The following is a 144,179-nucleotide window of genomic DNA, read 5'->3' as shown; positions in this document are numbered from 1 at the left end:
GGGGTTTTACGTCCCAAAACCACTATATGATTATGAGAGACGCCGTAGTGGAGGGCTCCGGAAATTCTCCGGAAGTCTGCGTTTTTGCGCATGTCTGGTTGTGCGTATGTGTCACGTTGCTCAGGTTGTTAATATATTGTTAAGACGCACCAACTCGCTTAACAAGCCCTTAACAATAAAACTCGACATTAAATTTTTGTTATTTATAATATAAGCAAAGTGTTGCCGCACGAACATGTATGGGCGGCATATACCATGTATATAACTGAAAATGGCATATCGAATAACGCGAAAATTCACCGAAGTCTGTTATTTTACGCTGTCTAGCTCCAACTCGTTCAGCTTCATGATAAGCAACAAACGCACTTTCTTAAACGTGCGCGAAGAAGAATTCCTTCTGCAGTAATGGAACGATCAACATTTTGGACCGCAAGCGATCACGAACTTATGAGATTTTGAGAATTGTGGCTACGCTAAAAAAAAAACAGCGAAAAAAATCCGAAGCTCTTTTTCGGGGCACTCGAAAGTTGTAGAAAACGGTATCATTTGCTGAAGTAGCCCGTGGGTTCTAATCCCCCTTTACCCAATTTTTTTTATTTATCAGGAGTCTATATAAGCAGGATGTTTAAAGAAATGTGTCCAAAACTCTAAAAAAAGTAAGTAAAATACGATATTTGCTCGATGTCTTCAGGATTTCTTTTTCTGTAGCGACAGGTATCTTGAAATAGTGACATTACTTGGGGCTGTAATTAAGAAAGATAAATCGAATTATCTTAACTAGTGGAGATACGCGGTAATGTGAAATGCGAGCGATTGAGCTATTCATGCGGAGAACCGATCCTAGCTCTTATATACAGAAAAATTAGTCTGTCGTAATTACTGTGGCGCAGAGAAGCTCAACAGCGAAAATCCTCAAAGCTCTTAGCAGGAAAAAGAACAACGAAAGACAGTTCGTAAAAACAGGAATGTTCTTAAGACCATATATGTGAGAAACTATAATTCAATATATGTTCAAGAATGCGCCACCTGGGCCAAACAAGACCTTTACAAAAATGTCACGGTCAAGTTATATGTTCGCGCGTTACCGCATACATTCAAAATCCGTATCACGATGATACGGTGCGAAAGCAATTTATGTTTGTTTTGCCAGTTGACTATTCGAAATAACCTTGGGGAAGTTTGCGGACGTGTAATTAGAAAAAATAAAAGGCAAAAAAGCGATCAAGGCTGTGTAGGTTTGAGTCATGAAGCCCCCTTCTCAAGCAAATAAATGTGCTATTGGTGTTAGGTACAATACTTTACCGTCATTCATGGCAATGGATTATGGTATGTGGCTCTGTCTATAGAGGCCAGACAAAAAAAAAATGATTGAATGTTAGATTAAGGAAGTGTGATCATGCAGGTATCCATGGCAATGGCTTTTGTAGCCGCTCCACACTATCTTTCGATCATCTCCCCCATCCACCTCTCATGCGCAGGGTATCAAACCGGCTGCCTATAGGCTGGTTAACTTCCCTGCCGTTCTTTTCCTCCTATTTTCATTCCTTCCAGAGTTTGCTGCGCATTGCTAGAAGCGTAGCAATCCACATAATTTCAGCAAAAACCAGCATTCTTGCAAGGCACCACGAATGGATAACTTGAAACGTAATCGAGGTTTGGTATATAGATAATCAAAATGAGTCGAGCATCGGCATTCCATCTATCGCTTTGCAGCACAATTGTGTTGTATTTAGGTTCGCGGAAAATTCTGCATCTTGTTGTTCTTAAAAAAATATTAAGGTGTGCCAACAGGGACCCGAGACACAACAAAAGCCGCTATCAACGGAGCAAGCGCAAAACTGCGAAAGGGGGAGAAGGCGCGAAAACTGATCTGCGCATGTCCATGCAATAGGCGAACCTATCAAACCGGCACGCGTGGGTGTCTGCTTAGAAGATAAATATTAAGGCATTTGACTTCTCCTTTGCGACAGTTAATCGACGGTTGAATATCAATAGCGATATGACATGCCTCAATCATCAGACGCGTTTCCTTCATTACTAAGCCGGTACAAGAGTGCGCAATCATCAAATTTCAGCTTGCTTTTACCCTCTTAACAATGCAAAGTAGGAATAAAAGGTGAGCCTCCGGTTATCGATGTCTAATGTTCCATTAATCTTTGGAACACTGTTCTCCGTGTTGTTCACGTGTGGGTATATATTCGTGTTCCACGCATGCGAATAAAATTTCATTCGGGAGCTTGGCGTTTGCGTTCCGTGCGTTCCCACCGCGATTTTGTCGTACTTCATAGTCATAATTTCGTAACTCTGAATCCACGCCAATCCGCCAGTTTTACATACACAACGCAGAGGACGCCGAAAAGCCTGAACACCGACCCGACTTACACAGTGGCGAATATTGCAATAAACTTCTTTTAAAGATGATAGTCTTTCTTGGGGACCTTCAACGCAAAAATTTTAGTCTGTCTGTCTGTCTATCTGTCTGTCCGTCTGTGCCTGACAGAGTGTCTATCTATCTATCTATCTATCTATCTATCTATCTATCTATCTATCTATCTATCTATCTATCTATCTATCTATCTATCTATCTGTCTGTCTGTCTGTCTGTCTGTCTGTCTGTCTGTCTGTCTGTCTGTCTGTCTGTCTGTCCACTCTTAACGGCACCGGGTACTTCAAACGGCCGACCCCATCCGCAGCGCCCACCAATGTTGCTCAGGATTTACCGTTCATACTTTTGCAATTCTCAATTGATAAGCAATTTTTCCTTAATTACACGAACACAAGACCTGCGACGCGATGACAAGAAGCACACCTAAAGAAGCAACGAAACGACGAAGGCTTTGACTGTCGGCACACAACCGTACTCGGTGACGTAAGCACCCTCGAGGCAGGCTTCTTTTGTTTAGACCCTACACCTTCATTCCATTTTCCTTTCACCTTCTTTTACACTCGCCCCGCGTAAATAGAGGGTGAGGGAGAAGTCACAAACGCGAAGAGAGGACGTGCCCTTGTGAGTCAGCTAGCGTGTCCGGTTTGTGTAGTGGGACGGAAGACCTTAAGCCTGGCGTTGCCTCGCCCAAACACAACGTGCCGCACACGCCGACGCGTACGAAACAGCAGCAACGAGCATTTACGACGACTTCGACGCGAGCGCTTCGTGACATTAGGTCCCGTACGACTCGTAAAAGCAACCGCGTTTCTCCGAGAGACATCGTACACTGCAAGTCGCTATACGATATACTTAAACGACCGATCGAACCGTAAAAGAAGAGGCCAATCAAACCAAACGCACTTCCCTACACCGCACGCTCTGACGATATAATTCATACCAAAGCTCCACTTTATCTTGTAATGTTACGCAATGCACATGCACTATCTCCCCGGTCATAGCGTCGCTAGATATTCGTATGAGTGCGGCTCAATTAAAGTTGGTTTCGTTTCGCGTATCGGACACAGACACAACACGATAACACCCACGTCGTCTGCTTATCTCGTATTCACAAAAAAGAATCTATCAAGCACATCTGTTCGTAAGATAACAGTTCAGCCAATCGCAAAGGTGGGATATCTTTGAGATGAGTTGCCATTGGCAGTATACCAAAGTCGGATGTACTAGGAAATAGCAGACGACGCCCTAAAGAAGTGCAGGCAGACGAGAACACTTCGTCGTCTGCATCGAAAAATCGAGCAGACGACCGGCCGAAAAGCAGACGAACTGTTTTAAATGTCTTCGCTGTAGGCGAAAACACATGGCCCGCTTCAGTTGACAACTAACTCTGCGGCCGCCAAGACGGGCAAACCGCTGCGCTGGCTCGAATCCAAGGCGTGTGTACCAATGCGGAGCGGCGGCGCACGCTGGCGTAGTCGCCAGCTAAAACGCTGGTGCGTGTCCGGCGCGTCAAGAGCTGAGAGAGCGCACACCCTCGCACTAAGAAAAAAAAAAAACCTGAAAACGTGTCATGTTGCTTGCTCACCGGGCGCTGTCCGGAGCCGTTGAGTCTAAGAAGAGCCTATGGTGTTGACCCTCGTGTTGCTGGCTGGCAGGGTCGGCCATGGTCGTCGTTTTCGATTTAAAAAAAACCGCACCGCGCGAGACACTCGTCCGTCGCGGTTCCCAAAAAGCAGCACCGCACCGTTCGTCCACTTCCTATTCTACCTTGGCGCCTAAAGGTTTCGAGCGCCGAATTCGCCCGAGCGCTGCCGCAACTCCCCGCTAGATTGAGCGTTTCACCCGCCATACGCAAGGCGGCGCTACCCCCGCTCGCTGCGCTCGAAAGGCGTCGTCTGCTCTTTCGGAGGGGGTGTGCTCTCCTGCGAGTGAAGCTTCCTCGACACACTCTAACCTAGAGAGCTGAGCTAATGACGAGGTATGCGGCACATTAAGCTTGTTAGCGCGAAAAGAACTGGGTGCCTCTAAAGGAAAATCAATCGATTTTCTTTTGTGTGTGCCCGCGCGTCGCCATACTTCTTGTACAATGTCCCCGGAGAAACGAAGGGAAGGCGAAAGTGGCGGCTTCTGCGACCTACGTAGCAGACGACTTCTGGAAACGGTGGTCTGACCTGTTTTTCTTTTTTGTATAAAGGTAGTAGCGGAATCGGCTCAAGGGCGCTCTATACTCGCTCCTGGTGGGAAGAAGGGGTGCTTGAATGTTCGCCCTCACCGGGCGGTGTTGTTGTTGCGTACGTTACCGTAAACCCTCGCCGTGTGCGGCAGACTTGAATCATTGTTGAGCCCCGTTGTGTTCATCTTTACTACAAGTGAGAAAAAGCAGAGATACAATACAATGCCTTCAGGGAGGTTTTTTCGTAAGAGATCGTAAGCTAATTCGAAACTAACCAATGGTTTCGACACGCTTGCGCCGTGTGATTTTGTTTGTTATTTACAGTTTTGGCGTGGTCAGGTTAGCTAAATGACGATATGATGACTTCGTCGCGTTAACGTTAATTATGCTGCTCCGGGTTTGGTTATTTCACATTATTGTATCCGATATGAGGTTTTTAGGGCCTTGATTATTATTATTATTATTATTATTATTATTATTATTATTATTATTATTATTATTATTATTATTATTATTATTATTATTATTATTATTATTATTATTATTATTATTATTATTATTATTATTATTATAGAATGTAGATCTTGGGGCACATAACATGGGGTCATCAGTCGGTTTTTGCGGGTCGGACAGTGTGCCATTAACGAGCAAAATTAACATTACCATATTACAAAAAATTAAAAAATAAATGCTGTACAACACAACATGCGATTTAATAAAACACGTTAATGCACAGACACGTTGAAACCACCCCACGAGCACGCGAGAGATACTAAAAAAAATGCAAATCACTGCGAGAAGGCTAAAACTTTCGAAATCAGCGCTCGGAACCTTCGATACCCACTTATAAGTCCTTAGAGAACCGCCAATTAAATTAAAAAGAAACAGCTAATGAACATGCAGTTTTCTTCTCCGGCCAGTTCAATATTTTTAAGTAGAATTTTATCACATGTAATATCGATGAACCAATAAATATTAGACGATCATCAAGAGCAGAACGTGATAGCGTAACCGCGCACCATGCATGCTCATCGAACTTCTCAATTTTCTATAGCCTGCCTTCGGTTCTCGATGCATGCCTAAACAGTGCCGCAAGGACAACGAACGTTTGCAAGCGTAACAGTGGCCATTTCAAACTATACTAGAATGCCTACTCCAAGCCAGTTGCGCAGTGTCCACTACGCTATAATTCTTCTTTTTGCGAATCAGCCAAGGGCTTAATGCGCATTCTAAAGCAACACGTGAACCTACGCCACTGCTCGCATAATCAATGTTCTTTTTGCTGATAATGGTTAAATATGTCGGAGTGCTTTGCAACGGGTAGGCCTTTAAAATACCCACTCGCTGCGCAAATCACACGTTTTGTCGACTGGCGCTATCCTGCGCTTATGCCACGCAATATATTACGAGCGTTAAAACAGACGTCTTGCACTACATGACATTCGTATACTGTTTTCCTCTGTTAGAAATTACCATCTTGTCAACCGATTATTTAATTTTTTATTTTTATATTTCTGAATATTTTGGGTACGGATAACACTGATTTTTCGCTCACTAACAGCGATACAGGTGCCGACACAGAAATTTCGGCAGAACGGTAATTGAACGCTGTCGCATTAATTACACCCATATATCAACCCACAGTGACATGTGAAAGCAACAGCGCTAACAATAGCTGGCGCGGTTTGCATGTAAGTAAATTGTATACAGTTAAATTACGTGAAAAAGAACCCCACAGTATAGAACATCACGCCAAGTCGCAAGAATATCCTTTCCAAAAATCGCTGTCGAGCTGCTCTATCTGCCAAATTTAAATAGATAAAACACTTTGTCGCTCTCCTTTCCACTTCAGAAAATAGGGCACCCTCTTATCACCTGTGGCCTCTGACGCAACTTCGAAACGCATGTTGTTACCGTCACATCCATAGCTATTGTCCGATATGATGCATGGGCGCTGTTCTGTCCATTATCGTATCGACTTATCGTTCGTTGATTACGCTTCACATTGCGAAGGAAAGGTGTCCTGCCCAACAGATGATAATGAAGGTCACAAGGTCTGCTAAGATAAATTTCAGCGGGCGGCAGGTGACAGCATGCACTTCATGAGACACGCCTCGTTCGCTTGAACGACTCGCGATTTGCTCGTCACTAATGATATCGCACGTTTTCTTGATTATCTCGAATATGTGTTGACCCACTAGTTATGCCGATTGATGTTTTTTTTAAGGGCGAAGCGCCTTAAAGCGGCACCCGTTCGTCCCTCGTCGTAGTGCGTAACCAGTCTTACGCTTTGACCTGCAAGGTGGTGCCGGTGAAAGATTTCTCCTGTGCGTTGTTGAACAATAAAAAATTCGCAGCGTGCGCGTTAACTAAACGCCGAATTCTCCTGTCTCTCATTCCCCATTAACAGCCATTGGCATGTACATTGAGCACTATCTGACAAGAAAGGGTTGCTACGTTATACTCGCTGCGGCGTTACCTCCTTGGTTTTAGAAAGGTTTAGCGAGCGTTGGGCCGCAGTGCCATGAATACAGTGAACTAGTGTATACCATGAAGTCGAGGTGGTTAAAGGTGGGAAGTAGACACGAAGCGCAAGCCGTAAGAAAGTGTGCGTGTGTCACCTCTCGTTTAGTCCTCCAAATGTCCGCTGGATGGCGGAGCTTCTATATGCGGAATATGTGATGAAAACATGCGAGATGGTGGTACTTGGAGTGTTGACTAGATGGACGAATGGACACATAGACAGATACATGGACGGACGCATGGATGGCTGCACGGACGGATGGACGCATGGACGGACGCACGGATGGACGTGCGGACGCACGAACAGACGCACACACGGACGGGTGGATGGACGCATGGACGGTCACACAGGCGGACGCACGGACGGACGGCAGCAAGAACGAATGGACGGACGGATGCTTCGCCCCGCTCTCCATCATTCACCCCATGGATATGCTGCCCTTTTTTTCCTTATTATACTCTGCTACAAGTAAAAGAAAACGGGCTTTTGATTTAATAGAACTTGAAATTCCGCGAGACGGTGCATATCTAACGGGAAAATTTCGAGCGCTAAAACAAGGCAATCACAAGAGCAAAATAACGGCCAAGAGCTCCCATAATGTTAATCTCGTTTACAAGCTTAAGCTTGTCTTGTTTTCTCACTCGACATATTCCCCGTTAGCCTCTCATAATGTCCGTTTAATAATAATAATAATAATAATAATATAATAATATTATTATTATTATTATTATTAATATTATTATTATTATTATTATTATTATTATTATTATTATTATTATTATTATTATTATTATTATTATTATTATTATTATTAAAGTTCAATTTTCATCAATAGTTTGATGAAAGACAGCTGCTGGTAAAAGCTGCTCTCCAAAAGAGGCAGCTTGACAAAGAAAGGCCCACAGCTACCTTTTAGCACGACAGCAGTGGCGAACAATCAGTAATGTGAAGTCAACAACAAAACAACAACAACAAATAGATAAATAAAAATAAATAAAGATATAAATACAAAGTCCAAATTCCAAAAATAAAAACAGCAAACATCATAATAAAGCAACTGCAAAGAAATCTTAAAAACTAAATATGTGTATATCGCGCAATTGAATCTGTGTACAGTGTAAAAAATCTATGCCAGCTTTCACATATCTATTAAGTCACGTATAGGAACTATGTAGGATAAGTTATCTGTGGATTGCTTTGTTCTCGAAGTTTTTATTTTCCATGTTTCTATATTTCGTGTTTCAAACAATGTAATATTTGGCTGCAGTTTTCAGAGGTCATTCAAAAGATGTCGACTTTCTTTCAATTCACGCCTGATTACTAATGCTAACTTAAAATTGTAGAGACGATGTACAGGTAGTATTCCAGCCTGTTGAAACAATGCGCTTGTGTGAGGACCATACGGCAAGTTAAAAATGATTCTAATATACTTCTTTTGCATCAGGTACAGTTTTTGCAAGTTCGTGTAAGTTGTAGTCCCCCATACCAAGAAACAACAGGTAAGATGTGAATAGAAAAGTGATTTATAAAGTAAGACTTTTACCTTGTATGGAAGAACAGTTTTGCCACTGTACACAATAGATAACTATTTCAGCACACTGTCAATGTGTTCACACCAAAGCATATTGCTCGAAAATGTAACTCCAAGAATTTTTATACTATTTACAAGCTCAATATAAGTATCGCCATACTTGAGATGTATGTTTTCATTAACGGGCTTATTTTCTTCCATTCATTCGTAGCGAGGTTTTCATTAAGGTTGTGTCCAGCCAAAAAAACAAATCTACGCATCATGAGCCGCTGTAACAAGTAGTACATTGTGTTTTTTTATTGAATAAATGTGCATTCGATAGTCTGCGCTAGGTCCTTGTGAATCTTTCGTTTGTGTGTTCGTGTAGCGTGCACAAGGAAGGTTGTTATTGTTGACACGTCTTTATTCACATTTCATGCCCTTTGAGGACGAAGGTATAGGCAAGAAAAGGCAGAAATGTTAACCAGTCCAGAAGGACTTATTAACAGGGTAAAGCGGTGGATAAAAATTTTCATATTGCTATATACGGATCTCCACGAAGTGAATCATGACAAGTGGGCAAAGCACCGGGAATCGTTCTTACCGTATATCAGCCGTCACTACACCCACTCGCGCATTTTAACGAGTGACAACGCGTCTGTACAGTATACACTACGTTTTTTTTTTGTTTTTCTTTTCGTCGATGATTGGTCTCTTTTCCCGCACTCTCAACTCCGGTGTATCAGCTTGTTGTCGACGTTGCCGTTTCGTGCCTGCTGCCCGAGCGCTCTTCTCCGGGATAGATTGGCTGGCTGAGTATAGACAACGCCTCCTCTAGGAAGATGCCGCATGAGCAGAAAAACAGCTGCCACACCCTTTCCCTCTTTCATTTTAAAATGTTCTTGGTCGCTAGCGTCACCTGTGGCGGACGGTGGAACAACGCAACACTTTGCATAGCCTGCGAAACAGTGATGCACAGTTGCAGGTCTCGAACAACTCTCGACTGACGCGCCCCTATGGGCCGTAGATGAAAAACGCTTAGCTGGTACCGCCCGTCGCCGTGATGATGGATGGATGAATGGATGGATGGATATGGCTGTACCCTTTAGATTGGGCAGTGGCTAGCGCCACCAAGCCGTAATACTTATAGACCAAAAACTAGATTTATTTTTTTTCTTTAAAAAGTGAGTTTGAGAATTCGTACTTTGCAGTGAAGAGTTTAATTTTCCCTCGTGCCTTGACTTTAGCCACCAATCAGATAACCTCCTTCTAGTTAAGTCTACCCGCTTAAAGTTTATTTTGCCCTCCCGGTCCCTAAACCCCAGTGCTTTGAAAAACTCTGGGCCATCATCCTTAACTATAGGGTGAAACCCTTTACAGAACATTATCAAGTGTTCGGCAGTTTCTTCTTCCTCTCCACACGCACTGAAAACCATGTCTACCCCTTCGTATTTGGCCCGATATATCTTGGTTCGCAATACTCCCGTCCTGGCCTCAAACAGTAGAGAACTACCCCGAGTATTATCATAGATCCTTTCCTTGGCAATTTCCTGCTTAAAAGTTCGATAGATCTCTAGTGCGGACTTCTTAATCATGTCCATTCTCCACATGTCAGTCTCCGTTTGCTTCGCTTTCTTCTTAACCGATAGTTCTTTTTGGTTTGGCCACCTGCTGTTTTCTAAGTATTTACCAGTCAACTTCCTGGTTCGCTTCCTCCATTTTGTATCGACATTCTTCATGTACAAAAAGCTGAAAACCTTCCTAGCCCAACGCTCCTCCTTCATTTCTCTCAATCGCTTCTCAAATTTTATCTTGCTGCTAGCTTCCCTGCCCTCAAATGATGTCCATCCCATATCACCTTGTACTCCCTGATTTGGTGTATTCCCGTGAGCTCCTAAAGCAAGCTATACCTATTCCACGTTGCTTAATTTCTAATCTTGCTTGAACTTCTGATCTCATGCACAAGAACGCATTGCCGAACGTCAGCCCAGGAACCATGACCCCTTTCCATATTCCTCTCACAACATCATACCTATTGTAATTCCACAGTGCCCTATTTTTCATCACTGCTGCATTACTGTTACCTTTAGTCGTCACGTATATTTCGTGTTCCCTCATGTACTCGGTCCCATTGCTTATCCATACGCCCAGATATTTGTATTTATCTGTTATCTCTAGCGTGACCTCCTGTATTCTAAGCTCACTACCTTCGTTGTCATTGAAAATCATGACTGCTGGTTTTTCCTTACTGAATCTAAAATCTAACCTACCTCCCTCATTACCGCAGATGTCCATCAATCTCTGCAAATCTTCCTTGTTGTTGGCCATTAGCACTATATCATCTGCGTACATTAATGCCGGTAGTGCCTGATCAATAAGTTTTCCTTGTTTGACTAAAGAGAGGTTGAAGCCCAGTCCACTTCCCTCTAATTTTGCCTCTAATCCTTGTAGGTACATCATGAATAATAAGGGTGACAGGGGGCACCTCTGCCTAAGCCTCCGTTTTACCTCTGCAGGCTTGGATACCTGTTTTTCCCACTTTATAACTACCTTGTTACCTTTATAGATACCCTTTAAAAGAATAGTGACTACATGTTCCACGCCTAGTGTGTCCAGTATTCCCCACAATTCCTCTTGAACCACGCTATCTTACGCTCCCTTGATATCCAAGAATGCTAGCCACAGGGGTCTGTGTTCCTTTTCTGCTATTTCGATGCGCTGCGTCAGTGAGAACAGATTGTCTTCCAACCTCCTGTGTTTCCGAAACCCATTCTGCAGTTTCCCCAGCATCCCTCATCCTCTATCTATGCCTGCAGTCTTTCCTTTATAATCTGCATCGCCAGCCTGTAGACCACTGATGTCACTGTTATAGGACGGTGGTTGTTTATGTCAGCTTTGTCCCCCTTTCCTTTATAGATCATGCTCATCCTGCTAAGTTTCCATCTATCGGGAACCTCACCATCAATTATTATTTTGCTCACTGCCTCTCTCAAAGCCTGCTTAGACTTCGAACTGATGGATGGATATTGTCGGTCGCGAGCGCCACCGCGCGGAGCTTGTTTAAAACTGAAAGCACGCCAACTCCGCTGGGAGCGCGAGCCATTCCTCAGGCATCTATTTGGAGGAGGCGTTGGTATAGACTACAGGCGTTGAGTCACCGCATGCCGCGCTCTCGCACTCGGAGTAGGAGCTTCTTGTCGGAGTTGCCACTTTGCCTTTGGAGGGCGAGATCACCTCGACGACCGATTAATTACATGGCGGACAGAGAATGTGTGCTTTGGAGCGCGCTTGTTCGTTGTATTCATCAGCGTCGTCGTCGAGGAGTACAGTGGGTATCCTGCATGTGCTGTGCCGGATAAGGCACAATCGACGAGCTTAGACTCTAAGGCTCGTCGCTCCTAAAAAAAGTGAGAAGGACAGAGCGAGAAATGAAGAGAAACAATCCCGTAAATTAAGTAGAGAATGAAAAAAGAAGGAAGGAAGGAAGGAAGGAAGAAAGAAAGAAAGAAAGAAAGAAAGAAAGAAAGAAAGAAAGAAAGAAAGAAAGAAAGAAAGAAAGAAAGAAAGAAAGGAAAACAAAAGACAGAAACAGAGAGAAAGAAAGAGAAGAATGAAAGCAAAACGAGAGACAAACATGAAAAAATTTCATTATTTTTTGTAGTACCACTCGGTTCTTGGCCAATTCCCCTACAGTGGGTATAAGAGAAGGTGAACAAAAACAAGGAAGGATATCCATATATGCCATCATCATCCTCATCACCTATCCAGCAGCACTCTTCCTTCAAACCTCACCTCACTAGTGCAAAGCTGCCATATATATTTTTAATACATAATGTTAGTTTTTATATGCGTCATTTCGTAATGCCACCACTATAATTAGAGCTTTGTTTATATTTTTGTGCACACCAATCGACATTCTGTCTGATCTCGGAAATCGCGAAGGATAATAATGTGTACTATTCGGCTATCTGCTTATACCGCTCACCGGTGTGTTCTGCCGGAGTGCAACGACTTTGTCGGGAAATCACTAAGCCTTTGTCGAGTGCCCCAAGGCAATTTCGTAACACTTCTGCATTCAGTAAACAAAACCTTATACCTATACCTTATACTTTACCTTCATAATCGCTCGACAGTGCATGGTGCATCTACACTGACGCCAATGGCCCTGCTCCAGCTATATTAGCGGGAACAGGGACTTTAGCGGGAACAGGGTCGAATCACCCACTACGCCATAACTCTTTGTTTTGTGAATCAGCGAACGAGAAACTATGTATACGCACCCGCAAGGCAACACGTGAACCTATGCGCAACTTTTAACTTTGATGTACGGTTGATTACGATTAAACATGTCTGAGCGTTTTTTTGATGGTGCCCTTCGAAAACATTTATAAACACCCGTTCATTTCCGTAATCTGCATGTTTTGAGGCCTAGGGCGATTTTACTCTTCTGCCACGCCGTATTACATGACTGTTCTCATGACATTCAAAGAGCCCTCTTTTTTTATTGATGCAGTTTAAAGCAATAACGTGGCTCTGTGGTAGAACACCTGCTTACCAAGCAGATGGCTTTTCAATTCTTACTCAAACCGAAGATTTTTTTAATATTATAATTGGCAAATACCTCAAATTTTCGCCCACGGCCAACGCTCATTTTTTGCGCACGACAACCGACTCCAGCACCGGAATTTCGGCGAAACCGCGAGCTCCTAATGAATTACCCTTCTTTCATGCTGCTAAAGGACTAACCCACCAGTTCATTTCCCGTTGCTCGCGACTAAAGACTTCTTCGTTAAAACACAAAAATGAACACAATAAAAGTGTCTTAATTTCTTCCGCTAAACCCGGTTCAAGGTGTAAGGAATGCGCCCGCATCCGGATAACTACGCGGGGATGGTCTCGGACCTAATTTACGCGAGATGCCAAATATAGGGAGGCAGAGTAGCACAGACGCACGACCCAGCTATTCGAAAGATCAAAGGAGTACCGAGACCCGACTCCAAATGTGTGCATGCATGCATCGCCGGGTATTGCCACTCAGCCGCTGCAATGAAGGATGCAGGGGATGGCCGGGCACATCTGATCGCGAAGCGCCAGCCCGCAACACACTAAACGAAAATCCCGCAAGCCTCACGCGAGCCACGTTCTCGTGGAGTCAAGGACGACAGCGCATAACTCGAAAGCCTCCGGCAAAACAAAAACAATAAGATATACAAGAAAAGGCAGCCAGGAAGTAGGGAGTTCGCGTTGTAGCGAGAGAATCGCCCTATATCCCTATAGCGAGAGAATCGCGCGCAAGGCCCGCCTTTCCCGAAACGGCAGTGTACGTAACAAGATATATTCTGGAAGATAGCAGACGAAGAATTACTTCCATGCATATTAGGTACGTTCTTTGCCTAAGTGGGAACGCCGTTTCCTATTGCGAGGAACGTTATATTCTATAATAATACTGAGCCATAGTTATTGTGCTTCGCGGAAGTGGCGTTGTCTACAATTAAACAGTATACGTCTTATGGGCACTACACCACCGCAACCCTGTTATATCTATCTATCTATCTATCTATCTATCTATCTATCTATCTATCTATCTATCTATCTATCTATCTATCTATCTATCTATCTATCTATCTATCTATCTGTCTATCTATTTATCTATCTGTCTATCTATCTATTTATCTATCTGTCTGTCTATCTATCTATCTATCTATCTATCTATCTATCTGTCTGTCTGTCTGTCTGTCTGTCTGTCTGTCTGTCTGTCTGTCTGTCTGTCTGTCTGTCTGTCTGTCTGTTTTTTACCTGCTCTACCTTTCTATTTTCTGTGCCTGTTCATATACATATCTACTTATATTTAAGTCTATATATCTACGTTTATCTGCTTCGGCAAGTATGCCTACCCGTCTACTGAATTGTGTTTGTATGTACATATGTATTTCTTTGATCCTTTTATGCTTACGTATCGATGTTGCTATCTGTCAATGTCTCACTGCGATGATCTCAAAATGATAATGAGGGCTACACGCAAGCAATTTAATCCCACAAAGTATGAAAAAAAAAAGACTCCAGACGTTACCGCGGCAGGCAACAGACGCGAGCAGACAGAAAGATTACGCCCCGCATAGCTAGAACAACTCAAATGAAGGCACGCAAGCAATGCAGCAGGAAGCGCTGTCGTACATCAAGGCAGCGCTTTGTCCTGTCGGCGTTGCTGTCCATCACTTCGGCTAGCAGAGCAAGATTTATCGCCAGAGACGAACGAGCTACAGCCGTGCGCGTGTGTATTTCTATTCAAGCACCACCTGGAGTACATTATAGTACAGTAAGCGCTTGCACTCTGTTCAGTGAAGACATTGCAGTAATAAAATCACTGCTGCACAACTACTATTTCGTTCAAAAAAATCGAGAAGTGGACGAAGTCTGAACTGGTCGGGCTCTAATGGAATAACAGAAATAAAAACACTCAACGCCGACGAAAAGGGCGTTGTTGAAAATATAATGAGGTATAATGAGTGACCAAGGTTTCCGAGTGCAAGCAGAAACGTCATTCTATTTGCATCACGTTTTTTGTCGGCGTTGAACGCTTTTATTTATAGCATGCAACTTATTTTGATGAGCAATTTAAGGAATCGCGTTAGTGGTCTGGTACGTGAGTTTGGACTCGCATATGGCATGCCCGCTTACCTTGCGGCATAAAAAATTGGCAAAAAAGGAAAAAAAAACAAGAACGGAAAGAAAATGTCAGTGCTGATTCATTAATCGTATGCACTATCGGTAAGCACACAGGAAAGGCAAATGAAGTACTTAAAGAAGCATGAATGCAAGTAGACCTCCACCCATGGTGTTGTCGCTTATTAGCTGTATGTTCTTAAGAATTCATATTACTCTTTTAATTTAGTACATCTGCGTCATACAACCTCTGATTCTCGGCCCACGTGTCGTACTGGCTGCGGGCCATCGAAAATTTGTCATCGACATTACATGCATCATTATAATACGTCACACCAACATTACACTTATCGTCGTCCCAAGCTTGAACACATTACGGGAATGTTCAACAGTGTTCAACAATACTACCAGAAGCTTGATTCGTGTAATCGATCCACCCTCTCTCTCAAAGCAACAAAAAGCACGCGCACACCCTCGCACACTCACAGGCACTCACACGCACACACACACGATAATGTGACAAAGGGGGCTTTTTACTTTTAGGGGCGAAGCTCCTTAGGGCGTGGGCTGTGCGTCCCCTGTAGCCTGTATGTAGCCGCCTCTAGTTTAGTTCTTGCAGTGTTCACTAGATGGCGATACCGTCCCCTGTATGTAGCCACCTCTAGTTTAGTTCTTGCAGTGTTCACTAGATGGCGGTATCGTCTCCTATATGTAGCCACCTCTCGTTTAGTTCTTGTAGTGTTTACTAGATGGTGGTACTTGTAGCTGATGATGAAAAGATGCAAGATGTTATAAACTAGAAAGCGGTACTTGTAGTTGATGAAAGACGCGAGATCTTATAAAATAGGAATGATGTCACATATGGCGCGTGTCATTGGTTGAAGGCAATCGTTCGATTTAGTGCGGCGACGTACGCTAGGGGGAGCGTTGTAATAAAATCCGTTCGCTGTTGGCGAGCGCTCGGAGTCGCCGGATGGATAAGGCTGCACAGCGGAGAGAGCGCAAGGCGGCAGCAGCGCGCGCTCGCAGACAGAATCCCGATGTGCGAGCGCGCGAGGCAAGGGACATCGCAAGCCATCCATCGTCTAAGAACAAATAAAAGTTGATTTCTGTATATACACACACAGCGTTTCTCACGTCTTTACATGATGATCGACTGGGCGAATTACACGGAAGATTCACAGTTTACCGATGAATCCCTCCGGAGCTTCGCCCATTCATCATCATTCACCCCGTGAATATGCCGTAATTTTTTTATTTATATTTGGGAATCTATGCGCCCGGTAGAGATGGCTATCCCAACATCGTGATAGTAATGTACAATATACACACAGAGATACCAGAAATTAAGAAGAATAAATGGAAAGAATAATAATCAGAGGTTCTATGTACACTATATAGATGCACTATTTCAGAGGGCACGGCACTTGGCTGGCGAACAAGATGTCTAAAACACCGTTGCTGCTATTGCAGATGCTGCCATGGTTTATCGTCGGAATGCCTGTGGACGACGACGGAAGCTGCTTTTTCTTCGTCGATGCGCAGCGTTGCGAAAATGGAAGCTTGGAGTGCGCACTTTCTGGACTTGCTGCCACGGGTGTGACGTCACCAACGACCAGTCTTAAAAAGGGACAACGCGAGAACATCGGCTTCAGAGGGCACGGCACTTGGCTGGCGAACAAGATGTCTAAAACACCGTTGCTGCTATTGCAGATGCTGCCATGGTTTATCGTCGGAATGCCTGTGGACGACGACGGAAGCTGCTTTTTCTTCGTCGATGCGCAGCGTTGCGAAAATGGAAGCTTGGAGTGCGCACTTTCTGGACTTGCTGCCACGGGTGTGACGTCACCAACGACCAGTCTTAAAAAGGGACAACGCGAGAACATCGGCTTCAGAGGGCACGGCACTTGGCTGGCGAACAAGATGTCTAAAACACCGTTGCTGCTATTGCAGATGCTGCCATGGTTTATCGTCGGAATGCCTGTGGACGACGACGGAAGCTGCTTTTTCTTCGTCGATGCGCAGCGTTGCGAAAATGGAAGCTTGGAGTGCGCACTTTCTGGACTTGCTGCCACGGGTGTGACGTCACCAACGACCAGTCTTAAAAAGGGACAACGCGAGAACATCGGCTTCAGAGGGCACGGCACTTGGCTGGCGAACAAGATGTCTAAAACACCGTTGCTGCTATTGCAGATGCTGCCATGGTTTATCGTCGGAATGCCTGTGGACGACGACGGAAGCTGCTTTTTCTTCGTCGATGCGCAGCGTTGCGAAAATGGAAGCTTGGAGTGCGCACTTTCTGGACTTGCTGCCACGGGTGTGACGTCACCAACGACCAGTCTTAAAAAGGGACAACGCGAGAACATCGGCTTCAGAGGGCACGGCACTTGGCTGGCGAACAAGATGTCTAAAACACCGTTGCTGCTATTGCAGGTTAGTTACAGCTCTACGTATTGCAGTGATAATAGATACTTGTTAGTGCTGCCGTGCCCTCGTAGATGTTGTGCTATTTTGAACGATTGCTGGTCAGTACTGTTACTGCTGATGGCTGGTGATGTTGAGGAAAATCCAGGCCCAAAGACTGCTGACATTTTGCAGGAAATTCTCGAAAAACAAAATGCTTTGGAATGCAAAGTAGACGACATCAGGAAAGAAATTGCAGAAGTGAATGCTAAAACAGATAAGATACAGGGTGTAATATCCATGTTTGATGAAATGAAAGATAGAATGGATAAACTGGAGGCCATCGTTCGAGAGCAAAATGACAAGTTAATTGATTATGAAAATAGAAGCAGACGAAATAATCTCTTGGTGTTTGGCCTTCCTGAGAGCGCGAACGAGTCTGCGCAAGTGTTAAAAAGACGCATTGTGAATGACATTTTTTCTAAAGTTCTTCGCATAGAAGTTACTACAGTGGAAAGAATTCACCGGATCGGAAAAGTAAATCGTGATAGACCAAGGCCCGTGATCCTTAAGTTTTACGACAGCAAGGAAAAGGATACTATCTTTAAAAGCTGCGCAAAACTAAAGGGAACTTCGATCAGAATAAGCAACGACTATGCGAAGGAAACAGTGCAGATACGAAAGAAGTTATGGCAAAGCGCTGCCTTAGATAGGGAGGCGGGTGCGAAAGTAGTTCTCGTACACGATAAACTCAGGATAAACGATGACATATACGCATGGGATGACGTCAGAGGCGAGCGCTATTTGCACTCGGGCAAACGTGGTACTGTTACAACGAAGCGAAGTGAGCGCGTCGTATCAACTGAGTCAAACGGATCTGATAGCCCAGGCAGCTCATTTGAGGCACCAAAAAAATAGCTAAGATTGCTCTCGTTCAATGCTCGCAGTATAGTGAACAAGACTACGCACCTTGAGTACTTATTGCTTTCCCACGATCCTCACATAACCACGATAACAGAAACGTGGTTGCATGAAAATATACCGAATGATTGTGTTGTACCTCCCAGTTACAACATATTTAGAAAAGACAGAGACTCACGTGGAGGTGGGGTGTGTATAATCATTAAAGGTTCTCTTAATGCTTCGTTGATTGATTGCGAAGTACCAGAAACTCTCTGGTGTAGAATAACATGTGAAAGCACCGTTTTCCTTATTGGAGTTGTATATCGGCCACCCTCAAGCTCCCCTGAGTTTCTGAAATCCTTGAACAAGTTTTTATGTGCCCATGTAAATGGGAACACTAGGTTGATATTGACTGGGGATTTTAATATTCCACATATAAACTGGAAGAATTTTTCGTACAGTGGTGGGGAGCCAGTAAACGCAGAAAAAATGCTAGAAATTATGTTTACCTACAATTTGAAACAAATAGTGCTTGAAGATACCAGAATTACGCCGACGTCAAGGTCGATACTAGACTTGGTGTTCCTATCAAATAAATTAAATGATTACAAGGTGATGGTGCAAGATGGTATATCGGATCACAGGATGATCTGTCTTGATCTGCCTGTTCGAGCATTGAGACATGTGAAGAGCTATGTGCCAGTAAAAGTTAAAGACTATGCTAGGGCTGACGATACATCGATTCTTGACTATTTGGAGATCCAATTGGATAATTTCGAAAGCATCTCGGGTTTAAAATCAGTAGAAGAGCTATGGCAAGAATACAAATGTATTATACGTTACTGCATAGCCAAATATGTTCCATCACGCGTTAAAAAAACGAAACAGAGAAGTCCTTGGATCACCCGAGATATAATTCATATGAAGAGGAAACTTAAGAGACTGCGTAAGGGGAGCACGACGCCAGTGGTTCTGAGAAATTTAAAAACTGAACTCAGGCGTACCTTGGCCACATCTAAACAAACATTTTTTGAAAAAAACCTCAGTGAGTTCCTCAGGTCTTCACCTCAGAAATTTTGGCGGTATTTTAGCGACAGGAAAGAAACAGTTGATGAAATTCATGTTGGTAGTAACATTATAAGAAAAAAAGATGAGATAGCAAACCATTTCAACAACTTTTTTCAGTCTGTATTTAACACACTGGAAACTACAGCGAGTACGGAAGAAGCCTTAAGAATTCTTCCCACTGTTCCAATGGAAACACTCGAAATAGCTAGGGAAGGCGTATTTCAACAACTACTCAAATTAGACACGAAAAAATCGAGCGGTCCCGACGGTATACCAACTGTATTCCTCAAGCGATATGCAGAATGAATGTCACATTATCTGACTATCATCTTTCAAAAAACATATACAATGCACTCACTGCCACAAGATTGGCGCACCGCATTCGTCATTCCTGTATTTAAAGGAGGCAACCGAAAACAGGCTACAAATTACCGTCCAGTGTCACTTACTTCAGTTACCTGCAAACTGTTCGAACATATAATGGCAAAACATATACTCAGGTTCCTAGATCAGAACACTTTGCTGTATCCTTATCAACATGGCTTCAGGACCGGGTTATCAACCGTGACACAGTTAATAGAAACAATCCATGATTTTGCGGCTGCTGTAGATATAAGACAACAGGTTGATGTGGTTTGCGTGGATTTTGCGAAGGCGTTCGATAAAGTACCCCATGTCCAATTAATCTTCAAATTACGTAATGCAGGAATAAATGAGCTCGTAATAAAATGGATTGAAGCATATTTAACAAACCGTACGCAGGTAGTAAAACTGGATGGCCATGTATCAGATCCTTTAGCTGTACTTTCAGGGGTGCCCCAAGGCTCAGTATTGGGACCACTATTGTTTCTCCTCTATATCAATGACATCAGTAGTGTGGCGGCAGAAGAGGGTGTCCAAGTTAAACTTTTTGCAGACGACTGCCTAATCTACGCCACAATTACCAAGTTAGATGACCAATTGAAAGTTCAGAATTGTTTGAAAAAGTTAGATAATTGGTGTAGGAAATGGAAAATGTCAATAAATTATTCTAAATCTACATATACACACATCAGTAAAAGGAAAACTATCCATTCCTTTCCGTACAGCATTGGTGGACACTTGTTGGTGCATGCGCAACAGTTCAAGTATCTCGGGGTAACAATTACGCGAAAATTGTCATGGACTGAACATATAGATAACGTTTGCACGATAGCCTATCAAAAGTTGTACATATTGAGGAAAAAACTGGAACATGCATCGCGTGACGTAAAACATATTGCATACACCACCTTCATTAGGACGATACTAGAATACTCAGCCGTTGTTTGGAGTCCCCATCAAGCGACCCTTAAGAAGAAGCTGGAAAGAATACAAAGACTGGCGGCGCGTTTTATTTGTTCAACATACCGAAGAAAGGAATCGGTCACGCTGATGTTACAGAGATGCAACTTAGATACTCTTGAACTGCGGAGAAAAAAATATAGGCTGAAGGTATTCTTCCAAATAATTCACGATCAACTTAAGATTGATAAGTTCAAATATTTACACCCCCCAGGCAAAATAAATCCCCGAACTAACCACGATTGCGTCATAAAACCATACCAAACAAATACTGACATGTTTCGATATTCTTTCTTCCCGGATGTCGTAGAAATGTGGAACAAACTACCAAACGCAATTGTTGTTTTAAACAATGTCACCGACTTCGAAAATGCTGTAGAGGCACACTTACGAGATTGTTGAGTTTGATGTAAGCGACCTCATGTCCATTATTTTGGAATATGTCAGTGAATTTTGAATTGTTATTTTGAATTCTGAATTGTTATTAATGAAATACCTGTTTTCATTGTGAAGTGCCGAGTGTTACGCAACTTTATGTACCTTGTACATTTTTTATGTATGTAATTGTATTGTCCTCTCTGTTATGACCCTCTTGGAGGGTTGACAGTATTATTAAATAAATAAAAAATAAATATACGTAGGGCTTGTAATGCATCAGCACATAGTCCAGTTTCTTACAGCGTTATCACATCGCGGATGGAGTCGGTACGGATGATGACAAGGAACACTAAGAGCAAAAGACAGTTCAGTGAATTTGTGTCCATTACAAAGGGCGCTGACTGCCCACCTTTCATTATCAGAATCCGGCCACGGTCCAAGCCCTTTGCTAATTGTAAGTGGTCGTTTGTCGGGGCAGTTCAATCGATCCCTCAGTTGAGTGCGTTTTTCAGTCATACTGCAGACATTTTATAATGATATGGTTCACTGACGCATCGGTTTGTGCGGGCTTTTGCGCTGCGCTCACAGTATGGACAGATTCGATGTGCTTTTGTGACTTGGTATCGAATGAGCATGAATGAAATATCAGTTTGAAGTTTGGGCTCGTTTTGTTAACAACGTATCCTATGTTTGTTAAAATCTGTCTCTACCGTAAATCTCTCTCTCTTTTCCTCTCTCTCTCACTCACACACACACACACACACAAACACACACACACACACACACGAATGCATGTTTTAAGGGACAGGTAACTGTTCAGAATATCAATATATATAGCTTCGCTGATGGAACTACCTAGTCTGACACTATAGCGGGAGCAATGCAATGGGTTTTGTCATTAATCGGGCGTAAATATTTTCTTTATTCTTAACAACCATCCGTAAATTACCACTGGCACCCTATTCAGGAAAATAGAAAGCGGAAGAAAATAAAGTGAGACTCCATCACCCTTACAATGTTTTCCATTAGTGTACGTGGCTGTGGGGTCATGAAAGTTAAAATGGGCAATAGCTGTTTGTTTATTTGTTTGGAAAAACGCTATCACCATTTGTAATGCGATGCAATGCCATTGTGGTTGTTGGCATTGTGTTTGTTGTTGTATTGTTTTTGTTGTCACCGTCACTGTTGTTCCAAAAGCTCACCCACATTCGCGAGTGCGACTGCTCGCACGAGAATGAGAAGATAACGCACAAAAAAGGTTTTAAGTGGAACGGTACTACGTAATATCGAAAAAAAACGCGGAACCTGCCGTAAATGAATTTAATACATTGAACACTCGTTAGGAAAGAAAAAAAAATGAATGAAGAAAACATACTTTTGTTCCCTGAGGTCGGTAACACTAAACGCGTAACCTTTTCAGTAAATTTTAGGTGAATTTAATCCATGTCGCACCTACAGGATATGCACTGAAACCTACAGGGAACGAAGCTAAAGGAAGTATATTCAGAGGTCATTATTAGTAGTCATTGAACCCTAGCAAGGGAACTACGATAAATCTAAATAAATCGACCGAACCTACAGTCTTCAGGTCTCTACAACCTTCATATCAACCTTCGGTTCCGAAGCATCTAGGTTGTATAGTCGGCGACAACATTTCTTGGCACTGAAGGGAGAGCTATGGAGCCAAATCGCGTATATCTACCGCCAATTATGGTAGTTCCAAAGTAGCGCCCGCATTTCCAACGTAAAATATTAATGCTTTTCCTTTATTTTCTACGTGGAGCTATGGGAGACATGGCGCAGCTCCCACCTGTAAGATATTCGCATTCCTTTTAATTTATCTGTTGTGACTTCCGCATTTTGAACGCATTAGAAAGTCCCGCCTTTTAGGGGCGAAGCTCCTTATGGCGTGGCTTGTGCGTCCCTCGTAGTACGTAACCACCAGTGGCGCATACCCGAAACAGCGGTCCTTACGATTTTGACCTCCAAGGTGCTTCCGGTGAGAGATTTCTTCTGTGCGTTGTTGAACAATAAAAGATAGTGCTCAATGCACATGTTAATGGCTGCTAAGGGGGAATGAGAGACAGGAGCATTCGGCCTTTAGGTAACGCGCACGCTGCGATCCCCATTAGCAGCTATTGGCATGTACATTGAGCACGATCTGACAAGAAAAGGTTGCTACGTTATACTCGCTGAGTGTAACCACCTTGGTTTTAGAAACGTTTAGCGAGCGTTGGGCCGCAGTGCCATGAATACAGTGAACTAGTATATACCATGAACTCGAGGTGGTTAAAGGTGGGAAGTAGACACGAAGCGCAAGCCGTAAGAAAGTGTGCATGTGCCACCTCCCGTTTAGTCCTTGAAATGTCCGCTGGATGGCGGTGCTTTTATAAGGAGATTATATGATGAAAAGATTCGAGATGGTGGTACTTGGAGTGCTGAATACATGGACGAACGGACACACAGACAGATGCATGGATGGATGCATGAACGGACGCAGGCGTGGATGCATGGACGAACGCAGGTACGGACGCACGAACAGACGCACGCATGGACGGGTGGATGGACGCATGGACGGTTACACAGTCGTACGCAGGAACGGACGGAAGCAAGAACGAATGAACGGACGAATGCTTCGCCCCACTCTCCATCATTCACTCCGTGAATATGGTGCCATGTTTTTTTTTACGTGCACCTCGAACGCCAAGTCGCGTCTGCATCTATTCGATCATTCCAGCGACTATACGCGGCGCGTAGGTAGGTCAAAACGGCGGACGAGAAGGTGCTAAGATGCGCGTCTCAGTCCCTCTAATTTCGCTGCAGACCACACTTTCGCTCGCTAAAGAGACGCATAGCTGTTTGAATGAAAACGAATCAGCGCTTGCAAATACTGCGAGACCGAACTGCGTCGCAGACTTATCACCATGTGCCAGGTTCGGAGGAAAGCCGCGTGGCGCCGCCTGCGTCGCTGGAATGACCGAATGTATATGAAACGCTGATGGTGCGCCCCCGTCACTTTCCACAACCTTACGAGGCGAGCGCCAAAACGGACTATTCGCGTATAGTGCAGAAGCTCCGCCTCCGTAGCTTTCCCTTCAGTGCCGAGAAAAGTTGTCGCCGAGTATAGTCGAACGGCAATGTAGTCCATGTTGAACTCTATAAGGGCCAAACCACATAAGCGCGAAAATGCACGCGACAGCGACGAGCGACGCTATGAGCGACGAAACAGGGCGTTCGCGCGACGTGTCGCGTGCTCGTTTTCGCGCGATCGCTCGGTTCTCCAGATTTGGAAACCTTCGCTCATCGCCCGGAAGTGCTGGGCTCAAGCACTACATAGGTGCACGTGACCCTGCCCGAGTCACGTATGCGCAACAAAAAATAACGCAATGTTTATCACGCATGTGCATATAAAAAAGTGCTGCAAGGCAATAATAAACACTTTCCGTTCCATTACACAACAATATATCTTATTTTTAAATTGGAAACCGCTCGCTACGTGGTTTTCTTGGTGCGAGTTGACGGCCTCATGCCAGCAACAGTGAAGTTCGCTCGCCGAAGCCGTCGCGTGAATGTGGTTTGCCTGCGCTAGCGACTGATCGCGCGACGCCGATCTACGTCGCGTCGCTCGTCGCTGTCGCGTACATTTTCGCGCTTATGGAGTTTGGGCTTAAGGGAAACTTCAGAGCGATGCCGACGCTGACGGACGAAATGCGCGAAATGCGCAATTTAATAACTATAGCGATAAAACAAAAAACCACACCGAACCTGCGCGGAACGCGTAGCACAGTCGCAGCGAAAGCTGGAAAAGCAGCCGCTTTAGAGCCTTCTTAAAGGGCAGTTGCTACAAGGACACTTGCAAGGCACCCACTACGCCATAAATCTTGATAATTTTTCGCTGAATTGAGGAAGCGCCCCCTAGCCATTATTCATTGCTCAGAGGAGCGTCGTACCCACGACACATTCGTGAGGCATCGTGAGCGCATTGTTATTGTCGTGGCTGATGACAATGAAGAATTATTTCTTAACGTTTCGTATAATGGAATAGAAGCACTCAGCAGCGACCCACTTGTTAGGAAGTTCGCATTGTGTGAGGCATGGTTTTTATGCTGCTCTCTTAAAACGTTCTATCACGCATGACAACGCGATGCCTTCCCCTGTCTGCAAAAGATTCCGAATTACCGGCTTGGCTCTGCTGTAGAATACTGGGCCTGCTACGCAGGAGCGTATAGGTTCGGACCGATTGCTCTAATAGATATTTTCTGCTATTCATTCGGTTCTTTTTTTTCTCTCATTTCTGGCGATGGAGGTTATACAGACACCGGTGGCGGCGGCAACTATACGGCTCCAAAAACGGTCGTTGCTTGGGTTCTCATAACAGCTATCGTTGAAAAGGTAGCGCGAAATTCAGTGTGGTTACGTACGATGTATCTTACATAGATAAAACGTGAGCGCCACTCAACGCTCTTTTCACCATGTTTGTACAGCGCACCTCGATCGAGCCCACGAATATCTTAGCAACATCATTATATACATATATATATATATATATATATATATATATATATATATATATATATATATATATATATATATATATATATATATATATATATATATATTGACAAAGTATGGTCCACCAGATGAAACGTTAGTTATAATCTACAGTGCCAAACCAACGAAAGTCCTTTATTCCCTATTATTACTAGCACCAGAAAACGAAGGTATAAGGCCCAACGCGAGTTCTTGCTTACATAAAAGCATCGTTCAAGCAAAATCAATAAAGGCACTGCAAGGACTGCATATAGGATCGGTATTCCCTATGGACCGCCGTCGTATACGAACACCGCCGGAAAGCCGTACACTGCATACACGCACAGGAGAGTCGAACGGAAGGAGGTTTCGGATGGAGCTTGTACCTGGTGGGACTGCAGCTGTCGAGCAGCGATACGCAAAACACGCTCGCACGAGCACGCGAGCAAAAGCCGGGCCATGCAAACATCTCCGTGCGTACTCGCTTCCTGTATGAGTATACATTGTATACAGGTTGTACTGCATGCAAACCGTATACGTACAATTTATGTGGTGCATATGTTGTACACTGGAGAAGCACCAAGATTGCTTTCACCTCATGGGTGTGTGTGTGGGGGGGGGGGGGGGGGGGTCGAGATGTTTAATGCTTTGGAAAACCTGACAATGAGCTAGTTTATTCAACTTTATGATTTTTGAACGTCTTGAAAACGACGTGAAAACTAGATGGACAAGGGGAAAGTCAGCGCTGTTTATTTGGAGCGCATTACATTACTATTACCTTTCAGGGGTACGCAAATAGTTTTGAAGTTACCTTGATAGAAACTCATTAGTCCGGCAAAACTTCTGTGCAATTTGTTCAGAGCATATTACGTTGCTTCAACTTTTGAGAACTACCGGAATAACTCTGAAATTACTTTATCGAAATTTCATTATTGCGGCAAAACTAAAGTGCAGTATATATAGACCACATTAGGTTACTATTATATTGCAGAAGCACGAAAAGAACTTTGAAATTGCTTTTAAAAAGCTCATTATGCTAGAGAAACTCATGTGAAGTTTCTTTACATTATATTATGTTAGTATGACTACACATAGGTAGAAAATTAACTTCGAAATTACTTTCGAAAAAGCTCTCCATTCTGACGAAATTCATGTGCAGGATTATACATTGTTGCGAAGCCACCTCCGAAATCCCGCCGCTGACCTCCACTGTTGCGAAACGACGGCCCGATCCCGCCGAAGCCACCACTGTTGCGAAAGACGGCGACGCCGACGCGGTCCCGGAGGCGCCACTGCTTTCGACCCCGCCGGGAAGGTCACCAGCCGTTTGGTAGCGTATGTTTCTCAGCTCGCGACTGCTTCTGCGCAGAGCTGAGGAGACGAGCGGACGAGACGACGGTGAGTTAAACAAGGTTTATGTACAGCATATATACAGAGGCGTTACAATTTCGGCACTGGGGCCGGCAGAGACTCGAAGAGCCGAGCTCCTCTCTCTAACACATAGGTCAGCCTTTCGCCTAAAACCGCTGATCGCGACACGCCGCAGGGCTTCTTTTATTTACACCGGGCCCAACTAAAATGTCCAATCAGAAGCGCCGCTGGTCTTCAGAGCAGGCTCCTCCAATGGGGTTCGCCGCGCGATGCGTCAGGCCACCAGACATGAGGACGCCGGCTCGCTGTCACGTGCGACGCTGACTCAATGCACGTGGGCCACAGATGCGCCGCGCGTGTTCACGCCGTGGAGCTGTTCGCGCCCGGCGGGCTGCGGGCTGGCCTTGACCCAGATTGCCTGTTTCAGAGGCACGGACGTTTGACGAGGACTCGCTGGCATAACAACATATAGACCATATGTACACAGTAATCTCAAATACTTATTATTCAAACTCATGTGCTCGAGATTCGGTCCTTCTTTATCTTCAAGCTTTGGTGAATTTCTCGTTGTTCAATTAACGCAAGATAACCTTACTCAAAAGTATTTAGTGAAAATAACATGTTTTTCTTTTATTTACTATTTGAGGCCACTCACGGCACTACAAAATTACCGACTGACGAAGATGAGCGTCGTCTCTTGACTGTCTGTGAGACTGTGACTGTCTCAAGCATGTGACGTCATAGTCGGTGACTTCAAACAGTAAGTAACTCCACTTGCTGGACTCAAAGCGAACGTTCACACTGGGGAAAACACAGGACCTCAGGCCATCATGCAGTAACTACAAAGCAGTAAAAGGGCTTCAACACCTTTTCTTGTTGTGTTGTATAGTGAACCGTGCTTGTATGAGTGCTACTTGATCAATTAATTTGAGGTCACCGAATGCAGAACTGCAGCGTACCATATATTATTTTTATAATGTTTCTTGCTATTCTCCATCCTAACAACCGAGTGGAAAATGGTAGCTATCAAAAACATGTCGACGAGAACCTCCTCATTTATTTCAGCTAAAAAAGTTCCACACACCTATAATTCGTAACGTCGTTTGTTACAGCGACAAGTGATTTAGTTGCTATAATTTTGTTACTGTAGTTTCTTAACTGGCAAGTCTGCTACATAAACTAAAACGTAATCATGACTTCGTCACTTAAAGATAACGTACTTTCAGGTACAAAACAAACATAGTAAAAACTATAAACCCGGCGCTAACATCTTTTACGACCACGACACGTAGTGCCGTACGTGTATCTGGCACCCGAAACGCGACTCCCATGAATCATGCGACCACTCACCCATTTTATTATAAGCTTTTTTTTTTTATATTCCACGTCCTGGCTTCGTGGTACGTACTTCAGTCACGCGATATCCCGTCTCTTTGATGTCGTGCTAAACGAACCTGCCAGCGTGAAAACGCGAGACTGCAAAACACGGGTTTGCCGTGCCGCCCATGCGTGTTTGTATACCATGCCCGGAAGAACAACACGCCGGAAGTTTGGCGACCGGAACTCGACACCGGAAATGTTCCCGGGGCAACCTGGCTCGGTTCGCTTTAAAGCTCGGAGTCCATAACAATAGGTACAGCCTTGCGGGCTTTCGAGAACACAACGCGGTGTGCGTGTGCACATTCGTACGTGTGTGATGCAGCGTACGAGTGTAAGTGCACGCTCAGTGACGTTTGATGGATTGCTGTGCTGGGGCCATCAGAAAAGTTATTTCGACGGGCACTTTCAACACGCCATTTATGTCTAAAAACTATTTCTCACAGCGTTTTACAGCGAAAGCTGTATATTGCTTGTATAAACAAAACAAAAAAAAACTGTTTGGCAGTGGTGTCACGAGTGGTCCTCATTGGCTGTAATATCAGTTACGTCATTCTCAACGTTATACCCAAGTACGGGCGTCATTGGCTGCGTTGCGAGTGACGTCGTTCATCCCGTCGCAGCCGGGGCGCAGAGAACGCACCTATTAGTTTCTACTCAGACCTTCCAAATTGCAGTTAAACAGAAAGCTGGGCGAGTTGGTACGCATGTATTCTATAACTTTTTAGTGCGCGCGAAATACAGAATAACAAAAGAGACAGCCGAGCGTTATATACAATATAATTTATTTTTGAAAGGAACAAAACATATAAGTACCTGGGAACCAGCATTAGCGCGTGTGCAATTCATGTGACAGGCAAACATAAAAAGATATGGCTGAACATAAAAAAGAAACTGTACACTACATATCTGTTAGAGCAACCAAAGGTTGACTGATTCATTTGTTTGTACACTAATTTATATAGAAGGCTTCCGTAAGTTCACGTGTTATAGTTTGCCTTTATATGAGAACTAAATATCTGTATCGTGAAACACGGGATCACCATGGCATAATTTACAATAATCTCACAAGTGTGAAAATTTGTCTTTTCCTAGTGAGTTAGTACCCTATTTTTAGTCGTGTATCCATGCAGCGGCCAATCCGTCCTATGTACACATTTCCACAGGTTATTGGTATATCTCCACATGACATGAACATTCATGCTCTCCGCTGGTTCCCAGGCAGTTATATGTTTTGTTCCTTTATATGTTTTGTTCCTTCTGTCTCTTTCATGTTCTGTATTTTGTGCGCGCCAACAAAAAGTTATAACATAAACCCTCCACATGATTAGGCCACGGACAACTCTAGAAGAGGGCCGACAGTAGAATTGTTCAAGAGCTCGCATTCACCGGGCCGGTGGTGCAGTCCCGACACGAAAACAGTCAACCCAACCGCTGCTTCGCATGGCATACTCGTTGCTCCGTTTAGAGGGAGATGGTGTAACTATTTTTTTACTGAATTTTTGCAGTTATATTGTTTCGTTTTGCAGTCTTCTAGTTCATTGAAAGCCTTCCTGGTGCGCAGCTTGATCAAGATGAACTTCGTGACGTAGCTGGTTTTTTGGTTGTTTACACTCTGACCAAGTATGATGCCGCTAGGTGCTCCGTTTTTCGTTGGCAGTGGGGCTGCCCCAAGATAGTCCAGGACCGAACTCGTGTTTCTCTATTGGCATTAAGCAGCATTTATACTCGATTCCCCAAGAGGAACTTTTCAAGACAGTTCGCAATCGAACGTTCTGGTGCGGTGGCGAACTCGACTGGTATCTCGGTACGAGGATCCCTGGAACCACTGGAGACTTACCACAACGATTGTGAGTTTGAAATTTTACGTACGAAAACGAGGCATATGCATAAGGCCTCGCGTGACACCAGTGCTCGCGGAGATATATTTAGCAGATAGAGATTGTTCGTTGTCTCGGATGCTTACAGACGATCACAATGTTCACATCTGTAGATACGTAGATGACTTCTTAAAACTTGTAAAAACTCCCTCTAACGATGTATTTGAAGAGTTAGCGACGCGTATTCTTTAGTATTTTAAATACACAGCAAGTAAGTTGAATTTTACTTTTTAATTGTCCGACAATGAATCTCTGCAATATTTAGAATTATAGGGGCCCTGAAACACTTTTTGAGTAACCATGCAATTAATTCACCGAAAAAGCGTATTGCCTCACAAATTCAACGCCGCAAAAAATTTGAAAATCAGTCCAGTGCGAGTGGAGTTACAAAGATTTGCTACACGCTGCATTCACATCCCCTCTTTTCTTGTTCCGACGAAAGCGCTGGAAGCTAAACGGGGAGGGATGGGAGGGGAAAACAAAAAACGTGAAGCGCGCCTCGTGACCTTGAGCCCTTTTTTTTTTCTTTGAATACGTGGCTTTTCAGTGCGATCGCGCACGCACGCGTGAATAGGTGGCGGCCTCCCGCGGCGATCTCTGTAACGACCGAGCACGCCATGTTCAAACCAGCCCATGGCTGACAGATGGGCTTACTACGAGTGATTTTTGGGCTTATTGCGTGATTTGTCGAGAGAAGAGTAAGCAAATTTCAGCTGACTTTGATAATTTATTGTGGATTCCAGGCCACGTGCTGCGCTATAATATTTGGTTCGCGTGTTGTCGGAAGCCTCTACCACCGATCGCCCGCATTTGCTGACCATGCTCGAAAAGTGTTGCAGGGCCCCTTCAAAGTTGTTTTTCAAAGACAGCAAACAGTTGCGCTGGTCGTGCTCGCCACGCACGATCAAGGACCCTTTGCCTTTTGAATTCCTCTCACTCGAAGCTTGGGAACAGGGACACGGTGGTGTCATGCTTGAGGTCATGTCATGTCACCACAATGTCAAAGATAGTTCCTCTTCACAAGTGAGTCGTCTCCGAATTGCAGGTTTTCCGCAGACGCTTCTTCAGGCTGTGGCAGAATCAATGTTGAGGGTCATCATCATCATCATCATCATCATCATCATCATCATCAACCTGACTACGTCCACTGCAGTACAAAGGCCTTTCCCATGTTCCGCCAGTTAACTCGGTCCTGTGCTTGCTGCTGCCAATTTATACCCGCATACTTCTTAATCTCATCTGCCCACCTAATCTTCTGTCTCCCCCTAACCCGCTTGCCTTCTCTGGGAATGCAGTTAGTTACCCTTAATGACCAGCGGTTATCCTGTCTACGCGCTACATGCCCGGCCCATGTCCATTTCTTCTTCTTGATTTCAGCTATGATATCCTTAACCGCCGTTTGTTCCCTAATTCCCTCTGCTCTTTTCTTGTCTCGTAAGGTTACACCTACCATTTTTCTTTCCATTGCTCGCTGCATCGTCCTCAATTTAAGCTGAACCCTCTTTGTAAGTCTCCAGGTTTCTGCTCCGTAGCTAAGTACCGGCAAGATAGAGCTGTTATGTACCTTCCTCTTGAGGGATAGTGGCAATCTACCTGTCATAATTTGAGAGTGCTTGCCAAATGTGCTCCACCCCATTCTTATTCTCCTAGTTTCTTCAATCTCGTGGTTCGGCTCCGCAGTTATTACCTGCCCTAAGTAGACATAGTCTTCTACAACTTGAAGTGCACTATTACCTATATCGAAGCGCTGCCCTTTTCCGAGGTTGCTGTACATTACTTTCGTTTTCTGCAGATTAATTTTAAGACCCACCTTTCTGCTCTCCTTGTCTAACTCCGTAATCATGAGTTGCAATTCGTCCCCTGAGTTACTCAGCAATGCAATGTCATCGGCGAAGCGCAGGTTACTAAGGTACTCTCCATTAAGTCTTATCCCTAACTGTTCCCATTCTAGGCTTCTGAAAACCTCCTGTAAGCACGCGGTAAATAGCATTGGGGAGATTGTGTCCCCCTGCCTTACACCCTTCTTGATTTGTAATCTGTTGCTTTCTTTATGAAGCACTGTGGTAGCAGTTGGTCCCCTGTAGATTTCTTCCATGATGTTAATATATGTAGAAGTAAATGAAGGAAAAGAATTGGAGAAGAGCAAAAACGCGGAAGGTTTAAGTAATGCTGCATACATACACAAGGTGTCGCACGGTGGCGCAAAGATACGGAGCCGATACAGTTTTTTCAGCGCCTTACAAGTTATTGCGTCTGTGTGGAATGTCAAACGCGAGCAAAGTTAAACAACGGAAGATGTGACGTTAAGCACAGACGTACGTATGCGCCCTGTGCATCGGAAGTGGCCTGACCCCTGACCTGTGCAATGGTTAATGTGGGGCATACCGGAAGGTGTATTAACAAACGTTTGATGGAGCATGCTAATTAATTCAGAGACTGGGGTGCAAATCACCTACCAGTTCATTGTGGCGCATGCGCGCAGGGATGCAAGCCAATCTTCAGTACCAAGGTGACAGGGCGAGCCAAAGGCCAAAGAGCAAGAAAAATATCGGAGGAATCTTGGGTATCTACAGACACGGACCCGATAAGTGCGTCAGCGACAAATCCATGTATCTTTCCAGGAAAGAGGGCGATTTCCTTTTTAGTAGATAGGGGGGGGGGGTGCAACTTGTCACGTGTTGACGACTGCCATTGCGCACGCGCTTAGTTGGTTTCATAAAGGTGGTGTTCGTTTCAATAAACCAGTAGTTAGTCTGCGATCATTCTGTCCACATCCTTCCTCGTGTCTCAGTTTTAGCATAGTTAAGTTTTTTTTTTCAGTAATGTCTTATCAACTAGCCCCTCAACATACGCTTCTCGAGTCCTTCTAAATTGATTTCACGTATGTTGGGAGCTATCTTGTCAGTTAATATTTTGTAGATGATGCGTTTGTGTCTACACAAATTTATCTCACACGTTATCTCCCCATTTTGGGTGAGGTTTTCCTTTGAAGGAGTACTGACAAGATTTTTCGACATCGTAAGAGGTACGTTTTCTTTTTTTTTTCTCCTGTGAACAGTGTTCCCGCTCAATAAAGTGCACGTGGAATGCTGGGCCAGTTGGTACAACATAATGTGGAAATATACGAGCGCACAAGGTAGAAGGAAAAGCACTTGACAGGAAAGACGCTCATTCCTGAGCGTCTTTTCTGTCGAGTGGTTTACCTTCTACCTTGAGCGTTCATATATTTCCCCATTAGCGTTCGCGCTCTCGACTCACCGGAGTCTGACAGCACGTTTAACATATTTTTTGCAATGATTTTCGAAGTTTTCGTCACTGGGCATCAGCAAGACAGTCACGCCGCAATGACAATCATCCCAACCATGTCCAACCAAGTTCCACCGAGTTTAAGAACTCAGCGTCCTGCGCAAGCAGCATTTAATCGCAGAAAATACTGTCGAGGTGACTGGACGACAATTCGCTCATCATTGTTTACGTGCATCGCGAGCACATGACTAATTTACCGCTGGTAAGTGGCGAGTCGCTGTACTCCCGTGACGTCACGCTGCGATGACTCGTCACTGAGAAGTGTATTGCTTTAGCACAGCTCAGTTTGAGCGTGAAGAAGAGATGCTACGCAGTAAAGAAGGGTGAAAAGAAACAGACGACTGTGTGAGCGCTAACTGTGAACTTGGAACCCAACGACAGAACGTCATGAACGTAGCCCGGAAGCGCGGAAGGTTAACCTGCTCCGTTACGTGCACACGGTTGCGGCGTTCGGGAACTTTCTTAGGGAGACGGCTCCGGAGCTGTCTCTAGCAGACCTGCCAGTCAACCTCCGTCTTCTGGGCGATCAAACATGAAACCGTGCGCAGGTTATATCTGGGGTTTAACGTCCCAAAATCAAAATATGATTACGAGAGACGCCGTAGGGGAGGGCTCCGTAAATTTAGGCATTATGGTTTTTTTTTAACATGCACTGGCATTGCACAATATGGGAGACCAGCACTGGATACGTGGCACGCCGAAAAAAAAAATTCACAGCATATCCTCGAGGTGAATGATAACGAGTGGGGCGAAGCGGACGGACGGACTGACGGGCGCTTCGCCCCACTCATCATCATTCTCATCGTGGATATGCTGTGACACCATTTTTATTGGCATGCAATGCAATGGAACTGGCTATATGCTACGCCCACACCAGACATACGACACACGGAGTAAGGGGCATCGCCCCTGAAAGAGAACCTGGCGGCGAATAGCTATACAACTCACTGCCGCTCATGGCCTCCGAGATGGCAGGTGCGCGCGCTCGCACTCTCGGAGGCCATGTGCAGCCGCTCGCGCCCAGACAACCACCGTGGGAGCACGCGCACACATCGTTCTCCTGCTTGATTTTAGAACAAACATCTCGCAAAGCCATTATGCCAGTAATAATGCGCTTTGGTATGAAAAAAAAAAGTTGGTCCAAAGGTTACTCATGCAGGTAATATCTGGAAAACGAGGAGAAGCTCTGCAAAGCGATCTGCGCTTGTATTGGCCTCGGGAGCCTCCACTAGAGAGGCCAGCGCTGCGTTAGTTTTGACGTCACACATAGGATGCGTAGTTGTGGAATACAGCAGCTTTGCTTTCGCGACACCACTTGCATTGTCCCCCATGAATTCACCGGTTCTTAGTCGCGATTTCACGATGAAAATTAGACACGAGAGTGACACCGGGTCCACCGATTCATAGTTTGCTTGACCGTATATCATCAGGTCTTGCCGCTTCTTTTAACACCGAGCTTCAAAACAAAGAGAAGCACGCACGGTGTGTCCACAGCGAAAGCGCAGGAAATGCGGTGTTCTAGCAGACAACACAACCCGGCATCTTATGAGTGACGTCATCACGTAGGTGGCGCCACGGTATGTCCTCGAGGCCAATATGCTCTTGGCGTCGAAGAGACCGCGCTGTGCCGTGATGGCGATTCTCTCGTCAACATTTTCTGGCTGCTTCCTGGGATAAGCTAGTGCAGGCTGACACGCCTCTATTTATAAGCTATAATTCATAATAATGCAACAATCTGCTTTGTTTAGTTGTGTTTTTGTAAGTCAGAACTGTTAAAAACAATCGTGCACTTACCGACACTTTCGCTCTCCCTTTGTTTCGCTCGTGCAAATTAAGGATGCACGATAACTATCTGTATGCGTGTGATATATCTTTTTTGTACATGGAACCCTTAGTTATTTATTCTTTAGACCCCCAACTAGCCTTCGTCTATGGGTCCAACCAGTAGTGATGTTTCTGTATGTTTCACAGTTTGCAAATAAAGAATTGAATTGAATTGCGTCCATGATGTGTATTCCCAATCCGCGGTATATATACGCGGTATATATAAGTAAACCACCGTGGTAGCATAGCACGTATGGTGTCGCGATGCTATATATATATACGCGAAGGCATGGTATAATTTCCCGGCCACGGCAGCCGCATTTCAGTGGAACAAAATACAAAGAACATCAGCGTACTTGCACATTAAAAAACACCAAGCGGTGAAATTTAATATGCCCACACTACGGTGCGTCTCGTAATCGCACGTTGCTTGACACGTAAAAACCTAGCAATTATCCATGTTGATATAACACCTGTATTCTAGGGAGACACCAGCTAGCGGGAAAGCTGACATACTGTTTAGCTGAATTGAACGTCGAATAAAGATGCCAAGACACTTGACAATTCTCCAGCGAGACATCAATTCCGATGTCACTTCGGTATGTCAGCCAATGCAGCATCGAAGCTTTGCCGCATTGAATGACTCCAGAAAGTTGAGCTTCAGTAGTCCGTTATTCGCAGCAAGGATCATGTCTGTAGCACAAGTTTGGTTAAATAAAGACGTCTTAGCATCGGGTATGCATCGCATGCGTATTTTTATAACGGCTAGTTCACCACCTTACGCTAACGTGCCCCCGCCAACATCTCGTATATATAGGCAATACAGCTTTCCTTCCACAAAGCTATTTGCAAATAATGTTGGCTACCGGTCTTCCTTTAGCATTATGCGGTTTAATCAAAAAGCTTGGTGGTGGCTAGACAATGAAAAAAATTGGCAGATCCCACGTACAGTGGGTATCGATGATATGCGAAGCACGAATGCGAAATGTTGATATGCCACTTTACAATCAGCACAACGTTACGAGGTGGAGGTAACTGATGCCGTACAGGGCTTCCGTGTCATGATTATCTTGTTCGGATGTGTCGTTTACTTTCGTCACCTATTCACGTCAGGTGATATCAAATTTAGTATATGTGGAGCTAGCGAAACGGCCGCGAGCACGCTATGAGCGTGGTATGTTGTCATGTTCTTATATGACACGCGTGCCAAGATTATCTTGTTTGCACCAGTCATATATTTCGTCATCCATGGACGTCACCTAACACCAAATTTGGTATACGTGGAGCTAGCAAAACGGCCGCGAGCACATCATGAGAGCCCAATATACTCCAAAGTAGCGTTGATGCGCGCACACGCTGGGAACAGCGACGCTACGTTAGCAAAACGCGAGCACCTTAAAGTCTGACGCCAGGCGCGACTGCAGCGTCCGTCGGCGCGGCCGGACGGCAACCGGCGCGAAATGCCACATGATGCATTTCGCGCCGATGCGTTACCCAGACAACACTGCATCTCCCTCTTTTCGTGACGGAGGGACACCATACGAGCTGAAACGCGCATGCGTCAAAGCAACGCAGCGCGGCGCGCGCCTGCGAGTATATGGCAGGACTGGCTCCTGGCGTGGCAACGCCAACGTGACGTGACGAAATGAACGCCGGTGAGCACGTGCACAACGTCACGTCGAAATGTATTGGCGCCTTGACTGTGGCATGTAGTCATGTTCTCACATGACACGCATCTCATGATTATCATGTTTGCACCAGCCACATACCTTCGTCCTCCATTGGCGTCACGTAATACCAAATTTGGCATATGTGAAGCTAGCCAAACGGCCGTCAGCGCATCATGAGCGTAACATGTACTCATGTTGTTACATGACATGCATCTCATGTTTATCATGTTTGCACCAACATCATACCTTCGTCATCCATTCACGTCACGCAATTCCAAATTTAGTATAAGTGAAGCTATCGAAATGGCTGCCAGCGCAGCATGAGCGTGGCATGTAGACATGTTGTTACATGACACGCATCTCATGATTATCATGTTTGCAGCAGTCACATACCTTCGTCATCTATTCCCGTAGTGTACTACCAAATTTGGTATATGTGACGCTAGCGAAACGGCCGCGAGCACATCATGAGCGTGGCATGTAGTCATGTTGTTACATGACACGTATGCCATGATTTTTATGTTAGGGTTTGTCGCTTCTGTTCGCCATGCAATCATGCCATACCATACCAGTTTTGCAACATGCCATGTGAACGAAACCACAGCAAGAGCTGCAGGACCATGAAATGTAAATCGTGACATTCATGACATACATGCCATGATGTTTATGTTATGACTAGTCAAGTGACTGCTGCTGCTGTATGGGTGGCACGGCCCAGTCAGGCAATGTTTGTCTTTTGTCGTATCTTCTTGGACAATTTTGTAATTATTCTTAAAAACTAATAAAGAAAGAAAGAAAGTATGTTCTTCATCCTGTCAGGTTATGCCATACCAAGTTTGGTATCCATACCATTATGAAAACGGCCACGAGAACTAAAAGTCGTAGGCGGCTAGATAGATAGATAGATAGATAGATAGATAGATAGATAGATAGATAGATAGATAGATAGATAGATAGATAGATAGATAGATAGATAGATAGATAGATAGATAGATAGATAGATAGATAGATAGATAGATAGATAGATACGCTCAAAGTCGCCGAAGCTCGCTAAGAATTACTTCGCATTAAAAAAAAAACTAACACGGAAGTGAAACGTGTCTTTACAGAGGTAGTTGAGCGTTTACGGTGCATTGTTTCAGCAACAGGAACAAATTTCAAGGTCACGTTAAGAACGGCAAGCAGCTCTAAACTTTCAGCGCACACCTCAAGCAGAAAGCACGCACGAAATCAGCATACACAAGACGAGAACGGACTAACAACGGTCACAGCTCGACACTTAAAGCGCGTTGTTCAAACAGAAACAAAAACGCACGAAACGAGGTCACAGAATACACAGTACAAGCGCGAACAACTGTCGCGCTTCTTCCTCGGTCGTGTGTCAGCAGCGTGCTCCTTTCGTAAAACGCGGCCGTGGCAGCGTGCGAAGCAACCTTCATCCTCTCCCGAATTACGAACGAGTCTGGTGAGCACGCGCGCAGGAGAAACCACGCTCCGTGAAGGCGGTGCTTCGTGGAGGCGATGACCTTTTGAGCGCGCCCACCGTGAGGCCGTCGCGCCACCTCCCCAGTAATAACAAAAACGCGCTGAAGTTTCGAATATCTCAGGTCTGCTAACACCACGCCCGCGAGGCGGCTGAGGAGCTTGGCATCTCAGTCCCCACGTGGGAGCTGCCCGCAACACAGTGATCTGTGTTTTGGAGGACCAAATAAAGTTTATCCAATCCAATCCAATCAGGTCTGCTAAACGGTTTATGGTGTATATCGTGGAGCGAGAATACTTTAGGTGAGCGAACGCCGGGACTATCCGGTGCCCGATAATGTGCTGGTACGCAAGTAGCCCGAGAGATGGCGCGACAAACTTCGCCCCGGTAAAGCCCCTTGATCCTGGGGCTTTACCGGGGCGTAAAGCCCCTTAATATAGAGAAAGTAGCGACAGTCTCCTCCATATCCTCTCCAAAGTGTCCAACACTCCTCTCCCAAGTGTCCAGACCTAATCTATATCCTCTCCCGAACAGCCACCGTGTGGGCGCCGACCCTATGACCCGGCTCGCGCCACTTTCCTATCAAGAATGCTATGTCACGCTGATAACACGCGCGATGCTCGTCGCGGCACAAGAGGGGAGAGGCAGGAGAGGAGTATGCGCGGCGCGACGGCTCGATTAAAAGAATGGCGGTACTTTCCTAAAAAATATCCAGGTACATTACGCCCCGACTGCCCTCCTACCTCTCGGTGTAGGAAAGCGCCGTACATAGGAAAGTAGTGGCGCTCATTTACCGCCCTGTCAACTCGTTCATCATCACCTCCTCTTTCACGGCGTCACTTTATGCGTGTCGCGTGGTTGTTATCGCGCGATAACCCTGTTGTCTCATATTTGGAAACCGTCGCCCACTTGTTCGATGTGCTTTGCGGAATTCCCCAGCAGCCCGACACCGTCCCCAGTCCGGCGAGCCATCTATCGGCATCCCACATACGAGAACATAATCGGTCCCTCCCCCACGAAGGGCTTGCTTCGCGGCGTTCACTCACCTAAAGTATGCTTGCACCATGGTGTTTATAAATGGCTTGCCGTTAGCCGTGTTCGTAACTTCCTTTTTGTGGTGTAGTGGTCAACGCGAGGTTTCTGGTTGGATTCTACGCGACAATGTTAGCTTTCTTGTTGTTGTTTTTTTTTGTAATCTCGTACAGTAAATTTTTCAACGTCATTTCCCTGACTGAAGTACGCCAGCTGAGCCGTGATGTCCATCATAAAACAATTTTATGTTAAAAAAACAAGCCCGACGTAGCACAGCAAGAGCTTGACCGGTTTGACGCGCCATCGCCTTCGTTCTAATTTATATGATATAGAAACAACCGCGTAGACGAACACGTCCTGTGACGTATCCGTCTACATGGTTGTTACTCCTGAATGAATACGCAGCAATACCGCCAGTACCCTTTGGTCTAGTTACAAAGATTCGCGCCCACACCGCCTCTACCAGTCGCCGCTCTCGTCTGAGGGAGCGGCTGAGAAGTGTGATATTTGACCCTCAGAGCGGCACTGACCACACTGCCAAAACGCCTGCGCTGGTCAGAGCGGCACTGACCACCCGCCAAAACGCAGGGGAATGCCTTATACGGGCATCTAGCATATCGCCTCCATCGAAATCGAACGGGGATCAAAGCCGCGACCTTAGGGTCAGCAGCCTTTATTTCTAGATACCAGCGATTTTATGCATACAGCGACAATGTGAAAAATTTTAAAATACGTGTCCATACTCCCTTAAGCGCACAAAAGGTTTCGAAACGGTTCGTGAGTGATTGCAAAAGTGAAATGAGGTGCGCCTTATCAACCTTTGGCGACGCTGCACAGATTTGCCAGCGGTTACAACTCAGAGCCGGACATGCGCACAGGCAAGCCCCACTCGGCAACTGGCCGTATATACCTTTCAAGACGGCCGGGCCGTTTTCGCCCTATGCGAGCGCCCACTTTCCGGAAGACCAAACGGAAGAAGCGAGAGGACCGGAAGCCGTTTCCCCCGTCGTTTCCGGTCTCTAGGCTCTCAGGCCAGGCAAAGGAGCTCCTCGTCTGCGCCAGGCAAACATTCGAAGAGGCACGCGCGCTGCCACGCAATACACTATATGTGTGTGCATGTGTGGGCGTATGCGTGTGTATATGTGTATGTGTGTACAAAATGTGACACAGTAAACGCGCAACGCTTTATCTGCTTTCCCTCTTCGTTCTTTTCGTAAAAGTGCAACAATATTCCCACTATCGTGAAACATCACTTTTACGTATATATATATATATATATATATATATATATATATATATATATATATATATATATATATATATATATATATATATATATATATATATATATATATATATTGTTGCGAATGTATTTACTACTTTAGAGTAGAAAAGTACTCCAGCAGTCAAGATGGCAGCCGTTGTGTATTTTCGAACAGCCCAAAAACGTCGTCGTCTTCTTCTTCGCACCGCCCGCATAGCTGCATAGCCGCGAACCCGCAACATCGACCTCCGGCGGCGAAAAGCGCCGACCCGGCGCTTGTTAGCAGGTGTTGGACGAGATGTACGGCTTGAGGCGAGCGACGTGGACGATGTCGGAAGATGTGGAAGGTATCGAAGGGTTTAGAGGTGCTATTTCATAGGTAACATCAGTTACCTGCCGTAGCACACGATAAGGTCCGGAATACTTGGGTAGAAGCTTTTCAGCCAGACCAACATGTCGCGACGGAGTCCACAGAAGAACGAGGTCACCTGGACTAAAGTGGATGTCCCGATGGTGGCTGTCATAGCTACGTTTCTGACGGAGCTGCGAGTCCGAAAGGCGCTGGTGGGCAATCTGACGGGCTTTCTCCGCGGTGCTAATAGTGCGGCGAGCATATGCTGTGGACAGGTCGGCAGGGTTGGGTACAAGCGTGTCGAACGGCAATGTCGGGTCTCTTCCATACAAAAGGTAAAAGGGAGAATATCCAGCAGTGTCGTGGCGTGAGCTATTGTAAGCGAAAGTGACAAAGGGTAGCGCAATGTCCCAGTCACGATGATCCGTCGACACGTACATGGCGAGCATGTCAGTGAGTGTGCGATTCAGACGTTCTGTGAGGCCGTTTGTTTGAGGATGGTAGGCCGTCGTAAGCTTGTGCTTGGTTGCACAAGAACGAAGTAGATCGTCAATTACCTTAGATAAAAAGTAGCGACCGCGATCGGTGACCAGTTGACGAGGAGCACCATGATGTAAGATGACGTCTTGAATCAAAAAGTCGGCGACATCTGTAGCGCAGCTGCTTGGAAGAGGTCTCGTAATTGCGAAACGGGTCGAGTAATCTATGGCGACGGCGACCCACCTGTTACCGTCGGTAGAAAGAGGGAAAGGGCCCAGCAGGTCGAGGCCGACACGATAGAAAGGCTCGGCAGGTACGTCGATCGGTTGAAGGAGCCCGGCGGGGTGTACCGCTGGCCTTTTGCGGCGTTGGCACGACTCACAAGACCTAACATAACGTTGTACAGAACGGTAGAGGCCGGGCCAGAAAAAGCGTCGGCGGACACGGTCGTACGTTCTGGCAACACCAAGGTGGCCAGCCGTTGGTACATCATGTAGTTGCTGAAGTACGGTCGAGTGCAAATGAGTGGGTATTACGAGTAGTAGTTCGTTTCCCACATGGTGCATGTTGCGGCGGTATAAAATGCCGTCTATGACAACGAACATGCGAAGCGAACTGTCTGTACAGCCTGTGTTCAGGCGGTCGATTAGCTCGCGTAGGGACGCGTCACGCCGTTGCTCACATCCCATGTTGCCGAAAGCAGAGAGCGAGGAAATACAGATGGACGCGTCGTCGGTTACTAGATCTGGAGCGTCAACGGGGTACCGGGAGAGGCAGTCGGCGTCTTGGTGTAAACGGCCAGACTTGTAAACCACTGTGTATGTGAATTCCTGGAGGCGCAGAGCCCAACGAGCAAGGCGCCCCGTTGGATCTTTGAGGGCTGAAAGCCAGCATAGAGCGTGATGGTCAGTGGTAACTGTGAAAGGCCGGCCATATAAATAGGGGCGGAATTTACCAACTGCCCATACAAGCGCCAGGCACTCGCGTTCCGTAATAGAGTAATTGCGTTCGGCAGGAGAAAGGAGCCGGCTGGCATACGCAAGAACTCGATCGTGACCGGATTGACGCTGGGCTAAAACCGCGCCAATACCGTAGCCACTAGCATCAGTGCGGACCTCGGTTGGAGCAGACGGGTCGAAGTGGGCGAGAATCGGTGGCGTGGTCAGAAGTGTTATGAGCTGGGAAAAGGCCGTGCCTTGATCAGGACCCCACTCAAATGGTACATCTTTCTTCAAAAGATCAGTGAGGGGGCGTGCGACCTCTGCGAAGTTTCTGACAAATCGTCGGAAATATGAGCATAGGCCCACAAAACTTCGAACGTCCTTGACACAAGTCGGTACAGGAAAATCCAGGACAGCTCGGACTTTGTCGGGATCGGGGCGGATGCCGGAGGAGTCAACGAGATGCCCTAGAATAGTAACTTGGCGATGCCCAAAATGGCATTTCGAAGAATTAAGTTGGAGCCCAGCCTCTCGAAATACTGAAAGAATTGAGGAAAGGCGCTCGAGGTGAGACTTAAAGGTTGGGGCAAACACAATCACGTCGTCCAGATAACACAGGCAGATAGACCATTTAAAGCTGCGCAAAAGCGTGTCCATCATCCGCTCGAACGTTGCCGGCGCATTGCACAAGCCAAACGGCATTACCTTGAATTGGTAGAGACCGTCGGGCGTTACAAAGGCGGTCTTCTCCCGGTCGAGGTCGTCCACGGCGATCTGCCAGTAACCGGAGCGTAAGTCTATCGAAGAAAAATAGGTTGCGCCATGAAGGCAGTCCAGGGCATCATCAATACGAGGTAACGGGTAGACATCCCTTTTGGTGACCTTGTTTAAATGCCGATAGTCCACGCAGAAACGCCAGGTATTGTCCTTCTTTTTAACTAAGACTACAGGGGACGCCCACGGACTCGATGAGGGCTCTATGATGCCTTTTGTGAGCATCTTATTCACCTCCTGTTGGATAACTTGGCGCTCTGATGGTGACACTCGATAGGGACGCCTGTGAATTGGAGCTGCATCACCGGTATTAATGCGATGTTTGACTTGCGATGTTTGACCTATGGGCCTACCGTCAAAGTCAAATATGTCCGAATAGCTCGTGAGAAGATCAGTGAGGTCTTTGACCTGAGACGGCAACAGGTCTGAGGCAATCATCTTAGTTACATTGTTGAGCCGTGTAGAGTTGGCTGCGTCGGTGCTATGCGGGTTCGGCGAGGCGACTGTGGCCAGTTCACGTGACACTGATGAGATCTGGCACTCGTGTGACGGTGAAAGAGTGGCGAGAACAATGCCTTGTGGTAGGATTTGAGGGCTGAGTCCGAAGTTCAGAAGAGGAAGGCACGTCTTGTTCGCTGTGACAGTTAATATGGTGTACGGGGAGGAAACGTTGCGGGCCAGTAAAACACCAGGAGAGGGAAAGACCACGTAATCCCCATCCGGAACACTGGGATATGGTTCAACTGTGACACAAGTTAGGGCTTGGGGTGGGAGGCGAACAAACTCAGCGCACGAAAGCTTGTTCTGTACCATCTTCGACTCTTCGGTGGCCGCAGGCAAGTCAAGTTGCACGACGCCGGCTGAGCAGTCAATTACAGCGGAGTGGTCGGACAAAAAATCGAGTCCAAGGATGACGTCATGTGGACAGTGAGCGAGAACATGGAATAGAACGGACGTCTGGCGGTCGGCGAATCTCACACGCGCGGTGCACATTCCGAGCACAGCCGGGGTCGCTCCACTAGCGACACGTACAAATAGGGACTCTGGCGGCGTAAGGACCTTGTTTAATCGTGCACGGAGGTCAGAGCTCAGAATTGAAATATGTGCGCCGGTGTCAATAAGGGCAGTAACAGGAAGGCCATCCACTTCTACATCAAGCAGGTTTTTGTCCGTAGTCAAGGTCAGCAGAGGGTTTTCAGGTCGGGAGTCCAATGCAGCGTCACCTCCGGGAGCTGCATTGCTCAGTTTTCCGAAGAAGGGCGTCCACTAGGGTGGGGCGACGAATAGCGGCGGTGCTGAGGTGACCTGGAGCGACGGTCATGCGGGGACGGCGAACGGCTGGACCGGCGGACTGGCGTCGCAGGAGTGCCATTGTACGGTCCATCGTCACGAGCGCTGTACTGCAGGGGCCGGTGGTTGTCGTCACGTCGATAGCCAGGAAACGACCGAGGTGGATACGTGCGGAAACGACAGTAGCGGGAGATGTGTCCTACACCATGACAATGAAAACATATAGGCTTGTCGTCCTGTGTCCTCCACTGAGCAGGATCACGATAGCGGCGGAATCTTTCTGGTGCAGGAGAAGGCGCTATGGTACTGACCCGAGGTTCCGTCAACGAACATACAGGCTGCAGCCCAACGTTTGCCAGCTCCTCTCTCACGACCTGTTGGATCAACGAGATCGTTGGTCGATCATCAGATGGGCGGGTCAGAAAAGACGGAGACGCGGCCTCGATTTCTCTACGAACGATGCGAACCACACTCTCGTTGTTATGTGGTTGACTGCATGGCGGCTGAAGGTCCTCGCAAGATGACGTAGCGGCCGTGTTCGGAAGACGCAAGAAATTCTTGGCGACCCGGCGACTCTTCAGCTCTTCGAATCGGCGGCACTCTTTGATGATGTCATCAATGGTGGAACAGTCTTTGGAAACCAGTATGTTAAAAGCATCATCTGCAATGCCTTTAAGTAAATGGCTTACTTTGTCTTCCTCGGACATGTTGGGGTCGGCACGATGGCAAAGGGCGAGAACGTCAAGGATGTAGGTGACATATGATTCGGTCGTAGTTTGTGCCCGACCAGAGAGTTCTTTAGAAGCGGCCCGCTGGCGTCCGACGGCCTTACCAAACAGGTCACGAAGCTTCTGTTTGCAAGTATCCCAGCTGGTTATGTCCGCTTCATGAGCCTCGAACCACGCGCCAGCTGTTCCGCAGAGATAGAAGCCAACGTTGGCGAGCATCATCGTAGGGTCCCACCGGTACACTGCTGCAAACCGCTCGAACTTCGGAATCCAGTCGTCAACGTCAACATGGTCGGTGCCGCAGAAGTTGCCAGGGTCGCGCGGTTGCGTCAATACGACCGGCTGTACAGGCTGCGCCGGAGTCGCGGCTGAAACAGGAGCGGCAGAATTGGTTTCTGTTGCCATGGTCGGGCAGTCGAGAACACGTCCGCTTCGAAGTTCCGTCTTGCGTCGTACCCAGCGCCACCACCAAAATGTTGCGAATGTATTTACTACTTTAGAGTAGAAAAGTACTCCAGCAGTCAAGATGGCAGCCGTTGTGTATTTTCGAACAGCCCAAAAACGTCGTCGTCTTCTTCTTCGCACCGCCCGCATAGCTGCATAGCCGCGAACCCGCAACAATATATATATATATATATATATATATATATATATATATATATATATATATATATATATATATATATATATATATATATATATACGCGCTCCCGTGCGGATTTACAAAGCCTGCCAAACACGCACACATGTATTTGCGTTATATGAACATGCACACACACGAAACCTGATCCCAAGACGACGCCGGTCCTCTTAATGGCGTTCTGGCGACGTTCTCGTGTGAAGCACGCACACTCTTGCGTAACGCGCCAGGCGGGCTCCAGTTTGGCCGAGCTCGTTTCCCGAATGCGTCGCCGTCCTCGACAGCGGCCGGCCTGTTGTTGCAAATTTGGCGGCCCAGCCGTGGGCCATCATGAATTTCTTACGCGGCGCCCCGTTTGCGAAGTTGGGACGCGCCTCATCAAATCTTCAGCGAGCGCGTTATTCGCTTTTGTTCTTTGCGAATGCAGCGCAGTGCCGGTGTGCTTAGAAAAATGGGAGCCTGCTTCGCTCGTGTGAACGTACGACGCTGCATTGTGGACACAGATGGCGCGATGAGCAGCATGTCGCGCAGTGCACGTAACTGTGTAGAATTGTTTCTGCAGACATTAGGTTAATACATCATGGTCCTTCCCGGCCCCGTATTGTTGTTGCGTGCAGATTTGCTCTAACTACGATGCTAAAGTGGCAGTTCTTTTTTTTTTTTCAACGCTAGGAAGAGCTCTCGAGCGACTCATTAAACTAGCCCCTTTACAGTAGTTATTAAGGAAAGCCGAGCTAAGTTCATGTTGCCACACACACTCATTTCTATACTTTGTGTTACTGTCCCATTGCACGTGTATAGATACTGCCTTGCGCAAACCGCGTCAGGATGCCCGGGAGCCGTCGCTGATTATTTCATGATATTTTAGGATCATCTCTTATCCTTGAGCGCGCAGACACGAACAGCTCCCTTTATTTTCGAACAAACGCGCGGTCGCCTGCGATAACGCTCGAATGCTCGATGCCGCGCATTTAAATGCTGACGCGCCTTGCCTAAGATCACATCATCGACGGCCGATGTTCTATCAGCGATTGATTGATTGATTTGTGGGGTTTAACGTCTCAAAACCACCACCTGATTATGAGAGACGCCGCAGTGGAGGGCTCCGGAGATGTTCTATCAGTGTACAGCGTGCATTGATTGCAGTTGTTCGAGTTTTTGTTTCCCGGCCACATGTCTGGCCAAAGGAAGAGACTCATCTTGGACACGCCGACTTCCGATTTCGTACGTCATAATTCTGTGACAATGTGAACGCAGTGTATTGTCACAGAATTACGACGCATTAACGGCGCCCCATGTAAACCAAATGTCTCCCATTCCCTTCTGTTTTAATGCGATAACGTATAAGGAGCTTGTTTCTGTATTGGTCGTTCAACGTCCCAAAACCACCGTACGATTACGAGAGACGCCGTATGTAGTGGAGGGCTCCGGAATAATTTCGACCACCTGGGGTTCTTTAGCATGCACTGTTGGGACTCCGGGTCCTGCCGGTCTCGTTTTCGGTAGCTGGCCCCGTCGCAGGATCCATCGTCCAACAATTCAGCGAGAAGAAGCGCCCGAACGAACAACAGAGATTTATTTACATGTGGAGAAGTGGTCAACTGACCCAAAGAGAGAAGAGTGCGTGCGATACAAAACGTCTTCGGCATTTTATAGCGCCACGTTGTTGACACTGGGCGCCTTGTCCGCATCGTCAGCCAATACGGTGTCGCCGGCACCTCGGCCACGAGGGAGGGGAAAACACCTCTCACAACACAAGGAGTGGCACAACCCAACACGAGGTCCATATATGGTCCCGGCGCCCCAAAATGTTACCAAATATGGTCACGAACGCACAGCAGACCCCGTAGCTCTCCCGGCGAGGAGGAACCCGAATGGGGAGGTGGGGGAGGACGACATTGTCAGGTCAAGAACCGGTTCTCCCCCAAACTCTCCCTGCTTGGCTCCCCAGGGCCGGTCGTAACAGTCTCTCGCGCGGGGGGGTGAAGATCTCGATGGGCTGAGGTTTGCAGCCACTGTCCGGAGAGATCAGCGCCGGCAGTCGGTTTGGTGACGACCGTCTTTGATGAAGTAGAGGGCAACACCTGCTTCATTGAGGGCTCAACAGACGTCACATACGCACATGGAAACACAACTACTCAGCCGGTGAGCGCCGGACAATTCCGCCAAACTCCACCAGGCAATTTTCCCCTTTAACTGATATTAAAGGAAATACACAATTTATTCAAAATGTTACTCACACTTTAAGGTGACACAAAACAACAACACTGGAAGCACACCGAACCCGAAACCCTGGATAGCCGTGTCTTCAACGTTTTCAAACAAGTACACCCAAAAGAGTAAAAAAACAATCACTAGCTCTTGTCTAGGTCAGGAAAAAAAATGCCAGAGTTCTCGAGACATCCTCTCGCGTCAGGGGCATCGATTTAAGCCATCAGCGTTGCCATGGAGTACACCCTTTTTGTAGCGTATTTCAAACGTATATTGTTGCAAAACGAGGCTCCAACGCAGCAGGCGGCCGTTCTTAGAGGACATGGTCTGTAGCCAGGTGAGAGGACAGTGGTCCACTTCCACAATGAACTTGCTTCCGGCAATATAACAAGCCAGTTTCTGGACTGCCCAAACCAAGCACGCACATTCCTTTTCGCTAGCGCTGTAAACCTGCTCGCGAAGGGTGAGTTTCCGGCTAACATATAGGACGGGATGCGCTTGATCCCCCTCATCCCTTTGACTAAGAACTGCCCCCATGCCTCTATCACTAGCGTCGCATTGGACTATGAAAGGCCTCGAGTAGTCCGGTGAACTAAGCAAAGGTTGGCTCGACAAGGCCGCTTTCAAAACGCGGAAAGCCTTTTCTTTCTCCTCATCCCAGTCGACCATTTGGGGCTCGGTCTTGCGCAACGCGTCAGTAAGAGTGCTGGCAATGTCGGAATATCTAGGGATGTACTTACGATAGTAACCAGCTATTCCAAGAAAAGCCCGAATATCGGTTTTCGTTCGGGGCTGGGGAAAGTCTCGGATAGCTGCCACTTTCATTTCAGAGGGACGGCGATGCCCTCGACCGATAACATGCCCGAGATAGAGTACCTCTGCTTGTGCTAGCTGACACTTGGGCGCCTTTACCGTTAAACCTGCTTCGCGTAGGCGTGTCAGTACTGCTCTCAAATGCGCCAAGTGTTCTGGCCAGGACGAGGAAAACACGGCGACGTCGTCCAAGTAAGGCAATGCGAAGTCCTCTTGACCCCGCAAAACCTTATCCATTAAGTTTGAAAAACAGTAAGGCGCGTTCTTTAGGCCGAAACTCAACACTTTAGGACGGAATGTCCCCAATGGTGAAATAAATGCAGCATACCGGCTCGCCCTCTCGGTGAGCGGCACCTGCCAGTAACCTCTCACTAGGTCTAGCGTTGAGATAAATTGCGCGCTGCTTACCCTCTCGACGCGTTCCTCAATGTGGGGAATTGGGTATGTCTGATCCTTGGTGATGAGGTTTAACTTACGATAGTCTACGCAAGGACGCGGATCTTTGCCGGGTACCTCCACGAGAATTAACGGGGAAGTGTAATCACTTTCACACGGCTCAATCACACCCAATTCCAGCATCCTGTTAACCTCTGCTTTTATTAGCTCAAGCCGGCGAGGTGACACCCGATACGTCTTAGATCTTACCGGTTCCGACGAGGTAAGCTCTATGTCATGAGTGAGGACGGATGTCCGGCCTGGCTCGCTTACAAATCTGTCCTGAAACTCGGTCAAAAGACCACGCAATTCCTGCTTCTGCTTCGTTGTTAGTTGTGACTTTGATACTAAATCCTCAACTCTTTTGTCGATCGGGACCTCGTCCGATTCGGGAGCTAATTCAGGGATTTCTGCCGGAACCTCTTCCGGAACATTTAAAGTCATGTTCACGATGGCTTCCCTCTCTTTGTAGGGTTTGAGTAAGTTGCTATGATACACCTGGTGTGCCTTACGACTTCCTGGTAATTTTACCACATAGTTGGTGTCAGACAATTTTCGAGTAATTTCGGCCGGGCCGACCCATTGCACTTCAAGCTTATTTTTTTGGGAGGGCCTCAACAACATGACCCTGTCTCCTACAGCAAAGTGTCGCGCTTTAGCTGTCCGATCGTAGTAAAGCTTAGCCTTCTGCTGTGCTTTGGTCATCGCACTCTCGGTCAGTTCTTGGGCTTTTGTTAGACGATCCAATAAGGTGAGGACATATTCCACTACTACAGGATCATCACCCTGACCTTCCCACGACTCTCTCAGCATACGAAGAGGAGACCGCAGTCTGCGGCCGTAAACAAGTTCCGCTGGCGTAAACCCTGTTGTCTCATGTGGTGCAGTTCTTAGTGCAAACATCGTTGCAGGTAAGCACATTTCCCAGTCAGTTTTCCGTTCAAAACATAAGGCTCTTAACACTCGCTTCATCACGGAGTGAAGCTTTTCTATCGAGTTCGACTGCGGATGGTAGACTGAACTATGCAATAATTTCACGCCACACCGCTCTAGAAAGGTGGTCGTTAAGGCACTCGTGAAAATGGTGCCCTGGTCTGATTGTATCTCGGCAGGAAAGCCTACCCGGGCAAACACGGACAGAAGTGCGTTCACTACTTCGACGGAACTTAGCTCTTTTAGCGGGACCGCCTCTGGAAATTTAGTAGCTGGGCAGATTAAGGTCAGGATGTGACGGTAGCCTGAAGTTGTCTTGGGCAAAGGACCTACTGTGTCAATTACCAACCGACGAAAGGGCTCAGTGATTACGGGTACCAGCTTCATTGGAAATTTCGCCTTATCTCCCGGCTTACCCACTCGCTGACACACATCGCAAGATTTTACAAACCTCTCTACATCTTTAAAGCATCCAGGCCAGTAGTATTCCTGTAAGAGACGATTTTTCGTCTTCTTTACGCCTAAGTGGCCTGACCATGATTCTCCATGCACCAAACTAAGCAAATCCTGACGATACGCCTGAGGTACGACTACCTGGTCAAACTCTACTCCACGCCTATCTAGATATTTTCGATATGCCGCTCCTCTCTTGGAATCTCACATTTCGTTTGGCGGTTCCCTCTTTCGAACTGTCCTGGAATTGCTTAAGCGTCGGGTCCCCCTTTTGTTCGGTTATTAATGAAGCGGGACTCACCTGCAGCAGCCGACTGAAATTATCCGAAGTTGGCATGACACACAACTCTTTTGTATTTCCTAGTACCTGGAATGTGTCACCCTCTGTGCTATCATCTGTACTACCAGGAATCGACTTGGGAGCAACGGCATTTTCTATTTGCTCGGTCAACGAGGCGTAATTGACCCCCTCCAATTCGGGAGGAGGTTCAACGTCGCCTTTAGGAATGGTTGCCTCCGCGACTACGGCTTCTGCAGCCTGTTCTCGCACAAGTCGATTTGTTACCGTGGTGTCCAACTCGCAACCAGGCCCGTTGTCGATTTGAGGCTTGTTTGCCTCAGTGAATGTTGCTCTCGCAGCCAGCGCACGTGCCTTCGATCTAGTCAGTGCCTGCACTATGCCTTCTCTCAACGTTAGACCTTTCTCCTTCAGCATTTGATCTGACTTATTTGAAAATAAGTAAGGATACTGAGGGGGTAGATATGGCGATACCGCGGCTTCCGTTTCCAACGTACCAAATGCGCCTTTAAGGACAACTTTAGCTACGGGGAGGCACTGACTGTTTGCTTCTACGGCTTGTCTAATCCAGGCACAGTCTCCTGAATACTGTCCGGACTGAACAAAGGACGGATGAACTACGTCCATAGTGGCTGCGGAGTCTCTAAGAACCCGACACTGCTTGCCGTTCACGGTAAGGTCGTACATATAGGGCTCTAACAACTTCATGTTCTCGTCGGCTTCATTTATAGATAAAAAAAAAACCACCTTTTCTTTCGGGCAGTGTTTCGCGAAGTGCCCTGTTTCGTGACAATTGAAACAAGCGGCCGGTTTTCTCGCCTCAAATTTCCTTTTGCTTGCCTCTGCCGACGCCCCATGGTTAGATGAATTGTTTTCCTCACCCTTTTGTGCGAGACTTGTCGGTTGTTTTCTAAACGGCGCCTTATTCGGTAGTAGGAATTTTTCCCTTTTAGGCTCGCTGTTTGCCCCGAGGGCGCGGCGCGTAACGAATTCTTCAGCGAGCTCTGCGGCTTTCGTTACTGTGTTCACGTCCGGTCTATCCTGCACCCAGAACCTCACCTTTTCTGGTAACCTTTGATAGAATTGTTCCAGACCGATACACTCGAGCACCTTGTCATGATTCCCATACGCCTTTGCCTCTTTGAGCCACTCCCCCATGTTGGCCATTAACTTGTAAGCAAACTCCGGGTATGAATCATTGTTCTCTTTTACGGCGTTGCGAAATTTTTGTCTGAAACCTTCCGCTGACAACCTGTATTTCTTGAGAAGGCTCGACTTTACCTCACTGTACTCGTCAGCCTCCTCTTTCGTGAGGCGCGCGATTACTTCTGAGGCCTCCCCCGGAAGTAGGGACAACAAGCGTTGAGACCATGTATCCTGGCTGAAACCTTGCCTTTCACAAGTTCTCTCAAAGTTGACGAGGAACAGCCCAATGTCCTCCCCTAGCTTGTACGATCTCATTAGGTCCGTCATTTTGAACCTGGCCCGCTCTGCTGTACCGGATGCCTCGCTGCCTCCTGCTCTACTATTATGGCTAATCTCTAGCTCGAGGCGCTTCATTTCAAGCTCGTGCTTTCGCATCTTATCTGCCTCGGCTTCTGCCGCTTTCCTTTCGGCCTCCGCCGCCTTTGCTTCGGCCTCGGCCGCGGCCGCCTTTCTTTCGGCCTCTGCCGCTTGCCTCTCCTGAATCTCCTCGACACATTCTGACAGCTCGTCATCCTCCGCCCCCAATGCGAGAATCGCCTCTATCAGCTCTGGCTTTCTTTGAGAGTCCGACACCTCCAGATTCAACTCCCTTGCAAGAAGCAACAACATGGACTTTCGCAGGGATTTCAGATTCATGGCTGCCTCCAGTACCGCTGTCTCTGTTCCACAAAGATTCCTGTCCTGCAACTAATTAACCTTGACGGCAACGACAGCTCTAGATACCTGCCTTGCCTCAAGTTTTCCGTTAACTTAGTCTACAAATAAAGCTTCAAAAGCTCTTACACGGAATCCTGCCCTGTCACTGTTAACCTTGACGCCACTGACAGAAAGAGCTTAACCAAGCTATCACACAATTTCTGCCTGACGCAAGTTACCTGTTAACCCAATGACCAAGACAGCCCCTCTCTACCAGCTTTTACTTAACACATAGAGTAAATGCCTAGTAAAATTTAACAGAGAAAGCCGGCACTCACCCAGTTCGCAGTCATGTCTCCGGCGTCGTGCCTCTTAGAAGTGCCGTTCAATTCCCTCTGGAAGTCGATGAGCTCGTGTCCTCCTTCTCCTGTCGTCCCGTTGTTGAACTTCGGGCTCACTCCGTCCAGTGGTCGCTTTCGGGGTTATCAGCATCCCGCCACTGCCATCCAGTTGTCGGGACTCCGGGTCCTGCCGGTCTCGTTTTCGGTAGCTGGCCCCGTCGCAGGATCCATCGTCCAACAATTCAGCGAGAAAGAAGCGCCCGAACGAACAGAGATTTATTTACATGTGGAGAAGTGGTCAACTGACCCAAAGAGAGAAGAGTGCGCGTGATACAAAACGTCTTCGGCATTTTATAGCGCCACGTTGTTGACACTGGGCGCCTTGTCCGCATCGTCAGCCAATACGGTGTCGCCGGCACCTCGGCCACGAGGGAGGGGAAAACACCTCTCACAACACAAGGAGTGGCACAACCCAACACGAGGTCCATATATGGTCCCGGCGCCCCAAAATGTTACCAAATATGGTCACGAACGCACAGCAGACCCCGTAGCTCTCCCGGCGAGGAGGAACCCGAATGGGGAGGTGGGGGAGGACGACACTGTCAGGTCAAGAACCGGTTCTCCCCCAAACTCTTCCTGCTTGGCTCCCCAGGGCCGGTCGTAACAGCACCTAAATCTGAGCACATGGGCCTACAGCATTTTCGCCTCCATCGAAAATGCAGCCGCCGCCGCCGGGATTTGATCCCGCGACCTGTGGGTCAGCAGCCGAGTACCTTAGCCACTAGACCACCGCGGTGCGGCCAATAGCGTCAGCCTGTGGCAGTAACTAGTTTCTGGTAACGCGTTACAGGCCTACAGCATTTTCGCCTCCATCGAAAAGGAGTTCGTTCTGCAGACATTCCGGTGTCGTCGTCAATACTGTTGGTTGCGAACGAGAAGTTGAGAAAGATGCGAATGAAATGATGAAAATCTCCGGTTCGAGTGAGAGCCGAAGCCAGGCATTCTGCTTGGCAAACAGGTGTTCCATCCCTGAGCCGCGCCATAGCTAGATTATGCTTCACGAAGAAAAAAATATAAAAAATTGAAACACTATATTAATGCCATGTGGTGGGAGTAGTCTCCGTAGCGCATGTAATGTATTGCGTGGCAAAAGCGCAGATTCGCGTCGGACGTCTACACATGTGAATTGCACAAAGAGTGGGTGTTTTAAAGGCCCACTAATTACAAAGCACTCGGACATATTTAATCATCAGCACAAGCATACAGAAAACAAACAGCTACGTAGGTTCACGTGTTGTCTTGCGGACACGTACTGGGCCCTTCTCAGTTTCGGAAAAGGGAAAGTAATGGCGTAATGAGTACCACGTAACTGTACTAGAAGTACGTACTCTCGGACAGCTTGCTGGATTCCGTGCCGACCGGTTGTGCGCGCACGCTTGCGATCTCTGGCGTCAGCGTAGCTCTGGCCGACTGGGCTCGCCCTACGTCACCTCCTGACGCCGACGACCTTCGACGACAGTGTAGCTATGACTGACTGGACTTGCTCTACGCCATCTACCGACGCCGACAAGAGCTCTCGCAAGTGTGCCCCGTCCTCGGACTCCAGTGACCGTGCTTCCATCTTTCCTATCTCTTCTATCCCCTCAGTTTGTTGTCGCTCGCTCTGGCTTACCACCTCACGTCTCTTCCTCTCTTCTTCCTCTTTTTTACACCTTTACTCCTACCCTTTTTTTATCTCTCCTCACATTCATCCCTTGTGAGCTACTGTTGAAGTGTCGCTCACTGAAGCAGACAGTTACGGGGCTCACTTTTCTCTTCCTTTCTCTCTTAAGAATCACTTCTCTGGGACAACTTGAAACTGGCAATGTCACACGGACGTAAGTTTCCTCTAGACACGACTGAGGCACGCACGGAAAACCGAAGCCAGGCTAACAATTGGGAAGGCGATGAACAAGACGCCCGATTACGCTTTCGCATTGTACTCTAGGAGGCGAACCTCAAGCGTCCACAAGGGTTTCAGGAGCGAAGGCTTTCGAGGCCCGCACTCCGCCGTCGAAGCTCCCAGCGCCGGGAAAGCGCGCTGAGCGAATCAAAGGGCGCCCTCTTCCGGCGAGTGCGGGCGTGGCTGCAGACGGCTCGCGACGCACATTCACTCGACTCAGTTGTTTCCGCCACCGAGCGCAACAGATGCTCTCCCCATAGAGTTTCCTAATATACACTAGAGGGAACTCTAGCGCTAGTGTCTACGGGAGCTGCAACGCACGGCGCTTCAGCGAGCATGGGAATGATGTGTAGTAACCGTAGTACACACATTTGTCTAATCTTCGTACTTCTGGCCTGCTTCTGGCTCCGTGTGTGTTCGTGTGGCTTGGAGTTGTTTTCTCACGAAAAAAAAAAAAAAAAATTGACGGTAGACCCACGAGGTGAATGATGATGAGATTGGTCGAAGCTCCTGGAAGTAATACCGTGAAATTTTCTTCTGTTAATTAGCCCGATAAAAACACCTGGCGTCTTTCGTTAAGCAGCTGGGGTCTTCTTTTTGTTTCGCTTTTAGAAAACATCTGGCGCCTTTCGTTGGTTTATTTCATCAATCAACAGCGTTTCCAAGAAACTTTTTATTGCTTAATCACGCACAGGAAAAATCTCACCAGGCACTACCTTGGAGGTAAACAATGGCTGCTACTGAGAATGAGAGACAGCAGAAGTCGGCTTTTAACACTTCTACTAACGTTTTCTACTGGAACATGCCAATGGCTGCTAATGGGGAATGAGACAGGAGCATTCGGCTTTTAATTAACGCGCATTCCGCGAACTTTTTATTGTTCAACAAAGCACAGGAGAAATCTCCCACCGGAACCACCTTGCAGGTCAAAATGTAACACTTGTTTCACACTACGACTACGAGGGACGAACAGGTGCCGCTGTAAAGACCTTCGCCCCTAAAAATCAGCTAATGTCAGCGGTTGTGCTCCACTACCTTATTTTTTTAAAGCTTACCTTTTAAAATCAGGTCACGAACTTCAAAAAGGGTTCGTCCTTTTCTTCAAAACGAAACCGTAACCAGCAATAAACGAAGGCGCAAGTACGATTCGCCGCCCGCAAGTACGAAGACTAGGCAAATGTGTGTACTACCCATCAATCCCATGGTCGCTGAACGATCGCAGTACCGGAGTCCCCTCCAGTTAAATTTAGGAAACTCTATGGCTCTCCCCACCATACCGCCTTCACAAAAGCCAGCAGCGAGATCGGGCGCAGGGTCGCTTGCGTCTCATTTTTAAGGAGCTTCGCTCATCGGTCGCACATGGAACTGCTAGCTGTTGCAGTGGTGTACCCTTCGAGAAGCTTTTTCGAAACCACTAGCACCCGACAACAGCTAAAGCGTTCTACTTTTGGCGCTGGCTGAGCAGAAAGATGTTTCACTCACTGCAACCAGAAGCGCTTACCAGTGTGGCGCACACTTTGGCGGCAGTAGGCACATTAAAGGCAGCTTGCTTTACTACAGCGATAAAAATAAAAGAACCATGGAGACGCAACCAGCACACACATAAACGACAAGATAGACGTGATAGCTTGAGAGACGTGTTGTTTTTTTTTTATTAACCCTCCAAGCGGAAAGAGAGTTCAACTCTAAATAATTAGCCTCGCGTTTCCATGGCGTATGTAAACCAAATGAACAATCAATCCTCCGATCACAACATGAAACGCAACACGCGTGAAATAAGAAACACCTTGATTTTTTTTTTTGCAAAACGGCGAGTCACCAATAACTTTTAAAAAAAAATTCTAATACAGTTTTGCTCACCAGTGATCACACGCAGAAATGACGCTTCTTACACACAAACACACGCGCAACAACACACACGTTTCAACAAAAGCTAATACCACACGTTTTCCGAAACACGCTGTGCAAACACTCCTAAGGCAATGAGCAGTTGACTGAACAACAGTGTTTGAATCGCGCGTCTCATGTGTGTGCTTAATTCCACTTTGCCGTGAGTTTTTTAAATGGAATGATCATTCAGTGCTGTATCTGATGAATTGAAAGTGAGTTCACACCCTCAATGTGTAATCTTTAGAAGGTTTTTATTCGTCAGCCAGGTGAACAAGGGAAAATTCCATCAATCGATTAATACAACAAAACAAGACTTTTCGAGATTTGCAGACAAGTTCACATTAGGGGAAAATTTCACGGGCATGCGCAGGGTTCTTATTTAAAGAAAAAAAGGGGGGACACATCTCCTCTCCACGACCCCTGCGTCCAAACTCGTGTAGTGTTGATGAAGCTTTTAGTTCACAACTATTCATACAAATTTTATTATTATGTTCAGCTGCTTTTGTTAATCCAGCGAAGTTCAGTTGAGTACACAGTTCTTCCAATGCCCCGAGCAATATGAGCATGCTCGGAAAATTCGAATCCACATATGATTAAGACATGACTTCCACCAGAATTTCGTCCTGGCACAATCAAACTTCAACATGGAGGCATTTATACACCCAGAAAAACCATGTGCGCTTCAAAAACAGCAACGACGAATACACTCAACTCTGCAAGACTAAGTTCGATTGAAAAACGTTTGCTCGTCACAACCTCTCAGCTTCGACCAATTTTGCATCATCAGAAAAACAATAACTAAAGATAGAAATACCAGCTATTTAGTGGCCTGCTCGTTGCAACACTTTGCATACTACAAAACAAAAAATATTTAAATGTGGGTTAAAAATGCAACAAGTAAATAACACGTGCATACCTATGCATAGACTATATAACAAATAAAAACAAGCCTCTGTATGTACAATCTACAGGAGAACAGAACACAAGGCGCACATCAGATTGTGCTGCATCAGCTGTTCTGAAAACAATAAAAATAAAGTGAAGCTGCACTATAAAGCAATGCATCATCACACCAAGAGACTATTCTTCTCAGCCAAGTCTCTGCACTACCTGCAGCCTTGTCCCAGGCTACGACGCGGATTGAAGGCAAAAGAAAAGAAAGGCAAAAACACACCTCCTAATATCCGTTAACTGCCACAAATAACACATATATACACGAGCTGCCACACCCTCCACAAGGCCGTTTTGTTTTCTACTCAAAACTCTTCAAAGACGCAAAGGACACCCTCTGTAAAAGTCAGCATGAGATTTCCCCAAGACAGCGAAAGTTCCTTCTCAAGAAAGTTTTAGCAAACAGGCTAGCATAGACGTATGCTAGAAAAAAGGATGGCAACACGGAAGCAGCAGTGCTGCTGGAGCATTGTACTCTATGTTGCAACTAACAATGTTGTTACAAGCGGCGTGCTTAAGCACAATCTTGCATTCTATTGTATTCTCCTTGGGTGCGGCTAGCAAACAGAAATAAATATCTGGGGTATTACGTCCCAAAACCAGGATATGATTACGAGAGAAGCCGAAGTGGAGGGCTTTGGAAATTTGGACTATTTTGTGTCCTTTAGCGTTCACTGACATCACTCAGTACATGGGCCTCTGGCATCTCGTATCCACCAAAATGCGACCGACGCGTCTTTGTTTGGATTGCGACCTTCGGGTCAGCAGCCGCTCAAACAGAAGAAAGCGGGAAGATGGCACGAAACAACGCTAGAATGAGGGGACTCAATGGCTAGGTGTTCCCATCACTAAAACTCTCTAGCGATGAGTTTGAGTTCGAGGGTTCCCATCTCGGCCGCATGTTATCATAGAAAAATAAAAAACCAGGACACTAGGAATTGAATTCCATTGCTGAAGCTACTGTACAGTTCTAATATTACGAATAATATGTGAGGTTTTATGTCCCGAAACCACCATTTAATTATGAGAGACGCTGTAGTGGAGGGCTCCGGAAATTTCGACCACTTAAGGTTTTTTAACAGGCACCCAAATCTGAGCACACGGGCCTGCAGCATTTTCGCCTCCACCGAAAATGCAGCTGCCGCAGCCAGGATTCAACCCCGCGACCTGCGGGTCAACAGCCTTAGCCACTAGACCAACGTGCAATACACTCTTGGTAACCCTTATGACAACTCAAAATAATGATACAGCGTTTCTTTTCTTTCCTGGCTCCCGTCACATTTATTTGCATCAGTACAGTGGACTGCTTGTGCAGCGCACCTAAGCAACAACAGCAGACCGACAGTACACTATGCGTCCAATGTTTAAAGTTCACTAGGTCTGAGAAATCTGTTTCCCAGCAGATTTGCGAATTCATTCCGTTAAGCTGCCCAGCAGGTTTCATGGTCATAAACTTCTGCTAATGACTGTAGATCTCCTGTGATAGAGCCCACGTATGCCATCAGGAGACTATGCTATCAACATTTGTGCTGCACTTAACTACAATCTTGTGTACATGGCCTGCCACTATCTCGAAGGGGCTTACTCTGTGCAGGGGATGCCAACATTGAGATGTTACGTAAAAAGATGCCAACAAGAAATTTTGAAGCGAAACAAAAGAAGAAGAAACAAGCTCGACTACAGCAGAATCAGGCTAAACAGGTTACTGCTGCTATACATATATTTTTTTATCACAGATCGCTGCCTCAAATCAATGCCTCGACTATTGCTGCTGCGTTTGCTTGAGGCACAGAACTGAACACCTCACCCTAGTATAAAGCTCTTGAGGCTATTTCGCAGAGCAAAGACTATTCCAGCCTCTTCAATTCTTATATGTATACATAATATATACTGTACATATATTTATTTTATCGTAAACCCTGCACCTGTCAAGCTACTTAGAAAGAGAAGAGCTTAAGGCATACAGATAAGAAGCCATAAACATAATGAGAACAAGCTAGACTGGCTGCTGGTTGCATTGTAATGCAGAGCACTTATATGAACTGCATAATAACACAACAAAGAATCCAGATCTCTGATGTGTTGGCAACACAAAAGAAGACCAGAAAAAGTCAGCAACGTTCGCACACTTTTGGTCTCGTCAATTTGCGCAGACGTGCGAACCAAATCTAGCTGACGTGAGCTCAGTGATTCGTACAGAAGGATGTTAGGCAAAGAGTGTGCATATGATGTTAAATAAATAAAATAATGAAGACTTATCCAACGAAAAGCCATGTACATAGCGATGTGCAATGCAACAAGAAAACTCCTAAGATGCAGGACCCAGAAGAATATGCTACCAAAAGTCGTCAGCCCCCATAAGCGCAGCAATAACACACTCTTTTGTAGTGACCCATAAAAAATCTGATGAATGATCAATTAAGGAAACGAAGGATGCAAATGAATTAGGCATAGCATGAAATGACCCTAGAAGCATTTTCTCATTGGTGGCTATATTCAGCCAGTATATAGTTACAGACAACGAAATGATACATTGTTGCTAAGTGCCTCCATTTCGCCGACAAGCTGTAAACAAGCAGCAGCTGTAAACGATGAAACTATGAAGAAAATTTGCTTTCCCAATCACAAGACGCACTATGCAAAAAATTTACTTTTCTGCAGTCAAATGTACAGTACAATTTACTGTTAGGGAAAACATGCGAGAGCGCGACCGGTGCTCTGCGAGGCACTAACTTCTGGTGAGATTTGGAAACGTAGAGCATGCGCACAAAATCACAAGGACGGTCCGTGCCCTGTGTCGTCTGCTACTTCCCGCCTTAGCGCGTGGCGCGTGCTAACGCCGGGCTATGTTTTAGTGGTTATAAGGAGGAGCCGGCTTTGCTCGTTGCATCAAGAACCAATTTTATTGTCTGTTATCAAAGGCGGGCGGCTTGTTCGAGCATTGTGCAAAGCTTACGACTAACATTTTGGTGAGCATTGACAGTGATTGGCGATGCAAGTGATGTGTTTTGTTATCAAATCAATTTCACAGAATTCCAAAGCTGGGGGCATGATTCTTTGGTGAACAAATTTTCGGTGGTGCCAACTCTTAGATGTGGCATGGCCAGGGTACCTGAGGATGAAAGGCTTTTCATAGTCAAGCTCTACACTAACGAATACAGTCAACATGCTGTCACTGCCGTGGTAAACAGGCCACTGAATACTGCGACGGTGCTCATGTGATGAGCCATAACGAACCTTCCACTGCGTCGCTCATAATGATACTGCTCTTCAGCGATGTTAAACCCCAACATTTATTATTAACAAGCATTTATTAAGATGCTTCTTAATATAACCGCATGGCTTTTCATTGTATATCACCTTTTTTTTTTTTTTTTTGAAATCTCACTGCTGTGGGCGTGAATCACATCGTTTCTGAACTGGTGGATACCACAGCAAGAAATAACCTGGACCATTTTTGTGCCTGCTGATTACCAGCACACTAGGGGTGACTTGAATCGCTATGGGAAAAAACGAAAGCACTCAGCAAGTGCAGGGGCGGAAAGTATCAGACGAAACCCAACAAGCAATGCCTTTGTTCTTTTTTTATGCGCGTGCGCCACGTTTACAAATCTCGCCACTAGTTCGCGTCTCGCTGACCACGCGTTCGCGTGTTCCCTCTAACAGTGGACTGTACTGCACGTGCCCAAATGTTCATTGTGTCACTTGGGTCCACCGAAGAAGAAAGGATAGCTCATGGAAGCGTTGCTGTCACACTCGAGACTCTGAGGAGGTTAGGGTAGCCCACTTTGTAACTGAAAGCTCGTAAACATCTGCAGCGAGGATGAAAATTAGTCCAGAATCAACTTAATCTTCCATGGCTTTTTTGTTTGTGGCATTTTATTTTGTTCCTCAATATCTAGCTGAAAGGTGCTGCTAGACTTATTAAAACACCTAAGCTGCAATGCACCTTCCCAAGCACGCCAATAAGACGGAGCTTAAAGAAGAGCAAGAAATCCCACTTTAGTACCGTTCAGGCAGATATGTGAAGCGCTTGACAGTATCACAAATCAAAGAAGCGCATCGAATCACTCAGGGACTGAAGAGGTGCATAGCTGTGCTTGATGACTGATAAGTCAAGGTACAGAACCCTCCCCAGTGGCAAAGTCGACGGAATGCGGCCAACTAATCTACATTTGGCGAATGCAATGACTCGTTTAAACCCCTTGAGTGCAAATTGACAGCTAGTGAATAGTGGCTAGTAAATTATGGACAAGTATTGCCAAAACTCTGCAACTACTTCAATAATGACTATACTGATAAAAATCGGTGCTGAGTAATTTCAATAGAGTGCTGTAGCAATTAGAACAGAGTTGGCAAATACTTACAATTTCTAAGGTCGTCATGAAACATGTTCACACAAGCAAACGGCATCAAAGTGCATATATAAAGACAAATTTTCCATTTCAAGCAGTGCAAAATAATATGACAATAAAGGCTGGTAGAGTGACAAAAAAAATTGAAAAAGCCTTGGGCTGCTAAAGATGAAGCTAGTTCGCTAAAAGCGAAGATGGCTAAAAAGCAGCAGTATGCATCTTGTTAAATACTTAAGTTACAGAGTTGACCCTTTATGTATGCTCACAATAGAATGTTATTGCACGCAGTTTGCAAATATAGCAACTCAAGACTACAATGATGAGCGGCGCATGCACTCTCACAAGGCCAGTAGTTAAAGCAACGACGCTATTAGTTGGAATGTGGTGCTCGAGAGCGACTGCAACTTCAACGAAACACACTGTCGCGTGCCCCCTTTGTACACTAGAATAATCACACACTAATGACACACACTTGAAACATTTACCACAAAGGCAACATACTAATGAGCAACATCGTTAAAATGGTACTGAGAAACCACCAATTTTAGCTATGAAGCTTTTCATTAAAAGCCACTTGACTAATTCGTATTTCTCGTTGAGGATAAGTCGATTACTAAAAGGCAACCCCTGAGCAGACACAGCAACCAGTTAAAAGCTCTTAATAAACAGACACTTTAAAATATTCACACATTGGGTTAGCACACATTTTCAAACAACTATTGCATATCCATTAGTACAAGAAGAGATTAGCTTTAAGCACTGTGTCTCTACTGCCCCTTTGTATTACAGCTGCACAAATGTGTCCCTTGGCAAACACTTCATGATCACACATAGTACATTTTAAGATAATGCTGCTAATGTCTGTGCAAAGAAGGAAAAAGAAAATGCACAAACTTGCAGATAAATGAATGTGAAAGATGAAAAACAATGAACTTGCTGACTTTAACACCTAATGAGACCAGAATACTCATATTGTTCAATGAAGCCTTTCACGCGAACTGAATGGGTGCGAATGTAACTGCGTGTAAGCGTGTTGGCAAAATAAGTTAATATTCCTAGCTTCGTTGAATGTGCATGTGAGACTGACAAAAATAAAAATATTCTGCCATTAACTGACATTCTGTGTCATTTCCTAAGTTTGCAACGAGCAGCCCGGCTGCGAGTGCGATTGGTGACTATGCTCGTGTTCTTGAAAACGTCAGGTCGAGACCACTACGTGCTGTTCATTACTTTGTAACATATGCTTCCATATAGTTGCTACTATCTCCTACGCTTCTATAAACAGCTAAATATTTCTTTCTGGCAGTGTATGACGCGCACCACTCCCCGAAACAATGAATGAATGGATGGACCGACGTGACCAATGGCAATGGCTGCGGTAATGTAGCGATGAATGAATCTAGGGGTGAGGCTCAGCCTTAAATGCCAATGTCAAGTGGTTCATTAGACACACCCTGTTGAAAAAAAAAGACTACAGAGACTGTCCCAAAATGTGCAAAACTTCTGTCAAAACAGATATCTCGTCGGAACGAGACTTTTCGTCCGAACAGTATAATTGACCAGCACACGGACATTCAGTTGTCACAATCAGCGTGCCATCATTCCCGTGAGAAAATTTAATGTCTAGCTGTTTCGTCTTCACGTCGATAAAGATCTCGCCACAGCAGATTCTGTCGCTGTGAAAATTTGCTGAAGACGTGGCAGGTGTAATCCCTCTTGCATAAACAACAAGGTTGTCATGCTTGGGTCTCATTCACACAGCCGTCAAGCACTCAGTCGCTTCATCTTCACGCACTCTGTGACTTAATCACAGTATCTGTTACAGTGTGGCGTACTGCAATGGCATTTTTTTTTTCTAAATATGAAATGCTAACGACACACTACCTGAATTCATCAGGACAGATCCTGATAAATTTTGGCGCTATATTAAGCAAACTAAAGAAGGCGTTTCTGAAATACAAGTTGATGAGGTCACGATAACAGATCCGGCACTAATTGCTGATCATTTTAATAAATACTTTCAGAGCGTCTTTTCCGAACCACAGTATTATGAACTGCGAGACCCGATGCCCATAATCACGGATGATGTTCTGATAACTCGTGAAGGTGTTTTACAAATGTTACTTAAGGTTAATCCTAAGAAATCGTCAGGCCCTGACGGCATTGGTAATTCATTCCTACGACGCTATGCTGAACAAATCACTGACTTCCTTACTGCCCTTTTCAATGTATCATTCAAATATGGTCAGATACCAGACGATTGGCGTAAAGCTCGTGTTGTGCCGATCTTTAAAAAGGGTAACCGCTATTCTTTGACAAACTACCGTCCTGTTTCTATCACTAGTAGCTGCTGTAAAATGTTAGAGCATGTTGTTGCAAATTACATTAACACATTTTTATCAGAAAATAATATTTTGTCGCCTAATCAACATGGTTTCCGAAAAAATATGTCTACGGTAACACAGCTTGTGTCTACAGTGCATGAATTCGCACGGGTTCTAGATATATCTGGGCAGACTGATGTGTTCTTTTTAGATTTTAGCAAAGCGTTTGATAAGGTGCCTCATGGAAAACTTTTGTTTAAACTCGAAAATATTGGGCTACCTTCGGGTATCGTTAAATGGATTCATATGTACTTAAATAACAGAACTCAATTTGTTGAGGTCAGGGGTTGTTTTTCTTCTTCGCTAAATGTTTCTTCTGGTGTGCCACAAGGTAGTGTGTTAGGCCCCTTGTTATTCTTAATTTTTATTAATGATTTAGTTGATGTCGTACATAAGGACATATCCGTCAGATTATTCGCGGATGATTGTGTTGTTTTTAAAGAAATATGTTGTGTAAATGACCACATATTACTTCAACAGTCTCTTACAAGTATAGATGAGTGGTGTCAAAACTGGGGCATGGAACTTAATAGTGACAAAACAGTTCTCTTGAGAATAACAAGAAAACGAACTCCCAGCCTTTATACTTATTTTCTCCGCAATAACCCACTCAAAGACGTAGAAAAATACAAATATCTAGGAGTCACTTTGACAAAGTCACTTACGTGGTCAGACCACATTACAAGCATATGCACGGCTGCACTTAGGAAACTGTGGTTTCTTAAGAGGAAACTTAAATCCTCAACGAAGGAGACTAGATTATTGGCATATAACACCTGCATCCGATCAAAACTTGAATATGCCTCGGTTGTTTGGGACCCTCAATGTAAAAAAGATATTGCCTTGATTGAAAAAGTTCAACGGAAGGCTGTCAGATTTATATTTAGTAAATATAAAAGATATGATTCGCCAACACAACTTATGCAACTAAATGATATCCAAACACTGGAAATTCGCAGGAAAATTAATCGGTTAACGTTCCTACACAAAATTCTTTCCGGTAAAGTTACAACAAGTCTGCCCAACTGTGTGAAACCTCTATCTTCTAGAAAAACAAGACATAAGCATAAATATTCATTGGCGCCAGTTTTTGCCCGTACCACTGCTTTTAAAAATAGTTTTTTCCCTAGGACTATTGCTGACTGGAACTCTTTACCAATAAGTGCTTTTCAGTCCGAAGATATTGAAAACAGCTTGAAACTTTTTTTGTTTAGTTCTGAATGATGTATCCATATGGTGTGTATTCGCAGTGCCCGAGTAATGTAGTTAGTTGACTTCTGCTGCGCATGAGTGTTCTGATCACTGTTTATGTGCCGTAACTCTGTTGTGCAAGTGCACTATAAGTTGTCTAATTAAGTGCTGTGACATTGTACTTTTTTTTTGTTGTTGTTTTTGCCCCTCCTGCTTGGGCCTAAGTATAGGCCTGCAGAACCTGTAAATAAATAAATAAATAAATAAATAAAATAAAATGCTGGCAATGTTATGAGCACCAGGCAATTCCCTCCCTTGACATGTTGTTAATTAGGAAAATACCAAGGAGAGAGCGCATCTAAACACAGCGAAACGTCACTGTTAGGTTGACACCGTGAAGGTGACTTTTGTGTGAATGAGGCCTTCTGCAACTCCTGGTCAACTCTGCTTAAATTACGCCTTGTTAAAATATTAGTGACACCAACACGACACTAGGCATTTCGAAAAACGATACAGACCAGAAGTAAAACAAGCTCGCGAGGATTTCTACTTGACAAGCTGCCCTCTACATACATCGTCAGAAGCAAAAGAAAAGTGAGCAACACCAAACTATATCAACGCTGCCTAAGAATGCACAACCCAATGATTTCTCTGTAACACCTGCTGCCCAGAGCTACCAGGAACCGCGAGTTAAAATGGTACCCATGAGTGACCGTTCATAAGCACAAAGGTGTGACTGCAACGTAACATGAGAAAGCAGTTAGCCTGTATCTCCTACTTCATTACATTTGTCACATGATTTATTCATGAACAAACATCATATTTCTTTCGACCAATGTGCTTTCTTATATACAGTGCCACTTCAAGATAGCTTTCTGCGAACCTTTCGCACTAATTTGTGGTCATATAAAATCTCATTGCGTGCTCAATGCAGCGCATTGTGACAAGTTGTTTATTCATTCACCTTTCAACCTTTCAATTCTTTTATTGCTTTTGCTAAACACTCTCGGCCTTGAGTTTAGTTTTTTTTGCACAACCTATTGATGCATATGTGTAGAACTTGACAAGTCGTGCTTGAGCATAAGGTAAGCATAATTTGTTATAAACCGCACGGCCTGAAATGGTACAGATTGCAGAGTGGCCCTTAATTTACTCATACAGCTTTTGCTATTTATGTTCTGCTTAGAGACATAGAACACATTAAAGGGACGCCAAAGAGAAGATTTTTTAGCGTGTTAGTTAACCACTCACAATATGGAAAACACCACTCTTACCACGATAGACACTGCATAAGCAAAAAGCGCATGAAAGAATACAGGACGCAATGCTATTTCTGAATTTCTGAACCGAATTCCGCGTCAATGTAGATTATGACGGCATCCATTAGGTCATACACAATCCCTAATCAACAACAACAAAGAACACTGTTTTCTAAGGAACCTGCAGACTTAAACCCACCGACTTTCAGAAAATTTCACGGAGTTAATGTTCCCAAAGTACGAAAGATGCACTTTGAAATCCGCGATTTCACGTCCAGAGACTTTAAATTAAAAATAGAATTATTTGGACCTTGATTTTTTTTCTCTACTAATAAATGGTGGTGAAATTATATTATTACAGTTCTGGGAGTACAATATACCAATATAATCCAGTTCATTGTTCGCTTTCAGTGACCCTCTATGTGCTTGAAAATTGAACGAAACGCACGCTAAACATTCCACACGAAGACATTTTCTATATTCTGCTGATGTTAGTGGTCCTACTTTTGATCAGTATTTAAGCAGCTTTAATGCAATCACATTACACTACTACACTGTGACAGTCATGCACACGTGCGCTAGATTGGGGGCAACGCCCCTCGGCATAGAATGTATATATGAGAGCGCTATCGTTCAATAAACGTTCTTTCGACGCACATGACCCGTGCAAGCCACATGGTGTCAGAAGTGGTCGGACCGCAGCCGATACACGCAGCCGGCGAACGAACAGCGGACGCGTAGCAAGCCAACAGGGGCGGCTCGAAGGTCCCAACCAGCTACAAGCATGCAGAACGGGGAACAGCGCCAGCAGGCCAGCGGACCAGTCACCACGCTATTGCCACCGCCGAAAGCCCTGGACACCACAGGAGACGTATGGCGAAGCTGGAAGACATGGCGGCAAGAGTTCGAGCTCTTCGCAACGGCAACATACCTGAACCAGCAACCGAAAGAGGTACAGGCAGCCACCTTTCTTATGATTATCGGAGAGGACGCACGCAAGACGTACAGCACTCTTGATTTTGCAACTGACGAAGAGAAGTCGGACGTAGAAGTACTGAAATGAAGTTTGAGGCATTTTACAAACCAGCTCTAAACTTAGCCTACCATGAGTTCCGCTTTGGAAAGTGCGACCAAAAGGACGGTGAAAGTTTCAATGACTGGCTGACAGACCTCAGAGTGCTAGCAAAAAGCTGCGAGTTTGGGCAGCTTGAAGAGCGTATGCTGAGAAGCCGTATTATTCTCGGAATTAGAGATAAAAAGCTGCAAGAAAAGCTAATCTCCGAAAATGCTTCTTTCACGAAGACCGTAGAAATGTGTCGCTCTCGTGAACATGGCAAAGAACAGTGTGAAGAGATACAGGCGCGCCCGAAAAGCGATTACGCAGCCGAGATGAACGCGCTATCTGAAGCGAAAGGTCAGCGTTGTACAAAGTGCGCAAAGGTTCATCAGACCGACCGTGTGTGCCCAGCAAAGGGACGCACGTGCAGGAAATGCGGTGGCAGAAATCACTTTGCGATAGCCTGCAAGAAGATGCAAAAAAGATTTCATTCGAAAGAGCACGCAGTAGCATCTGTCGATGCAGAAGAAGGCGATTTCTGGTTAGAAACGCTATCGCATGCCCGTGGGAAAGACGACCGCTGGACGGCTACCGTTGAGATAGAAGGAAAGCCTATTTTTTGCAAGCTAGACACAGGCGCAACATGCTCGGTTATAGCACGCAGCCAGCTGCAGAAAATAACAAACAAGCAGCCACTTGATTGCAACGTTGTTTTAAACACATTTTTTGGCTTCCAGAAAAAAGCGACGAAACAAGTTCGTCTTGAAGTGGCAACGAGAGAAAGCAAGATTCTGACAGAGTTTTTCGTCGTGGATGACGAAATCGCCGTGACCTTGAGCGGTACAGTTGCCGAAGAGCTTGGCTTGCTCCAACGTGTCTGCTCTGTCGACCAAATAGAGCTTTACGGCACTGCCAAGCCTTACGAAGACGTGTTTGAAGGTCTGGGTCAACTGGAGGGTATTGTCTACCATCTAAAGCTCAAGCCCGGGTCCCAGGGAGTAGTGAAACCAGCACGGCGGATTCCAATAGCATTGCAAAGCAAGGTGAAAGCTGAGCTCGACCGCATGGAGACTGCTGGAGTCATCGTGAAAGTGACCGAGCCGACAGAGTGGGCCAGCAACATGGTCGTTGTTACAAAAGGAGAGAAGGTACGCATTTGTCTTGATCCTTCCGACCTAAACAAAGCTCTGCTTCGCGAGCACTATCCAATGCCAACATTGGAAGACATAGCACCTTCGATAAGTGGGGCCCAGTACTTTACAACTTTGGACGCAGCCTCCGGTTTCTGGCAAATCAAGCTGGATAAAGAAAGCTCTAAGATTTGCACTATGTGCACTCCATACGGCCGTTATAGATTTTTGCGCATGCCCTTTGGAATCTCGTCGGCGCCGGAAATATTTCAGCGGGCCATGCACCGCGTGCTAGAAGGCCTCGAAGGCGTAGCGGTTGTCATGGACGACATTCTAGTGTGGGGCCGATCAAGAGAGCAGCATGATGCAAACCTTGAACACGTCCTACGACGTTGCCGAGAGTACAAACTGAAATTGAACAGAAAGAAATGCCGTTTTTTACAGGAGTCCGTCCGGTACTTGGGACACATTTTGACGCGCGACGGCCTGAGCCTGGATCCACAGCGGCTAGAAGACATCTTGCAAGTCCAGACGCCAAGCAACCAGAAAGAGCTGCAGACGTTCCTGGGCATGGTAAATTTTGTCTCTCGCTTTATTCCGAATATGTCGGACCTAACAGCACCACTTCGAGAATTACTAAAGAAGAATGTCGCGTGGCTTTGGGAGGACCGCCAAGATGCAAGCTTCAAGGCTCTGAAGGAAGCGCTTGCGACAGCCCCTGTACTAAGCTACTACGAGAAGGGGAAACCAATCAGGCTGTCGGTAGATGCCAGTCAGAACGGAGTTGGCGCAGTGATCATACAGGACGGGCATCCACTAGCGTATTCGTCGCGTTCCTTGACAGAAACACAGCAAAGGTATGCCCAGATCGAAAAGGAGATGCTGGCAATTGTCCACGGCTGTGAAAGATTCCGCGACTATCTTTTCGGGCAGCCTGAAGTTGTGGTAGAATCCGATCACAAGCCACTAGAAATTATATTTAAGAAGCCGTTATGCCAATGTCCTCTAAGGCTTCAGCGCATGCGCCTCAGCTTGCAGAGGTACCCGATAGTCGTCAAATACACACCTGGAAAACAGCTGTTTGTTGCTGACGCTTTATCACGGTCCCCGAGCCAAGCAATATTGAAAGAACAGTGCCTGAATTATCAGTTGAACACCATTGCTTGCCTGCAGGTTTCAGACAGACGGCTGAGCCAAGTTCTACAAGAGACCGACCAGGACCCTGTGATGGTGAAACTTCGACAGTACGCAAGCAGTCAGTGGCCGGAGAGCAAAGCTGACGTCAGCAGCGAGCTACGATGCTACTGGAGCTTCCGCGACGAGCTGCATACGCAAGATGGCCTTGTATTCAGGAGCAACCGCCTCATCATTCCGGCCAAGATGCGCAGCGAAGTTCTTGCCTGCCTTCATGCAGCGCATGGGGGAGCAGAAAAAATGAAAGCACGTGCTCGAGCTGTACTTTTTTGGCCTTCTATAAACAGCGATCTAGAGGAAGTTGCTCGACGCTGTGAGACCTGCCAAAAGCACAAGCCACGAAATCGGCGCTTGCCATTGATGAACCATGAAATTCCTAGCCTACCCTGGGAAGTTGTGGGAGCCGACATATGCTATCACAATGCTACCGAGTACTTGGTGGTTGTTGACTTTTATTCTTTCTTTTTCGAAATCAGGCCCGTGAAGACGACAGCCGACAAGGTGATTGCTGCCTTCGCAGACATATTCGCCACTCATGGCTTCCCGCAGCGCCTATGCACGGACAATGGACCGCCATTCAGCAGCCAGGACTTTCGTGAATTTGTCGGTAAGATTAGCTTGCATCATGTTCGCTCCAGCCCCTATCACCCTCGATCAAACGGAATGGCTGAACGTGCGGTGCAAGAAGCCAAAAAATTGCTGAAGAGGTATCGGTACGGCACAGTGGATTTTTGTGCTGCATTGCTTGAATGGAGAAACACTCCTCGCGATTCCTATTTGAAATCTCCAATGCAGAGACTCATGGGCCGAAATGCGAGGACGCTGCTGCCAGTCACGGAAACCCACCTGCGACCGCAGACCATACCGCCAGAGGAGGTTCAACGGCGGCTCCACGTCATCAGAAGTAGACAACGTTCCTTCTACAACAGGGGTACAAGGCCGCTACCAGGACTTCCTGAGGGCTCCCGCGTCACAGTGTACAACGTACCATCAAAGACCTGGTCCCCTGCTACGGTTGTCAAGCCTGCCAACAGTCCGAGAGCCTACATTGTTGAGACCGAAGATGGACTCCAGTTGCAGCGCACCAGAGAACATCTCCGTCTGGCCCCCACTCCACTGGTGCCCCCCACACAAGAACATCAAGCTGACGTGGGCCCCGCCGAGCCACAACTACGCAGAAGCGAACGCAATCGCCGGCCACCGCAAAGATACCCCATGCCGGAACTTTAGTCTTTTGTTTGTTTAAGAAGGGAGATGTGACAGTCATGCACACGTGCGCTAGATTGGGGGCAACGCCCCTCGGCATAGAATGTATATATGAGAGCGCTATCGTTCAATAAACGTTCTTTCGACGCACATGACCCGTGCAAGCCACATACACATTAAATTTTTTTATTAAAAATTTCTATCGCACAGCTGTATCAAGTGTTCACCTCAATTGTATTTATGCATTCAGCGGGCTTGACACTTTTTCAAGAATAAAGGTACACAAATTAAAAGCCTATTTGTTCAAAGCGTTCCTTTCAACGTCGCAAGCAACACGGTTCACAGTAAGTGCCAGCTTCGTCCTGTAATTAAGTCTGCTTGCTACGTTACCAGAACGGCTGAAAACGGTAAGTCACGGTTATCTCAGATCGTGACACACCATACGCCGTGGGCACGACACATAAAACCGAGACCAGATATCAATGTCATTTACCTCTCTCTTGCTTGTTAAACCATTTCAAAACGCAAACCAACGCATCAGAACCAAGCTGCAATATTTCTTGTTAGAAGGGATATGCTACATTGCATCGCAACCACAGCTAAAGTTCCTAACAGCACAGTCACACAGTATCAGAAATAAAGGCAAAAAAAGAAAGGCAAACAAGCTAACCAACTGCACCTTACTTGGGCACTAATAGGCTCTTTTCAATAACTTCAATCTAGCTTTCTAGCACACTAACCTTGATAAGCGTAAGTAATCATGGCTGGCTGCATTTCTGCTCAACATTGTTCACAGCATGGGCCGATCTTGATCGCCACATGTTGACTCAATGTGCCAAGTTGCCTAGCATGCGGGAAGCATGCTAGCCACATTAAAAAATTCGAGCACAAGTGTTTCTCTACACACAAAGTTTACCTTGTAACGTGATTAAATGGCGAGACAGAGCAAAATGTTTTGAAGCATGCCATTAAGTTTGTATTTCGAGGCTTTCTATGCATTTCAAGCAGGCTGTAATACGCGCCACGAACACTTAGTTTCCTCAACAGGTGCCTCTTTTCGAACTAAAAAAAGAACAAGGTGAGGTTTTTTCTAAGCAAAAACAACCGCTGCATACAGACTATTGTTTCCACATCATCTTAAAATGCAGTTTCTCTTGGCACAGAAAAGCCAGATTCTGTAAATGCACAAGTCATATAACTGTGATTCCGACAAGGACAATGTAGCGGCTTTCCTGTTTTATACAAGGCATAGCCGGAACAGCTACCGAACATGGAGAAAAAAATTCGCGATGTTCTTCAGAGAAAACTATAGTAGCTTTTAAGCAACACATCATGCCTTAGAGAAGGCAGACAGCAGACTTTTTACGTGACCTATCTGCTGATAGTACTTGTTTTAACATTTTGATGTCCTTTTAGGTTAGAAGCATGTATCACCACATAGATAACATACGGTTATGCAGGAAAGCCAACTCGTCCTTGTTGAAAAGAGCCTATCAAGAATGTCGCAAAACAACAAACAAGAGTGTCATCTTATCACATCCATACGCATAATGTGCAACAAAGATATGGACTCAACTACAAACATTCTTGCACTTTCGCACCCAGATAGATCGTGCAAAGAGTTGATGGCAACGCTGGTCCTTGCTTTTGCTGCGATTCTGAGAGAATATGAAAGACTGGTATAAAAAAGAAGCTAACCGGCATCGTCGAACGTCACCTATGTTACCTGTGAAGTAGCCTTTGTTGGTTAAGAAACTCCCTGGTGCTCTGTGAGTGGTTCTCGTCGAACGTCATCCATGTTGTTTGTGCAGTGGCCTCTGTTGGTTAAAAAACTCCCTGGTTCTCTGCGAGTGGTTTTCTTGTCATTCTACAAGCAGTAACCTGGCTATGAATGGAAGAGCTGTCCGCACTGGGTGAAGCACAAAAAAAAAAAAAAAAAAAAAAGGAACCTGCACTACGTGACGTCTAGCAGGCGCCCAACCATGTTTCAAGCGGATGTGCTGCAGGCGTCAAGCAGACACCTAGCAGACATCCAGCAGACGTCTAGTGGACATCTAGAATAAGTCGTTTTGGGGCATCTAGCAGATGCCCCAAATGACCAATTTTCTGGTTTATTGCTGCAACAACGAAGCCAAACCTAACCAATCGTCGTCATGACAGCACGACACACTCTTTAACAACGTGTCAGAAACACACGGCAGGGAAAAGTGGAGACGGCACTTCGACGAGGACGATTTTGCAGAGCACGCAATCACAACCTTGTCGCACATTTCTCTGTGCTCATACCACAAACATGCTAATGTCTCTGGGGAACCATATAAAAACAAAAAACTCTCAAGAGACTAAACAATGCAACAACTGGCCAGAAGTATATATATATATATATATATATGTAACACACTCTGGGTAAGGAAACTGGGGAAGCAAGGGAGGGGATTCAATGGCGACATGACAGGTTCCAGTAGCATAACAAAGGGTACGGGTGTTGTCTTCAGAGTGTTGAAGGGAAAAGTGGGGAGCTATAACAAGACTAGACAAATGACGTTATCGCAGGCTACTTGCACTAGCTTCTGAAAAACGCAGAGGTGGCCTCATAACTTTTTTTTTCGTTGTGTGGAAAAGTCAGCGCTGATCATCTCTCAGTTGTCATCACTGTAGAGCCACTGCAACAAGAATCCCGACTGTGCACACACACACACACACTGTCCTCACCTTGAGCGATCGTTGCACCAGCTGCTTTGAGGCCGCAGCTGACTTCCTGCGGATGCACTGTTGACAGTCCTGCCGTCACAGTCAGTTTCCAACAGGGTGGCTGTAGTGCCATTGCGGTCAAATTGCGACTGACACGATGCTGATGGTCTGTAGTAGCAGTGAGCATCCGTGACATCCAAAGTTGACTGTTTTGTCGTTTGTGGTGACTATTCTGCTGTAGCAGCCGATAGACCTATCACTAACGTCGCCTTCCTTCCCGTGCAGTGGCCATCAATTGTTTCACAAGTTCTCCTGACATTAGACATTATGGACCATTATTTTTGTGTGCAAGTCGAGCGCTTTCAACAAATACAACTGCTGTGAAACAATGCAATGGTTTGTGGCGCTTGTGGTGGCAGATTTTCATTCGGCCTAAATGTGCTGTGTGACTGCATAGTGACCGGCTCACGTTCCGCCAGTCATACAGATGTGATTGTCCAGAATGCTTCCTTAAGTTCAGAGGGCGTTCCGACGTCTTCAGTTGTGGAAGTGGCGTTGTTCTCCCGCCCAAACACGTCCTGTAAGACAACGAAGACTTGAGTTGTTTAGGTTAGCCTATAGGGGAACTTTTCTTTTAAAACCGCTGGTAAGACGGAGGCACTAAGGTTAAGGGTTAGCATATTACTTTCTCAAGGCTCCGGCTTAGATACAACTTTAACGCTTTCGTTGCAATTATACTCAGTTACAACCCAAGAAAAAAAAGTTAGTTTCAAACCAGCCCACTATGAGCTAACAGTAGAGCTGGCAAGCAAGTGTCATCACCTGGAAAATACAGGAGCTCTTTTATTGTTTTCCTTTTTCCTTCAAGTTTCTTTTAATGACGATAGTCTTTCTTGGGAAACTTCAACACAAAAGCTTTGGTCTGTCTGTCTGTTGGTGTCTGTCAACCTAAACGATTCAGCTACCAGGCTGAAGTTCAACGGGATCCTCAGCGTTCTCTCACCTTGATGTGTTGTCCGCGTTTGTACTTGCATACATGGTTGACCAAAAAGCAAATATTGTGCATATCTGATGCACAACATCAACACGTTATTATTTCGTAGTGTGTTTCTTTATACTAGAAAATGCATAAATGCATAATTCTGAAGACCATACTGTTTATTAAACTTCACTTAAAATGCTATGCTATGCACGAAAAGACAGATGTTTCCTACACTTTGCGAAGCCGATACAGTGCTGTCACCTACCCGTGGCTCTGAGTTTTACAGGTGGTTTCGTTTTCCAAGATTACTGGCTAGATGGCCCTCATGTCTCACACAGGGCTTCCAGGATCTCATTGACCGATCATCTCCTCACGCAGAACATTAAATTAAAGTTTTATTCTCTCTCTCTCCAGACAGAAGACTATTGCCTTTCCATGATATTTGCAGTGAAACACGCAGATGCGCGGCCGATTTCCTATATCTCTTTCTGTATAGTACGAGATCATTCTGTGAAGAATACGAGCAGAATGCGAATAGAGTAAACGCTTGTTAAATATAATCTGATGAAACAAAGAAAATATGCCCCATTTACCAAAAGTTCTATTTAATGACAGATGAACACGGATACAAAATACAGCTACAATACCAGTCCGGCCAGAACCACTTGTTCCGATTGAGCAGCAGTCCTGGGATCCGTTAACTCAGAGTCTACTGTACTCGATTTTTTTTTCTACCACCGTCGCAATGGCCGTGATAATGCTAGAACCTTTGAAGCCACATGTATATACACTGACGCCCCCTACTGCAGACCAAATCATCAACTGCCGATGCTCCGTTCGCCGGTATCAGTCTATGGCACCTATTGCTTTTTACAGTTGAAACCCGCAATAACGAAACCCCGCGAAAACGAAATCCCCGCGGCAACAAAATATTTCCGGATCCCCGGCGAACGTTCATAGAAGCCCATGTATTACGTATCTCGCGGCAACGAAATGTTTTTGGAGAGCGATCCCACATTAACGAATTTTCTACCACGGTGCGGGCCTTATTTTACCCTCCCGCCAAAGGTTAACTGTCGAAAATATGCTCGTATGCGTGCTATGTGCACTCAAAATTTGTAAACCTCTGCTTTTGCCGCGCTAGTGTGGGTACCCCCCTTTTCGTTTACTTAAACCGGCGATGGGGTCTGTGTCCGGCAACATGCCTGGCCACACTGCAGCAGGCAATGGCAAATGATCATGCTGGAGTGCAGATGGCGCTGTCGGACGAGCTATTCCTGACCAACGCCTGGGGGGAACTTTAAGCCATCGACATCGACATCACAGATGAACTAACCATTGACGACGTAAGGCTGGTGCACACCGGCGACTTGTAGCGGTCGCGTGACCATTGGCGTCTGGCGACTAAAAAGCGACTGATGTTCACACCGGCAGAGGCTGCATGCGAGCGACTGGAAGTCGCAAAACTGAAGAGTCACGTCCGGATCTCGTTATCAGCGAGAACTCTGGAGACCGGCACTGATCAGCTGATCGCCGCCAGCTGAGTGAACGGAGCGAACTGAGCGCGCCACATTTACTGTTTTCGTCCGTTCATGCACATCATTGAAAAAACAAAAACAAAAATTGACCATCGCTGATTGGTTCCAGCAGCTTTGCGACTGTAGTCGCACGGCTGAAAAATCAGTCAGGAAGCAACTAGCCAAAGCAGTCGCTTTGCGACCGTTTGCGATCGTTCGCGACTGTTTGCGACCAGTCGCAAATGGTTGCGCGATCGCTGCTAGTAGCCGATGTGCACCAGCTTGTAATCGTTTACGAGGAAGTGACCGACGAGGCCATTATCGAAAGCGTGCGCAATGCTGGCGACACCGAGGACCAAGAAGAGACGCAAGCAGAGAAACCAAACCCGCGGGTTGTTTTGGATGCGCTGGACACCCTTCGCTCCTTCTTCGGCGCACATGACGACGACGTAGCAATGGACCACTTTTTCCAGTGCGAAGGGAGAGCTTTGAAGTTGTTGCATGGCAAGGGTCGGCAAAGTAAGTTGACCGACTTCTGGCAATAAAGTTTCGTTCTGCTTGCCGAATCACTGTTTTTATGTCTCATACTCGCAGCAATGAAAATCTCGCGAAAACGAAATTTTTTAGTTTCCCCGGCGATTTTGTTTTTGCGGGTTTCCACTGTAGTGACGTTTCAATTTCCGTGCACAGGTTCACCCAAATAAAAAGCTGCCTCGAAAACATTGCTACCTTCATCAACATCACGACCCCATGACACTATTCATGGCTATGCTTCGCTTTACCCTATAACTTTTTTATTTCTTTTCTTCTCACCCTCGCTTGTCTTTCTGCCATGTTGCTATAGTATATATATTGTGCTATGTATAGCACAGCATACAGATATCCCCTATACTATATTATGCTATATATAGCACATTATATTATAGTGGGTATGTGCAAAACAGCACACTGGCCCTTCCACCCTGTTGCTATACTGTGTATACTATACTATGTATCGCATATAACTACCGTATGTATCTATTCATTTTATTTCAGTATGATAGCCAGTGACCTTAATGATCAAAACAACGTTAAATCAAGCCATTATATGACAAAATAATAATGAATTGAAAGTAAAAGATAGTTATGCAATCATGCTGAACAGATGCGAGCGGCACGAGCGTGGACGACGTCAATTAAAATTTGAAAGTTGCACCTTGTACGGCAAACCGCCATCTGTCGAATGCAGGAGAAACCTCTTAGCTGATAGTGCCACGCAAAATGGCACTCGCGCTGTGTCATGGAACACGCCACGCGCTCGCCATCTCGGACCTATGCAAAGCGCAACCGCACCCGCAGCGCTGACAGCGCGTTGTGCACCCGCAACGTCTAATAAAATGTTTGTGTGCTGCCATCCGACGCTGCATCTTCATCGTTGAGTTTGTCATTGTGAACTTAGTTAGGACACTTGCTGTGCAGGTCGCGTTCGGCCGGTATGCTAGCTACATGGCTGGTTAGTAACAGCATGCGTTGGAGCATTGGAACCAAGCGGCTGGACAACACTTCGGCGTCGATCCATGCACTTTCATCACGGGAGGAAACAAAAAGAGCATCGGACTACAAAAAAAAAAAAATTTGTCGCGCATTTCACGGGTCAAGACAAGCGAAGTCAGCACACGAAATTTTCGTTGTTTTAACTCCCGTGGGTTTTTCTCCCGCGTAATGAACCCTCCCCTAAATTGGCATCAACTTTTTTGAAAAAAAAAAAAAAAAGGTGGGTTCATTACGCAAGTAAATACGGTATCTTGAGCAGTTTGGAGCTTGTAACCGACTGCAACACTGCAGACGCTAGACGTTCCTTTATCTAATTTCATGCAAGAGACAGAAGTCAATAATGGCAGTTTCCACACAGCCTCATTTACGCACTGCTAATTAAGAAGACAAAAGCAGCTGCCAAAACTTATTTATCCAGAGTGCCCGAAGTGAAAAAATTCAATATGACGTAGTAGCTGGGTACACTTCCCAATTATTCCGGAGCTCGCATGAAAAAACTGAACAGGAGTAAAAGTGGCATGCTGAAGTCTCGACTAAACAGAATTCCTGTAGACTTGAATGAAACTAATACTATCACTGACATTCGTAATGAATAGATTCAACCAGAAATTTTTTTGGGGATAAACTTACGATCAACAGAAGTTTTCACCGATGAATAAAAATTTCTCTTGGAACAAACCATTAGTGTCAAGGAAATGTTGATGCTGCGAAAGATGAGATAAACTGGAGATAACTGGGTCCTTCAACCTGCAGTGGGCATACAATTAGACTGACAACGATCATCATGATGACTACTATAATCTATGAGAATAATTGGCGTAAAAACATTGATTTTAAGCCATTCATTCTACCCTCAAACCTTGGTATAGCAAACCCGGATAAAACGAAAAAGGACTGAAAGCTGGGCCAGTTGATAGTACTTGAACATATTTTAAAACAGCGCACGACTACGGGGACACAAGATAAGAGACAGCTCTACAGTTTGTCTCTTCTTCTCTTGTGTCTGCGAAGTCGTGCGCTGTGTTAAAATAAGTTCAAGGGTCATAACGAAATTTATGAAAAATAGCCCTACAATGGATACAGTGTCAGAATTATACTTTTATAATAAATTTTCGCATATACAAACTTAGTTTTGTGTGAGATGCAACTTCGTTATAATGAGGTTCGAGTGTGGTCTCTTTTACAGCATGTTAAGTGGCTACTATGATTGCTAGCTGTGAGTATTGCAAATGAAATCGTTACACATCCATTCCAGCCAACTCAGGGTTACAAAAGCTCTAACGCAAGGATCTGTCCACATATCTCGTTAGTACTCTCTTAATGAAGTTGAATCTAATTACCTCGATACCTCAAAGCCACATGCTGTTGTTCAAGTCAGTGGGGCTCTGAATGACCTAAAAGTGAATGAAATTGCAATGAGAAAGAAAATAAGATGATTAGAAGTGAGAACTGCAATTACTTACAGATTCAAAAGCTAAGCAACCCTTAGCATTACCACAGCGTTTGGTTTTAGCTTACCTTCTCAGTCTTGGGCGACACCATAATTAAATGCCACTGCGTAATAAGTCGTATTTCCGTCGAAATACATTGGTATAGAAGACGCCTCTTTTTGCATTTAGCATGTTCGTTTTTTACAGGCTATTCATTCATAGGGGCTTGCAATCAGCAACTTTGTGACCACATCAAACACGAGCAATGGAACAGGCAAACAATGTCCAAAATGTAACTTTAAGTACATTCATAATACACGTTGGTGAGCAATGCACAAATCTGTCACAACTCATACCATAAAAATCAGAATAACTCAAATTTAGTGGAAGTAGAATAAAATCTCTAACTACACTGCACATCGAATAATTAAATGCACAGAAAAAAAAAGGTACAAAAATGTTCATGCTGCAAGCACACCCATGTGCGCATGTCATGTCCATGAGTCTTTAATTGGCTAAAGCACAGTTGCAAGTGCTTACCACAAGGTGACAAATTCTTTGAATGATTACAGAGTCTCCGCAGGAATATCTTCCACCTGAGAGAGCTTTCAAACATGCCAAGTCAACTTGTAAGCCGTTTAAAAGCAGCCATTGGCCCTAGGTGTCATTAAAAGGCAAGTAGTAAACAACCCCGCAGTCCACGATTTGTGGGGAAGTAATAACTGTGCACTTGCTGAACGTGCTTCCGTAAGAATTTTGCGAACATGTACTGTCATATGAAACTTACAGGGTACTAAACAGCCCACTTCAGTTGTTTTCGGTCTCTGGTTAAGCCTTCACACCCTTTGTTGCTGTGAAGAGAGGTACCGTTGTCGCAACTACGCCCCTTCGGCAAAGCAACGCAACAATAGGAATTAAACGTTGGTGCGCAGCCAATGACCTAGCAAGGCTTCCTCCACGTGTTCTACCTCTCGGAGTGACCTGATGGAGTACGGTGCGAAGGATGCGTAGCACTGGCAAGAACTATGTGACACTAGTGACAACTGCAGAGACAAAGCCGAATTACCAAAGAGCAAGGACACTATTTGGTAGTGCATATTGACAAGTGGACCAAATTTGGTTCTTCATTAAGCTTATTAATTAGATAACACCACCTCTCCATTAATTATAACACCATTAATTAGATAACACCACCTCTCGAGCGAAGAGGCCTCAACATGTGTCGAAGAGTGGTGCAGGAATCGTTTTTCAAAGTGGAGCATCTGCGGGCATGCAGCGCTGTAATTTTCGCAAAATGTGATCGCCGCGGTCTGTCGCACGAACTGGAGGATTTGTTTGGGAAATGTAGAAAGAAAGTCAAAGCCCGTGTGCTGGCCCTCTATGGCACAAGGAAAACAACACATCAAGTGGCCAAGCCTTCAATCAAAAGCCTCGCACCCACCTGTTCATAGTCAAAGCTGCCGTTGAGGTTCCGCACGGGCCTCGACGACCGCGTCACGCGTGGGGACAGGACTCTGCGGTTTAGCGTCTCCGGCGACAGTGGTACGGGTGAGCGGTTCAGCGTCTGGCTTGGGTAGACTGCACCGTTAACGGACACAAAGGAGTCGTCATCGCCATTCATGGGCGAGCAGGTGCCGCGGCTCCCGCGACCGGGCAACGTGTGCTCCAGGTCGTCGACATCCGGGAACTTGCAGGGCCACTTAGATGAGGGCGCGCTTGCCCCAGCAGGCTGTGAGAACTTCGCGGCCAGAAGCGCGACTCTCCCGGTTCTCGACGTGTCCACGTCTGACGCCGACTTTGCCGGCACCGTGTTGTAGCCAGACCAAGGCTTCGTCGTCATTGTTATGGGAGAGGTCGCTCGCAGAGCGGACGTTTCTGACGCTGAACTCCGGCTGACACTGTACTTCTTTGGTGACCCCTTTGTCGGCGAAGTGCTGAGGTAAGTGGGGCGTGGACGAAAGCCACTGCCACGGGTTGTCACCCTCGTTGGCGAGCTCTTCTTTGGCGACACCTTTGGAGGCGGGCTGATTCGGTTCAGCTTTTCGGTCGGGAAGTCCAAGGCCCGTCCGGGTGATGGCGTCAGAGAACGGTTCTCAACAAGACTGGGTCTGTCCACAAAAATGTCCAAGAAAATATTAACCCTTTCTGCATCAACTTTTATACATATTTATTAAATTAGCCTACTTCCTTCTATGCATCTGAAACAACTAAAACACTATTTAAAGATGTTTCATTGCAAGATACAAACAAAATACTCTTTTAAAAATATGCAGAGGATTGGCTTCACTGCACTGCCCCATAGAAAGTGCCATAATTTCTTGTCTTCAATGCAGCAAGTGTTTCTGAAATTACTTCTCGTTTTTCAAATGCTCAAAATAAATCTTCTAAGCAGCAATAAAAATAAAAGAGGTACCACATTGATGGCTTCGGTAGTTGCATAGAATACATACAATATTGGAGCAGTAGTTTACTTAACATAACGGCACATAAATGGTCAGTGCAATAAACAAAAATGAACTGAATGAGTTCGCAATATAAGAAGACAGTGCCCTTGTGAGCAGCCGGAGTTGTTGCAGCACTTGGCCGAGCAGATTGCGACCATGTGCTTTATTTTCTACGCTGCGTCTGAAACCCACTTCGGCGACACGACGAAACACCAAGTTAGAGGAGCTCAGCAACACTTTTCCAAGTAGCGATGGAATCAATTCACTAAAAAAGCTTACCTCCTAACAAATTCACCTGTCGCAAAAGTTTTCAGACTCTCTCCAGTACGAGCGGAGTTGCAATGATTTGCTGCACGCTGCATTGTATTCTCTCATCCCGACAAAAGTGCTGGGAGCTAAGCAGGGAGGGGCGGCACAGGAAAAGAAAGTACGTGACGTGCACATCATAACCTTGAGACACTTTTCATTAAATTTTTTTTTTCTTAGACTGCATGGATTTTCAGAGCAATTGGGTGCGCACGTGTGGGCAAGTTGCAGCATCCCGCGGCCCCAGTAATGACTGAGCGTGCCGAGCTCCTATCAGCCAATGGCCGATACTTGGCCAGTGATGCAGCGATTTTTTAGAATGTAGCATCATTTGCCGAGAGAGGTGAAAGCGATTTTTAGCTGACATTGAGAATTTATAGTAAACTTCCGGTTGCATGCCGCGTCATGGCGTTTGGCTCGCATGTTCTCGGGAGCCTCGACTACCGATCGGCAGCTTTTTCTGACCAAGCTCAGTATAATGTTCCAGGGCTCTTTTAGCTTGCCCGTGAACACCAACGTGCGAGTACCACTACCAGAAACTTCAGTCAAGAATCAGGGCCATCTCCCATATTGGTGCACGTCAACTCACGTTATGTCAGAAGACGTCGAGCTGTCCATGAAACTCGTCGTGCCGGCAGGTGGCGAGAAGTCTCGGAGAGAAGGCGGGGAGCCCGGTGACAGCGCCCCGGCGTCGGTGTCGAAGCTGTCGCTCGGGGACAAGGCTCGTGGTGACGTAAGCTCGCCGCGGACCAACGGGTTGCTGGCACTCCGCGACGGCGAGCCGCGCGAAAGGTGCTGGTGGCTCCGGCTCGCCGGCAGCGGAGTTCTCGTGAACCAGTGTCCGGGAGAACTGGACCGCATCCTGCGCGTCGTTACAGGCTGCCTCCGGTAGAAAAGTAGGTAGGCGTCGCGCGCGGCCAGGTCTTCGTCCAGCGCTCGACGTACTCGAGCGTCATCGAACAGGTACCATTGTTCGTCCACAGGGTTTTTGCAGCAGGCTGGAACCACGAAGGTGGGTGATAAACCGTAAGACGTACGCAGAGAGATGTAGCATAAAAGAGGTATGCTAAAAAAGAACAGCACGTCCAATACATTTACCAGACAAAATGTCGTGGCACCGATTTCCTGACCTCGAATTAGAACATGTTCATCGACGACACTAAATCTGCTATCTTACAGAACAATAAAGAACTGGATTCTAGTGAGAAGGCGCAAATACCGATCATAAACTCTTCCCATGCAGGCACCCCATCTAATAATCAGAGAAATTCACTAATCAATAAGCACCCCCCCGTTGACTCACTTATCCTATTCCTATAGACAACACAATAACTTTTAGTCACTTAAAAGTTCAATGCGCCCCTCATCTTGCCGACCTCACAGAGTGCCACAACCAATCTGCATTTTGGGGTTACTGCAAAGGCTGCCTGATCAATGATTCTGACATCTGCACGATTGTGGCAGTTTTTGAAATTCGGAGGATGTTTTTAGCAGTTTATTTTATTGGCGAGGCATTTACTGGAGTTTCTTCATAGTCAATACCTGATTCTCCTTAATTTGGGGTTTAACTGTAAATTATTCTTGCTAATACAAAATGAAATGATATCTGCACAAGAAAACAGACGTAACTCATAAAGGGTACTAATTGCCTGGAAGGTTTGCACGTGCAAACACATATACAAAGAAGCATGAATACTTTTATAGACAGCAAGTTTGTGTGTATTACTAGCTTAAAGCTTGTTCTGCTAAACACAAGCTTACTTTACCAGCTTCGAGATATACCTAGACATTCAAGAAACCAACCTCCCCCCCCCCCCCCCCAACAGAGAGAAGCACAAGAAAAGAGTGTGGCATTAAAGTGTTGAGTTTTTGTTCGAGGTTATGTACCAACTAGCCCAGCGACAAGATTTGCTAAGATACTTTACTAGCTAGCTGTCACTGATGAAAGCGCACTCCTTTTGACTGATTATTCATAGCTTTGAACAAGGTCACAGCACAGCTACCTCGGCTAAGGCTTTTCCAATCTTCGAAAAAAGTGGCTTGTTATAACATAACAGTTCTATGCCTAGAAAGCTTATCGTTGTAGAAGTTTGCAAGCACCCCTACTTCTAGACGTTTGTAGAGTTTTGGCTACTTGTCGATGATGATGATGGAAATAGAGCACCTTTTCATCAAACAGTTCATCGTTGCAATGTCTTACCACAAATTCACAGTGACCGCGTGTAGGTATTCATGACGTGAATGATCAGTACACTCCAACCTTGACATAACAAAATACCGGTGATAACAAGGTAAATGAAGAAAAGTCTCCCAATAGATACAGCATTAGAAATATACCTTCATAACGAATTTTCAAATACAACAAACTTAATTTCGTATCAAAAGCAACTTCGTTATAAGGAAGTTTGAGTGTACTTGGCATTGTGCATGCTGCCGAACTCTTTGAAAGACGCTATCAAAAGGCCCATCAGCTTCTTGCAGTCATGACATAGCGCACACAAAACCAGTATGTAAGGTGAAGTTTATAACAGTCCAAACAGCTAATGTACCAATAATCACTTGAAACAACCCTCTCGATAAAGAACAAAACAGAGTAATTTTATAATGAACAATACAGAGTCATTTTAGCTATTGCAACAGGACTTTAATGAATAAATCTGTATTGTCGAAAAATTCACTAGCAAAGCAAATGTTTATCGATTTCTTCGGATTTATCGCATTTACTCACGTAATAAACGCACCCCCAACTTCAGTTGTCAAAACTATTTTTTTTTCTCCGACGCCATAAATGCACCCCCTACATTCATCTGCAACAATCCCGCTAACCGACAACTGGCGCCTCCTTTCCCGTTCGATCTTTTCCGCTTTTTATTATACCAACGCCCCTCCGTCACCTCAGCTAATTCCCTCCCTTCCCCTTGAGCCGCTGCTGCGTGCCGTTTTGTTTTTCTTTCAATCTGTGTGTAGCGCGTCCCTTGTCCTATTTTAAAATTATCTGTGAACGGTACGAGTGTAGAGACATGGCAGCTGACAAGCCCAAAGTGAGTGAATGTCACAAAACTGCCCACGCCAACCAGAGATCACTTCGTGCAAATACGAAACTTTAAGACCCAACCACAAGCACGTGATTTTCGAGCAACAACGAGAGGATTTGCTGTCGCCATGGCTGTCGCAAAGGAGGGTCATTCGTCGCCATTGAGTTCCAGGTTTCTGGAAAACCAGAAAAAATCGCTTGTCGCCCAGAAAAGAGTGTGACGAATTCCACAATATGGTAGCATCCCTGATTTTCACTTTGGCAGCAATTAGCTCTTCATGCTTGTTAAAACACGTACTTCAAGGATCACAAGATGTAGGCTACCTTTCCTAGTCACTCCTCATGCAGACAGCGAGGCGGTGGCCGTCTTTTGTCATTAATCTTGATATTGACGATTTGTTTTGATGCTTCGATGGTAGCTAGCTGCAATGTTGGTTACTTGCTGCAATGTTAATGGTGGCGGCACTGTCGTCGTGAGAGGTTACCACAGAGCTAAGTGCATTGTAGCGCATGCTTCTGGGGGCCCCTCGAGATAACAGCAGATACAAGTGTTGCAGTTAAACTATGGTGAGAAAAGAAAGCCACAAAACACCTTTCTGAAGTGTGCAAGTGACGTGGGGACAGCTTGCAGAAGATAGCACAACCAAAGATGAGTGAAGTGCCACGAAGTATTAAGCTCTTTCCAACAGTGTACGCATATGTCAATTGCAAAAGACTAAGCGATCTAACTTGTTTTTGCATTACTGCATTTTTTGCTCATCTCGAAAAGCTGTCAGAAAATTTGCCCTGCATAATAAACGCACTGCCAACTATGCTTCGATTCTACGGGAAAAAACGTACGTTCGTTGCGCTACCATGCTACCTGGCACCTGGAGACACAGAGTCCCAATTATAAGGCAGGATACCCAGTTCTCGGGCAATTCCAGCTTGTGCTCCCATCCCTCAATTTTCGCTAGCACTACTTTAACGCCCATGAAATGAGTGTGGAGAGGCTGAGATCATTGATAAGCATGGCTGGACTGACCTGTGTAGTGGCCTCCCTGAAGGCCCGTCCCGTGATGGCTGCAGAAGGCATACAGATCATAGAGGACGCTGCCAGACCCCGATGCGCCCTTGCAGAGGTGATTGCTGAGGTCCAGGTCTTGGAAAGGAATCTCAACCCTCGTTGCCAGCTTGCTGTGCCGACCTCCATTCTGTGTGCGGTCAAAGACGTTGATACGGGACAATGAAAAATTTGGTGTAAAGCTTCTTATAGCCCATTACAACCTAAAGAGAAGTTGGAGGATGCTTGGGCTTCGTTTTCAAGAGTAGAATGTGATAGCAAGATCAACACGCGTCTGCACTGCCCTCTCAATTGCCAGCCTGGCTTGGCTTCTCGGTAGATGCTTGAGCCGAGCCACAAGGAAAGGAACTTCTTTGCGAGTACCACTGGTTGTTCGAAGCTATACTAGAACGCATACTTCAAGTAGAGTAACCAAGTTCTCACTGCGTCATAATTCTTCTTCAAGTGAATTAGCGATGTGTCCCTTACACTCAAGCCTTGATATATCAAACCTGGATATAACAAATTATGAGTTATAACAACCTAAATGAGGAACAGCTTTGTCGTAGACACAGTGATATATATATATATATATATATATATATATGTTTAACGAAACTTTGGATGTAATGAAAAACTTTTGTGGCAGTTGTGATGTTATAATGAAGTTTGAGTGTACGTATCCAAAAAGCAAAGAGAGAAACCTATGCAGCTGCTCAATTTTTTATATGCTTTTGCTGATGATATGTCTCAACACTTATTATGAATGGGCCTTTAAACTACTCGTTCTTTGTATAATTCCTATGTCTTGAGTGAGCTTACTGCAATGCTACGCTTCTGCCATGCAACATTGCTTGCGTTAGGAGAACTCCTCACACTGCATGACGTTTGTAGTAAGCTTTCTTTTTCAGCTTTTGTTTTTTTTTGAAACAGTTCCAAGAAGCGGCGTGGCACTGAGGTACAACACCTGCCTGCCACGCATGAGGCCTGGGTACGATTCTCGCTCAGAGCGAGGTTCATTTTTGCTATTTATTTACTTGCATCCATTTCGAATTTTCACTTACAAATACCACTTTTTCACTTGCTATCAACGACACGAACCCCAAAGTTTCTGCAAAACAAACAAGCTCTGCGAAATATGTGGCAGACAGAGCAGCCAACTCAAACTTGAAAATTCACGCAGACGTTTATCAGCGTCCGCATAAGCCCAAAACCTAAAAGACACCTTCTTGCTTTCTTGCTACGAGCTCACGAGCTCGGTCGCGTGCCAGCACGAAGCTCATCGTCGTCTTCTTGCAGGCTGATGGCGGGAATGTCAACAAGCTCTTCAACGTTATTGCGCTGAAAATTTAAGATCCTCCTGCGAATTGCAGCACACCTGCCATTCATCTGCGAAAGACAGTCGTGCTAGCTGAATTCTTTTCAAACCGTTAGTGTTTTTCCTCGTTTAATGTAGATACTGTCCCTATTAGCAGTGAAACGTCTGTTGTTATTACCTGAAACACTATGGTAAGTTAAACGGCGATATCAAAATCCCTGACTAAATTTACAAGGACGTTCAAGCTCCCAAGGTGGTACAAAAAAGAGTATTCCACACTAGCTATCGCGGCTAAGAGCGGCACTGGCTAACACTCCCAGGGTTTGCATGCACACAAATATTCGATAAGTGAATGAGGGGACGATCGCCGCTTTGGCTGAGTTGATAAGAATATCAGGCATGTAATCTGCAGGTCAAGGGAATAAAATATCCGGCCAACTGAACAGTCGACGCGGACTCGAGAACTCAGACAGACGTTTATTAGTGTCCGAATAAGCTTGGAATGTAAAAAAAAAAACCCAGAACATGACGATAACGGCTTCTCGTCTTCTTCCTCTAACGAGCTTACGCGTTCACTGGTATGCTGGGGCACAGCTCGTCATTTCCTTTCTCGGGCTGAACGCAGGAAATTCAACAAATGTTTGGTACGGCGTCAAGTTGTCTTATCGTCCACCTTACTTTCTTCGCATCTTTATCACGTTTACCGCTCGACACTTAAAACAGTACAATTAACATCTACTATAGCTTCCTTGGCTTTATTATTTGCTAGTTGTCATTGAGGTTGTGTCGACATAGAAGAAGTGATACGACTTAGGTGTGTATAGGAATGTCAACGACCTGAAACATGCAAGAAGTGCCCGATGTCATTAAAATGGGTCAGCCCTATTGGATGGAGCACTGATGAAAATTCCCTGCGGGAGGCGCAGCAATAGCTGTGAGCGGCATTTACTTTTTAGATTGTAAGCGAGTACAGAGGGCCAGTCAATTCACAGTGAAAGAATGACAGCACAATACAATGAAGTACCATATTTACACGATTTTAGGTCGACCCATTTCGTCTTAATTTTGAATCTGAAGTTGGAGGAGTAAGACCGAGAATCGAAAACTAGTTAATTTGTCAAGTGTTTCTGAAAATGATGCCCACGTATTTCCACAAAGCTAGCTTTTCAGCACAGCTTTCAAGCAAAGCCGTGAAGCCACCCGGGCATACCACTCTCTTTATGGTTTGCTTGAAAAATTAATATTTTTTGTGAAATATCCTCGGGCTTTCCTTTGCCGTGCGATATTAGGGGTGGCTGCCTACTTTTGAGTTGACTTACAATCATGTAAATACAGTGATAGCTTCCCGAGAAGACAGATTGCTTGCATGTATCGCCCAACCACCTTCGTCATCTCAAACTGTTATGTTTGCTATAGGATATCTCTTAGGTACGCATATGATTGCCAGAAAGTACCCGACACCCTTTTTTTTTTCAGAAATGCAATTTAAACTCTCGTTGATGAGATATTCGTAATGAAATTTTTGTAGCAAAATGAATGACGATAACAACCATACTCGTCATCACCCAAAATTTGCTCTACATGAAACCAATGGCTACTACACTCATCATAGTTCTGTTTCCTGATGCTAGATGACCACACTCATTCACATTGTGCAATTTTTGCCAAGGCTATCACTTTTTTTTGCCTCTCCATGTACTGCCATGAGGTGAAACCATCTTATGGTTATCCTTTTTTTTTTGGTACGCAATTGGTGAAATAAAAAAACCTAAACGAGTTGAACGTATGGTGCTGTGTTATTCAGAAAAGAAATCTTTACAATTATAAGGAAAATAAGTTCTAAAAAATCTGGTACAATTTTCTTTTAATGGTAATGCAAGTGTTAATTACTTCAGCTGAACTTATTCAACTGTTATAGGTCCCCTTAACATCATACCCCCATATGCAAAAACACTCCTTGACCTGGATTGACTTGCCACCACCTTCAATGTCACACGTTCGAAACGCGTTTGTGCAGCATTGCAAGCTGTGGCAAGTCATGTTCAATCAAGGAGTGTTCATGAAGCAACCAAGTCACAAAACATCACATACTTTTGAAATAAAGTACTCTGCCGTGCGCCATCTGACAACCACTTAAATTTCCGGGCCCCATCGCAACCAACTTTGCGACACCAAGAGCATGCCCAACTGATGTTTCCCAAAGGTCGGCAAACATAAGTAGAACTCATTCGGACTCAGACTCACTAAAATGTTGTTCAGCCGGACCCACTCAGACTCCAACTCACCAACATATTGTTCACATGGACTCACTCATACTCAGACTCACTGTTTGATCCGAGTCTGAGTGAGTCCGAGTTCGCCGACCGATGATTGAGACACCCCCTCACCTGATGAAAGCGCTTTAGGTGAATGACCAGGATTTCAGGGCAGAACCACAGGCCCAGCTGCGCAAACCCTTGCTGCCGGCTGTCACACTGGGGACACAGCCAGGCCTCTTCCGGTTCCAGCTGGAATGAGACAGGTGCGGAACAGAGTCGTACGTAATTATTCATTCCTTTATTTATTTACAGATATTGCAATCGTCCCTCGGTAATTTTTGCATGAAGATAGTCATGAACAAAGGGCAAGTTCAAGGGTATTTAAGATACATAAGTTATACAGTGTGTATAGGGCAGATACAAACTTCCACTGGCAAGAAGATACAATAAAAAAATAGAAGATTGCATTTATATACTAATTAATACGATTCAACTGGTCAAAGCACTTTCTCATTCCGAAGAAAAGAATGCCAATGAGGGTGCTGAAACATTCACATTAGTTAGTCACTCCACACTGTAATACTGAAGGATGAAAAATTGTTGTGCATTCGAATGGAAGCAATACACAATAGCCCCAAAAGTTTACTAGACCCCGAACGTCACTGAAATGAGGCTCGGCTGCTCTGTGGAGAGCGTTTGACGAGCACCCTGCATACCTTTTCCTCCGTGAAGTAAAAGGCGAGACAGTCGGAGAGAGAGACCGACGGCTCCGGCTCCGGCTGATTCGTGCTGACATCGTCCACGATGGAATCTTCAGCCAGAAACAACCTGGAAAGCAAGCCAAATTAATGTCAAGACCGGTGCAACGTCGATCGGACGTACTGTGCCGAATCCCCCTTTACGAAAGACCGGCCACTCTATACACAGCGTGTTGTGTCAGCAGCCTTGTGGGTTGTGTAGGCGACACCATGGACCGTTGGCAACTGTGATAGTGTTGACCCTTGTTTAGCGTAGCTATTCCAGATTTGCTTGGTATACAAACTATTTACTGCGCAACAATTTCCAAGCAGCAACTGTATAATTAACTCATAGCACAACAAGTGAACGGACAATAAAGACATAATACTGGGACAACTAGATGCCTGCGTACTATGCCATGCAAAAGCGCGGTAAAGAACACCACGTGGGCGAAATTTCTAGAGCGCTCCATTACGATGTGGCTCATAATTATACTGGGGTTTCAGCCCGTAAAAACATAGATATTACAGTCGAACCTCGCTACAATGAAACTGACGAGGCATGGAAAAAATTTCGTTGTAGTGAAATAAAAAAAACATAGCTGATCTGAGCTAGCAAAACAAAGGAACGTTTATTCTCAAAATTCAAAAAGTGTCCGCTGCTTCGTATTCTTTCCCAGCAATGTCACGACGCGATTCACACCCATGCATCGTGAGGACATAGTGAAAAGCACGCTGAAACTAGGTGTACGACTGCTTTAGTGAACGAACCAAACAGCTGCATTAACACGTGAACATCAGCAGCTGTCCGCCGTTAAAGTGTGTTCTACAACGCCGATATGGAGACAGGGTATCGTGGAGCGGGAACTTTTGCCTTATTCTATGCTATTCTTATCGCCCACCACTCGCGACTAGCTGATTTTGTTGATAATGCAGACAAACAGCTGCTCTGATTAGTTACCACAATGGCCAAGCGCGAACGAAATGATATGCATTGGCAGCAAAAAAGTCATGGTTCCGCACAGTTGCGTGAAAGAAAACCATGAACTGACCGTCTGCGGCTCAAAAGCAAGCCAGTGGCAAAAGCAGAGCAGTCTCAATGCCATCACTATCAAGCAATGGCAGCGGCCATGCTTGCTGAACAGCAGCGGTTTTTGGTGGTGCTAACGTGTGTTTTAGACTTCATCGACATATTTTCAAGCTCTGAAAATACATTAAAATGTTAAAGACTGTGTTTACAGTATAGCAATAAATATCTGAGCCTGGAATTGCATCATCACATTTCGTTGAAGAGGGACAGCAGAAGAAAAAGTGTTTCTTGTGGCGACAATATTTATGCATCGACTCTTATGAACTGCCGACAGGGAATCGTGAATTTTTCACAGTAGCAAAAATTTTGTTGAAGCGGCGTTCGTTGTAGCGGAGTTCGACTGTATTATTATCGGAGACCATTATCTGTGGCTAAATAGACAAAGCTATGACGGCAGCGCTACAACGCACATATTGGCATGTGTAAGCTGTTTGAACAAACTGAGCATCTCTAGCAGTTTCGATAGAGCTGTGTACTGTTTAATAGATAGCTCGCATCATGGCTGCGACAAAAATTTTGAGTGAGCTGTGATCTCAAGCTCAAACAAATACATCATCTATGTTTTCATCTGACTTAACTCTCGCGGATCAGATTCACCATGCCTATCGTGCCTGGCACGCTTTGATAGTACACTCAGACCTCAACATAACAAACTCGGATATAAAGAAATATTGGTCATAAAGAAATAAACAAAAATAGTCTTGCAATAGATACAGTGTTAGGAATATACTTTTATAACGAAATTTCGCATATAACAAACTTAGTTTTTTTATGGTGCAACTTTGTTATAAAGAGGTCTGAGTGCAAATGAATTGGGCTTCCTGCTGAAGCGTCTCTCACTGATTGGACCCAAGGAAGTAGCATCTTGCATTATGATTGACTGCAGGCCTAGTAGGCCTCATATTATCACTTTGCTGAAACAGTACTAACAAACACCAAATAATTAAGCAAAAAAAAAAGAGAAGCAGTGCTAATAACTCTTACTGCAAATCCCAGCTTACCTACTGCAGACAAATGAATGGAGAAGCTGCTAAAAGCAAACAAATGCACACTGTCTTTTTCAGCTATACAGAATGTTTCTATGGCTTGGACACCAAAGGAAAACAAACTTGACTAGTGTTGACTGGCAAGCCTACCGGTCATTCCTTCTTACTTAGCAAAAACAAATTAATTTACTGGAGAAGGTTAATGGATGTAACGATCACCTTCCCATAGCTCTCTTGATATAAGGTGCTTTGATTAAAAAGTGTGTAGGAAATGACGGAGTACAGTTGTGTCTTAACCAGTTAGACACAACTTCTAAAAATCATGTAGGAGCCCTTCAATCTCTGCTGCTGTCGCGATCTTCATGAAAACAGCAGGCAGACAGAAGGTGCTCCACACTCGCCACCATGGCTACTAGCAGCGCTGACTAAACCAACAAATTTTAAAAGAGTACGTAGACCTTCTCGCTGTTTACAAAAACAGGTTCTGGACGGCTTCCACTTTTGTGGCATCGGCGATGAACGAAAGCCTCAGTGAATAGCCCTCTCATTTTCGAAACTTTTCTCCCTGTGATAGGTCATACATTTCAAATATATTTTTTTCTAAGCTACAAACAATATTACAAGTGTTAGCACTTAACTTTGAGCACCTTCTTCTTATCTGAAAGTGGTGGAAGAGTTTTCCTTCACTATAACACAACTTAAAAAACAAGCTTTCTTTTTTCAGCGTTAAACAGAGGTCACTGAGGTGGCCAGAAGTTTATTGGGAAGCAACACTTGCTGCTGCTATTGCAATCTTCAAACCGAGCAAAAAGGAGAATATACCCCGTTACGTGGACGGGCGATGGTCACTGTAGCTCAGTCGGGAGAGCACCGGATGTGCTATGTGAAGTACCTCAGTTCCGTCCTTGCCAGCGTCAAGTTATTTGTTAGTCCACTTTACGTGCTTCACATTTGCATCGTAATAAGTACTAACCTCCCCCATACTTTCCCTGGAATCACTGTCTGCTAGTTCTAATTAACACTGTGGCTAGCAAAACAATTAAGCCCTTGAAAATCTTTTTCTTTCGTTAATTTCGAGAGTGTCGCAAGGGTGGCAACAGAGACAATGCGCACACATTAGCCAAACATGCTGATCACCTGTGAGAATGATGGTGCAAGAAAATGCAGGACAAAATACTTGCCTGTTTCGACAGAAAAAGAACCTCCTGGCGAGGAAGACGAGAGGCACAGTAATCAACGAAGGAACCAATGCACAAAAGCAAGCCAGAAGCTCTCTTAAATAGATACTAAAGTGAGATAATCGGTTTAAATTGCTAATTTGCCTCTGAAAAACTATGTCATTAGATTCGCCATCGTAGCTATACTAACAGAGCAGAAAATCAAAGTCAATGCCTCATGTTAAAATTTCATGCAAAAATATTCATGCATGAGACATGGATTTCAAGGTGACTTGCAGAATGAATTAGGTTATGGCCAAATACGGCTGAATTAATGCGAGTTTGGTGCTAAATAGGTATGCTTGCCCGGACCAGTGAAGATGTCTGAATTATCCTCTTTTCCAAGTTAATGGGCATCAAAATAATCAGTTTTTATGATAGTACACTTGTTATCTTACGTTCTTTAACTTCTCTACTAGGCTTGTGCAAATATCTGAACACTTTGAATATTCAAACAAATATAGGAGTATTCAAACTTTCTTTGATTCAAGTTAAAATTCTTCAAAATTTCGAGGTATTCAAAATGAACAAATAGATGTATATAAATCTTCACATAACTTCTTGTAAAGATGGTTCCACTGCAGTACAGGTGTGCTAAGTCACAAAAACGTCTATCAAGGAGAAATCCATAATCGTGAAAAGCTTATTATCAGGTTACACAAACATATCCACCAAGCAAGGATTCATCCTTTTTAAAGTTTATATTTTTTTTATATATCAGCTATACATCAGGTTAACCATTTGAATTCTATCGAAAGTCAAATCCTGCTATTATGCCAAGCTGTTTCCATTTCCTTTGAACCAAAAAACAAACCATTTGCACAGACATCACTTCAATTTAAAAAAAAATATATTGTCAAGACAAAATATGCCCATTTTTCTTTATAATAAGTGATACATACCATTCGAATTCGTTTCGAAAATATTAGAACCCAATCACTATTCACAGAGAATTCGCTTTGAAGCTAGAATTCACTGTTTGCAGAAGCCTATTCTGTACACTTCATTATTTTTTGTCGCATAGATATTGGCAACATTTTCTGATTAGTCTTAACTCTGAACCACTTATAAACCACTCAACATTTTTTCATATTCATCCTGAGCAATGCCTTTTTTGGGCCTGCAAACTACTTTGAATAAATATATTCAATAAAAAGTCACAGTTACACTAAATAAAAAACTGAAGCAATGAATGCAATAGCAACAAATTTTAATGCTATACAAAGTGAAGCTCTTTTGGATGCAATCTCCCGCAACTCTACAAAACGCTGGAGTATAAGAATACGGTAGCTACACGAACACTTCTCGCACCATCTCATCGTGTTGAAAGCGAAGCACGTAGAAGGGTGTAGTCGAGATGCCAGCAGATGACTGCCGCGATGATTAGACAACGCGCATGCCAGCCATTACCACACCCACAAAATCAAAGGTGGCAGCTGCTGCTAGAGGGGACTCTCCCGACTCCCAGTTGCGCTTTTTTTTTTTCACGCTCAATAAAGATGGGTTTACTCTCGAGTGACGAAGATGGGCTGGCTCGTTTGACGTCTGCTCCAGTTACGTTCACCGCGTCGGCTCGCGCGCTACAATGCATGGGTAAAACGTATGATGCGCTGGTGCAATTAAATTCGACATTATATGGGACATTACGCCGGCAGCAAGACCCCTGGTGATACTGTTCATATAATTGCCATCAGAATAATAAATAAGTAAATCAATAAATATAATGAACCCAGGAATGAAAAACACCTATGACACTCCTACAAGCAGTGTTGCCCCCCCCCCCCCCCCCCCAAAAATAATGAAAGGAGTCTCGAACGATTTCGATGCACCGAACTTTTCTGTTTTTGTGGTATACAGCGTTCACGATCTCCCCACTCGAGAGTCTGACAACACATACAATAACTTACTACAATTTTAAACTTCTCATCACAGTCCGAAACCTGCAAGGCAGGCCAACCGCTATGGGCATCATCACGACGAGTCAATACAGTTGCATCGAGTTTGCAAGCTGACAGCCATGGCGTAGCTGCTGCTGCTACTAAATCGTGATTAACCATCTCCCAGTGACCTCACAACGTGTTTAGAAGTGACTGTGAAACTGCCCCTCTAACATCAAGACCAAAAGTTTTTCTTTAGGTAGCAGTGGCAAAATATATATGATGCATTGCCAGGACGATACCCTTCTTGTTATCGGCACGGCACCGGTGTTCTTATTTATTAATAATAAGTTTATTTGCCAGCTTTGTGAGATACAGATGGGGGAATTGTAGAAAAAAAGCAGTCTCCAATTTAAAACAACTATCCAAAAGTATTTAACATTTTTGCCAGTACTCCTTTATGAATGATTATAAGAACAGCACAAACATGAAGCACGTTACCAAAAAGGAACACATACGACGACATGAACGACACCAATTCTTTAATTTCCTGCGACTGCCACGCACACACATTGGCAACCAGCAGAAGGCTGAGTAGGTCAATGGACATCATCTAATCTTTTTTCTGTCTCCTGTTGATGGTTCCTGTATACCGTATACACTCGTGTAAGGGCCGCACTTTTTTCGGTGACTTTGATAGGGTGCGACACATCAACGTAAGTGTGAAATTTTTGTTCCAATTTTTATTCCACGTATAAAAAACCCTATTTAATCGTGCCATATATACCTAACAATGGGATATCTGGTTTCCCTCTGTAGACATCCTCGATAGATGATTTCATCGGTATCACTGCTCGGGTTCGGCTCAATGCCGCTGCTCGGGTCATCCACACATTCAGGTATCCAGACGTCTTCAGTGCCGTCCACGGGACTGGAAATCCCGGTGACCTTATAAACCCTTCGCAACAATGTCTGCGGACACCGCACACTACGTGTTCAAAATCAAAAAGAGACCATCTTAAGTGACACTCTCATTACTTGTGACAAGGCTGTCGTTTGCTGGCAAGATTTTTCGTTCCCGAAATTTGGACTTACAAGTGGGGGGCAGCAATAAGTTGAGTGTAGACAGTACCTGTACACAGTCGAGCCCACATATAACGGCCCCACTTAAAACAAACTTTCGCTTAAAACGAACAATATCCGCGTGACTGTCAAAATATACATTGGTTCAATGGCACAAAATCGCACTTACAACGAACGTCTTCGAGCGCCGCTGATCGGTTACAGAGGACAGAGTCAGTGATCTGCTGACTTCCCGGGAAACCAATTTCGACTACCGATCAGGCATCGGCGAGGTGCCCATACATTCTGTATGGGCACCTCGCCGATACTCGCAGACTGTATGTGGCAAACGCAGGAAGCAAGGAGTTGATGGTCAGCGCTCGTGCTGTTGCATGCGTTCCTTCTTCGTCCTGTGCTTTAGGTTCGCCCTGTTCTTACCAATATGGTTCCCCAATTGGCCCGGCCAGCTTCACCACTGGAATCTTTTAAATACACTGAACTGAACTAAACAATGGAAGGCATTCGAAGGCGCCCTCGATAACTCACCGGTCGGCGACATGGGGCTCCCACTGGAGCACCACTCGGAGAATGGGCGCCGGCGCAAGGTCCCTGGACGTCTCCAGCAGGCAGTCCACGAACTCCAGAAAGAGAGGGTGGTCCACGTCTGCCGGAAGTCTCTGGTTCGCGTCCCACACCAAGACATCCAGCCTGTTCACCAGGTCCTGCACCAACGGAGCCCAAAGACGGTGAAAACTCAAACACACGAAAGTGCGCACTTTGGCATGCTGGAAATCAATGAGCACGTGTATGAGAAAACAATTTCACTGGAAGGGACAAGCAACGAATGCGACAGGGACATATTGGAATGTTACAGGGGACATGACATAGACCATAACTTGCGTTATGCGGGCAATACTCTTGTGTTCACAAACAAGAAGGTGGAACTTGGTGTTTAGCAGTTCTTTTATAATTGAATACTATTATAAACGTTTGAGCAGCCTGAAAGTTGGGCAACATGGATGCACTTGCAAGCTGCGACATAAGAAACTGCTCGCTGAGCAGTTTGGCAAACAATTTTGTTCAATGCATGGCGTTTCCTACTACAGTAGAACCTTGTCAATACGTTTTCGAGCCCCGCTGCGGTTGTCTAGTGGCTAAGGTACTTGGCTGCTGACCCGCAGGTTGCGGGATCGAATCCCGGCTGCAGCACCTGTATTTCCGATGGAGGCAGAAACCCTGTAGGCCCGTGTGCTCAGATTTGGGTAAAGAACCCCAGGTGGTCGAAATTTCTGGAGCTCTCCACTATGGCGTCTCTCATAATCATATAGTGGTTTTGGGACGTTAAAACCCACATATCAATCAACACATTTTTGAAAAAATACGGAAGGTAAACGTACGATCTGGAAAAACACACGATCGGAATCCAGCAGAAACTGAGGATGACTAGCCCATATAGAAGCATAAGGGCAAAAAAATGTGTTTCTTAAATAAAAGTTTTTTATCCATACTATATCTTAAATAACGGTAATTTTCTACGGCTGCCTCCAACCCTTGGACAAGAAAAGCTCCTTCTGCACACATTGTCGACCCTTGTTCACCTCTTCATAGTTTTTCATGTAAAAGAAGCTTTGTAAAGCTTCCAGTCCAGCAACGGCTTCAGCGAAGTTAGCGGGTCAGCGCACGCTTTTATTCTCACCACTGCCTTCCAGGTGCCTCATCCCCCACCTGCTTTACTGTGTCGCCCCCCTTCTCCACCTCCACGATAACCTCGGCGACACAGCTCGCAACTCAGCACGTTGTCGTCTATCGAGATGAACCCGGGGAAGGGCGCATCAGTGCTGGTGGAGAGGAACTCCTCATCAAAATCGTCATCAGACACGCACACCACAGGGTGATGTTTGCTGCACTCTGTATCCTCCAATGCAAGCAGCCACTGAAAGCCATTCAGCTTCTCCTTTATCGACAAGGGCTTGCGCTTCCCTGCTGCCCTTGTCGCTGAACGCAACTGACTTGATTCACGAACTACTGAGCAACCTGCAGCCCTGCACAGGGCCTTGTTTTCACATCCTTAAATCTTTTTTCTCCTCAAAGTAGTGACAATCACTCATTGGGCGACGCTCTCATTGGGCAGCGCTCGTTTCCAGAGGAGGTTACCCTGCAAACTTGCAGACACACAGCGAGGCCCGCATCATGTGCTAAAATGAGATGGGGATCATCCATAAATTTTCAAACAATAATACCCAGAAAAGAATCTGCCGCTGCGATCGTGTACCCCCATGGAAATTATTGGAAGTACAGGCTTCGGACTGGATAGGGTTAGCTAGTGAACTGCCTACAGACCTTTTGCTACAGTTTCAGTTTCGTTCTTCGCGAAGCGAGTAGTGGGGGGCAATAAAACAGGCTGAAGCAGTGCCTTTGTTGTTCGAAGAGGCTGACGACCACTAGATCTCCTAATATGCTGCGAAGCTGGAGCTTTGAGAGTCGTATTTGACAGTTTAAATGAAGCGTTGTCTGCTCACCACTGTGCCTAGATCTAGCGTCTTATGCCAGTGCAGGATATTGCCCCGCGTTCATGTTTTTCACGAGCGCATCTTGCTTAAACTCGTTTTAAATCGACTGCAAAGCAATGACGAAACTAAGTAGACGCACCGTCACACTCCACTGACTCAACTTCACAACAAAATCAGAGGTGCGTTGGGGGCAGACCCCTGAGATAGACGCATCTAGCGTCGCAGAAGACGAAACGATAAGTCTTTCTCACTTATTACTGTACTGTTATTTGCATAAATAGATAATGCATACTTTTGAGAGAAAAACAAGCACGTTTCTTTTGAAGTGTTGTAAAAAATAATTCATTATATCTTGACACCAAATCTGGAATGCAATGGCAGAGTGATGCAAACCCTGATGATAGAATTTGCCCAGGTTTCACTTTTGTCACCTGGTAACAAAAACTTTTTGCAATAAAGTTTGCGTACAAACAATGGAAGCAAGTTTCAAATAAAATTAAGGTTCATATCACTTTGTTTTGCACTCTAAAAAAAAAAGCCGTGAATCTCAAGAACGTAATCCATCTGAAGCGGATCGGAAGCCTGCACTTCCCATAATTTCCATGGAGGTACAAGCACCGCTGAAGTAGCCCACGTAGACACTAGCGTCAGATTCCCCTCTAGGCACTATTGTATGAAACTCTATGGGATTAGCGGAGGGGAGATAGGCGTGTCAAGTTGGGTGGCTAACATACTTAAATGCACGTGTCTTTGTAAATCTTCTAACGGCAGTACATGGTGACAGACGCCAGCAGTGCGTGAAATAAGGTCGGGAGAGAAGGCAGATGTAGCGGCTGGTTGTGTAGCGGGGGCAGCACGTGTCTGCGTCTCGTGCCAAAGCGTGACAAACTGGAGGTGACCGACAACGCATCTACAGTGAACTCCCAATAAACGAAACTCGCTTAAACGAAAATGCCTCATTAACGGAGATATACGGGCTCATATGGCTGGATTTCTATGTGTTGCGCAGTAAAATTCATCAGTTAATCGAAACAGTGCTTAATGGTCACCTACGGTTAAACAGCACAAACTCTAAACACAGCATAGACTCGTTTATGCCAAAGGTAGTCTCACAACCATGGCAACACCTTGAGATCGAGACAAGCCAATCCAGTAGCCACTCTCACTTGTGGTTGTGGGAGCCAATTGTGCGTTAGGCTTATTTGTGCGGCGAAATGTGGCTGATCACAGTGTTATTTCAGCCTGACGGGAAGAAAGCGACCGCACCATACACTCTCGCTTGAAAAAAAGCTGCAAATTCTTTAGGAGCTCGATTGAAATGGCCTGCCCAAGATGGAGGTGGCGAAAAAATACATCCCGAAACCGACGCTGTCGCGGATCTGGAAAGACGGAGAAAAGATTGAAGGCACTGTTAAAAACAGGACCTTTACATCTAAACAGATACGGACGACGTCTTATGAACAACTAAAGAAGTTATTTTTCTGTGGTTCAAGCATGCACGAAGTTCCAATTTGCCCATAAGCGGACCAATTCTCAAGCAGAAAGCTTGAGTGATTGCCATGCAAATTGTTGTTAAGAACTTTGTTTTAAGCGACGAATGGCTCAAACACTTCAAAATACACCATGGCCTAGTGTTCAAAGCAATCTCAGGTGTGAGTGGGGACTCGCTCGCTGGATTTCGTGCCGACCGGTTGTGCCCTTGCAATCTCCGACGAAAGTGCAGCTCTGGCCGACTGGGCTGGCCCTACGCCATCTCCTGACGCCGACAAGAGCTTTCGTTGAGTGGTGCCCCGTCCTCGGACTCCTGCGACCGTGTCCATCTTTTTTATCTTCTCTTTACTTCCGTCGTTTGCTGTCCCTGTGCCTCGCTCTCTCCTTCCTCTCTCTCTCTATATATATATACCTTTTAATCCTATCCTTTTAATCTCTCCTCACCTCCATCCCTTGTGAGTTACTGTTGAGGAGTCGCACCTGATGTAGACAGTTACGGAGCTCACTTTTCTCTTCTTTTCCCTCTAAGAACCAGGAGGTGAGACTGGTGCAGTCAATAGGGATGTTTGCACCGACTGGCAACAGGGGCGGTTTAAAGAAATTTTGAGCTTTGAGCCATGAGACATCTTCACCGTCGACGAGATGGGTCTTTTTTGTAAGGCGCTTCTATCGAAGATTCTCACCTTCAAAGGCGAAGCCTGTAGTGGAGGAAAACGCAGTGAAGATCGCATCACTGTGCTGATAGGTGCAAACATGGCAGGAGATGATAAATTGAAGCTGTTGGTAATAGGAAAATCAAGGCATCCACGTTGTTTCAAAGGCGTTCGACACCTTCCCGTTGCGTACCATGGGAATTGAAAAGCGTGGATGACTATGGCCATTTTCGAAAACTGGCTGCGGGAGGAAGACGCAAGATTTACGAGGCAAGGCAGGAAGATTGTCTTCATCGTGGATAACTGCCCAGCCCACGGTAAGTTGAAAGACTCCAAGACATCACTTTGGAGTTCTTGCCAGCCAATGCAACGGTAGTGATCTAGCCAATGGATCAAGGGGTTATTCAGAACATTAAAGTTTTTTACCGCAGACAATTGCTCCATCAAGTGCTGCGTAGAGCAGGCAGTGGGAAATGCTACAGCATAGATTTATTGGTAGCCATCCACATTTTGGCTTGTGCCGGGGAGCAAGTGAAGGCAACAACAATACACTGATGCTTTCACCATGCTGGCTTTCAAGCGCAAGAAAGCAGTACTTGATGAAGAAGAAAGCCCTGCTGATGCCGCCATTGAGACAGTATACAGTCAGGTCGTACCTCTGCCCCTTTCACGCTGCAGGACTACGAATCAATTGATGAAAATGTTCGTACTTGTCATGAAGAGACTGTCAAGGAAATGATTGCGAAAGTGCAAGATGAGAATCAACCTTTCAGTGATGAATGTGATGACAATACTGCCAGTGCAGTGGTGCCACCAGACCGATCAGATAAAGAGGCTGTTGAACTTTTGTAGCGCTATTTTGAGCATGAGGCTTGTCCAGAATTTCTAGCTATTTTGTCAGGCATGGGTGCATACCTTGAAAAAAAACAACCCGAGCTTGCTAAACAAACCACTCTTCACTTCTTTTTTTTTTCTCCTACTCATCCTCATGAGTAAGGTGAGGTTTGTACGATTCGAATAAAAGTCTTGGTTCACTAAATAAATGTACTTTGCTTAAATGAAACTTCTCATAAATAGAACAGTTTTATGGATCCCCTATGAGTTCCGTTTAAGAGGAGTCAACTGTATTCTTTGTGCCACGTGGTTAGCTTCTTAGTGATCTCTAAGCTGTTGTAGTGTGGGACCATCGTATTTTCACATACCGTGATTTGGATGAAGGCTTTGCAGTGCTCAGGAAAATCATGTCGATGTGCCAGCTGAGAAAGAAAACCGCTGTGCTGCAGAAAATGAAAGGTGTTTTTTGAAAACCTTTTGAAGACTTTGACGGCACAGACAGGTTTGTGTGTAGTTAACAGACAGCTGCAGGAGTGATGGAGAGGGCGACAGGGCATTCGAAGAAAGCGCGAAAAGGACGATTGAGGAAAAGACGCAGGGAATGGGGGGAGTCACAATTGAGTGCAGCAAAGAAACCATCGTCGCCGCCCGGTGGCAGTCTGCCACTTAGCGCTTCACAAGCATGCCAGAGCAGTGATTTCGGACACCTGAATGAGAATTTTTGCCCACGAACGTACCATACAACCGCAGTTTCTCGCAATGCCTAACGTTGCTGCCAAATAATCGTATTTTCCGGGAACGTCTTAAGTGCAGCGTATTAACACATAGCTCTAGAGGGGCCATTTCTAGTTCTTGCAATTTTGAGCGTAGGAGCTGAGAAATTGTATTATGCGGGAACGTATCTACGAGGTTCTACTGTATTACCTAGAGGGGACTCTGGTGCTGCGATCACTTAGACACTATGAGAATGATGGGCAGTATATAAATTTGCCAAATGTTTGTGCTTGCGGCTTCGAACGCACTAGTGGCTTTGTTTATTGTTGAGCTTTGGCATTTGTTTTAGATAAAAAAATGAATTAGACATGTGTGAATATTTGAATACTTCGAATATTCGAAGGAATAGCAGAGTATTCGTATTTGCTTCGATATGAACGAATAGATCTATATTAATCCCCATGTAACCACCTGCAAGGATGGTTTCACTGCAGTGTGGCGGTGCTAAGCCGTGAAAGCACCTTTCCAAAAAAAATTTGCTCTGCCACGAAGCCCCCTTCAGCTTTAAAGGGGCCCTGCAGCACTGATTAAGCATGGACAGCAAACGCCGCTGATCGGTATTCGAGGCTAGGGAGAACATGTGAGCTTAATATTATAGCGCAGCACGCGACCTGGAATTCACAATAAATTCTCAGTCAGATAAAAATTGCTCTCTTTTCTCAGCAAATGACGCCACTATGTCAAAAATCACTCGTCACAGCCATTGTATTAGCCATTGGCTAATATGAGCATGGGGCGCTTGGCTGTTATTGGGGCCCCCGCGGTTAGCCGCGACTTGTCCAAGCATACATGTGCGATCGTACTGAAAAGCCGCATATTCAAAGAAAAAGAAAGAAAAAGAATGCTCGAGGTCACGACGTGCACGTGACGTGCCAATGCCATCTCTCGCGGCTTTGCTTCAAGTGCTTTCGTCGAGACAAGAAGAGAGAATGCAATTGTAGCATGCGGCAAATAGCCAAAGTCCGCTCATACTGGTCAGGTTCTAAAAGTTTTTGCAGTGGTTAATTCGTGAGCCGATAGGCTTCTTTAGTGAATCCATTCCATGGCTGTTGAAAAACCCTTTAAATGAACATATGATACTCGAATCGATTGACCAATTTTTAAAACTTAAACCCTTGTTTTGCTGGCTCATACACTCTCACTGTAATGAATAATGTTACGTATTTTACAGGTTATCACTTGCCTCCTACTGAAAGTCAAATTCTGCTACTTCTTGAAGTTGTTTCGACTTCCTTTGAACGGAAAAGAAAACGAAAACCACTTGCATAGAGGCCTTATTTCAATTTAAAAAGATATTGTGAAGATCAGTTAGGCCATGATAGATATGTCCATTTTTCTTTATACATTATATAGTGTATTCGAATTCGATTCGAAATTATTCGACCAAAATCACCATTCGCTTCAAGTTCGCTTTGAACCTAACATTCACTATTTGCACAAGCCTAGAATTAATCATTGTGGACTGCGTGAACCAAATTGGTAAGCCTAAAAGGTTCAAAATCTTGAAGTGGGACTGCTGAATGTTTGCCGAACTCCTTCTGGTGAATGTGCAGATGCAGGCAACACAGTGCAAAAGGGGGCCAAAGGAGCGAAGTTTAGACAAATCGGTGCACTGCCCACCATTCCAATGCTTGCTGTAGTGCCACGCATTGCAACTGCCATAGAGACTAGCACCTTATTTTTCTCTAGTGTACTTATAGGAAACTACTGTTCAGTGGTCAGCTGTGTGTGCAATCGGACTTATTTCGGATATGTTCAGCTGAAAAATGAAGAACGCACCGAAACGTTTTCTGGGTTTGGACCAGGAGCAGTAGAACTACAGCTCTAAAAAAATTTCAATGTCAACGCCAAGTCACGTAAAGCTTGGCACAGCGAAGCACGGGCCTGTCGCCGTTCGTACGTCCGACTGACTCGCACGTCGGGCTGCGAGATGCCTGCCTTGCACCTCATAATTTTCTTGCCCATTCTCTCGCTACACTAATATTAATCGTTGGGGTTTAATCCCGAAACTTTGATTTGATTACAAAAGACATGGCAGTGGAGGATTCCGGAAATTTTGACTAACTGGTGCTCTTTAACGAGCACCTAAATGAAAGCACATGGACCTCAAGCATTTTCGCCTCTATCCAAAATGCGGCCATCACGGCCCTTGCTACAATGCATTATGCAAGGTTGTGCTACGTTCCACAAGCATGCCTTGCTAACCAAGTGTTAGTGTGGTTTTGAAATCTCGCCTCCAGAAGAATGTTTTTTTCTGACAAGAAGTGTTCTTTTTTTTTGATATTTTGCTTTGCGTCATTCTGCTTCTCTCCCTTTTTTTTCTCCCTCGATACTTAATCTCAGGGCTATCACAGGCCACGTCATAGAGGTGAGTAACAGAATTTGCCCAAATTTTTTGGCACACAGCCGCTCATGATTGCGATAAGTTTGCCAGCATGGTCGACACAACGGTTGGCTTGAAAACAGCCTCCCCGCTTGAAACGGCATCACTGCAAAGCGGTCCTTGCCTGGTCCTTCGGTGCAGACTGCCTTGATGTGGGGAGGCCCTCCAGCAGCTTCCTCTTCAGCTCCAACACTGACACCTCACGCGACACCCAGGCCGCTCGTGTAGCACCGAGACTGTCCAAACAGAAACAACAAAGCAAGAATAATGCATGTTGAGACGAACAGGAATGACCAAAGCAAGTTTACCACGGGACATAGCACTTACTCCTTTTCTTTTTCCATTTATTTGTTGTTAGACACAATACATCCAAACCTCACTATAACAAATTTGTATCTTACATGAAAATAAGTTTGTTATATCTAGAAATTCATTATAAAGATATATTCTTAACACTATACTTATTGCAAGACTTTGTTTTCATTTACTTTATTATAAGCAATAATTTGTCATATCTGGAATTCTTAAATCAAGGTGTGAGCGTAATAATTGGAACGAGCAGCAAATAATGCCGAGGCAAGCACAGTAGACTCTCTATAGGACAAAACCAGAAAGAATCGAGAAAATATGTCCCATTTAGCGGGAGTTCCGTTTACAGAGAGATGAACAAGGATGCAGTGCGCAGGGACGAAACCAACATTTTCATCAAAGCAGCAGCTCCGTTTAACAGATATCCGTTTGCTGATTGTCTAGTGTACATATAGGGGATTTTATTTGTAGTTTATGACATAAATGTGAAGAAAGTAAGAGTGAGCAAAAAAGATAACTTGCTGGCGGCATGAAACGGACCTGCAACCTTTAAATTTGATGGTACCATTTCACTAGTGAACACTTTGGACATTAGACTGTACATTGCAGGGCGTGTGATTGCCAGCCTGCCTGAAATCCATCGGAAGTGATCTTCAGAAGTGAAAATGTGCTTACTAGAGAAATTATAGAGGCACCCCATGTTGCTAGTTTGTGAGAGGCATTCTTCGGCATATCTTCCATTGATTTGCATAAAAAGGGAGTATATTATATTTTGTATGCATATGCTTAGAGTCTCCAACTTTTTAATTTTGCCACCTGTTAGCATTCGTGTCGAGTAGTTGTCTCACATTGTTTTGCGCAGCACAATTCTTCTGCACATACGTGTCTTTTCTGAATCAAAAACTACCTAGTTCAAAGTCGGGGCTTATCCATGTAAGTTCACTTTTGCTCCTTTGTGGTTTTTTTTTTATGCTGTTGAAATTTTTATGAGAATTCTTTTCATGACCAGATCTGGATGAAAATTTTCCCTCATATTTCTTTATCCTGTGAAGAGTGCAATTATTTGTTTTAAAACTTCTCATCACTTACATAATTACTACAAACTTCAAGTAAATGGGCTAAACATTTTAGGTCTTCTCATATAAAGTTTCTTATTCATGAAAATGTCTTATATAAACTTTCTAATGCACTTTCTACATTCTACATTTAATGTGGTGCTATGTAAGCCATTAACTACTCATAAACATTTAACTTCAGTGACAGAAAAACTGTGTCTAAAATAGCTACACATTTTACACATTCTAACGGTACAAAACAAAAACTATGCAACTTACTATAAAGCTGATTACATAGGTATTTTAAATCAGTAAAATTTATGTAAACAGCAGAAATCTTGTCTCCCCAGCTAGGAAATTGATCTCGCCTTAAAGTTGATTTCCACATAGCAGACAAACTGACATTGATACAATGATGACACAAGGCTAGCGTCATTTCTGATGACCTTAAGCACCAGCAGTGATGGTCCTGACGAGGGCAGGAAAGAAAAGATTTGAAATGGCCACTAGTACTATGTCACCAAAAACATTTTCAATTTTCAAAAAGGTCACGTGTGTCGCCAACAGAGCTACGAACGTCATACCATGTCGTGACGTCAGGTTATAACACAAGGAGAAACCAGCTGTGAGCTCATTTTAACTACTTCATCACGCACTCACACTTACTAGAGAACTTTATTGGCTATTGTGAACATGGTTTTTTATTTGATGCAAAAAAAAATTACCAAAATTTTCAGGTCAGTACCCCTTGAAAAAGACACTAAATAGGAACGATCAATCGGTTTGGATTGATAACATTATACTCTGAGAACACTTACATCATTTTCACAATCATAGGTTTGTTATTAAAGGAAGGTTAACGTTTGATTTTCAAATTTCGCGCTGACACCTCTGCGCGTGACGTCACGGATTCCAAAGTGCATGCGTCGTATTTTAGAGGCATCAGCTCAATGACATTTCCTGAAACTACAACTATTCAGTTTACCACACCCTCAAAAAACAAAGCACCTAATTTTTACAGACTAGGAACTATGCAGGGTGCAGTAAATGCCTTCAAAATCTATGACGTAACGGCGTTTGGTGCAAAAATTTTGTTGTTGTATTTTCTTTTTTGCACGTTTTTTAACTTACAAGGTAAGCCCCTTGACAATGGTGTTGATTTTGGTATTATGAAAGAACAATTTCTTAATCCTGGAAAAATGTTTTTTCACTTCAGTGTCCCTTCATACGTCAAAGACGTTGCCTTACAACAATGTCCACAATGTCGAAGAAGAAAGTCGACTCACCAGGAACCAGACGCGCCGACCCTTGACCGACAGAAGACGAGGATCTGGCTGTCTTTGGGAACCGCCGGGTCAGTACTGGCGGGCGGAAGCTCCAGGGCGACCAGACGCGAGTTCACCGACAGAGCGCTGGCGATCTCATCGCCCTCAAACAACGAGCCAAACCCTTCTTTGGTTTCTTCCAGCAGGAGAAGCTGCACGTTTGCACATCACCGACGATGTCATTATCACAGGGACCACGACTGAGACGTAGCACACACACAGATAAAAAAAAAGAGCTCACAAACTCTAATTCTATTAAGAAAATGGCAAGGCTTAAGTGAGAGTGCAGCAAGCAAAGCTTCGAATGTGTGTTCCTGAGCTACTATTAAGGCGAGACCATTTAACGTTTCATACTTGCAGTGACCGGCCGCGTGGTCTGGATGCTAGTAAATGATACAGTAAATCCAAATACGCTACGTCAGCCTTCACACTTGCTCTAACTTCTATTCAGCTTTTGTCAGCACACATTGCATGGGATCATACCTACAGTGGCACGAAGAGCCACCCCTAAAAAGCCTTTAAATGTGCTCAACATCCCTTAGGCTAACATCCCCAAATACAAAGTATTAATGGTACATTTCTTAAACATTGCGATAAAAAAATCAAAAACTACAGCGGAAGGTAGTTCAATACATCACAGCCTATGATGAACACCGACGTTGCATGTTTCAGCTTCACTGGTTATTAGTCAGGGTATTATGACTCTCTCCTCCTTACACTCTCTCAGCAATCACGCTATGGCACGGCTGCGCGCGTAGCCATGCTCCCTCCAGCCAGCAGTCAAGTCGGTCAGATGGCTCCCGTGTGCACGCATCTTCCCTGTGGCCTGGGCACAATCAGCCCGCTCACGCAAGAAGGGATACGTTCTCATTGCGTTCTATTTTGACCGGCCCCGTTTCAATTGGCACAGGCGTTCGCCGAACATACCTTGGAATTTGCAAAATTTCCTTCAATTTTTTTTTCTTTCTTCAATATTTTTTTATCGCATAGCGCAATGCCCCCTTTTAACTTTTGTTCCTTCCTGCACGCCAAATATTGCACCATCATGTACTTGCTTAGCAGTGCAACAGCTCAGTTGCAACAGGCAACAGTGATGGTCACGCGTCCGGGCAACACTGCGATGTGGCAACATCAAATGACAAGCCACCTCGTTAAAAGATCAGATCGCCACATCTAGAAAAGCTGACTGCCCACAAACCCTCTATTGAAAGAGCATCAACTACCACAAAAAGGTGCATACAAATATGCATGCAACCAACACACCCTTCAGGGCCACATTTCAGTGACCTTGCTGGCACTGGGTTTTTCACACATAAAACCACCACCAAAATCTGGAAGTCATCACCAATTTGCTTAATTGGCACAAGCCTGACCCCTCTGTCATAACCATGTGAGTACATAGAGACAAGCATAGCTGTCAGTTGTAACACTCAACTGCTTTGCTTAAGACTCTCTGCAAGCCGGACTCGTTCCAGTAAAATCTATGACATTCGGTAAAGCAGCTCATATAGGAGAGAGATGCACTGCATCAGTCGCTTTGCATCTGAAGCACATTAATTCAGTACTTTCCAAACACTGCTTGACAAATTTTGAAAACAATATTTTTATATTACTTTCAGAAGCTTTCAGAATGCAGGTGCTTGTTATGAAAGCAAGGACAATTCCATTACATCAGTGAAGCAGGAACCAAATGCCCGAAATCCTTTGCCTAAGAGAAGAACCATCAACGCTGCCTTTCTACAGATGTCAAACGTGGAAAGTGTCAAACGTGGAAAGTGTCAAACGTGGCATAAAATTTCAATCACACAGACTTGCATAAATAATATCGAGTCTTTGATAAAGTTCCCAAGCTAGATTCTAGTCTGTCAGAATAGCAACAACCCAATGCAGTAGAGTTTCAGTTATTAAACTTTGAAATGGCATGCAAAGTCAATTTCTAAGGTAAAACTCATGAAATGATATAGTAAATCCAAAGGCCTCCGGACACACTGCCCCTTCATCTGACAGTATTTATTCATTTAACTGCAACCTGACTTGAAGTGTAATTTGTACTTCATTATGAGATGTTCAGGGTTGCTACCTATCAACAGGAGCTCATGGTCATACGTGCGTTCAGGTGCACAAGACTAGGAAATAGTGCTCAAAACAGGACGAAAAAAGAGGGAACAAGCAAGCACTCCACAAGTTTTTTGTCATCATGATGCAATCTTTAAAGCTGTTTTCTTGGATGTAGCTATCATAACAACTGGTGCAACTTGACATGTCATGCAAGGCTTAATCACTTAGACGCAACTGCATAATGAAATGGCAGTCACTGCCAATGCTCCTAGAAAATGCTGCACAACTGGAACGCAAACGCAGTTGATCAACAAACTGCAATAAATAAAAGCGGCAATTTTCTTTCTCAATGATGGCCCGACAGAGTCGTAAGAAAAAAACAACATATCGAAGTGTTTATAATAATTGATCAACTGGCATTCAAGACTTCTTTCTGTCTATTGTGACAATAGGTTCTACATGGCGAAATCCGAGACAGGAGCATCAAATGATTAGATGTAATAATCGCTGCGTTTCAGCTCACAACTCAAGTCTGTGTGATCGTGCATGAAAAACACCGCGGACAACTGACCTGGTCGGGTGGAATGTGGCACTCAGCGGCTATCCGAAGTCGCACTTGCTCCACCGGTGCCCCAAAATCCATGTGGAAGGCCAGCTTCGTCTTTACAGAGAGAAAAAGAAAGAGAGAAAGAAAAAGTATTTTTCTCTTAAAGGCGAGACTTCCTTCAGTAAAAACATTTTCAATTTTGGGATTTGGCAATTGCCTAATAAAGATTTATTTATCTTTATTAAAAATATATCGCACTTGGGCACTAGCAGTTTAAAACAATTTTGGGTCTTTTCTTTCACATGTTTACAATGAAATGCACGTGCACCTCTACATTATTTCATAATTTCTCTCATAACTACATTTTCGAATTTTGTGTACCTTTTTCTCGGGAACTAGCGGGCGTAAACAAACGAAAATTTTCACATGTGCTAATTAATGCATTTACCCAACTCTACTAAAATCAGTAGCATAAGTGCACTGATATTTTTTAGTAAAAAAAAAGAACATTCATAAGTATGTTTTCATACTCAAACATAATCATTTATTAAATCTAGTTTTGTTGTGCGCTCGCAATTTTAGTTCCACTTGTGTAAAGCGTTAGAAGCTTTTTTTTTTGCTAAATTGAAGCGCTTCATAGATAGCAGATTTTCGTAAAAGAAAGTTAAAAAAATGTAATCACAATTTGAAACTAACTTCGAGCTCTAATGTGAGCTGTGTCTACATTCAACATACGTTGGAAATTTTATAACCATACCTTTTATTACCGCTGCTGTACAGCGAAAGTCTGAAACTCCTCTTTGTAGTCTCGCCCCACCTTATCTAGCAACTTGACTGCAGTGTGCCCGTTTTCTATTTTGCCTTCCGTGAGAACACAGTCACCACAGCATGGTTCCCACTTAATATCTTGAGCCTAGCAAGGTCAATAATCACTCGTCTACTATGGCTGGTACAAGACAGCAGTGTTTACGTTCGGCTTCTGAGAACACCACTATTTTCAGATACAATATGAATGAACTGTGCATAAAACGAATGGTACTGGCCAACAACCAGTTTCAATCACTAAAAGGGCCCTGTAGCACTTTTTCAAGTAGCCATGGAATGGATTTACTAAAGGAGCTTATTGCCTCACGAATTCAACAACGCAAAAATTTTTAGAATCCATCTAGTATGAACAGAGTTACAAAAATTTGTCGCATGCTCCAATTGCACTCTCCCTTCACTCGTCTCGACGAAAGCGATGCAAGCTAAACAGGGAGGGATGTCACGGGAAAAGAAAATACGTCATGCGCGCCTCGTGACCTTGAGCACTTCTCCCTTTTCTTTTCTTTGAATGCACAGCTTCTCAATGCGATCGCGCACACACAAATTGACAAGTCGTTGCATCCCGCAGCGGCCTCAGTGATAACCAAACGCGTCATGCTCAAATCAGCCAATGGCTCGTACAATGGCTTTGACGAGCGATTTTTGAGCTTGTAGCCTCATATTTTGAAAGAGGAGAAAGCAATTTTAGCTTACCTTAAGAATTTTTGAATGTCAAACCGCGTGATGTGCTATAATATTTAGCTCGCCTCCTCTCGGGAGCCTCGACAACCAATCGGGGTTTTCTGACCGTACTGAAAAAGTGCTTGCTGGGCCCCTTTAGCATAGTCACCCACGAAACTAGACAACAGGGAAATGGTCACCATCATAGCACAACCACTAGTACATGACACACTTAATTCAGAAGTTAACCCTTTCGGCCCTGGAGGTGTCAATCAACACCTGCCAACCAACATTTCCCCTAGCGCCTCGGAAACGAAACCGAAATTGCTAGTTTTTGAGGGCCACTTTGTCAATAAACTCCGCTGCAATCGGCCCCAAAATTGTGGCATGTTTGCGGAGTTGGGAGCGGCAAAGAAAAAGCTTGACCAAAATCATGGGTGACACAGACGCGGGTAAGCACCATTTTCTGAATGAAGCACTGAAGCTGTTTCAATGACTATCACACTGCCAAATAAAATGCTGGTTTCGTACACCATGGAGAAGCAGGAAAAAAGAAGCCATTATTCTCAATTCACAACCAACGAGCCCTGATGACCTACACTGATGCCACATTTGTAAATCCATAAATACCTGCACCCTTGGCTCAATTTTTTGTTTGTGGTCTCTTGAGGATCTAGGTATAAAGAAGACATACACAAGAAATTTTCCAACCAAAATAAAAATTTCAGGGCTGAAAGAGCTAAGGCTTTGATTCCCATTGGTTAAAAGTTACTCTTTTATCAATTTCCATTTTTCTCAATCTCACGGTTATCAAATGCCAATCAATTGAAAAGCTAAAAATAATGACCCTAGCACTTCTTTATCTGTCACCTCCACAAGGTTATGTCCAACCAAAACATGCACCTCGATCGGTCTCCCTTCCTTCTCACGCAAGCCAAGCGGAGTTATCGTGAACGCACGTATACAAACAAAATTCCATATGTGACAGATGATGCGTTCATGTGCACTTGGACATGGGGGTGTCAGAGGAAGAACAACAACACGGTCGCAACGGTTTGAGATAACAGATGCAAACAAGCCTGAGCTATAACACTTTTGCTCTGGAAGCAAGCCCAGATAGCAACATTGACAAATGCGATAGAGGTGAGTACAATGGTGCGCAACATCGAGAAACTGTTTCCGATGCGACAACAAACAGTAACTTTGAGCACCATGCTGCAGATGAACTTCCTTTCCTTTTATCTTATCAATGCACTTTCAATTCCGCACAATCACTGTTGCAACTACGAGTCCAATTCAACACTTGCATGTATTTCAGGGTTGGAATGGGGTACATTGGTCTGAGATCAGTGCTTTGAGCAGGCAAAAATTCCTTTTCTAGCAGGCTTGGAGCACCCAGAAAAACCTTTCGAAGCACTCAGAATGTTCAGATTAGATGTAGCATCACTTCACAGTACTTGTGAAGCAATGTTTGCCCAATGCTACATTTTTCATCCACTCAGATAAATTGTGCAACAGCCTCATTGTTGTAAAAACAATTGGATTTACGGCCATTTCTCTATGGGTTCTTGTCGTCGACGTTGCAGTCATGTCCCGTATCAAGTCCAAATTGATAACATGCACCTACGAATGGTAAGTTCTATCCGCGGGTAAAAGCGCACAAGCGGCAGCAACAAACAAGGCTGAAGCAGAAATCGAAGTAGCCGGCCCAACTCCGTCGCTCAGAGGGCACATGCGATAACATCATCCAATCAGGAAGCCCTTCGTCGAACCAGAAAGAGAACATTGCGCCCGTCTTGAATGAGCATGAAAAAAACGCAAGCGTGGTAGGGTAGGGAGTGGGACCGAGTGCTCGAGGACCGAATGTTTGTGGAACAGCAATGGAACAGAATGCCAGAGCTAAAAAACAAAGAATTAAATCTCACAGGCGGGGAGTTGCGTGGAACAAAGTGGACGTGACAGAGCCACTGGCTCGCGGCCGGTATGGGCAGCGAGAGACAGACAAACGGGTCGAAGGTGTTGCTCTGCTGGCCGCAGCGCGGGCACGTCAGTCGAAGCCGAAGCTGGCCCGCAAACAGCGACGCCACAGGGCTCCCTTGCCACGGAGTGGCGCCGCCAACCTTCACCGAGGAAGATCGACTCTGAAAAAGAAAAAAAAAACAATTTGGCAAGCGTAAGCGCACATTATGCTACAGACCAAAACTCACATGAAAGGACAAGGAAACGCCGTTAATTTATTTTTATCATAGTAACCACAATCCCCATGGGCGTTACAGCGGGGAGGGATATGAGGGGAAAATAATATGATGTTTCAGTACATAACATAAATGATAATACTTCGAGCTTCACTAAAAAGATTTCACTATGCCCTTAAACAGTGACATTTCAGACATACAATATGAAGTTAGTTCCCAATGCAGCATCGTACTCACACAAATGCGCAAATATACTACCTCAGTTTCTGCAGTAAACTTGAAAATATCTCATGTGAAGTTATTTCTGCTACACTTGATGGAAGGCTGTTGCATGGCCTATCGTTTTGGGGAAAAAAATAGATATTAAATGCTATAGTTCTGCAGGTTTCCAGTCAGATTTAGAAAAGTATTGGATGAATGAGAAGAAACATTCACAAGACGTTGTTTCTAAACTGTAGACAACAGAACTTGGAAATTTATGAGCACAATGTTACTTCACTGTAAGCAGCAAGCAGTCTGCAACATCTCATCATAGCTTGTTTGCTAACCTCTACAGATTTTACTCTCCCTTATTTTGTGACCTATGTAACCTCATCCACAACATGCGGGCATTGCTCGTACAGTGTGAAGTGCTTGCTCCATGACCAAAAGCAAACACGTTTTGACGGGAAGACTTCGCTTTTGCGTGACACGGCGTACAGGACAAACGACAGCTCAATGAGGGTTAGACATTGTACCCGCGGCATCCCTCTTTTCCTCTTAAAATCTTACTTTAGGTAACACTCGCAGTGTGTAAAAATTAATGAATCGTTATCTTCACTCCAGGCAATAACCACAAGGATAGTATAGGACCGCCGCTTTTTAAACTATACATAAACGAGATTGTCAAGATCAGCGACAAACCTAAATACATAATACACGTGGAAAACACTAGCCTATTCTTTACAGGTAAGAATATAAATGCCATGGACACACTTATAAATGCCACGTTAGAAAACGAACTCCTGGAGAGAACGAAATTCCTTACAAAAATTAAAGCCGTAGTGTTTCACTCGCGGAGACAGTTTTTTTTAAGACAGTAGATTACGTATAGGTAGCACGGAAATTGAAATTGTAAGAACTTTCAAAACTTTAGGAATGCTTTTCGATTGCTGAATGTCATGAAATCTGCAGATTATTAATATAGTTGCCAAACTATCAAAATGTGTGGGTATACTTGCACAAATTCATTATTTTCTTCCAGTTTCTGTTAAGCTAACACATTATAACTGCTTGTTTTTATCACATGTAAACTATAGAGACTACAAAAGAAAGAAAGTAATTAGATTTACAACAAATGTCGATCACTAAGCGCACAGTGAAAAACTGTTTAGGTGATTTAAAATCTTTCCAATTTATAAGGTTTATGAGTATTCAGTCGCAATAAGACATAAGCAATCTCTTTTTCATAACTGTACCTTTCTAGATATCTCTACTGGAAACAGGTTTTACTGCATACCAGACTTGTCAACAAAAACACTGGAACCTTCCATTCTGTAGAACTAATTTTGGGCAACAAATGTTCCATTTTAGTCTTCCTCTGGTATAAAATAAATTACTTCAGGAATAATAACAATTTAAGAATACAGTCCACGTGAAATTGGGGGTGTGCTTTTATAGTGAAAGTCGAGAAATGGCAGCCCAAGTATTAATAAAACTGCATAAATGTGTGTGTGTGTATATATCATATATATATACATATGTACACATTTATTAATTTACTATCTCTATGCATAACACTGTTATTATATATGCAGTATTTTGTTTTTCTGTCGTATTTTGCACTAAACCTTTGAATCTGTCCGGTAAAAACTGCTTATATATATTAGTTTCAGTGCATATAGTTAATGTAAGTGCTTTTTTTTTCTTCTTTTGTACAGCGTCAAACACCTGACGATATATGTAAACTGCCTATGTTCACAGCCTATGTTCTATAATCTATGTTTACACATGTCCTCGTTGCTTACCACGTATTAGGCTCGCGTTCTCATCAAGTGACACGGGCCTGCCGTCATCCTTGAGATGAAAATAAATTGAATTGAGATTGAATTGACTCTCTTCATCAATGAATTAGACAATAAGTCTCCATAGAAAGTGGCCGGTAAAATACAACACCACCAAATACAGTTGTAAAAAAAAAAAAGAAACAAGTTTACACATAAGATTAGCTTAATGCTGCAGTGCAGGAACATAATCAGTAATTCCTCAGAACAAAAAAAAAAAAACTAAATAGGAGGCATGCCTAGTAGTACTGCTGGTGCGACAACCACTGAGTATTAAACCACTACCTTTGAATTATCAGAGAGAAGCTGCTAAAACTTTTTATAGTCAATTATCAACTCCTCCCCCCGCCTTCTGATACCTAATCACACTTAGTAAAGAGAGACGGATCCATAGCTCCCACACTTTGGACATAACACATTTCTTTAGTCATGCTAGTGCGCCTGAAAACACTTTTCTTCCATGCGCAATAGAGATATAGAATTATCTTCACCCACTAACATCCACCTCTTATCAGTGAAAAATTTGTTGACTACCACAGGCAGGCATCTCACTAACGCATAAATTGCTTCACATTTATGCATTCTTCTTGTTTCTGAGCGTTTCTTTCATCACAACTAATTCACATCACAACTAGTTGGTAGCATCACAAGCATTGTATAAGTTCCCACTATTGCAACAGCCCAAAATGTCAGCCATAGCATGTGCAAATAAGTACCAAAGCCCAAAATGTCAGCCATAGCATGTGCAAACAGGTAACGAGTAAACTGCGTAACTATGTGCGCATCCAATGAGTCAGCGCTGAGCAATGAAGTGTGCGCTTTGTCTCCAAGCTAGACATTGAACACGATTACAGATCCTGCCGCTAAGAATCAGGCCCAACAGAAGTTTACACACAAAGGAAAAAAGAGGAACGACCCACAACAATGAACGTTTACGGCTTTGATGTTGGCAGTAAATGCGACAGCGTCTCAACACATCGGTGAAAGCAGTGAGGACAAAGTTCCACAATCCCCCCCCCCCCCCAACTGAGATAAGATGCATGCGTGGTCATTTTCTGCTTGAGTATTGCGCCGCTATCTCGCCACGGACGTAGATTCCAAGCTGTTGACAGCGATATCTGCAAATTCCTATCTTTCTCGTAAACAAAAGACGAGATGTGAATGAGGCCGCCACATCACCTGCGATGAACCTCCCAACAGAACACTGTCCGCATATCGTACTTGGAAAAAAAAAAACTGTCATGCACAAGTGACATAAATGTACAGACATAAGCGAAACGCACTGGAGCAGTGAAATTCCCTTTAAAGAAATCATGGTGACTAAATGCAGTCAGCAAGCGCAAAAATGTTCATGTCATTACATGTTTAGTCAGTACATTACAACAAGTAATCACTGAAAACAGATGAACTTTTTTTTGTTTCCGCTCATATGGCTCACGACAGCACATGTAACATTGACAACTAGACAAGCCCTAGACTCAAGCCCTAGACAACTTGAGACTGCTAATATGATAAACAAATAGACTACAAACAACTAATGGACTACTAACCAATAGACTGATAAACTGATAGTAGACTGATAAACTTATAGACTACTCATATGATAAACACTGACGTGAAATTCTTAATAAACTACGACAAACGTAGCCATGATAAGTTCTCAAGAAGAAAAATATATAAATGATCAACCTAAGTGAGTAACATTGTGATAAACTTGAAGAATGTCTCACAAAAGATAGAGAATGAGAAAACAAAAAACTGACAAACTCCACTGACAAACAACTAGAAAAATAAAATTTCGGTTGCGGATTAGTGCTTGTCTGTGATCCTTACAACTTCATGTTTCCTCGTCTGAATTTGCGAAGTGCAAGTGTACGCCAACCGAATCAACTTTTTTTCACTACTGCTACTGTGAGAAGTAGCTATGGTGTATGTTTCCGTCTCATTGTATTTGTGTCCTTGTATTTTTATCTATGCACTACACTTTAGCTTTCAGCAAACACTAACTAGGCACACAACAAGTCCACCTGCCACCATCACGGCACGTGGAGGTGCCTATTTGGCAGAAACTGTTATCGGCAGACAAACAACAAGCCCCCGTGAACAAAGCACTATATTTTCAACGGAGCTCTTGCATACAAAAAAATGTCACTTGTTAGTTGATGCTAGAAATTCACGACGACTAACATAGAAAGCAGACACGTAGACATGGGCAGATGGGCTAATGCATAAGCACTCGTTACAATGCATTCCTTTCTTCCTATTCACCTGGCTTCATAATAACTTGCTTACACATTCATCAATTAGCACGAGACTTGTGCACTTCACTACGAGATTAACCCGCCACAGTGGTCTGGTGGCTAAGGCACTCAGCCGCTGACCCGCAGGTTCGCGGGATCGGATCCCGGCCGCGGCGGTCGCACTTTCGACAGTAGCGAAAATGGTTGAGGCCTGTGTGCTTAGATTTAGGTGCACGTTAAAGAACCCCTCAGGTTGGCGAAACTTCTTTAGCCCTCCACCACGGTATCTCTCATAACCATACGATGGTTTTGGGACGTTAAACCCCAACAATTGTTATTACTATCAATATAAGATTTGTTGGTGAGTTACTGCTTATACAAAAGTCCCAACACACTTGTGCACTTTGCCTGAGAAAACATGACCTCCAAATAAATGTTACTGTGTGCAGTAGCTCTTCCAACATACACCTATACATCTATACCTGTACCTTATACATCTATCCACTAGCTTGGATGCACCGTGCCCGAACATAGCAGAAGTTTACATTTGCGGTGGGAGCCCACATTCTGTAAACTTTTGCGGGCAGGTGCACACAATGCTGCGGTACTTGATTTGATTGATATGTGGGGTTTAACGACCCAAAACCACCATATGATTATGAGAGACGCCGTAGTGGGGTTCCGGAAATTTGGACCACCTGGGGTTCTTTAACGTGCACCCAAATCTGAGCACATGGGCCTACAACATATCCGCCTCCATCAGAAATTCGGTCGCCACAGCCGAGATTAGATCCCATGACCTGCGGGTCAGCAGCCGAGTACCTTAGCCACTAGACCACCGTGGCAGGGTGTGCGGTACTTTTACAATGCAGAAACAAGATGACCGGCAGGCCCAATGTTGAAGAAGTCAGCCAATGCTTTTAGTAGCCGATCGATTCCACTTGCTGCATAGTTGACGGCAAGGTTACCAAAAGGAGAGCAAGCGACTTTCGGTCGTTATTGACACAAGAATGTACATCTCTTGCTGCATGCAGCGTCATTGTATTTTGGCTAGCTTGTTTACAAGGGCCTCGACTACAGATTGACAGCATTTTTCACATCTTCAAAATGTGTGGCAGGACTCTTTCAAAAAAAGCCTGGCAGCAAAAGTTCACAAGTGATTCACCAAGTAAATAAATAAGACCGCAAACAAGGTAATAACAGCTGAAGAGTTTTTTTTCTAAAAGCTAGAATTGAACGATGCACATCCCAGTGTTCTTGCATTTGTAATAACAGTTAGCGTTTCAAGCCCAAAAACTATAATATTACACTCAAGCCTCATAATAACAAAGTTGTATCTCACAAGAAAGTAAGTTTGTTACACCCAAAAATTTGTTATAAAGGTTATTTCTAACACTATATGTATGGCAAGGCTACTTTTCAGTTACTTCGTTATAAGCAATGTTTCGTTACATCCGTGCTTGCTACACTGAGGTTTGAGTATATCTATTATGAGAGACAATACATTAAAATTAATGGTATTAAAACCACCTGGGGTTCTCTAACGTGCACCTAAATCTAAACACAAGAGCCTCTAGAGTGCTGCCTTCATCGAAACGGGGCAGCCACGGCTGGGATTCGGTCTCCCGACCTTAAGATCAGCAGTCAAGTACTATAACCAGTCGACCACTGCAGGGTTCGACATGATTTAGTGGGGCTCCAAAAGAGAAAACCGAGTTCTCTTGTAATTAGAAATCACCTTGCCAAAATATTAAAGGAAAAAAAGAACGCCACCCTTACAACACATTAATGTTCGATAAGCCGAAAGAGTTCGAAAAGGAAAATGCGCATGGCAGCGCCATCTTTCATGCCTGCTCACAAATTTACCGCGACGCCACAGATTTTTTCGTGGCACCTTATAGGGCCTCTATACTGCTCTTTTGTTGGTAAAACGAAACACACTGTTTGAAGAGCAAGTCAGAAAGTTTACATAAAAAGTTCTAGAAACTTTTGCTGAGCCAAGGCAGCCAAAACACAAAAGGACATGCTGAAGCCCCTTACATCGCGCAACCAATGAAATTATCAAACAATAAAGCCACGGAAAGCGTAGCAGACATTCTCTGTTGTTGTTAAACTGGAGTGTAATGATTCTTACTTAAATTGAAGAACTTGATACAGACAAAAATTGCCCTTTTTGTCAGTGAGATCGAAACACAAACATTTAATTATGCATGCAAAATATACTTCAATTCCTTTCAAATTAGGTAAAAATTTACCTAATTTTACAGCAACAACAAATAATGACCACCTCCCCCTTCCTTCTGTTAATTATCGATTTCATAAGTATTGTGTAATAAAAAATAAGCCCCTCATAAGATTACTCTTCTTTCGCGGAGCAAAATACAAAATTCTTTTACTATGCAAAATTCAAAGAACATAATTTTCCTTTCCTTCTTTCCTTTTGTCCTTCTTTTTTTGCTCGTGATTATAACATAATAGAGTGTAAAGTTCTCAAAGCATAACTTATCTATCTAAATTGATTCCCTGCTTGACTTTAACACTGGTTCGAGCATTTTTATCTCACCAGAAGGCCATTCATATTATGACACTTTTTTTTGGAATGCCGGCAAGGCAATATCACGACCGAGAGCACGATGCACTCGGTCACGCCAGCTGCTCCCGACGTCGCTGAATGAGTAACTCTCTCAACACCTGTCACGAGGACGACAATAACGCTCGGCTGAGCACGGCATGGCTTCCACGGCCACTCATGCCGGTAGCGAGGTGAGAATCCCCTCCAAAACACAGAGAAAAACCAAAATCCTGACGCACAACTGTGAATTTATCGTTCCCCGGTGGCACAACCGAAATGCCGATGGTATTACTCATTCCAAATGCCTCCTTACAAAGTCATATGCTAAAAAAATAGTCATAACTCTAGGGGCATCGTTCCATAACATAATGCAATAACTTTTTTTTCACAAGCCCCCTCCCCTTCCCTAATTTGCTTTGAGAATAGCCGTTATGTATCAACTACCCATTCTTTTGTGCTTGTACAAAACTATTATATCATTGTTGATTCTAAAGAGCAAACTCTTACACTGTGCACTGTTATTATGTATTTTATATAATTAGTAAGTGTCTTTCCTTTCCACTTGTACGAGATGATTATATCATGGCTGATTATCAAAAGAAAACACTTGCTTCATACAATGCGATGAGCTACGTCTATTCATTATTGGTCCTTTATCTTGTGCTTCAATAAAATTATATGATCGGTGATTAGAAAAAGCGAATATTTGCCCATTGCAATTAAGCATGTAGTTTCCTTTAAGTATGAAACAATTATATCATAGTTGATAGTAAAAGCTAACATATGCTTTACACATTACAGTTAGGTATGTCTATTCATTATTGGTCCTTTATTGGCCAGTTGTATGAAATGATTATATTGTTGGTGATGTACAGCCCCACTGTTGTACAGATGTTAATTTTTTCAACTTCCACAACCGGCTGAGCAAATTGTAGCCCAGTATTATGTTTGACCACTCTCAGTCTTTTATCTTGTATTCGTATGAAATGATGATGTCATGGCTGCTTACTAAAAGCAAATATTTGCTTTGCACCTTACGATTAGGTGAATGTCGATTGATTATTGGTACTTTATGCTCTGTTTGTACAAAGTGTTTACATGTAGAGTGGTTGGTTATACGCATGTATACAGCGTTATCGTTTCAACGATGCTACTTTTATGTTTACAGAATTCGCTTTGCAGATTGTAGTTAGGCATTATGTCTAATCATTATCTCCATTTCATTTTGTTCGTATGTTTGCACTGCAGCCAATTCTTAAAAAGAAAGCATTTGTTTATCACATTGCAATTACGTATGTCTATTTATTATTGGCCCTTTGTCTGCTGCTAGTGTGAAATTATTACATGATTGGTTGCACACATGAGTCTTCTTTATAATGAAACACACATTTATTGTCTATAACAAAGTAAGCAAAGAATAGCTTCATCATAATGAATATATGATTATAATGCATTTCCAGATATAACGAATTATTTTCGGTGGCAAATGTGACTTTGTTACGATGAAGCTTGAGTATTTTTCCAGACCCAACGATGCTTGTTATAGTTATGAACCTTTAGAACTTAAACAGCATCACCCTTACTTACTGTGACGAAATGACATGAAATGACATTGGCATATGACAGTACAAAGCTTGAGAATGCAAAGCAAAAAAAAAAAAAAATGTGCAAATGAAATTAATACAGCAAGGCTAAATGTGCAAAGAAAATGCATAAATAAATGCATAAAAACTCACTTCATACTCGATTTTTAGTACTTTTTAGAGAAGGTAGACGCAGGAAAGAATGCAATAAACTGCAACTGCCCCCTTTTGCGTTGATGTAACAGGACTCATTTTGCAGGCCAGACCAATCTGACAGCTAGACAGTGGATGATTACGAGACTGCGCTGCACAGCCCTGAACTTCCTGCCGCTGCTGCAAACTGTAATTACGAGTCTGGCCCAACATGGAAACGACGTTGGAACAATAGGAACGGAATCCCCACAGAGCGAGCAACCAATGTATGCTGCGAACTGGCTCAGAAATACTGCTTCGAGTAAACGGGGACTGGCACAAACGAGCACATTGCAAGAATTGGAGTGAATATTTCCCCACATATGGAAGTAAAAGAGAGTGTGGGTTTGAAGGAAAAAGAGAAAAATTGCCAGGCCTGCATGGAACAAGCGGCACAGTCACAACTAAAGTTACAAGAGGGGCATTTTCAGAACCCTTTATAAGCTTACTTTGGGCAAATAATACGCGTGCACATGCTAGGTACCCGCTATACCATAAACTAGCATAGCTTTCTTGAAGTAGGAAAGCCTACAGTACGCCATTTATCATCAATCTGCGGATAATCCAGGTACCCACTACCACAGTTATAGGGCATTACTTGCACATTGTGCTGTAGCTGAGGACGAAAAATCAATAATGACCTTTTTGTAATTGGTTGGAAGCATTTCACAACCCACTCGATGCGCAGTTTGCATTGTGTGACACCTCATTGTTATTTTACTCTCTTATAACACTACGTTTTGTATGTTAACACGATTCTTCGCCCAACATGACACCCGTTGGGCCTGTTCGCAATGAAGCTTCAAACACCACGGAGGCTTTGTGGTGGAATACTTGACTTCCACACGAAGGGCCTGGTTCTAAAACCCACCCGGCCCCAAAAATGTGATTTTCTCATTGCATGTGACAGCAGTAACGATCACCAGTTGCGACAGACAACTGCAATGCCCAACTGAGCTGCTGTTGTCGCTTCTGCTTTCACTGAGAAAAGCCACACCATCCTTCATGCATATGCCCGAGGCGACCCAAAAGGCAAAACGAAGGAATCATCTTGTCGATTGAATTGATCTCCCCTCCCCCCTTTCTTGAAATATGCGCTGCCTATGGGATTGGGGGCATTGGTAACTTTCAATACCCCACATGGTTTTGCAGTACGTACCTCCGGGATCGGTCCAATTGTGACCATTGCTGTGCCTGGGAGTTCAACCCAAACTTCATTGCTTTGGCAAAGTATTCAAGCAAGTAGAATGTCCGATGCACGTGGTGTCAACATACTTGCTGATGCAATCAGTGTCAATACCAGTGAAGTGCCTGATGCAAGAGGTGCTGGCCAAAGCAGGAGCCTCGTGCAATCCACGGCAGCTCTCACGGCGCACCTGACATAACCGACGGAAAATCCTCCTGCAAAGTGCGGCCAGCGCTCTCATCCACGAGTCCGATTTCATCCAGCGAGCAATGGTGGCTCCTGATACTGACTGATGCAAGCATTCCTCAAAGACTATAAAAGAACAAAGCTGCGCGGAGATTAGGAAGAGTAGCTGAAGAAATCTCAGGTCATGGTCGCATCTCAGTGCGAGCCCATTAAGGTGTCGGCCCCAGTACCAAATGTGTAACACCCCTGTTTGTACTGTACATAAATGTTGCTATAACCCACCGTCGCCTTGTTCGCTTCGTCTATCAGCTCTTCGCAGATGCAGCCGCAAGCCGAGACACCCCATACCCAACACCATTCAACATCATCAAATGAGGACATCATTCTGAAATATCATGATGATGTAGCAAAATTTTTGGCAACCTGTGACGCCATAAGGTAATATTTTTGCGTCATGATGCAGTTTAGACAAGATTATTTATTACATCACACATGTTGAAGACGTCACAAACTGTCATTCTTCGCGTTTGATGAGGCATCTGAAGCTGTCGCCTTAATAGTGAATGGGTAATTTGCTCAAGGAGGCAGTGATACACTTTGTCCACATACCAGAGAAACATAGGCGACCCGCAGGAAACCCCACCCCCATTGCAACAATTGAATGCTATTCCGCCACATTTTGTTGGAAATGCAAAAGCAGAGACACCTTTTGCTCCTGGTGCACATGATTGCAAAGCAGCTAATCAGTATGATTGTTTTTGAAAGCTGGCACCAAGAACATGAATAAAATGCTTTTAGATTGTTCTGGACAGATTTTTACGTTCTAGGTGGAGTGGATATATCGCAAGGTAACTTGCCAGTGAATTTCGAGGAGTGAGGATGACTTATGATGCAATGTACAGGTCACTTTCGGCATGTTGAACCAAGAACGTCACTGGACAAGGGCTGTGCGAATATTCAAAAATGCCGAATAATAAAACAGTGTTCTATTCGATTTGATATTCCAATCAAGTACCCCATGTTTGTACCCCCATCAAGTACCCCCAAATATCTTATATTTTTCTAATACTTTTTAAATATTGAGCGCCGATCGGAAAATCCCGAAGGATCAACAGATTAGAACATCGAAGGAGCACTTTTTTGTTTTATTTATTGAATCACCATGATACATGCAGCTTAACCTTTTATGGAACTATCAATGCTGTATTAATTACACATGAGGCTGCATTTATTTAAAACTTCAGTATCGCTTAAGCAAAGCTGCTGTTCATCTGCGAAAAGCCAACATCATTACTCGTTCATGACATTGGCTGATCAAAATTTTTTACTTTCGATACTTCAATTGTAATTAAAACGTGGTGACAAAGTACCACCCTGGCTTATCAAGTGACTAGTGCATTTTTATGTTGCACCATATCAAAATATCTCGTATGCTGTCAACGTTCGTACGAGCTTACGTCAGTTTACACAACTGTGGCACCTTTTTGTTGGTTAGAGTCAACCATAATAAACCTTTAGTAATGCTTGTGAATATATGTCCCAAAAAAAGTACTGTTGAATTCTACAACTGTTTTGAAAATGACCACCTTACTATTAGAAAACTATTTCAATAGCATATCATTTATATTTGTAGTCAATTTGTTATTATCACTGTCTGATTCGACTGTTCACACACCCCTACAAGGGACACATTAACAGCTGAGCTCTAACCTTTGCCAATGCCACAGAGCGGGATTGCACGAAATATGAGTAGCGAACTACGTGCAGCCCATGATGACATGTCTTCTGGCCGGAGCACTATGTCACAGTACAGTATTCTTGAAAAGAAGGTGTCGCTAAAACCAATGTTTCAACAAGCCGTCTTGTCTTGTGGTGGTCCTGGTGCCCGAGGAAGGCACGACCACCAGAATGCAACACTGCTTGTCAAAACATTAGCTTTAGGGACACCCTCCTTTAAAGAAAAATTAATCTCTGCCAGCGACCGTCTTCTCTGGAATTTATGCCTTATTTGGATTCCACATCACAGTGCTGTGTAGGTACAGAAACTGATATGTCACCTTATGTGGAGGGTAAAAATATTAAAATGATGCCACATAATGAAATTGTTGGTGAGAAACACCGAAACAATATTACAGCATGATGATACTTTAAAACCCATACAGCACCTTGTGATGTAAGCCTTAATTTTGTTTTCTCACCTACAATAATACCCATTCGCTACTGCAATATCTGAATTGAATGAATAAATAAACACCCCAGCAACACTAGCCCACCACATTACCATGTTGTTTAAATCGTCCCCCAATTGAACTCTTTACCCCTCAACAAAGCCACTGTCAGCAGTGCACACTTCCTTCATAATTGCAGATTGCCTCGGAGCGAGCTCAGATTGTCATTTGAGACTCTATGTGCTGACAGCCGTAAGAAGTCACTTAATGTCAATGGTGCGAGTTTTGAAAATGCATAACTCCCCTTCTCGACTGCACAAGATGAACTGTCACAGGCGTAGGACCTGAGGTGTATTCACTTAAGGTATCACTTTGATGGAATCTAGAACGCATATGGCACACGAAACACCAGCAAAGCAACGCTTTGTTCTGATGGTGTTCACAACACGTCAGGCCGAGATTCCCAGATGCGCGCTTGTTTACGCTCCCACACTTCAGGAGCGGACGTCAATCAAAGTGACTTTGACGTGATAATGCCATTTTTGGGCCTTGAAGTTCAATAAGCAGGCTGTCTTTTTGATAGGCTGTTAGCCTGACCTTAAAGACAGACGAATCTGCGCACTACTACTCCCAGTCTACAATTGAACTCTTTTATAAGAGACATGCACCGGGGAGCAGAGAGTTGCGCATAATGCGGAGCATTCCGAATGGTCAGGCCCCTACTCCAGGGCTCCGCCGGCCCTAGCCATCATCTCTACCCGTTGGACCAGCCCGCACTAATCAGCGATGGCCGAGCTGGACAGCAGTGCCTCCCATTGTACCTCTGTGTTGTTCATGTTGTGGTGCACCGGGGAGCAATTGTTCTATTATATATGGGGCGTCTCCTATAAGCAGAGTACCACATATGAATTTTCTTTCCTGTTTTGATGCAGACACACTGATGTCTCTCATACCCATTTGTCTGTTACACCTGTGTCTCTTATAAAGGGGCTTGATTGTATTGTAATGGCGAAAGACCCGATTTTGCCTGCCACAAGACAAGTTTAAAAATTGGAATGGCAGCCACTTCATTTTCCCGCCAATTTAACGTATCACATAGGAGCCTTAGACATCAAGCTAGACATTCATCTGCAGAGTGAAGAGAATGCAACAATGAAATACCACACTCGCCCTACTTGACTATGAGCTAGCGCTTGCCTTGTTAAATCTCATCAAGTGAAATACTACAAACATTGACAACTTTCGGAGAAACTTGTAACAATGCCTCAAGTCATTTCGAAATGACAAACACTGCAAGGATGTGTTGCGTGAACCTTTATGTGGCAAAGAAAAGCTAGATTTTACAGTCATATGTTGGCATGCTTAGAACATACATATATATATATTTTGGGAATGAAGATTGATGGGTCCCGTACAATAGATGGTTGTAGAGAAGGACACACGTACAAAATGTGGTTTTATTAACGTTTCGGCTGGTGGGCCAGCCTTCGTAAAAATGGAGGAAGGCTGGCCCACCAGCTAAAACGTTAATAAAGTCACATTTCGTATGTGTGTCCTTCTCTCTCTCTCTCTCACACACGCACGCATGCACACACACACATTCTTTGCAGAGCTTGTAAATATGAAAGCACATATAAACGATAAAATGATGCCTGAAAAATGGCATCTCACTTTAGAAGCAACATGTTTGAGCTGGTAATGCTAAAGGGGTGGTGCCACCAAATTTGTGGCTTATGCATTCCTTGCTGCAAGCATTTGTTATAGCTCCAGGGAGCACAATACATGCACCAAGATTCAGGTATTTTTGCTAAATAGTTCAATGTGACCTTACTTATATGACCAACTTTCAGTTTTGATTTCTGGTTGTCAAGTTGAACAGTGATGTAGCAGTGTATGTAGGTCGCTCTGTCAGGTGACCACAAAAGGCTGTGACACATGTTCCCGCGAAGAAGCACAGAACTTAGCCAGGAAGCGATCGAACTCAGCGAGTGATGGGGTGACCGATGATTTGCCGGCACGTATGTAGTGCCGGAGGTCCGAAGGTCACCCCAGATGTGGCGTGATGTCATTACAACTTTCCTGGCCTTTCCTATAGAGCTATGTCAGTGTTGAATCCACTAGCACTGGGTCTTGGTCTGGATAACAAGTATTTTAGTACACCTTCTAACGGAATTAAAATATATTCTAAGAGTCTGCTGAGTCTGACCCTTCACTCGGAGTGTCCTTGCAATCAGAGAAAACCAACGACAGGCTTGTTATAACCTCAAAATTTGATGGCACCAACCCTTTATTTTAATTTCCTGAGTTTTACATTCGAAGACTACGCTATAATTATGAGGAACACCATAGTAAAGGGCTCCAGAAATAAGAATCATTTCGTGTTCTTTCAACGTGCAAGAAAATCGCACAGCACACAGGCCTTTAGCTTTTTGCCATCAAAATGCAACTGCCACCGCCGGGACCAACATTTTTCCGAAACTTCAAATGAAGACCTTGTCCCTGCCATAAGGCTGTCATTACAAATCACGCTGAAAAGCACCATGGACGCAAGGATATTCAATGGACTTGCCTCTCCACAGGTGAAAAATGTAACTTTTGCACGCATGCCATTAAAGGATACTGCTTCTGGCCATCGCTAGTTTTGAGCAGTTCCAGAACATGCTTAGTGCAAGAAGCTTCACTAGTTAGTTCTGGTACAGAAAAGTAACAAGACACTGTCAAACAGGACACAGACAACTACAGGAACACTAACTACACAAGTTGGTGTCCCTCTGATCGTCAGTCTTGTCGGTGCCTGCCCACTTGCCCGTGTCCTGTTCAGAAGTATCGCGCTACATCGCCAGAATGCGCAACGTTTATGAGCATGCAACCTAGAAAACCGATTCCGGCCCTCGCTATTCCTTGAGCTGTGCTCCCCTGCCCTATACTGCAGAAAGACGTGCGCCGAGGGCAAATTCTGATTTGGCATGGCAGGGATCACGGACAGTAAAACTGAGCCGATTTCAGGTTGCGAAAAACCCAAGTAAATGTGAAAACACTCTCGGCCTGATCAATAAACTAGGTGGTGGCAGACACTGTGGTTTGACAGGAAATGCAGATGGAGCAAGCCGAAACGCTTTCAGTGACACTATCACACAGGCAACATGGCCTTAAGAATGGCCACTTTAGTTTCTAGTGGGGTCTCCATAAAACAAAACCCTCTAAATAACCTCATCAACAGTTTGTTTTTCGCCAGTTGTTACTCTGCGAAGTAAAACACGGGCAGTCACACGATCAAGCACGCCAACACTCCCCAAACATCGCCAACACCACCCACAGCCTCAACGGCGACGAATTTCAACAAACAAGCGCGCGTACCTTGGAACGCTTCAGAGATCCGCGCCTCGATCGGGACGCCGCGTTGGACGTCGTCGAACTACCGCTGCTCGAAGTCGTCGCCGTGGCGTCGTCGGCAAGCAACTCCTCGTGCACCTTGTCGAGGAGCCAGATGAGGAACTCCTGCGCGTCATGCTGCTCGCTGCCCTGGTACTGGCTGCCGTGCTTCTCCACGCAGGACTTGAAGCGCGCCGCGAAGTCACCCTCGGTCCGGCACGACCACAGGGCTCCCAGCACTTGCGCCAACTGTTCCGTGACGCGAGCCGGCGGCGTGGGCGACGCGAAACCCCCGCGACTCCTGGCCCTTCCCAGGTCGTCCCGGTAGCTCCCGGAGACCAGGTACTCCGCGAAGGCATCCGTGTTGCTCAGACACTGCAACACGGCGTTCATGAAGCACGTGTTGCCCTCGTTCCGTATCCCGGCGACCGCTGGGACTGGGGTCCGAGGTCCCGCATCCTCCGGACGTCTCTTGGCCCCGTTGCCCGCGAAGAACGTGTCGTCCCCTCCACCGGGGTCGCCTCCCACGGCCCGAGTCCTGAGGTCCCGCAGAGAACCGCTTCGGGAAGGCGCCGAGTACTTGGCACCGCCGTTCCAGGTCGCCTCCGAAGTTCCGTTCCGGTGGTGACCGACGTGGGGCGTGAAAAAGCGCTTCACCATCTGATCGAACAGGCTGGGACGTTTGCGACGTGCCGTAGCCGACGCCGCCGTGGCGGAGGACGTCGGGTCTTCAAGCGACCTGAGGCTTCGGTACTGCAGCTGCTTCTTGCTTCCGCTGCCTCCTCCGCCCCCCATCCATCGCGGTATCGTGAAGAAAGAACCCGGGTGTTGGCCACGCCGACGCGAGGTCGGAGGCGAGGAATTCGAAGAATGCATCGCGCACTTGTAACAGCAGTCGTCCTCGGCGGCGTAGCCGATGACAGCGACATGGGAAGGGGCGCGAGCGCGTCAGCCGTCTCCTTGACAAGCTGGCGTCGTAGACGACTCCTCCTCCGTTTCAACAAACGAGCACGAAGAACCCTTGCAGTAGAAAAATGTCCGGCGACCTTCGAAAAGACTTGGCTCCGAAACACTGGCCGCCCCCCGATTCAGCGCGGTTTCACACAGTTCGCAGCTACATGGGCCTCAACGACCACAACATACACACCGTTTTGACCACCGAACCAGAGAACGACCACCCGTTCCCGGCAAAATAACAGCTGGTCGTGGTGCAACAACGCAGTAGTGGCGAGGAGGGTGCCTACGACGTTTGTAAGAGTCGCGGAAAACCTGCGATCACACACAACACACACGCGGATCACAATCACACAATCCTGCTACACATTAGGTGCGGCCCGAACTGTTGACAGAGCGACGCAGGGGCAGCCGCGGAAACTGCTGATCACCGCAGCTACAGCGGGCACCCAGCGGATGCGCGAAATTCATTGTTTCCCTCGCTTCGTCGTCGTCGGACCGGGGTAAACACCGCGACCGCGGAAAAGAAAAACGAAAACTGCGCAGCGGCGCCTCACGCAGACACACATACACGGGACGCGCGTTCACAGAGCCGTGACGCACCGTCCGCCCAGCGCACACTCGAGCACGAAACAAAAACCAACGGGGGGCTCCACAAAAGCACCTCGACGGCTCGCGAGTCCTTCTTCTTCCTCGGAGTACGTAGTACGTGTCCGCTCTTCGTATTTGCGTCGAGGGCGAGCTTGACGTAGAGTTCCTTCGGCGGGTCGCGCGTTTTGTAATGTAGGTTAGCGGGCGACTCCTTCGGTCGGTGTGCCGCCCGTCTCGTAGGAAGAGGCCTACTAGAAACCCTCGGTGTGCGTCGTTTCGCTTCCCCTTTCAATGTCACATTGCACGCGACTGGCGAAACGAGGGAGCGCTTTTCAAAAGAAACACAACATACACACGCAACAAGGAGAGACGACCATTACGCGCAAAGCGTACGTCGCGACGGCGCTGCGCCCTCGCGAGCGACACGTGAAGCTCGTACTTGAAGAAAATAAATGTTGTTATATTGTGACGCTAATAACTCCTCACGTCAAAATTTTAAAATGTGCTTTGAAATGCTTGTATGTACGTATCGCACGCTTTAGTTATTGTTAATGTTCATGAGCTGTTTAAAACATGTTGGATATGACGCCCTGTTTGTCAGTGCTTGTCAGCGCACATCATGGAAGAAGGCGCAAAAGCTCTAACTTTCTAAACACTGTACTTGGAGTTTTGAAACTTACAGGCTTGCACATTGTGCATGATCAAGGAGGTTTAAATGAATCTTGCTGGAGAGGAGAATGTTGAAGGGAAGCCGTAGCGGCCATCTTGCCATGGGCAAGATACGGTAGCCAAAATGCATCAGCCGCTTCTTTCCTCCATGATTTATAACGGTTGTGGAGGGTATTAAATGATAAATTGTCAAAAATAAGAAGTGAAATGGCAAACGAGAATACAGTGAACCTTATTTTGTTTCTTTAAGCGTTTTCATAGCAAGTGTGCACACCGACGAAGGGTATAACGCTGGTTTTTAAGAAGAAGCGTACTCGTGAGAATCAGCTCACTTTCTCAGTATTCACTTTCTTGTTTATTTTATTCTTTTATTCTTCATGTGACGGAATCTTATGCATAAGTAGATTTCGATTACTTTTTTTTGAATGGAACATCAAAGTGGGTGCACCAGGCTTCCCATGTACACAAGGATACAAGGATATATGCTCATCGAGAAAAAAAAAAGTGTATGTATGGGGGGGGGGGGGGGGGGGGACTGCAGTGAGCTCCTCCTCCTATACTCTCAGAAATAGGCTTTCCATTCTTGATCCCTTTTATTTTAGTTTGAGGATAAAGCCTCACTGTTTTGGTTCACTACAATTTCTCTGCGGTAGAATCTTCTTCTGGAGCTGTTTGTTTGAGCTCCTCTTAGGGAGCAAAAACCATTTTTTTTTGTACGAGCTGCTGTGTAGCCAATGCAACTCTCACATCTTCAAGTTGAGTACATATAATTGCACAAGTATCCCTCGGTTACGGTCGTTTTTTTTTTGTTTTGTTTTGCAGTTAGTTGCACCACAAACATTGCACAGTTCAGACACTGGGTTTTGCAAGCTGCACTTCAAATAACAAAATAAAAAGCACGATTGTAACAAAAAACGACAGGCCCCTGTGTGTTACCCAAACACTGTAAACTACTCTCGGTAGCGAGTTAAGCTTCTAATTAACACAACTATAAGAAGTAGGGGCGTAGCCAGGGATTAGCACACCAAACCCGTGCCCTGTCCCCCGTAATTTTTTTCGCCATGATATTGGGAGCGATTGATGGTCATTTCAAGTAGTTGCCCTTCCCGAAAACAGCAAAATGCCCTCCCCTCTCTTCCACCCGAAAAACATTTTGGCTACGCAAGGTTAATGACCAGGCTAGTTGGTGAAGATCCACGATAGCACAGCGCAGTCACTTCGTCTATGTCGTGCACTAGTTGTGAGCTTTTCTGGCTATGCCCCTGTCAGTAATCAAAAACGAAATGTCTGAGACGCCTAGTTAATTTCAACGAACAGTTAACTGTGCATTATTCTCCATCCGTTTACCACTCTAGTGGTATCAACAAGCACAATGGTGTGTGTCAGTGGACATTGCAGGCGTTTTAGAAACGCGTCTAGCCCAGCCGGACAACTTGCTCGTCACAGTCCAGTCTGGTTGTAACAATTCGACAAGTGTCTCTTACATATGTGATCGCTGTATTTTCGCTAACAGTCATCCCGTGATATAATGACACAATTGTTCAACAGCACGCGCCGAAGTGGTTCGAACGTTTGGGTCCTTAAGAAACACAATAGAAAAAAAAAGAATGACTGATATATGTCAAGACAAATTGAGGGCTATGTACATGCATGTGTTCCAGCATACAGTTTGCATCAAGCAAGAAAGTTAGAAACGGGTCTCTGAAGAAACAAGTGACGTCCTCAGCCTTCGAGAGGTTCTCCCCGGTGTGGAACGTGAGACCTTGCGCCCGAGAGTGAGCCACCTCGTTGGCATTAAGGATGGTTCCGTGTACGTGTCGGCCAACGTGTGCCGGGAACCAGATTATGTGTTTTTTGCCTGACCGATTGGCAGCAGAGGGAACGCGCGTGGCTTCGCGACAAACTGAGTCCGTCATGAAGGTCCGTGCGGCCGCGCGCGAATCCGTTTAAATGGCGGTGCGATCGGTGGCAGTGAGAGCTAGTGCCACAGCGACCTGCTCGGCGCGATCAGCGTTTCAATTTAATAAAGTCATAGACGACAAGTGTTCACCTTTGAGTGTTGTAATTACCGAGACAAAGTGGTCCGTAGAGCCGTACTGCCCTGCGTCTACGAAGGCCACGTTATCCTCCATAGCGGCTGCGGTACTGAGTAGGGATCGCGCCCGTGCCTGACGTCTCCCAACGTTATGTGTGGGATGCATGTTACGGGGTATCGGGGATACTGTTAATTTTGCGCACAGGTCTTCGGGGAGCTGCCGCGGACATTCTTGGTATACGGGAGATCTGAGCCCGAGGTGGGCTAGTAACCGTCGCCCAGCTGCAGTGGAAGACAGCCTTACAATTTGAGATACTTTTTGAGCTTCTACGATTTCGTTGAATGTGTTATGAATGCCTAGCTCATTGAGCTTGACCGTACGGGTGCTGCCCGGTAACCCGAGCACCTGTTTAACGGACCGGCGGATGATCACGTCGAGACGGCGTATGTCTTCTTTTTACCACTGGTGGGCGGGAGCCACGTAGTGGATGTGGCTCATGAAGAAAGCGTGAAACAGTCTGCGGAGATTCTCCTCAGATAGTCCGCTACGCCTGTTAGCTACTCTGTTAATTAATTTAGCCATTGCTTCGGCCTTCCTGGAAATATGAGAAATACTGACGTCATTATGGCCGTTGGCCTGAATGACCATGCCTAGTATGCGAACTTGGTCCACCGTGGGGAAGGGTGTACCATCCGCCGTCAGGACATTGATCCCCGCGTATGCAACTCTGCGCGCTTTGTATTTCGGGCGGTATAGAAGTAATTCTGATTTCTCTGCTGATAGCGAAAGACCGGCCTGCCGTAAGAATATTTGTACCATGTTTACCGCGTCTTGCAGTCGCTCCTCGATATGACCGTTACTGCTATATATATAGGGACCTTACGTAGAAGGCGTGACTGATGCCGTCGATCTGTGAGAGTTCTTGCGACAGAGCGCGCATGGAGAGGTTGAACAGGAACGGAGAGATCACGGCCCCTTGAGGTGTGCCCCTCGGTCCCAGGTTGAATTTCTTCGAGCCCATCGAGCCGAGTTGGATTGTAGCCGTCCTGTCGCACAATAACGATCTAACATAGTTGTAGAAACGCGTACCTAGTCCTGCTTCGCGAATCGAGTCGAGGATATGAGAGTGCTTGACGCGGTCGAATGCCTTCTCGAGGTCGAGCGCAAGAATGACTCTAGTGTCTCTGGTGGTCTTATCCATGAGCTCATAGTTGAGCATCAGCATAACATCCTGCGTGGAGAGGGACGAACGAAAGCCAATTTGGTTGATCGGTAGAATCTGGCGCTCCTCAACAAATTTTGGGACTCAATTGAGTATTACATGTTCGGCCACCTTACCCACGCAGGACGTGAGCGATATGGGACGAAATGAACCTAGCGCTAACGGTTTACCTGGCTTAGGGATAAGTATGACGGTTGCCTCGCGCCATTCAGGCGGGACGTTGCCAGTCTCCCTCCCACATTCTGTTAATGTGCTCGGTGAGAACTTTTATGTCCTCCTCTGCAAAATGTTTGAGAAGCTTATTCTTTATGCCTTCCGGGCCAGGGGCTGAGTGGCAGTTGAGTTTGGAGATGACAGCCCGAACCTCGGCGCAAGTGAAGGGGAATGCAAAGGGATCCTCCTCCGTATCATCCGGGGCAGGCGGGTAATCGGATGGGAAGCTTGGTTCAGTACATAGGTAACGCGTAGCTAGCTCGTCGGTGATTTGAGTGTCGGTCTCACCCGAGACTGAGTTTGTGTATTAGTCTGTCTATCGTGAATTGTTGAGACGCGTTCGACGGTTTGTCACCTAGTAGGTGTTTCAAAAGGTTCCATTGGGCCCCGTTTCGCATTTGACCATCAACCGAGTTACACACTTCGTCCCATTGCTGACGCTCTAGGTTACGGCAATGCTCCTCGATTTGACGATTAAGCTCAGCTATCTTTTTACGAAGGTTGCGATTGAGTTTTTGCGTGCGCCATTTTGCGTGTAGTGATTTCTTAGCTTCGAGTAGGTGAACTAGCCGGCTATCCCTGCGCTCTACCTCCAGTTCGGTTTCAACGTCTTTAGTCGAACTTGCAACGTCCTCTTTTATTTGTGCAAGGAGTTCTGATGGGGTTTCGTACTGAGTGTCGTCGCGTTTCCTAAGCTCTCGAAAGCGATCCCAGTCTGTTATGCGAGACTGCCGCAGTTTCTGTGTAGATACGTTTATGATCGTCTGTATAATGTAATGGTCACTTCCCAGATTCTCACCCAGGTTAGTACACGTGGGTTGTCCCGCGCACCTAACCATAGTAAGGTCCGGGGTGCTATAACGCGTAACCGAGTAACCTATCCGTGTAGCGGAAATGGGATCGGTTAAGAGAGTGAGTATATGTGTGTGCATTTGCGCTACCAGGGCATTGCCCTTACGGGAAGAGCTGGGGTACCCAAAGTCGGGATGCGTGGCATTAAAGTCTCCAGCGATTATCAACATATGGTCTCCTGTAATTTTGCTCGCTCACTGAAAGAGGCCCTGAAATATAGTTTGTTTGTTTTGGGGTGTACTTTAAACGTTGAGAATGAAGACTGACTGTTCAAGCATTGAGTTTCGACTTACCTCTATCATAATGTGTTCGTCTTTGAGATAGGGGCGGACCTCATGGCGAACATATGCGTACTTTTTGCAGATGAGCGTCGCTATCCCACGCGTCCCCGCTCGATGGTCCGCTTCGGTGTGATAGGTACGCAAAACGGGCTCGGCGGTCAGCGTTTCTTGTAATAGAATGAGAAGCGTTGTGGAGGGGCGCAGATGTTTGGGTTATGCCCCACTACTGGTTGAAGGTTCTGTTGCTTCCATCGCATCTACTCGAGTCAAGCAAAGCGTCCAGTCAAGCGAAAGCCAAGTAAACACGCCCAGTAACGCTGTCAAAAATTAGTTGGGCGAACTGTTGCATTTTTCATATTTAGTAGATCAGGGGGGGGCGGGGGTCACCTTAGCTTTGTGGCAGAAAGCCGCTAATGAAAGTCCGCGACTACATGACCCACCATGACGATATTAGACGCGGACTAGCTGATGCTGCTTCCCGCCCAAAGTCCTAGAGTGATGACGCTCCAAACACAACGTCACTGAACGCGGAAAGTTGTGAGTTGATCATGGTGCCACATAATGTGATGCCACGTGATGACTCCGTTACGTTACATCGTCAAAGGGCGCCGTTCATGAAGGTAACGCAAGATGGCGTTAGGTGTAGAGAGCGTTCGGTAGGTGGCAGGAAGCATCGATGAATCCATAAATACAACTACTGAGAAGAAAAAAAAAAGCTTGCGGGTTTGAATACATGAATCTCTCATATTGTTGAAATCCCACGAATGGATGGGACCCGGGATGCTTATTTTTTTTTATGTTCCCGCTGTCTTTCTTTTCTTCTGCCTTGCCCTTTATTTTCCACTTGCCTAAAAAGCATCTCTTGTGCAATCAGCACTACTACTACTATAATGTTGAAAAACAAAATATAACAGCGAATTTATTATTGCCGTGGCGCACCCACGAAGGCGTGCAATTGACAAAGAAGTAACAAAGAATGCAAACAAGTATTTCGCACTTAAACGCATTGATTGGATAAAAAAAAAGCACTTGCGAAGGACGTCTTTGATGAGCACTTGCATGTTATTAGAAGATCACCAAATCACCGACTTGTTATAACCCAAGTGTTGCAGTCCAAGTTGTGACAGGTTGAATTGAGATGACGTCCTATTGTAGTTTAACTGTCTTGTCCCTCTAGAGACGGTTTTAGACCTTCCGTTCCCGTAAATTTCATATAGAGACAACCGAGAAATGTCTGGCACTAGAACAACAGTCGCCGCCTAATCTGAGATGCGGTAAACATCGGATGCATTCCATATGAAGTATACAGGCTTCATCAGTGCATATTAACGCTCCACTCACCCAGGTAATTCGTCGAACAAGCTGAGAGGGAACTATATTCATAGAGAACTATATTCATTCGATATGGGGTCACTCCCATATCGGGGCAGATGGGCCGAGCCTCAACCCCATGTGACGGCCCTCTGGGTGGCAATGAGTATATATATATATATATATATATATATATATATATATATATATATATATATATATATATATATATATATATATATATATATATATATATATATATATCAAGGAAATCAAGTATCAGAGTGCTAGGGAAACGTGCAGCCACGCCCTTTGTGGCGACGAAATGCATTCTGCCTCAGCCATGGCGTTGCAACACTCCTCCGTTCGCACCATCAGGATTTTCTAGTGAACTGATTACTACACGTAAGACGGAACTAGACAAATTCCACCAGACTTACGTCACGAAAATGCGGTGGCACTGTCTTGGTAGGCAAAAGGCACTCTGCTTTTACCACAGTTTCTGCTGGGTTTTCAATGGTGCCTGTAGTGTTCTCAGTCAAGCAACGAGAAAAAACAAATGGCAGCCTATCCACGGAGTGAATGATGGAGAGGGGCGAAGCATCCGTCCGTTCTTGCTTCCGTCCGTCCATACGTGCGTCTGTGTGGCCGCCCGTGCGTTCATCCGCCTGTCCGTGCGTGCGTCCGTTCGTGAGTCCGCACGTCCATCTGTGCGTTCGTCCCTGCGTTCAACCATGCATCCGCTCCTGCGTCTGTCCATGCGTCCATCCGCCCGTGCAACCATCCGTGCGTCCGTCCATGCATCTGTCTGTGTGTCCATTCGTCCACCTATTCAACACTCCAAGTACTATCATCTCACATCCTTTCACCATATATTCCTCATATAGAAGCACCGTCATCCAGCGGACATTCCAAGGACTGAACGAGAGGAGGCACACGCACACTTTCTTACGGCTTGCGCTTCGTGTCTACTCCCCACCTTAAACCACCTCGAGTTCATAGTATATACTAGTTCACTGTATTCATGGAACTGCGGCCCAGCGCTCGTTAAACCTTTCTAAAACCAAGGAAGTTACACCCAACGAGTATAACGTAGCAATCCTTTCTTGTCAAATAGTGCTCAATGTACATGCCAATGGCTGCTAATGGGGAATGAGAGACAGGAGAATTCAGCGTTTAGTTAACGCGCATGCTGCGATTTTTTTATTGTTCGACAACGCACAGAATAAATTTCCCACCGGCACCACCTTTGAGGTCAAAATGTAAGACCGGTTACACAATAAACGCGCACGCTGCGATTTATTTATTGTTCAACAACGCACAGAATAAATCTCCCTCCGGCACCACCTTTGAGGTCAAAATCTAAGACTGGTTACACACTACTACTACTGCTACTACTACTACTACTATTACTACTACTACTACTACTACTACTACTACTACTACTACTACTACTACGAAGCCTTCTATGTTGGCCTCCTATGGTGCGTGCGCGCACAATGTGTCCTGTATAAATTCAAGCCTTCGAGCCATGAATAAATCAGTTGGAAGTGAGCGCTGTGTGTTTGATGCATGGGTGTGTGCGTGTGTGAGTGATCGTGTCAAGTTTTCGCGCTCGAATTAGCTTTACCAACTAGCCCAACAACAAGTTCTTTACTACGAGGGACGAACGGGTGCCGCTTTAAGGAGCTTCGCCCCTAAAAAACGTTATGCCGACGAACTGCGTCGTGGTTGGATTTGAGTGGCGTCTCACAACTTAGTTTTGTTTGTTGGCGCACATCGCAACCTTCAGCGCTTATGGCTTTCACAACGCTTATGGAGTCTCACAACGTCGTTTTGATGATGATGATGGTAGATTTTAGTGGTGCAAGGGCAACTCAGGCCAAAGAGCGCCAAACACACGGTTTTTGGTCGATTTGATTATAAAAAGTCTACTCAGGGTGGCAAGAGTAGAAGAGTAGTGTATAGAACTTAAACTTAGGTGTAGTGACTATGTGTGATGGGTTTAAAACGGGCTACGCTTATGGGTTTTACAAAGTCATGCCGTGTCGTCAACAGTCCTTGTCAAGACAAGGAGTGCGTGCTGCATGACATTTGATAAAAAAAAAGTCTCAGCGGTTCCCTCAGGATTGAGAGGAGGCTGAGATTAGTGAGAATATGTTATGGAATGTAGGAAGCCTACACTTGCTAAAAACTTTAAGACTACTTTTGGGGTAAACAAGGGATCGTCTCCAAGAAAAAAATGTGGATGAGGCGGAATGTGACATTTGTACAGCTTTGAAAAGTGACACAGTCTTTCTGGTTCGAGGTACGGACAGGTAATTAGAACGTGAACGACAGACAGCTCAACACCACATTTTGCACAATGTGGTGCTGGAGAATTCTTTAAAAGGTGCGAGTGTGTTGCATGTGTATGACCAATCCTGAGTCTGCACAGTGCAACCTCTTGGTGCCTGTTACGTTTTTCAGTCAGATATCTTCCTATTCTTGGCTTTACTAAGTGCAGTTTGTTTGCGTTTGCTGCATTTCATTCTTCTTGCCATTGTCTACGCATTTGGGATATGATGAGTGGCCTCAGGTCCTCATACGGGATGGTGTTTACGTCAACTGATGGGCGGAGTGCTGCTGACTCCGCAAGTTTGTCCGCTATCTCATTGCCAGCAATGTTGCAGTGTCCCGGAATCCAGCATAGCGTGATTTTGAGCTTAGATTTGCGGGCTGACATGATGCATTTTCGAAGTGTATTAGTAACTGGGTTTTTGAGTATCTTAGTGGAGGACAGCGCAGTCACAGCACTGAGAGAATCTGTGTATATGATCGAGGCTGGCTCTTTCTCCTTTAAAATGTGCGTTACAGCTAAAAGTATGACATAGCATTCTGCAGTAAATATACTGGTATGTTCGTTCATTGTTCTAGATTCAGAGAAAGCGGGACCGTGTGCCGCACATGCGACTGCGGAGGACTTGGAGGCATCACTATAATATTCAGCACACCTGTATTTGGCCTGCAGGTACTTGAAGTGTTGATCGATTGCGACTGGGTGGCCATTTTTTCCTACCTCTAGGAATGACAAATCACAATCGATAGCCTGCATTTCCCATGGCACAACAGTGTCCTTGTGAGAGGTTAGTTGAAGACTGGAGACCGGTATGTGCATATTTTCAAGGTGTGAGGCCACTCTGAGGGAGTACGGTGGCGTAGCTGATGGTCGCCTCTGAAATAGGAGGGCGTTCGATGTATCCTGCCATAACACACGAGCTGGGTGGTCGACATGGGAAAGCACCTTGGTGGCATACGTGACACTTGTAAACTGACGTGGCCGTTCTAGTGACCACCAGTCTGTCTCAACATACAGGCTGGCTGTTGGGCTGGTTCGGAAAGCACCGCTGGCAAGCCGAAGCCCAAGATGTTGCACTGGGTCAAGCATCTTCAATGCAGATCTTGAAGCTGACTCGTAAACCACCGAGCCGTAATCGATACGTGATAGCACTACACTGTTGAGAAGGTTCAGCAGACAGTCACGGTCTGTGCCCCATGACTGATGTGAGGGAATCTTGAGCAGGTTTAAGGCTTTCAAGCATTTAAGTCGTAGCTGTTTGATATGTGCAACAAAGCTGAGCTTTTCATCAACCACAACACCTAAAAATTTGTGATCTTTTTTGTTAGTTATGGTTTGTCTGTTAATAGAAATATTGGGGGGTGGCCTTATGCCACGTAGTTTTGTGAAGAGTACGCAAACAGTCTTGTCACAGTTAAACTTAAACACATTTTTGTCTGCCCAGCTTGACAGCTTGTTTACTGCCAACTGAATCTGACGTTCACATGTGGCTAGGTTGCATGATTTGAAGCTGATCTGAATGTCATCCACATATACAGAGTAGGAGATTGTTCTAGGCATAATGGTGCTTATGGAGTTCATTTTTACGATGAATAGTGTGCAGCTAAGAACACCACCCTGGGGGACGCCATTTTCTTGCGTAAACCACTTCGATAAGGCATTACCAACACGAACCACAAATGTACGGTCAGAAAGGTAGCTTTGAATAGTATTCAGCATGTTTCCTGACACTCCAAAAAATTGCAGGTCACGGAGAATGCCATAACGCCATGTCGTGTCGTAAGCTTTCTCTAAGTAAAAAAATACAGATAGGCAGTGCTGTTTATGAATGAAGGCATCCCTGACATAGGATTCAAATGCTACCAGTTGGTCAGTTGTCGACCGGCCAGACCTGAATCCAGCTTGATGACGATCAAGGAGGCCATTGTATTCAAGGTAATACATAAGGCGGCGATTCACCATTTTTTCGAACACCTTGCCCAAACAGCTGGTCAGCGCTATAGGCCTGTAACTAGCAGCAAGTGTGGCTTCTTTTCCTTGTTTAAGGATGGGTATGATAACTGCCTTTTTCCAGGTCATGGGCAGACGCCCAGAGGACCATACACTGTTGAAAAGAATGAGGATGACGTCAAACGTTTCTTCGTGTAGGTGTTTCAGCATGCCGTAAGTAATCCTGTCCGAACCAGCTGCTGAGCTGCCGCACTTTGCCAGTGCTGCCTTTAGTTCACCTATAGTAAAGGGGGCATTGTACCCTCCCGCCGATGGCCTGTCATCACGAATAGGTTTACGTTCCTCGGCAAGTTTGTATCGCCTAAAGGAGTCTGTATAATGTGCTGAGCTGAAAATATACTCGAAGTGTTGGCCTAAGGCATCTGCCTGGTGTTCAAGTGTATCACCAGCAGTACTAACAAGGGGCATCGAATGAGTGCTGTGCCCTTGGAGTGCTCTTACTCTGTTATAGACCTTATGTGTGTCAGTGTAAGAGTTCACGGATGAGAGGAAGGATTGCCAGCTCTGTCGTTTAGACATTCGTCGGACACGTCTACCGTTTGCTTTTGCACGCTTAAAATTCACCAAGTTTTCGACTGTAGGATACCTGCGGAATTTCGACCATGCTTTGTTTTGATTGTCACGAGCATTTTTGCACTCAGAGTTCCACCAAGGTCGTCTTTTGTTCCGTGTATTGTTAGATGTATGTGGGATGGATTGCTCTGCGGCCTGTACAATGTGTAGTGTGACCAACGCTTCAGATTCATCGATGCCTAGGGTTTCAATTGATGAGCGCGATAGTTTTGAGAGTTTTCAGAATTTCGTCCAGTTCGCACCCTGTTCTCGAAACCTGGTTACATTCACAGTCATTGTACTCGTAT

General features: G+C 45.1%; 2 protein-coding genes across 10 annotated transcripts in view; both read right to left on the bottom strand.

The window, feature by feature from the left end:
- The window catches only part of LOC119179235 (BAI1-associated protein 3-like), a 558,733-nt gene extending 554,257 nt beyond the window's left edge, over positions 1-4,476 (bottom strand). For 2 of the 7 annotated variants that reach the window (XM_075869129.1, XM_075869131.1), the window contains exon 1: positions 3,972-4,473. In XM_075869129.1, coding sequence (XP_075725244.1) covers positions 3,972-4,051 — 80 coding nt within the window. In that variant the 5' untranslated portion in view covers positions 4,052-4,473. Of the gene's footprint in view, positions 1-3,971 lie in introns of all 7 variants that reach the window. The other 5 variants (XM_075869133.1, XM_075869128.1, XM_075869135.1 and 2 more) reach the window with 5 other exon arrangements.
- Positions 4,477-57,665: 53,189 nt separating this feature from the next.
- LOC119179844 (ubiquitin carboxyl-terminal hydrolase 43) lies at positions 57,666-132,799 on the bottom strand. 3 transcript variants are annotated; one of them, XR_012884881.1, is made up of 13 exons: positions 130,828-132,798; positions 115,032-115,247; positions 111,646-111,735; positions 108,978-109,168; positions 106,452-106,563; positions 98,229-98,404; positions 91,430-91,541; positions 90,843-90,962; positions 87,120-87,288; positions 83,651-84,059; positions 81,753-82,419; positions 72,328-75,427; positions 57,666-68,120 (listed from the first exon to the last, which is right to left on the bottom strand). XR_012884881.1 is itself a non-coding variant. In XM_075869124.1 (13 exons), exons 1-12 carry the CDS (start codon positions 131,716-131,718, stop codon positions 80,231-80,233), a joined length of 3,198 nt encoding a protein of 1,065 aa, XP_075725239.1. In that variant the 5' UTR covers positions 131,719-132,799; the 3' UTR covers positions 57,666-75,427; positions 80,222-80,230. The 3 variants fall into 3 exon arrangements, 2 of the variants coding, with proteins under 2 accessions (XP_075725239.1, XP_037286860.2); XM_075869124.1 differs by adding an exon at positions 80,222-80,275 and having other exon boundaries at positions 57,666-75,427; positions 130,828-132,799; XM_037430963.2 differs by having other exon boundaries at positions 57,666-75,427.
- Between the last annotated feature and the right edge of the window lie 11,380 nt (positions 132,800-144,179).

The sequence above is a fragment of the Rhipicephalus microplus genome, chromosome 7 (genome assembly GCF_043290135.1).
Source record: "Rhipicephalus microplus isolate Deutch F79 chromosome 7, USDA_Rmic, whole genome shotgun sequence".
Taxonomy (NCBI): domain Eukaryota; kingdom Metazoa; phylum Arthropoda; class Arachnida; order Ixodida; family Ixodidae; genus Rhipicephalus; species Rhipicephalus microplus.
This window is presented reverse-complemented; position numbering and strand designations above follow the sequence as displayed.

Bases quoted from the DNA above. Each gene is read 5' to 3' on its own strand.
- LOC119179844 (XM_037430963.2), bottom strand. From the start codon at position 131,718: ATGCATTCTTCGAATTCCTCGCCTCCGACCTCGCGTCGGCGTGGCCAA. The intron at 106,564-108,977 runs GTGAGTCGACTT...CTGTTTGGACAG, and splicing joins GTCGGCGCGTCTGGTTCCTG to TCTCGGTGCTACACGAGCGG. The intron at 82,420-83,650 runs GTGAGTTGACGT...TTTTGTGGACAG, and splicing joins TCGACGTCTTCTGACATAAC to ACCCAGTCTTGTTGAGAACC.